Raw genomic sequence first — 104,543 nt, 5'->3', positions numbered from 1 at the left:
TGGGCAGGACTTGGGCTTTATCCACACCACTGTTATTGTAATATTCCCATCTACAATTTTTTATCCAAAATATACGCATTGATCATGGTAGACTGATTTGAAATTGGGACCAGATTCATCGATGACCAATGCTCAGCAGAGGGGGGGGGGGGGGGGGTGATGGTCTCAGATCAAGACATGTGGTATGTTGGTATAGCTGACGTCAAAGATGAGGACGTGTGCTAAAATAATCAAAATATGATGATGATTGTTGTGATAGTTTGATGAAGCAGCTGAAGTCAAAAGTCAAGACTTATGGAGTCCATTCCCACTAGAGAAGTCATGTTATTTAGATTTGGGTTGGTGCTGCCGTTTTAGGTTTAATGGTTCTGTTGCTTTTTGCCTCTCTTCTATGTCACGGGTGTGTTTAACACCTTTTGTTGCTACTCTTCCCACATTACAAGAACATGTGCGGCAGGCTGATTGAACACTCTAAGGGACAGTCGAGGGACAATTTTGAGTGTTCAATCAGCCTGCCATGCATGTTTTTGGAATGTGGGAGGAAACCGGAGTACCCAGAGAAAACCCACGCCGCAGCTGGAAGTGAACGCGGTACCTCTGCACAGTGAGGTCAACGCGCTACTCACTGGACCCCGCCCTGGTGCCATTTTGTCACCAATATTTGACTAATCAATTTTGTGTAACCAGTCAGCCTCCTGACTGTGTAGACATTTGTTTAGAGTAGTAAAAAAAAAAGATTTATAAAAATGGTCTGCATCTACTTAATTAGACAGAAAATGTAAACTTAAACATGAAAAAAATTCGTTAAATAGGGTAGAAAAATCTCATTTAAATTTTGTTGAAAAAGGAAAAAAAGTCATCATCCAAAACTGAAATTAAGGTTTTTATTAGTAGACATTCTCCTGTACATGACTCTATCAAGCTGTCCACAGTATGCCTATACAGTCCCCCACCAAAACATAAAACATCTGGTGGTATGTTCTCACCAAAGAAAATGTTTTTAAATACTATAAAAATAAGTCAATTGCACAAAATAATGTGTCATTCATTTTTGTGTGGGATTACCTCTGTGTAACACTTGTACACAAACAACAACAACAACCACAACCACATTGATAGTCCAAGAGGAGGAGGTTAAAATTCAACAGAAGACATATTCGGGAGAAACAACAACAAAAAAAAAACCTAAAAAAAAAAGGATTTGACCTCAACGGCCCATTTGTTGCAATTGTGAATAGATGAAAGTGTTGTACCGTTTTGTGTTTCAAACAACTCTTGCCCATCCCGACGCGGCGTCCAACTTTAGTGTTTCGTCTACACATCACAGATTGCAAAAAAAGAAAAAACTTTGCAGATGTCACAGGCAAGAATAAATAAGTCTAAAGGGTGTATGTGGTTAAGTGCTTCAAAAAAATTATAGGCAGGCGGGGAGAAGTTTGGCCACCGTCCAACAGAATCCATACGTTCGCTTTTTACAATATACAATAGTGAAACAAAAATAACTGTGGTCCAAATATTTTCTTGCCGAAGCTGTTTGGGATTTCTGCACGATTACTACCAGTCAGCGTGATAGCTGAACTTTTTTTTAATTTTCACATTTAAGAGGAATGTAAAATAAAAACTTAATGCGCTGTTGGTCTTCTACAAACCTGATCTAAATGGAGAGAATATTAACAAGGAATGTCACAATGTTTCTCTTCGTCATATTTTGATGGCAAGTGTCTTGACATCCCAATATAGTCGTCATTTTTTTGACACCGGAATGGAATCATTCTGGAATTTTGCAAACAGGTGTCTTTTTTCCTTTTTTTTTTGACAGCGTGGGAGGCAAGGACATATTTTACCTTATTTTTGTAATCATCACTCTATTGCTCAAGCCCATTTTGTTTTTTTTAAACACAGAATGTTGCATTAAGGACTAACACCACACACATTCCGCCGTGACAGATGAAAAAAACGATAATGAGCAATGATGGCAAACATTTACAAGACACACAACTAAAGTTGACGTCAAATCCTTGATGGTGAAGAAGCGAGCAAGTCAAGATGAGGCGACTGTTCAAGGCCTATGTGGAAGTCTTTCCTCTCTGCGCTGGAGGTGTGCGATGGTGAAGGGTTAAGTTTTGAAAGTATGTCCCTCGAAGTTACAGTAAAGTGTGCGGGAGCGCCGGAAGGGTCAGAGGGTAAAGACGAGCAGTCTCATCAGTAGATATCAGGCAGGTCTTGGTAATTCCTACTGAAGTAACCACCAGAGTAGTTCCAGTCCTGGGAGCCAGTGTTTGGGTTGGTTCCCATTTGGAACCACCTTAAAAATATATTTTAATTAAATATTATCCATGACAATTTGACATTTACGTACAGATTTCAGCAAGAATCATGATAGTTGACACACAGGATTTGCTCCAGCGGGCCACATAATATGACGTGGGGGGCCGGATATGGCCCCCGGGCCTTGATTTTGATACCACTGTCCTCAACCCTTACTGATTTAGGGTTCTGCCTTTACTATCAAAAAGTACAGCAAATGTCATCAGAATTAAAATTCGCTTGGCTAAACCTACCGGATGATTAGACATGGCGTGACTCGTCAGAAAGAGCGAGCGCGTGAAAAGCGAGCGAGAGCTCAACTAACCTTGTCGACCACTCCTCCTCATGCCTAGCTCTCTGTTTTCTGGCTGCTCGTTGCTTTTCTTCCAGCCTCTCCTTCTCCTGGCTTGCTTCCTCTGCAAAACCACCGCCGGCACAATGTTAAAACCGTCTGCGTTGTTGACATGAGGCAGTTACACAGACAAACAGCAGATGGCGACAGGGTTCCATTATCTGAAGCTCAGACACTGCATGTCCTCCAGAGTGTTACATGGGAGCTTGAGCCTATTCCAGCTGATTTACTTCGAGTGGCGGTGACCACCCTGTACTGTTCACCAGTCAGTCGCGCAAGTTGCATCTGGACAAACAACCATTCTCACCTCGGGACACTGAAGCATCTTCAAATAACCTAGCGGGAATGTTTTTAAAATGGGGGAGGAAGCCGAAGTACCCGCAGAGAACAGGGATAATATGCAAAAGCCCCACAGGAAAGCCGGAGCAGTTTCCAAGCCAGAGGTATTTATTTTTTGTCAAATAACACCAAACAGAGCACCTGAGAAGTAGACAATGTCATTACCCATTTGGCCATTCTCCATGGCTCTGATGTCAGGTCTGAAGCGACAGTCAGTCGGGGCCAGTATAGCCTCCAAGCCTGGCTCCAGCTCGTTGAGAGACATTGCAAAGTTGGTGAAGTTGTACATCTGAACATGGGAAAGCACAAATAATCTGTTCAGATTTTCTGCACAATGCTGCCTTTGTGTCCCCCCCCCCCCCCCCCCCCCCCTTCTACCTGAGCAGAGTGAGCCGGTCTCGGATCTATCCTCCAAAGTAAAGTACTTCCTGGTATGACCGACACCGTCTCCTGGACCTCTGGCATGTCATCAGCGTCATCGTTCTCCGATCCTACCGGCTCCTCCTGGGGAACGAAGGGGGGATTAAGCAATGACATGTTTAATCGCCACTTGACAAGCGAGAATGTGCCCATGAGAAAGGCCGCATCAAGACTTGCGTGATTCTGACTCGATCACGGTAATCAATGTTTACATGTTTGTGCTTCTTGTTGTCTCCTTTCTTCTCAGCCTTCTTGTGAGCCTCGTAAGCCTGAGGATCAATACTCCACATGCACTCTGTCCACTTCCCATAGATGACACAAAGCTTCTTTTTACTGCACAAAAGGGGAATCGGGTTACAGAGGAAGATTTCTTGGAAAACTTAAGGCAATATATTGGAAATCATACCACGGGTGAAAAAGTACCGTATTGGCCCAAATATAAGACGGCCCTGACTATAAGACGAGCCGATCTATTTCAAGACACAAGTTTGAAAAAATACTTTTTGAACACCAAATACATTTTTATACAGAAAATAATTACAGTACATCTGAAACAAATTATTATAACAATATATTTGAGAGAAAAAGCATGTTATTTTGCCTCATTCAAATTTTAATAGGTGAATATTTAAATATGTAAACTATAGTGCAATCACATTCGTAAATGAATGGCTTCTGGTTTTTGAAATGTAAATGACATAACTTCTCCTCAGCAGCCGGTTAACCTAGCCGATCATCGACCCACTTTTCTCCAGATTGTCGCTACGTTTCTCCATTTTCTGTTATCTGTTCAATTATTTTCTTGTCTTTTCTTTCTTACCACTATTTTTTATTTTTCTTCTTCGTGCAACCGCTATTTTTATTTTTATTCTTCGTGACGGGTTCACTTTGGCCTGGGGAGTCAAGTTCAGCGGTCGCTTCAATGATATCTGGCGCCATCTAGCGTCGTGAATGGGTATAATGTCTAGATCCCGAATATAAGACGACCCCCAATTTTTCAGTCTTATTTCAATGCAAAAAACACCGTCTTATATTCAGGCCAATATGGTAACAGTGATGAAGGCTAACCTCTTATCCTGGATGTATCCCTCCACTTTGTGCAGCTCTTTGCCAAACATCCCACAAGGCTTGAAATTCAACACACACTTGTCTCCAGTGCTGTGTAGACAAGAGTTTAACATGTCTTCATAAACTATGGTGCAACTGTATGCCGCCTAAATATTACACATCCTTTCACACACACACGCACACACACAAAAAGGAATTTTGGTTGGCTGTTTGCACACCATTTCCTGTTCAGTATCATATCGTGGGGGAAAAGGCGAAAACAGGACCGAGACACGCCAAGGAGGACATTGGAGGAGAACGGTGACATTTTGTCTGTTTAGCGCAAGAATAACAAAGTGCATTCAAAGGTCAGGAGAGTTTACCTGTGGTTGACTATTTCTACGGAGCCATACTGCTCTATCCATAATTTGCCCAAGATGATGTTGTGCACGCAGCAGTGAGGGTTGCTCCATGTGTAGGCCTCATTGTGCCTTGGATAGAAGGGAAAGGGGGCGGCATGAAGAGAAGATACACGAGACACATGTCGGACAAAATGTGGTAAGGAATAACCTTTAATATGGCAAAAGCGCCCCCTACGTGTTTGTTTGACTTACTTAAGTAGCTCCAGAGTGATGGTCCCTTTGGGCTCCGCCTCAACGCTCTTCCCCCAGAATTTCAGTTTGGGGTATATTGAGCCATGGAATACAAAGTCTCCAGCCAGGCTCTCAGCGTGGAAGGCACTCACCGGGGGATGATGGGATACCTGCTCTGCAATCAGCCGAAAGCCGTGCTCCTCTCTGGGTAGACGGGCAGGGGCGTGAAGGGTGAATGCATCGTGATGAAGAGACAGATGTGAAGATGTACCGATGTGTACCTGGTGAGTTCATATGTCTCCCCAAGAAGAGGGTTGAAGGGTTTTCCAGTTCGCTCCCACTGAGACGCAACGGCCGACACAGCAAACGCAGCGACGGCCTGAAGGAACAATTACAGACGACTTGTGTGTTCTCTGCTTGAGGTTCATGTCGCTCACGTGGATTTTTTCAAGGGGATTTCTCTCACAGGTTGCAGTTAATTTAGTCGAGTTAAGGGACTATGCAACCCGCATCCTTCTGCTGTGACTTTGGCAAACAGATGAGTGTAGATTTTAAACTTTGACCGTTGGATTTTCAATTCAATTCTGTTATTTACATCCACCAAGAGAAGAAAGGTTTGTGAAGAAAACAGAAAGTTGAATGCTACGTGCTACACAAACATGTCAGAAACGACGTGCAGTCACATCTCACGGATGACCGTTTACAATCGTGTGTAAATATGAAGGTGGCGACTGATGCTCCGATGTAACGATGCTGTAATGCTGAGCACGCACTGCTGCACTCAAACCATTCAGAAACTCGGAGCAATGTTTAAATGTGCCGTTCGGTTATTCAGAGTGCACCAAAAATGGAAGTTCACTCTCGGCGCGCTCAACAAAGTGAATTTCCATACACACCCCTGATGTACATGGCCTCAGTTTTTTTGTAGAACAGATTTAGGCTTGTTCTAAACAATCAGGCTGCACTGTACCGCATGCAGATGAGATAAGGAGTCGTAATGTGTTATTCTTGTTCATGCAATCAATTTAATGTCCAAAAGGAGTCTCAGTGTCTGACCTGCATACGTTCTATGGAGTCAGACAGTGAGCAGGCTCTGTTGATGAGGTAAGTGTGTTCCATGTATTCTGTGATTCGCTGCAGGAAGCTAAGAGGCTCGTTGAAGACAACAGGCATTGTGATCTTGGAGAGTTCCTGGATAGAAAAAATAAAGGCACAAAGTTTGTCGACCACTCGGTTTATTACAACACTTTTGCATTGTGAAATTGAAATGAATTTCTTGCACAACCATGTTAAGGGTGAAATCATCATATCATTTCACACACTTGGAATTTTCCCATCAAGTGGACAGTGTAAATCATCAGCAAAAAAAAAAATAACTACATAAAATTGGGTAATGACTGGCACAGACAATAGAAAGAGTAAATGAGTAAAGACAGGAAAAATGTACATCCTCACCATTCCGATGCATTTCTTAAGGATACTCCAGACACTAATAGTGTTTCTGGAAAACATTGCTGTGGGTAATGACGTCCTAGAGTGAAAAAAAGAAAAATCAAATGACCAAAGGTGGATGGAGAGAAAAAAAAAGAATAACAAGAGGAAATCATGTTTGGAATCTGATGCTTGGTATCTATTCAGCATATAGTCGCTCACAATTTAAATTACAGATAAACACACCAAGTTAACTCTTGTTTTGTGTTCTGGTCAAATTTGAACACACAAAAAAATTAATTCATTGTCATCCAATTTTAGGAATTAAATTCAACTTTTGTACACTTGTTGCGTTACCGGTCAAGAATGAATGCAATCAATGAATACTTTCTTTTTTTTTCTAATTTTGGGTATTTGTTCTTGATTTTACTGTTTGGTGCTTTCTACCGCCTTTATTACCGATTTGTCTTACTGTTTATTGTGCATGTTAAATTGCTCCATGTACATCACTTTGTATGCAGCGATGGCTGTTTGAAAGTGCTCTATAAATACTGTTGACTTGACTTGATTACTGTATTAGTTTTGAAACTTTGCACCCACAGGTAGTTCGTTGTGTGGTAGTACCATGCGACCTCTATACAACATAATTTATTTATACATTTTTGATGGTCAACACACTGATGAGGGGTGATGCCAGGAACATGACAGTGAGGCGCACTTTAAACCCTTTCATTTTCTCAAAAATCAAAAGCATCTTGTCTGATCGGGCAAGCATCAGTACGAAGATTTTAGATAAGCAGAACATGTTGTCCAACTGGTGTGCTATCGTAAAAATAAAGATAACTTGTCTCTGAGGTAGGAAATGAAACTGTGTGCCACAACATTTACCTGCTACTATATCTTAGTATCTCTGCACTGAGAAACTAGAAACGCAAAGTACGAACCAAAAAGCATCTCCATCTTTCCACCTATTTTGCCATGCCACCAAACCAGCTCAGGTTCACGTCTGGGGCAGGTTTGGTGAAGGCGCAACTTAGGAGACATCCTGGACTGGTTGTCAAAGAAGTGCAACTACAATACTTCCAATGCAAGCATTTTCAAACCACCAATATGCAATGAAAGTAAATGACTTCTAATTCCTTAAACATTTTGGCAACAATTCTAACCATGCCCAAAAGAGAAAGTAAAACGTTCTGTCTGGTGGTGTTGAATCAGCTTTAAAGACACCAACATTGTGTCAAAGGTTTTGCGGGAATGCAGCAGTACCTGTGTTTCTTGACACCGTTCGCCTGTGGCTTTGATCCATTGTTCCTGCTATCAAATACCAGTGCATCTTTGTAACTGGACTCCGACACCCCTTCATATGACTCATCCGAATCCAGGCCTGTGAAGCAAAGCAAGTGGCAAGTCATCGGTAATCTGCATTTTAAATATCTGTGTGAATACGATAAAATGGAGAGAAAAAAAAATAAAACGTCAAGCTATCTAACCTGTAACGGCGTCGTAGAACTCCTCCTCATTGCTCATCTTCTGAAGTCAACGCTGACAAATCTGACTTGATGACTGGTCAACTTCTAACACATGTTCCCTCTGATGACAACCTTCTGGACAGAAACCTGTCAGTCAAGGTTCCCCACTGGATCGTCACCACCACAACAGCACAGTAGTTGTGCTTGGTGGCCACAAAACGCTTAGGTTGGAAGAGCGATGCCGGCGAATGCTGTTTGACAAATAGACAAAGCTGGACGTTAGCTGATGCTACGCACAAAAAGCAATATGTCTGACTTGACTAATTTCGCAGAAGGAAAACAAACAGTTTTTATACTGGCCCCACTTTAAACAGGAAATTTTTAATAGGACTCAATGGGGGGAAACTCATTAAAAATGTTGCTGACGTACCAATTCTTCATCCAGATGAATTTCTCAGACAGATATTTATGGGGGACTATTTGTGATTGCGTTTGTAAATTTGACCCAATGTGGATAAAATAAAATCCCACATACATTCATTCATTCATTTTCCGAACCGCTTTTATCCTCACTAGTGTCGCGGGGGGTGCTGGAGCTTATCCCTGCTGTCTTCGGGCAGTAGGTGGGGGAAACCCTGAATCGGTTGCCAGCCAATCGCAGGGCACACAGAGACGAACAATCATCAGCGCTCACACCTAGGGACAATTTTGAGTGTTCAATCAGCCTGCAATGCATGTGGGAGGAAACCGGAGAACCCGGAGAAGACCCACGCAGGCCCGGGGAGAACATGCAAACTCCACACAGGGAGGCCAGAGTCGGAATCGAACCCACAACCTCTGCATTGTGAGGTCAACACGCTAACCAATGGACCACCGGGACGGCTCTCACATACAATGTACTGCACTCAAAGAATATGACAATTTAGCCCATTATGGGTTCGATGTAAACTTCTCATCGACAAGTTTCCCAATGATCAGGACAAACTTTGAAATGGTTCATATCACAAACCAAATCATGAAGGTGACGTACCTACAGATGGCATGTAAACAGATCTGGACCAGTGGTTGTGTTTACACCAAGTACTACCTCCAAAAATACATAGCTCACCAGGTACCAGCATAAAGACCAACATTCAAATACCGGAACATATCAGGCCAAAGTTACTTCAGTTGAAAACAAGCAGTGCAAAATGATAACACGAAAACATATTGGACCATACTTAAAAGTTGGAATACAACTCAACTCGACTTAAAAAAAGCACAGTACCGGTACTTGAAAAGTAAAAACGACGCTGCACATGAGAAAAAAAAAGTCTACTGGGTTAAAAAGTTGAACATGCCTTGTTTCAAGCTTCATTGTAAAACATTTAATTGGGTTGAATTTTTTTTAAATGTTGTACATTTTATTTGAATATAATGCAGTGGTTATTTGGTGTACCACTAGAAAGCGCTTGTGTACCACTTGTGTTGTAATTTGTTCCACATTTGAAATACGGCTTTCATTTCTTGTTTGGCATTCTCATCAATGTTCCAGATTGCCTGCCTTGCCTTTTTTTAGACGTGTGATAACAGCAGCGGCGGCACTTTTTACCTCTCGAACAAGGATGAAGTGCCTGAGTCATACTTGTAAAGCATATTCAGCTTTTGGCTAGTAGATTGTAGCTGATATATATATTTGTTGTAGATAATTATAAAGTTTTGAGTGCTTTTGTTTCCATTATTACTCACTTATTCCATCAGAAATAATAAGATACATATAGGACAAGGGTGTCACGTCACAAGGTTTGCTGTGACACACTTGCAATTTGTACGTTAACACAAACCAAACCAAAATGAAAACAGAGACAGTTTACAAATCCGTCAACTGATTTGTCCCAGGGAACGTGAACTACTAGACTAAAAAGCACCTTACTTTGAGCGTTTTGCATGTATTAAAATTCCAACCTTGGTTGCTGCCATTTACATGTTCTGACGTGCAAACCGCGTTTAGATTTGCAGATATTTTATTATTGAACTCAAAACTCGCTGCAGTGCTTTAGGTGCACCACAACATTTTTGGTGTTCGTTTATTTTTGCAATCATGCTCATTCCCAAATTGCTCAAAAGGACCAAATAAATAAATAAGGTGGCATGACATTTTTATTGTGACACAGCCCGCATTGGTAAAATACAAGGAATGTTGACAGATACGCTGACTTATCAATTGTCACATAGACTGGAAGAATGTGAAGGCACCGGTAGATAGACTGGTGCCCAAGAATCTTATACATTTTTTGCAAAGTGATGCTTCCTTACCACTTGTCATGATGTGAATTCTTAAATTTGAAAACGTTCATCCAACAAAACTCCCGCAGAGAAACTTCTGACGTAACCACATTGCGTGCAATTTATGGCGATTGTAAAATGACGTCAATGCTGTTGTAATAGACAAAAGGCGGGCACAAAAAGTGATCTTAAGGACAAGAAAATAATAATAAACCTTCTTGGCAGTTGATTTCTAACCAAATGACCATGACCCAGAAAAAAGGAAGGGCAGGATGTTCCCTCCATTACGAAATCAATAAACAGTGTGAATGATTGTCTTGTAAAGCATTTCCCCGGGTGGAAAATTGAATAACGTATGACCTGAAATAGAACCCGGAAGAGACAGACTGTTACGAATGCAAAGCGATTAGCACCGGTGTTGCCAAGGTTAGTCGAGTAGTCACGACGACTGGACCACAAATGTTCCTCTAAGCCAGGGGTGTCAAACTAATTTTTGTTGCGGGCCACATTGTAGTTCAGGTTAGCCTTGGAGGCCCATTATGAATTTTGGGAAACCATATAAATGTTGAATCACCTCCACATATTACATACACAGCACACAACGAATTGATGAATAACTAGTTTTAAAGTCAGAAGTCAAGAATAATGACCGTTATTGTGATTCCATATGACAATTTGAAATTTTGGTTTAGACTTTAGCAAGCATCATGGAACTTGACAAGCTTTTGCGGGCCACATAAAATGATGTGGCGGGCCAGATCTGGCCCCCGGGCATAGACTTTGACACCTGTGCTCTAAGCGGTGCATACGCAAAATGACACACTATTGTGACACCACAATTTATCGCGCATAATTTTCATAATAGCGACCTGAGTTTTGTTTAATGTTCTCCAAATGACATTACAGTACAATTCTTTTTCAAATTGTATAATATAATTTTGCAGAGAACAGAGAACATACAATCGATTCAGAAATGATTCAAAATTAAATTGACATTTGTGTTTGAAATTGTCAAACGAAGCCTTCGATGAGCAAACGTGCTCTGCAAAGATTTTTAAAAATGAATGATTAAAACATTACATCACTATTCTTAAACAGCGGGACTCAATGAGAAGCCGAAACAAAAGTTCTGAAGGCAAATCTTAACAAGCACGACACAGAGGGCCGATAAATTCGAAGAATTCAAAATATCTTGAAATTATACGATGGACCTGCTTCAAACGAGGCATTTGTCATTTGAATAACCATGTACACAAACATCACGACAACCGTCATTCAAATAACCAGCATTATTTTTGTCATCATTGTCATCCAACATTCCTCTGACCCCGTGGGCCTCACCTACCAGATTCCTTCTAGTAACACAGATTGGTTCCTGTGTCAACACCATTGCCAAACCTACCAGGGATAATACAAATGCAGAGAAATTCAATACAGCTTCTATCTGTGCTGTGAAAAAATACAAATACAAATAAGCCGGCAAAAGGAAGAGAGAATTAAGAGACTGAGTCCTAATAGAAGTACTTGTGCCAATCAATATTGAGCACGTCACAACTTGTGCACAACTTTCTTTCCTCACATGCGCGCACACGTGGGCACTTACAAACAGAAAGCTATTTCAAATCCATTTAACAACAGTAACAAGATCACAAGATTTGTTCCGAGAGAATTGAAATGTCAGTAGCCCACGAATTAACCGTGTCAGGAAGTATGACCTGAAAGATCGGAATCTTGCGGGCATCATCAATAGACACAGCTTGGGATTTCGGAAGATTTCGATAATCAAGCGTAACGCAACTAGAATGAGCAATAGACTGCTACCTGCATAATTATGGTGCCTCGATACTGAAACTAAAACTCTTTAACAATCTTGAAAACACAGTGGAATAATTGCTGACAGCTCAGGAACTCCAAATTATTTGTATCCGTATAATTGTATTTTCGCAACTGTAAAGCGCTTCGGAGTATAAGGCGCACCTTCAATGAATGGCCCATTTTGTTTTCATATATAGGGCGCACTGAACAATAAGGCTCATAGAAGCGGCAATAGTGGTGGCGGTTGAACTATGCATCCACTAGATGGCGCTGCACTAAAGGGAACAATACAATACAGCTTTATTTATATAGAGCCACTGCAGCTGTAACAAAGCGCTTTACTGAACATTTAAAAGACTACGTCCAAGAAATCAGAATATTGTTCCAAATGCATCTCTCTCAAGATGCAGCACGCAGCACGACGCAAAGTCCATAAAAATACAGAGTTTATTCCTCGCCAACCTGTGAGAACTGGTCACAAACACAAACATGAAATGTATAAGTACAAATGGCATTACAAAACAATAAATGAAAGACGAAGGTTATGAAGATAATTGATTCAATAAAAAGGCACACAAACCTCGTGGGCTCACATCCGAAAGCGGCTAAATATCCCGAGAAATCTTGCTTGGCTCCTTCTTCCTTTGTTTAGTCAGAGGTTAACTATGCTTTTGGTCTAATCTTCGTTTCATAATGTTCTGCGTAGAGCTCACAAAATAGTTGACTGTTGGTGAACTGTGTGTTGGCAAATGCACATGTCAATTAGTGTCGGGCTAATTAGTGCCTTTTACATTACAATTGGTTCCTGCTAATAATCACCACTTGATGACAGAGGCCCACTTACAAGGAAACAACTCAAAGCGACTGCAACGCCATATATAAGGTGCATCGGGTTATAAAGCGCGTTGTCAGCTTTTGAGAACATTGAATGCTTTTAGAACGCATTAGCGGGTCCAGTGATAAATGTTGCAAAGTTGTGTAGACTGAAAAGAAAGATTGGGTCTAGGGGCAACGGTGATATGACAGACGATCTCGAAACACTGAATTCAAGCTCGGGTACACTGTGACAGATGCAGTGCAGCATGATGACGCAAGCATCAAGTATCATATGGGGAGTGTTATCCTACATTGGTATTGGGCCCCTTTAGTGCTGAACGGGGATCATATATTAGATTAAATATGATCAGAATACGTGCAGAGGTTATCACTCTAGGCAAAACAGATGTTCTCGTCAACATTGGTTTGTAAACAAATATTGGTCAAGGAAATAAACATCTTGAAGCAGCGTTTGGTTTCTACGGTCAATGTGAGTTTGTATAGAATAAAAGCAGAAGTTGCAATTAAAAAAATAATAATAATAATATTCTTTTTAAATACCAACCCCACCATCATGTTTTAATTCTGAAATATTCCGCATCAAATTGTATGTATTTCTCAAAACACACGACTGTTATTATACATCCATGACTGCTACTCAATGTCAGGGGAAAAAAAAAAACACGTACAATTTAAGAGTTTAACTCGCACGATAGCATGTTTGGTAAGCTCCAAACAAGACAAGGTAAAACTCCCAAGCACATCCTGTGTTCTTCCGGAAGGAACTGTGCCTTGCAACCCGCAGTGAACCACAAATTGATTTTTTTTCCAAGTAACTTGATGTTGCTTCCTTTGACTCAAGTCATGAGTCTTTCTCAGGAGGACATCCTTCCATTTAGAAAATAATGCTTATACACACGCACACTCACGATAATACACATAGTTCAGAACAAGTTGGCACATTTCAGCTTTACATGCTTGTGGTTGTGAGGCTGATTTAAAGTGCAGTGGTAACAGGATTTGTGGAGATGCGTAATTTAATTTCAGAATCCTTTATATTCAGGTGGTACAATCTAACTAAGGGATGATGCTTTTAAACACGCAGAATGCCAATGACTAAAATGTGTTTTCAGTTCTTTTATAAAATTGTTCAGGAAAGCAAATTTCAGTGTTGTTGTTGATTTTTCTAATCGCTATGTCTATTCCTAACGTGTACATTCAACTAAGCTTCAAAGTCCAGATGCAAAAGTGAGTTTGCTGAAGTCCAGAAATGGTCTGATTGCAGAGCGTAAAACATTATCAATGTAAAGTCATCAGCGTTGACTGGCTGAAAAGATTTTACATAACATACGCTATGAACTTCGGTCAAAGGCGCTGCAACATTCCTCTCAAATCTGTTGAAACGTGGCCTTGAGGACATGCGTTTGGAAAATATCTTTCCTGTCGCAGAATTTTAACTACACGTGAACAGCTGGGAGAAGAAATGTTGCACTCAACCAGCCAAGAACAAAAGATACAGTATACAGTAGTGTACCTAAGAAAAAGGCCCCATGTGAACATTGTGTCCAAAGTCAACCTGCAACAGAAGGGCATCCATTCCTTTAGAAAATAATGCTCACACACACACAGACGTTTTTGAACACACTGATGTAAACTGTGTCGAATGGTCCGACGTGACACTTGAGTGGCATTCATCATCCGGTTTCTCGTGGCATCATTCACAATGTGGCGGTCATCAGCTTTGGGATGTGGTCAAAGGACGTTGTCCACTTCTGCATCGTTCTGTGACTCTTCCAGTATCTCTGTATCATCAACCTGATGATGACACTCTATCACACGCTTAAGCTCAGTGGCCACTTCTGTCTGAGAACGTCCTGATTGAAGCATCAAAATGGCAAGGTACTGTTGACACATTGCTAGGCGTCGTCTTGGTCTCATGATGTCAAAAAGCTTGATGAGGGCGACTGTTTAAACACCAGCTTTAATTGAACCAGGACATTTATTGATCGATTCAAGGATTAGAAACCTGAAACCTTTGGACGCTAAGCCCTTTGGAGAACAGCACCTTGGGCAAAAAATAGTGAAACATTTAATAGTTGTACATGTGCATTGAAAGGTTTAGAGAAGGCCACATAAAATTCACCCGTAAAGGTTTGAATACATTTTAGGCTCATCATGAAATTTCATCCAAAAGCCAAATATCCACTTTTTGTGAGTGAGTGAGCAATATGTAACTATGACTCTTAAAAATGCACTTCAACAAATATTAACACCACGTGCAACGACATATTTGTACTTAGCGTAAATGTAAAAGAATCAACACAGGAATTATGTTCACAGCAATATTATTATATTTATTGCTTCTATTTTTTTCAAATCATTTTAACTCAATCATAATTTTATTTTTTCTCTTCCAATGGCGTTAAGTGACAGGCAGACAAATGAAATGTACAATCAACCGGTGTATCCAACTGTTGGCATTCACCCAAAAGAACAAGTGGTTTGCTGGCGCTGTACCCTGTTGCAGCCAATTCTGGAACTAACAGACTTTGACAGATTCTGTACAAAGGGGCTTTTTGAGTGGACTGTACACTATTCTCTGTCGGTTGGTTCCGGGGGCCTGTTAAATTAAGATTCCACTGTATAAAAGTGTTTTAAATATTTAGAATATCTGCAGTGCTATTCATGTTTATTATATTTTACATCACAATCGAGCACTGAGTTTTAATATTGAGTTTTCAGATCTGTATAATAAATGTTCTCAAAATTAGAGAATACATTTTTAATTAAATATAAACCTATGACCCATTCACAAACACTCCTGTTTTAATTTTTACACTTTTCTACACTTACATTTTATATAGTGAGATCTACCATTCGCGTAGAAGATTTCAATGTATTCTGTGATTTTATTAGGCCACATGAATGAGCCCTAACGGTAATGTTCATATGAGGTAGTTCTTTTGAATGTTATATAAATTCAAATTATTGTATGTAAAATCACTAAAATGTTTGGAAAAGTGAATTTGTACAAATAAAGGACTAGCCCAGACACAACAACCTTTGCAGTAAATTAGATTACCGGTACATGAGGAAACATGACAGCTCTGGACAAAGGAACTAGCTGTGTTGCTTTGTTGTTTATGATGTCCTTTTTGATGACAATAATTTTACAAAGACAGATACAGCAAAATATACAACCCCAGTTGTAACTTGAAACATTCATAAATCAAGGTAATATTTCCCAATGAAATGAATGGAAAATCCAATTAATCTGTTCTACTCCCAAAATTAACTTATAGACTTCTCTTTTTTTAACCAGTGTGTGGTTTCAACTAAATCTAACGTAATATAGAAACAGGTAAAAACACACACGACCACAGCAACACATATGTAGCCTGGTTACAAAACAAGAGGCAAAGCACAAATCGCTCGGTTTCTGACGCACACTTCCAATAACGGTCCCTTTAGCCTTTTCCTTTTTCTTCAGGGCATTCTGATTGCTTCGCCCTTTATTTACATCTCTGGGAAAAGTTCAGCATGCCACTCAACATGGAACCAGAGAAGAATTACAAGACAGATGCATCCGCTCGTACGTGTAAAGACCATTCCTAGAGCGAAAATAGTGGTCATTATTCTACTGACATTTTCTACGGAACACAAATTCTATGTAAAAATAAGCGTTCAGAACTCAAGGTTCCACTGTAACTTAGAGCGAAGGTGGGCAAGGCCAATTAAGAACCCACCATTTAAGATCGAGACATTAGGAGCAGTTACAGGAATCCGTTTTAACCCGTGGCATTAGAGGATCTGTTCACCCCTTCTCCGCCTCATATCTGTTTGAAGTACAGTAGTCTGCATAAACGAAGAGACAAATCTGCTAACATTTGAAATGTTTCTGTTGACAAGTAAGCAAGTGGATCATGAAAGCTATATAAGCCGGTGCCTGTCTATATGACCTTTCCACAGCACTAGCCACACATAATGGTTGAAAATGCATGAACGACTTTCTCGGTACGGTAAAATAACCTGAATGTCAATGACTCCGAATGAACCATCTAAGAGAGGAAAACAATGCGTTTCCTCAGGGTCGGGTGTTGATTTGGATGGAGGCATTCACAAGTTGAACAGGCATGGGGGCTTTGCTGAGGCAATTGAATTCCATGGGAGGTACCTTTAACCAACACGGAGATTATAGATAATAACGCAGAAATGTTCCCACGCGGATCTGCGCGAGTCGCGCAAATGTACATCAATGAATAGTACATGTTGTCCCATTTTCAGCTTGGATGAGTTCCACGAGTTCTTATCTCACACTTGACGTTGGACGGATCGAAACGGAAACTTATAGAAGTTAGGATCTGCCGATGTGCGTGTCATCGTGTGCCCGTTTATCAACAGCGGGGAACAATTTTGTCTTGCCTAAGAAAAAAAAGAAAAAAACAAAAACAAACACCAAAAAAACTGTCCCAAATGCTGCTGAGTTGGCTGCTATGATTAGCGCGTACTGTATAACAATCGTTGTTGGCTGACACATCACAACTCTGAACAAACTGCAGTCGTCTCCGCCAACTTAAATCCAAGAGAACAAGTTCGACCTTTATTTTTCGTCATAACGATCCAAGACACCCAAATGTCGGATCCAATACCGACAGGACATCCGACTGACAGCGAGCCTTCATGTTAGCTGTGAGGCTAACAGTGAGAAGAGCTACCTAGCACAGAAGTCCTTGCATGTGGAAAAAACAGAATTCAAATACTCAGCCATAAGACCCATTAAGAAAATAGAAACCGAGAAAAGAGGCAACGTGAAAACATGTCTTACCTGGATAGCGTTGGCCCAGTAAGCGGTGTAACAAGTCCAGATAAGGAACTTGCAGTGAAGCTTTTGGGTTTGACACAGAAGCGGAAGTGGCTAGACGCGGGGGCGGAATGGAAGAATGACTGACATAATTGATGGCCAATCAGGTGTGAGGGTGGGGGTACACTGTCCAATCACAATGCATACCAGTGGCGAGAAACGATGCAGTGGGTGGGAGAAGCACCGAAAGGTGGGCAATACAGAGCGTGTAGGTCAGAGGGTACTGACAAACTGCAAGAAAAGGATAGTAAATATTCCAAATACGTTGTACAAATAAATGAAAAAGGGGTGGGGGGTGCTCTTTACTTTCTCCATTAATGATACGCACATGTTAAAATAAATTTATAAATACTTCATTACTGTATTTAAGCTTCATTTTCACGTGTGTCTATATTTTTGTCAACTTTAGTTTTACAGTACAGTACTTAAAAATATTGACCACTCAATATGTGCGATACTTTTGCTTTTAATATTAAATTTATGCAATATCAGATTTCAGAATGTGAACGTGTGTGTGCGAGTGTCTGTGTGTGTGCGTGCGTGCGTGTGCGTGTATATATCTTTACATGTTTAAATGTGCGACAGTATGCCTCTTGAATAATACACCACATTGAAAAGCAAATACTTTCAACTGTTTATACAAACAAGTGCAGATTCATTTACTGACTGTTAATATTGAAGATACAATATTCGCCACAAGATGGAACACGGGGGACGACACTGGCTATAGATCAGTGATTCCCCAACTCTTGTGTCAGAACGTTAATGTGCCATGAAAGGCCATCAAGTGTGCCGCTGAAAATTATCCGATTTCACATAATTGCACCAAAATGTATTATTTAGCTGCTAGAAATATTTTATTTGTGTCCATTTGTTTCGGAAAACCAATGAAATGTTCTTCCACTACACTTTCTGTATCTTAACAGATAAAAGTTCAGTTCAGTTGTCAGAGCAGAATCTCTCTGACACATATGAGCAGTCTCTTAAAGTTCTTGTGTTCCTTCCTTATAATCCTGGTCGGGCAGGTGTGTAGGGGCGGATGAGCTCAGAGAGGTAAGGTGGCGCGAGATTATTTAGAGATTTGAAAACAAAGAGGAGGGATCATGCTGTCATCCAAAGTGAACTGCGCCCACTGACTGCCCCCTCTATCGCTGACTCGTTTATCACCATTGGAATGACTGCCGGAGCAAGTCTGTCAACTACAAGTTTGCTTGACCGTTATCGCATGGACTTGTATCATTGGTGTCTGGTGACATGTTGACCTCTCGCAACAGAAAGGAGTTGAATTAATCATGGCGGGCGGGGGTTGTGTGACCTTGTTTGTTTACTGCAGACATAGCAGTAAGATAACCCATTTTGTTGAAAGGAAAGCTCTATTGGATAAACTAACAAGTAAAGAAATTTGCTTAAATAATGCATAAAGGTGTAATCCTATCTATCTATCTATCTATCTATCTATCTATCTATCTATCTATCTATCTATCTATCTATCTATCTATCTATCTATCTATCTATCTATCTATCTATCTATCTATCTATCTATCTATCTATCTATCTATCTATCTGTCTGTCTATCTGTCTGTCTGTCTGTCTGTCTGTCTGTCTGTCTGTCTGTCTGTCTGTCTGTCTGTCTGTCTATCGAGTGCTCCAATCTTTCTGTAGAGTCTCATAATATTCTCCAGGTGGCGAAAGAGAGCTACAGAAATGTCTCATGAGTCGCCGCTACCCTCGAATGTATTTGCATGTCTAATACACACATTTTTTTTCCTTGGGAGACTGTTTAACGAATTCAACCTTTTTTTTTAAATAATACGTGTAAGTTAATGTAAACTATGCTCTTTTTAATCACTGAAAATATGTGCCTATTTCTATAAAGATTATTCCGGATATGAAAATGCATTTGTGTTATTTATAAAACGCTCCATTTTTTAAACTCTAATAGAAGGTCCAAATAATAATTTGTTGATTTGGAGCTGAATGGAGAGGATTAACTGAGGAGCAAGTATTTGACGGTTAAATTATTGTGATCATTTCGTTTTTCTTATACTAAAAAAAAGTACAGTTATGTTGAGGACCACAAAGGGAATACGTTTGAGTGTGTTTTGTTTTCCCTTTTTTCTCCATTATGGTTGAAACATGTCTTCGCTCCTGCCGCATGTCCGTTATGTGGGCGGGGAAAGAAGGCGACTTCTCCGCCTCCGATTCTTCACACTAAACTCGTAGCTGGAAGGCAGACGCCGTTGGACGACAAGCGCCGCGGTTTTGAGGAAATGTATCTTGATAGATGTAAAACCTTGATGGTTTTTTTTTTGTTTTACGAAACACAGTGAAGAGGACACATTTTTAAAAACGTATCCCGTCGCATGTATTTTTCAGTTTGCCGCGTGAGCTTTTCATTGTAGCCAGAGAGAAAATCGCACTCCTTTTGTCTGTGCGCGCTGTTGTCGATTCATTTCAGTTCTGGACTTCTGCCTCCCACGGTAGAAAACAACCCTACAACAACAAGAGCTTTCTTTTCGGTTTCCGGGTTCGGTTCCAACGGAATGAATGACAAAGTCAAAGGAGGTTGATGTCCACAACAGCCCGGCTCACCTCTCCTTCGCTTCGCCTAAAGAACGGAGACTCCATCTCCGGCAGAAGATGGAAAGCGGAGGCGGGAGAGAAGGTTCGGACAGTGGGCAGGCTCAGCACGCGCAGCTGCCTGCTCTCCCGTTAGCTCAAGGGGGGAAGAAGAAAATTAATCGCGCTCCGTCACCGGCCAGACCCAAGGATGTACCCGGGTGGTCCCTCACGAAGATCCGCGGTGGTTTGGGAGCCCCCAGTCTGAGCGTGAAGCCAGGAGCGATCCACCTGGGGAATCGCATTTCCAGGCGAAGCCCCAGTGGAAAAGACGTTAAAGCCGATAAAAACGGTGTGAAACCGGCGGGCAAGTCGTCCGCTTCCTCCGCCAACGCGTCGTCCAAGAACTCGGCCGCCAAGATGGCCAAAAGTAGCAGCGGTTCACGGAGGGTGTCGGACGCCAGCATAGGATCGGACGACCTGTCCAAGGATTCCGGCTGTGCCGCTGGAAAGCTTTCTCCCACCGACAGCAGCTCCGAATTGTCTGACTGCGCCTCCGAAGAGCACAAACTCTCCTCAGACACCCCCAGCAGTGACACCGAGTCAAGGAGTAGCCGAGGTGGCGGGGACAACCAGCTCGGGAATGGAACTAATCAATACATTGCCGGTGTTAAAAGCTCCACGGAGATACGCGATAAGGACCGACTGTCCGTTGGTGTTGAGGCCGGCGAGGAGAGCTCATCTGCGCGCGAGGAGCGCTCGGTCACCTCGGTGGATAGCCGGATGCCAGCCAGCACATCTCTGGCCTTCTCTGACCTCACTGAGGAGTTTGTGGACGGTATGCATGAGGAATTTGTGAGGGAGATCGAGGAGCTGCGGTCTGAGAATGATTACCTCAAGGTAAGTCACGTTCTGAATTAGTTTGATGATTTGTTTATATGGGGGGTTCTTAATGTTGCTGACCAGGTTTATCCATCCATTTTCCGATCCGCTTATTCTCACAACGGTCGCGGTGGGTGCTAGAGCCTATCCCAGCTGTCTTTGGGCATTAGGTGTGGGACACCCTGAACTGGTTGCCAACCAATCGTAAGGCACACAGAGACAAATAATCCATCCACGCTCACACTCACACCGAGGGACAATTTAGAGTGCTCGGAGAATACCCACACGGACCCGGGGGAGAACTTGCACACTTCACACAGGGAGGCCAGAGCTGGAATTGAACCCGGTACCTCTGCACTGTGAGGTTGACACACTAACTATTGGACCACCGGGCCGCCTGACCAGGTTTATTTTAGCAAAATGATCTTAAAGAACTGCATACGACATCCTGATTAGTGCAATTCCCCTTTTCATTGACCCTGATCCATCCACACAATGATGCTGATTGAGATACTTTATTAGAGGCCATTAATATTTTAACACTGGCCATTTAATATTATTGGCCTGTCTGTTACAAGGGAACCACAAAGCTACTTTGGCTTTTCAGGGGGAAATTCCCGAATTTGCCCTTGGGCTTTACGGCACAGTTGACTCAAGCATGTGTCTTCTGTTTGGATGCAAACCAACGCTCGTGACTACAAGTACCAGGACATTGATGTTTTGACGGGTAGCTCATGAGCAAATGCTGCTGGAGCATCCAGATTTGAATGCATTTTAATGCATCCAGATTGAAGTCTCATTCAACAGGTGTCTGAAATGACCAGACATCAACAATGGTAAAAATTCAACATCAGTAATACATGGAGTATCGTTGAGACACATTTTTGGTAGAATAAAATAAAACACTGCACGAGGTAATGCTTTTCTCCCCCTCAGTGCATCTCAACTGCTATTAATTATATTCAATATTTGCTATTCCATTCTTGTCTTTTATCGACATGCTTACACATTTATTTAATAATTTTTAAAGAAAACTGTGATCTATCGAAAAAAAAACCTGATAGAGAAGAACTGCGATCAGTTTTGGATTCTGCACCCCAAAAAACATTTTAAAACAGCTGTCTTCACTAGAGCAATGTTCCCAAGTGTAAACAATTAAATTCTGTCTGTTAAATGGTAAATGGAGTGCACTTGTTAAACTTGTACAATGCAAAACAGATTTAACGGTCTAAATTGAAGACCGTTAAGAACATGTTTTAGAGTCTAAAACATGTTCTTAGTGTTCCACAACTTTAATGTATTAGTAGTGGAATCTCTTTGACAATCTTTCAAAATAAGTAATGGATTGGCTCCAAAAAAAACAAAACAAAACAACAACAACAACACTTTGGTCTTGGAAGAAACGCGCGATTACATGTGATCACATTAGCCGTCCCACCACCCAAAAAAAGCCTCCTGGCAACTGTTGTTGCAGCTGTGAGGAACACCTGCTTGGTGCAAATGAACTGAGGACTCGGATAGAATATTCCTCCATTGCTCATGCTGTCTCATTCATCTGTGCCATTAAATATTCAACATGCAGACATAATGGCTAAATCTTTCATGATCGAGGTAATTCAACATTAACTTAGAACAGCAACACGAAAAGAGCATTTTGCCTTCGGGTTTGAAAAAGTATTAAAAAGTGTCTAAAAAGACTTGGAAGGAGATGAAATTCACACAATCCTCAAAATTAAGGGAATCCTACTCGACAGGGATGCCTTAATGAGACAAATGATTAATTTTACCCTCCCATCAGTGTGTACTGTGTACCAGCAGAGTACTTAGAGCGAATGTTGCTCAGCTCTAATTTTGAAAAGCAGACTACACAATCTGGTCTTCCGATTGGTTCATTTTCTTCTCCTGACTTGCTTGCTGCTCACGTGACTGTAAAAAAAAAAAAAAAAAAAAAAAAACGCATCCCTGTTGGTGTTCATAGTTAGCTGTGAAAAGCGGGTCAGTGGAGCATTTCTCTCTCCGCACATTAACTTGCGATTCCCCAGTTCCGTGACCTCATATCTTCGTTCTCTGCGGTCGTGTTTTCCCTCCGCCTCACCGTCTACATGTGTTTCATGCTCTGTTTTCCCCTCACCTTTTCCCCTTTCCGTTACTGTTTACCCTTCCTTTTCCCCCACCTTTCCTGTCTTTTCGGCCTATTGTTTCCTGTTGTCGCCTTGACACGCACAGTAGCTTGAATCCAAAGTGTCTGTTAGCATGTGCTACTTTATTGCTCAACCTCATTGTTTTTATTCTAAAAGTGAAAGACACACCCTGCCCACAGCTGCTCTATCTTTATATCTTATGAAACAGTGCACACACGCGCACACAATAGTTTGGGTTGGTTGGATTTCAGCAGTAGCTGCTGACCCACATATTCCACTGTAGTAAATGACGACAGCACTATTACTCCTGCAGACAATCATCCTTTTTTGGGCTACATACACACCCCAGAATTCACTCTACTAGTTTAATGGCGTCCCACAAACACAAGTGACCAAATCTCTATTGGAGCCCGGGCACACAATTTTAAACCAAATGACCTGATATGATTTATGCTCCTCCACCGAAATGAAAAAAATCATTCCTATTATGTACAAGAATGTGCTCGCCTCTTCCTCCCTCTGTCACATTATATTTTGTATCTAGTTTCCGATGGAGGAATCTTCTTTGCCTCGCTCCTAATTGCCACTGCAAAGATTACATTTCCCGACAGGCACTGTAAGAGTATTCACAGAGGCTCCAATAAACTTTCACTGATCTTTTTACCTCCTTACTGGAAAGTGGAAGGACTGAAGAATCAAAACAAGGTCTTAACATACTATTCTGTGCACTTTTTTTTTTGTTACTCAAGACATGTCCTAGAAATTAAATGACTGTTTTGAAACACTTCTGATACTCAATTTGAATGAATATCAAGTTTTATAAAGGATCGTCGGAGATAGGCACTCAGAAATAACGACAAGACACTTCTGGCTACCAACAATAGGCACTTTATTGGTCCCACACAGAAATGATAACACAGTTCAAACAAGTTGTATGAAGCTAAAGAACTCTTAACGTGTGCCAGTAGGGTGGAGAGCCAACACCCTCAGCAGAGTGAGCTTCAATACGAGCTAGGCGTTTGTACGGAAACCCATAGCGGACTCTGCTGAGGAGCATCGCTCCCCTCCTTTTATAATCAAGTGGCATTGATCTCAATCAAGTTTTGACAATTCAAACAAAGCAGACTATGAAGTCGTCAAGGCAGGCTAAATAGTTTATCTCTGAAGTCGTCAAAGCAGGCTCCAGAGTCCATCTCTGAAATTGCTTAGGCAAGCAAGTCACCAAGTCATGCAATCATCTCAAAGCAGTTTTTCACTGAGAAGATATACATTGATTAAAGAAAACATCACAAAATATCTTAATATACCAATGACCATGTTTTTATGACAAGAGGGGATATCGCATTGCGGTGTAAACCCAGACTAAATTGCCCATAGGTGTGACTATGAATGGCAATGGTCCTTTGTCTACATGTGCACGTTGATTGCCCCAAATTAGCTGCCGGTGGCTGCAGATCAGTTGTGATCCCGAAAAGGCGAACCAATAGAAAATAGATGGTTGATTCAAAATGTATTCTGTTGTTTCCAGGATGAGATGGAAGAGTTGAGATCTGAGATGCTGGAAATGAGAGACATGTACATGGAGGACGACGTCTACCAGCTGCAGGAACTGCGCCAACAGCTGGAGCAGGTGTGTATGCGCCTCCCTGATGTGTCTCTCTATGTGAGTGCAGGCAGGCATGACTAAATGAGAGCTCAGCCTCTCACTGAACCTCATTTTCTTTGTTAGCTTACTTTGAAAACAAACGGGGTGAATCAGAGAGTGCTGGAGAATGTTTTTAAGCTGTGAATGCAGTGGAACTTCTAATTCGGGTTCATGATTTTCAGGGGGGGGCTCTCAAGGACAACATAATATATCATGATGACAATGGCACTTTTTGTGATTTTTAAAGGCATGTTTTTCATTCAAGTTCAAAAGTTGTAAAACAACAGTAGTATTTGACTGTATTCATTTTTTTCTCATAATGAAGCCCTGCTTCAAATCCCATCGTAATGCATTTACAAATTTATTGAAAATCACCCTGTTACAAAAATGTTTTGATTCGGAGTGCATCTTTTATTGGCAGGCGAACAAGACCTGCCGCATTTTGCAATACCGGCTGAGGAAGTCGGAGCGGCGCTCCATCCGTGTGGCCCAAACGGGGCAAGTGGATGGCGAACTGATTCGAACACTGGAGCAAGACGTCAAAGTAAGTGATTGCTTCCAAGCGCTCTGCTTAAGCTGAAGATTTGTCATGTAGGGCAGACAGTTTACAGAAAGAGCACCACGCTTTGTGATTAGCTCTAGGAATGAAACGGTTGTTTATGTGTTTAAGTTCAGTTTGGGAAAATATGTGTTTCTTCCTATTACATTCCTTTTATCGCAATAATGCGATAGCTCCATCCTAACGACCACAGTTTTTGATACAATCACAAAACATTTCCCCAGATAGTGTCCAAGGGAAGCCGTAAGTACAATGTGGTCCGTGACAAATATGAATTTGACACCCCTGCTTTAAAATGACTTGGTTTGATGTTCAGGAACCACACTCTTCTGATAAACTGGCCTCAATGACAAACACATGCACACTGTCACGAACATACGCACTTGCAAAAAAATGTGTGTGTGTGTGTGTGTTCGTGTGTGTGTGTGTGAGCGCGTCCCTTGAATGTGGATGGACATCATCAGGTTTCCCCCCCAACATTTTTCCAAGTAATGGAGAACAAACGAAGTGTTGTATACTAATAGATAGTTTGCGTGTGTGTAGGCCAAATGTGTGTTTGTGTGATATCACACGTCAATTGGCTTCTTTTGGTCTGCGGCTCAGCTGCTGTCTCACCATCTGGTTGTCCTGAAAGAAAGAAGGTTGGAAAAAGGAAGTGGAAGGGATGAGTATACATCCTGTGTGTGAAGGGGGAAAAAAAAACAAGGGGCCACTGCTGACTGTTGAAAATTCAAATTATCCACTCAGAGCGAGCGATGGAGCAGGGAGGGGAGGAAGTAAAAAGAGGACAAGACTATGGCGAAAGGATTATGAGACTTTAATGGGCCTGATTCGAAACAAGATCTGACTTGAATTTTAAACAGGACGGTTTAACTCATTCACTCCTAAAGACGTTTTTAAACGTCTTTTCAAACTTTCTAGAATTGGCTGGTACTGAATGAGTTAAAAGTAGATTAAAAATAATGTCAAAGAAAAAGCAAAGGCTTGTTGGGGTGGGAGTGGGTTGGGGAGAGTTTGGGGGGCGGGACGATTTGTTTGTCTGTGTGCGTGTTATTAATATGATATTTTTTGTGATCGTTTACACGGCACCCTAAGCGTCTTATCAGTTTCACGTTCACAAAAAAAGTGTTAAAAAATTAAATAAAATTAAAAAGCTGCTCACCTTTAACCTACGGTGGCACGTGACATCCATGACCGGAAGTTGATAGCGGTCAGCAGTCTGCAAATGCAGCTTGCGATTAGACCATTGCGGTATGAATGTGCGTGTAGATGCGCGCGTGTGTGTATGCGTGCATGTGCTGTAACGGACGATCGCGGAAGCTTGGTTGGCTTGAAAAGTAGATCGTCGGTCAAAAAGTTTGGGCACCCTTGTGTTAAAGCATTCAGTTATTAAAACTTGTGATGTACATTGGCCATTAAGTGGAGGTCTTGTAGCGTCCTACTTAACACGCTGCAAATGTGTCTGAGAAAATGGAAAGACGTGGGTGGGGACTGTTGCGTGGGAACTTTTTCTTAAAAATTACACAAATAAATAAATAAAATAAATAATGTACGGCTTTAGTTGTAGCAGCGGCCAGCTGCAGTAGAAAATACACATGAAAAACGACACCGGTGGGAGATAGAAGCTGACATTGCTGTGTGTCCCTCAACGACACATAAGTGATTGTCGCCTTGCTGCCAGGGGCAAACACTGGCCGGGGTCAAATTACACCATCCGGCTTGTGCGTGCGTGTGTGTGTGTGCGTGTGTGTGCTCACTCTTCAGGTAATGTTGTCATTTGCCAACTGGCAACACAAATGTAACTATTGCAAAACTGTCAGCAAAGCCATTGGCAGAATATCCCTCAAGAATAGGAATTGCATTTTCATTTACTCAATTCAATAAAGTTGTTGATGATTAAACACAACAACAACAATAAATGCAACAACAAAGTTATTTATGTGTATACGGGGGTCACAAAACAAAGAGGGATAAAGGCAATCCAGCAGTTTACGCAAAGTGTGCAGTACATTAATCCTGGCAAAGTGTAGGCGATGGTATGATGCAACACACTCACAGTACCGACAAAAAATAAATAAATAAATCTCCCCCATGTGTGTTGTATATTCTTGCTGAATCATTGCAACATATATTTACCAAACCTATCCCATTCCTCATTCGGCCGGTTGAATCGGATGTCATTTTTTTCTTTGTAGGGCATTCTAGTCTTCCAACGGCACTAAAGATAGGTACAAAACTGCAAGCACGCGGGCCGTCCGCTGTACCATTTTGACATAATGTAGTGTACTATTCAGACAAGTCCCAGCTAATTCTCGTTGAATGTGCTCAATTAAAAATAAATATTTAGAGAATACTGTTGTCACTCCAGCATTTTGCTTCGTCGTGACAACTTGACCTTGACTTCTTGAGCTCCACAAAACTGAGCTGATCTGCTTTACCAAATTGGCTTAACTCCTGCTTATGCTTGAAGGCACTGATTTGATAGCACACGCATGCACACACACACACACACACGCACGCACACACACACGCACGCACGCACACACATACACACACACACACACACACACAAACACACTCGCACAAATTGCCGCACTTCCTCCATTTTACTGCTTATTTCTTGAGCCTAGTAGGGTGTGAAAGCTCTCATGATAGACGTAAAATGAACTGTATATGTTGTAGTCAGGCGACATCACATGTCCGTTTGTTTTATAGTGTGTGTCAGTGTCAGGCGCCATGTGACTTGGCAAGCGTGTTCCCAGAACAAAACAGAATCTCCTTCAGGACGCCTGACATAATTTCCTGTCCCACTCACACACTGCTCCCATTCCCACAGACAGCGGTACACATCTGGATGTGCACACTGAAAACACTTGGGTCAAAAATAACAAAATTTTGGTTAAATTTGACCCAATTTCTGTGTAAAAAAATTAAAAACCCGCACTTGCGTGAATTTGAGCCAACAAATTGGGTTATTCAGTTTTGACCCAACTTTTGGGGTTAAATAAATAGAACAAATTGGGTTAGAAAATGCCAAAATTTGAGTAAATCCATTTCAACCCATCTTTTAGGGTTAAATGAAAACATATGCATATGTAATTTGTTTTATAGTATTAATTATAATTCATCGAATTGTCTTAAAATAAACAAACATTTAAACTCTTTCATCTCTATTAATTTTTTTTTGCATGTTAGTTTAGCAATCCTCAATCATCAGCCAGAATATGCAGAATATTGATTTATTAGGCTAAATTATTTTGGTGTCGAGGCTGCTGCAGAAACCCACGTCAAATCCATACAAGAAATTATTGTAATTTTATGATAAAATCACGTTTTGGCTGACGTGCAAATCTTGAGTAACGAGGTTCCACATTACTGATCCAGATTTTTTGTAATGTCATCATACCTGTTTTCAAAAGCTGAGCCATGATCGGTTCTTACCTGAGCCCCCAGCAACTGTGATGTCATTTTCAGTCGACAGCAAGTGGCAAAATGGCCGCTCCCACTCACTCATTTACATAAACAGGTTTTACTGCTGAACTCATTTTCCACAAATACAATTTTAATCAGAACATATTGCTTAGAAAATGTGTGAGTTACTTCCCTCTCTGGCAGTAATTTTATCACTCAAAACTATTCAGAGAGGAGTTTTTCCAAAAGTCGATTCATATGAGAGAGTTCCAAATACAAAATCAACATTGGGGGCAGTACTTGCTCTGACACGACCATTATAGCTTGGCTCATTGATTCCCGACTGGGCCACCACTCAAAAAGGCTTCATGTTGGACCACATAATGTTGTGGCCATTGATGACAGAAATCATCATTGTATGAATGAATGAATGAAGTCACAGTTTTCTTCTTGTGACTCATTTACATCGGTTCCCTATCCACTTCCTCCTCATTTATGTGGCTGCTTTATTTGCTGTAAAATGAGCTCACTCAAAGGACCTTCTGTACGGCTAAAAAGCACGCCGTTATTCGATGATACTCCTCACCGCGCCTAATAATCCATTCAAAATAATAAGCCTTATTTTGCCCTGAAGGGAGCCGAGAGTCAGCTCAATGTCCTAAAACCCTTCACGTGTCCTCACTTCAAAGTCTTAACAAGTACTGGTCCTTCGTCGCAGCGGAAGGACTGCACATCTGTAGATGAGTAATTCATAAATTAACCCTTTCATGCACCCTGTAGCCTGATAACATGATGGGCTGTCTACTGTAGTAACCGCTGTCCCCGAAAGGGTTCAAGGCCGTTCTATCGGAACAGCCCCAGCTCCCTAGGTTTGTTTTTAAGTTTATTACCAGTGCAGGAAGTAAAGCTTCACCATGAGTGTCAGACCTCACATCCCCATGACAAGAGGAAATATGGTTCAAGTCGATACTGAATTATCTCTACTAGCAGCTCTCAAAATTGTAATTTATTACTTTTTCGGGCACTGCATATCCATTTGGGATGGAGCAAAACACGCATAGGATTGTGAGTATTCATCACATTTGGTCATCCTATCCAAACAATGATGCATCAGAGGAACAGCTGTCGTGCCGGCATCGCAGTCTCTCTTTCACATATAATGGTTTTATGCATAGACTTGCTGCAGATTAGTCATGATGTAACATCCTCGAAATGGGCGGCGAAAGTACTTTGTGTTGGCCGGATGTCAAAAGGTCAACTAGCATCACCACTGAGCATAAACACCAGGGCTGCCCATGAAACCCGCCCGTCCAACCCCACAGTGGATTGTTCTGCATTGAAATTTACTGTGCAAATGCGGGACCATTTTTGGTTTGTGCTTGCCTTGATGCGTTATGATAAACGCAGGTGCAATTCTGTAAAAATAATGTATTTTTCGGGTTTTTTTTGTTTTTCTCCGTTTCTCATTTGTAAAATGAATCTCAAACTTCCCTTCAGTAACCTCTATAATTGAACACTATCCACCCCAGGATGTGGTCAGTTTCTAAATGTTTTCCCCCCCACTGAGCGCAATTACTGATGGAAATAATCAGTTCCAAGGTCAAAGTGTCGCCATCATAACACCTAAATTAATTGTGCAGGAAAAAAAAATCCAAAGTCACTTTATCGGCAACTATATTTACAGAAACAAGTAATTTTGTAGTCATAGTTGGTGTAAATGTTAAAGAGTAAATGCACCTCATTTTGTGGTTTTTATCAGCACAGGACCTGTTAGTTATTGCTTTCTTTTGTATCAAAATGTGCATTTCTGTGTCGTTCAGTACACTGCAGATGCAAGATATTGAAAGAATGTAATGGTGATTCACCTAATTTTCATATAAAACCCCCACTGGAGTGAAGAGCTAGTTGAGTTTTGAGCTACAAACAGCTGTATGGTATTCGTAGCACAAAAACAACAGTGGTGTAATATGAGGCTCATGCTGGAAACTGAGGTACACGAACAGAAAGGGAAACTATGTACACCCTCAGCCCTTCAAACACAAAAAAATATCTACTTCCATCCTCCATGTTGTCATTATTTCACATAGACCATAAATGTTTCATCATCTTTTCAGGACAAGGCCTACACTTAAAACTTCTGAGGTTTTTGTGGTAGAATTATTCTTGCTATGGGTTTTTTTGTTTGTTTGTTTTGTCAGATCAATCCACCTGGCAACACATTAAAGCTTCTAGCCACGTTATTTTACATCTTTTAACCATTGCCATCCCCCAAAAACAAACAAAAAACCCCCAACCTAATTTCAGACTTGCGCATGCTCACTCACACATGTGCACACACACATGCACACACGCACACACACACGCACGCATGCCGCAGGGCAAACAGATTTCTCGGTCAACAAATGGCAGTTAGTAATCTTTTAGTTGACACTATACTTTTTGTCTGTGAGCTGTGCATGTGCTCAACAAACAAAAGTCTTGTTCCTTCTCATTCTGGTCCTTCAAGTTGTGCTGCAATTCGAGCGCGCGCGTGTGTGTGTGTGTGTGTTCTGGGTTGTGTTTTGTGGAAGACAGACTAACAATGGCAGGCAAAGTGAGTTCTATTTTCCCCCTCCCACTTGACTTCACCACGCACACACACACGCGCACACACACACACACACACACACGCACGCATGCACACAAAATTACTAAATTCAACACGCTCCTCTCTCACCAGCCTCCTTAATGAATGCAAATTAAATCCTATAGTGAATCTTCAGTGGATGAAAATTCCATCACGTTCTCTTGAACGCAAAGGCACAAAACAGCATTCACAGACACGCAATGGCTTACAAAGAGAGAAAATTGTCCAAGTGAAGGGAGAAAATAGAACATGGCTAATGAATGCGTCATAGTGATAAATACAAAGTACATAATAACTTCACTTAATGTGTTGTTAATTCTATTGAGTCATACACGAAGAAAAACAAACCAGCATTGCATACAATGGCTTGCGAAAACTGAAAAGTGAGGCGTGCACTATTATTCGACCTCCTTACTCTCAGTTCAAGCTAACTCACGCCAGAAGTTCTCTGATGATTTCAGAATGACACATAATTGACCTGAATGACTTATGATGATAAACCTTTGTATAATCTAGTCTCACTATAAATGCACCTGCTCTGTGATGGTCTCAGAGGTCTGCTAGAGGAATATTGGGGAGCAAACAGCTTCATGAAGACCAAGCAACACACCAGGCACGTCCCGGATAAATGTGAAGTTGAAAGCAGTACTGTATTAGGATTTGAAAAGAATCTCCAAGCTTTAAACATCTCACTGAGCACTGTTCAATCAATCAAATTGAAATGAGACGAGTTTGAGAGCACCGCAAACCTACCGAGACCTGATGTCCCTCAAAATTTTCAGCCTAAAGAAAGAGTATAGTATGACTGCTACGATGTGCATACTCTGCATTGTGCATAAATAAATATTGAAGCACAAGAAATTAAATTCAGAGAAAATCTGAATAATAAATAAAACACGTCTAGTACTTTAACACACACACACACACACACACACACACACACACACACACACACACACACACACACACACACACACACACACACACGCACACACACACACAGAAGCAGTGATGCTTCCATCAAAGAGGACATTTACCTTGGCCTGGCCTTCCATTAAACTTAAAAGGTCCCCTCCATTGCCAAGGACCTTAATGATTTATGCCACCCCAGCCTTATGGGGAGCTGTCTGCTCTCACTTGCATGAGTTTATAGATGAATGTCCTCACACACACATACATACACACACTTGCACACACACACGCACACACTTACACAATTCTGCAGTAACCCGAGGAGAGGTGAGCCTTGTATCCATAATGTAAACTCAACTGGCTAATCATTACGCAGCAGTTTACATCTTTTTTGTTTTTGGGTGGGGGGCAGTATTCCTGTGTGCTTTGACATGCTGAGTGTGAGGTTCAAAGACACACTGTACTTCACACCCCTCTGACTGCTTCTTTCCCGCAAAATGTATACAGTAGACCCCGGGCGGAAAAGGGTGAGTGCCATCCCATGAATAGCAATAATCTGTGTATAATTGAGGCTGATTATGCTTTGGGGAAAAAAATAAAATGGAAAAAAATGCCCGTCCCTGCTGTATATATTGGTTTCCATAAGAAAAAAGATACAACATGGCATCTTTGATTGGCTGTTATGCCTTTGAAATCCATCCATTTTCCAATCCGCTTTATCCTCACAAGGGTCGTGGTGTGTGCTGGAGCCTATCTCAGTAGGCGGGGGACACCCTGAACCGGTTGCCAGCCAATCGCAGGGCACACATAGACGAACAACCATCCGCATTCACACACACACCTAGGGACAATTTAGAGTGCTCAATCAGCCTGCCATGCATGTTTTTGGAATGTGGGATGAAACCGGAGTACCCGGAGAAAACCCACACAAGCCGTGGGAGAACATGCAAGCAGACAGGAAGGCCGGAGCCACCCGCAACTTCTGCGCTGTGAGGTCGACGTGCTAACCTATGGTCCACTGGGCCGCCCGCCTTTGAAATTGCGATGCTATTTACCTCCAATTAAGATTTCCACTCACAGCAAAACTAGTGGCTGGCAGTTGGCCCCTTCTGAGATTTAGTTGTAGAACCTGCGCAGTCCGCGATGCTTCAGTAGCGTTCAGACGCATGGCTCGGTATGCGGTGGGCCTCGGTGACCCCCGGCTTCACCTTAAAACCAAAAAAGCTCACTGTCACTCTGCAACTCAATCAGCACTCATAAGGAGCGATGTGAAAGCCTGCAAGCACACACAACAGGACAGTGTGTGATGGAGGAGTTCAGGGGCCCATTGTTTGGTGTCGGTGGTCAATTGGAGTATTGTGGCACTGAGCTGCACAATCGCACTGCTTGAGAAACATTCACGCCGTGCCATACACATGTACATTCAGGACACACTTTGCCATTGTGGTTGCACGCTGAGATATTGCCATTGAGCAATGCGACACAAAATAAATGTATCAAATAGGCACACAAACCAAAACAACGGAATACAGTTCACTTAAGATGGATTTTCAAACTTTCCATTTGAAGAAGTAGTTATAAATGGTGAGCACTAAGTGTGCGGTACTCAAACAGTTGGGGTTTTTTTTGTTTTGTTTTGTTTCATTTTAATCTAAAGCTAATGACTTCTGCCCAAAGTCTTACGCAAGTACGGTAGTTCTCAAGGATTTAAAGAAATGTTTGAATTAGACGAATATTATTCTTTCTTTTAATGGGCATCTATATTACTTTGAATTTGATTTCACAAAGTCATGTGCTTAACCCTTTCAGGTACAGCGGTTACTACAATGGACAGTTTATGAGGTTGTCAGGTTACAGGTTATCATCATTATTTGGTCCATGAAAGGGTTGTGTAAATGAGATCCCAGCTCACTAGAGAAACTTCCACTGTTTCTCGGTCCAGTTGCACTTTTTTCTTATCTGATATCATCGGTGAGTTGGCATAGCATTTGCGTGACTATTTGAATCTACAAACGGTTTTAACCCCAGGGAAACTGTTCACTGTGGAGCTTATTTGAATAAAGTTTTTTTTAATGCCTATCATGAATTGAGTATCCCAACCCCCCAAAAATCTAAAAATCTGAATTGACTCAACATAGACGGTCCAACATCTGCAGGAATGAATCGTCCGATATTTCCGCTTCCTTTAGACCACGGGTGTCAAACTCAAGGCCCGGGGGCCAGATCTGGCCTGCCACATAATTTAATGTGGCCCGCAAAAGCAAATCATATGTGTCAACTTACATGATCCTTGCTAAAATTTGTACGCAAATGCAAATTGGCATGTGTAATAAATAACGTTGATGTTTTGCAAACATTTTGTTCCCCTCTTTACACTCACTTGAACAATAATTTAATAAACTATTATAGTTTACGTGACTGATTTCAAAACTAGTAATACGTTAATTTGTTGTTTCCCAGTAATAATGCGATGAGACGATGAAACATGTGATGTCATAACGGCCCCCCGAGGGAAGACGCAAGTCGAAAGTGGCCCTCGACAAAACAGAGTTTGACACCGCTCTGTAATGAATACATGTGCACAAATGTAGCCAACAAAGAAGCCCCAAATCACGTGGCTGAGTTAACCCCTGGCTGTGCATTTCACTTCTCCTGCTCATAGGTGGCAAAAGACGTGTCCATCCGTCTCCACAGTCAACTGGACAGCGGGGAGCAGAAGAGGGCTCGTCTGGAGGAGGAGAATGAGGAGCTCAGAGTCCGACTCCAGGATCTGGAGGTTGCCAAACAGGTCCTGCAGCAGGAGATTGACAAGGTAGGCCTCAATCGTTCACAGTGGACCGAAATAACGTTTCCAAAGCCAGGCTGCCTTCAAAGAGAGATAATAGGATTGCTCTTGGGACTAACGAGGCAAAAGGGTTGATGAGATGAAAGCCGTTGTTGCGTGTGACATGACACTGGTGGGTAACATAACTAGGCTCGGGTGTAAACCAAACCCGACATCCGTTCTTGTTGACCCTCGTTTCTTTTATTTTGATGCCTCACAAGAGACCAAGTAAGGCTTTGAAAACTACAGTGTTTCAAAACAATGGCACAATTTGATCCCCTTCGCCAAGTGAAGTGAAAACTAAATTCGGCAAACAAATGACTTTGGCAAACCAAATGTCTTTCTATGGTGCTTTAAAAAGTGGCATCTCGACAGGCCTCGTTCTTTGTCTGTTTTCCTCCATGTTTGATTGGATTCTCAGAGTGCTGGTCCTGGCCCAAGTCCTGATGTGGGTCACCGCCGGGTAGCTGGCAGGGGATCTGAACTGTGTTCCATCAATAAAACCGGTTGTTCATGGATGTCCGAGAGTGGGGGGTCTTGGTGTTTTTCATCACTCTACTCCCCAACTATCGTTTGACTGTTTGCCTGATATAGCTGTGCAATTGGAGAGGGGACACAAAGCTTCCTTGTTGTCCTCTTCCTTCACTAATTAGATGGACCCATTGGGGGTGCATGTATTGGACTTGACAAGTTATTCAAGTTTACTTCCAATTATTTGTTAATCGAAAAGACGAAAGGAAAATTCTACATTCCCCTCTGCATGTTCACCGGTAGGTCGACACTTGACTTGAGTGGTTTTCCTGCTGATTCAATCACTTTGCCCTGATGCCCCAAGAGGCCCGTTCAGTGTCTGCTGCAAATAGCGACGTTTGGTTCCATTTTTGATTGCTGTCATGTTGTCTGTTTGTTTGCAACCAAGAGACTAGTTTTTTGACATAGCAATATGTTTGTTCGTTTATTTTTTATGGGTTGATGCAGTGGTGGTACGACTTGGCGCCTTAGTTGGCAGCCGTCTGCAAGAGCTCTGCAACAACCGGGAATGAATTTCAACTTCCTTTATACCTTCAAAGAGTGGCTTTTGTGCAGGAGCAAAGCCGTTTTGTTCTGACGTGGGCTTTTCTCAGCACACATGTGGCCGCTGCAGGTTTTGCGGCTATTTGACAGCCCTCCGACTTGCTCACCTGGCTTCGTGTTTGGCTGTGTTGTGATGAGCCATGCCAACCCTGCAGAAAATTCTTCACATTGCTGATATGATTTGCAGAACTTTGTGTGTGGACTTACTCACAGTGGAATGTCTCGCCTATCTGTATCTCACCTTGGGTGGTACGCATAGAATTCAAGAACGGGTTCTGGTCAAGTGAAGTCATGGTACTACTGTATTGCCGTTTCTTTTTTTTTTTCTAAATGCTTTTAAACTCTTACAGTGATTCCTGTAGCACAATTTCTAAAACTATGCCCGCAAAGCCACTCATGAATTTGGCCAATTCAAAAACAAAACCCCTGCTTTGTACTGACTTTGTAATTTTGAAACACACAATTTGGGGTGGCCAGCAATCTTTTTGCAGAGCAGTACACACAACTTACCGCTTTTACACTCAATTTCCAAGTTACACACTCCTTGCGATCCGATACACATTTATGGCTATTAGATACTCTATTATGCCAACTGTCCGGCCATACTGTCACAGGAGAAAATGAGTTTACGTTGCAATCAGCCTGATCGCTAGAAATAATTCTTCCCATTGGTGTGTAGTTGGCACATAATATGCTTCCGTCAATTGTTTAATACAAAAAAGTCATTTTTACAAAGGTCTGAAGAGTAAAGCAAAACGTGTTTGCTCTTGTAAGAGACCTACACTGTGTGAAGTGTTTTGAAAAAAATAGCCAACAGTGTGCTTCAGTCAAATAAGACAAAACTGTCAGGATAGACTAAAGGATGATTTTATGTCCAGGTAAAGAGATACGTGTGCTATTTTAAACCAAAAATCAACACTCTGACCAAAAGACATTCATAATACTGGACAATACGTGCTTTTTGATTCTAAAGGTGTTTTGGAAGTATTAATTGGTAGAGTCTGCATGCAATGGTTAATATTGATAATCATTCTTTCAGTCAGGTTTTGTGTACACTGTGCTCACTCGGCCCCTGTAGCCCAATTTGAGACCGTCATGGACAAAACAGGATGGTTGTAAGACAGCAGGACAGGAAGTGCAAACGTGACAGGCTGTGGTTGGCCTGCTGAGATTTTGAAACTGTCAAAAAGTTGAGAACCTGACAGGGTATAAATCAGGTACATCAAAATGGGAAGGTGCTGCGTAGTGGGATGGGAAGCATAAAGGATTTATTCCCCGATATCTCACACTTGATTTAGCTTTAAAAGCTAATTGTTGGATTCACCAAACCTTTGCAATACTTGAACACAGACTAGAGGAAAAAAAGAAGGTCAAAATCACACAGGCCGTCATCCAGAGTTCAAACCATGTGCCTTGTTCAGAAGTTAAAGTATGTCATACAATTCTATGCAACACAAATATGAGTTGAACCGTTTTTATCGCTGTCAAAGGAGGAACATTTTTACCAGTGGGGTCTGTTTTTTAAATTTATTTATTGTGATTGACTGCAGATTAGTTTGAGGCTTTACCTCACCTCTGGATAATTGATGGTTGGATCCTCATTTCACAATTACATTTAGTAAGACAGTATACGCTATCTCTCAGTCGTGTGGTTCACATGCATTTTCTTCCCCGTGGTTTGATTCGATTTGTGCCGTGATTTTGCTTTTGAAAGGAGATCCCAAGTAATGCTGATGTGATCATGTCTTTCCACACTCCCTCTCACACTTCCCTTCGTCTTGCACCCTACCTCTCTTTTCTTTTCCCTGCCCCTTCCAGCACCCTTTTTTTACCTCCACCTTTCAAATCTCTGCCTTCACCAGTCTCCAAAATGTTCGATCCATTCCAGCTGTTTGACATTGGAAGGCAGCAAGGTCACATTTGATTGAGAGAGGGCGAAGGCTGCTGGTTTAGGAGGAGGGGCGAGGCAGGTTTTTTGAGGATAAAGAGGCTCAGGTGGAGTGCGTCTTCTGAGAACGTTTCATCATTTGAAGGTGAAGCAGCGTGACTGAAGTGAAAGATTGATTGAAGGTGTAGAGGAGAAAAGGTTGGCGGGATTTGCAGGGGAGATATGCAGGGGGATTCGACAAAAAAAAACACTGTTCATGTGCTTTGCTAATATAAGGGGCACGCAGTAAGGGTGGTCTTTTCCGAAATAACGTAGTGGACCTTCGAAGTCAATTGCAATCTGTTGCATGACGTTTAAATTTTGAATGAATTTGCACATAAGAGATATAGGAATGAAAAAAGAAAAAAAAATTACCATGAGCATTTGGTTAATAGAGAAATTAATGGTTTTATTTTTCCATTATTTTTATAGGTGCATTGACTAATTGTCTATTAACCGCAAATAATAATAGCAACAATAATAATCATCATCATAAGCTATTCACCATTTAGATAACGTTTTTAATTGAAAACATTACAAATGCTTAAAATGTCAGTTTCTGAAATGTACCGTATTTTACACACTATAAAGCACACCTAAAAGCATTCAATTTTCTCAAAAGCCGACAGTGCGCGTTATAATCCCAGGCGTCATATACTGTACATGAATTAATATTTAGAATTCTTGGACGTAGTATTTTAAATGTTCTTTGCTTTGTTACAGCTGCAGCGCTAGTGAACGCTCTGTATAAATAAAGCTCGATTGTATTGTATTGCCTTTAGCATAGCTCCACCTAGTGGATGCATAACATAACCTCAGCCGCTATTGTTGCTTCTACTCTATACACCTTTTAATGCTGGGCACTATGTGAAAACAGTTTTGAAATAGGCCATTCATTGAAGGAGCGCCTTATTTGTTTGTTTGTTTGTTTATTGAACATAAAACATATAAAGTAATAATTTGACAGAAAATAAGGTAGATAAAAAAGTAAAAAGAAAGAAATCAGTCTTCATTCAACACAGTTATTATGTTCAAGGGAATAGGATGAAGTAAGAAACTTATCTAGTCTTACCCCGTTATGTGTTTATATCTACTAAATCATTTTTATATCAATCAGAAAAGAAAAAGGTAAGAAGAAGTCTCCATTAAGGCTCATACTTTACCCTTAACCGTGATATTTTTACAACTTTTGGTTTGTATCGGAATTGTATACATCCACACCCTGGCACTCTTGTGTCAATTTTCACTTGTATTCATAATGGATATTTCAATACTTTTCTCTATTTATCAACTTCGTTCTGATTTATCATTATATTTAATGTTTAGAATTTATTATTTTAACTCTGATTGATGTAGGTTGTACTATTTTTTTGAATTTGTTTTTGAACTCAGCAAGCGATTTACTCATTTTCAGGTCTGTTTCGAGATTATTCCACAGATTAACACCTTTGCTAGATACACTTCTTTGCTTGATGTTTCTTCTTGTTTTGAGTTTTTTGAATAAGTTGGTACCTCTTAATTCATAGTTGCTTTCTCAAATTTCGAAAAACTTCTGTTTTGGCAGAGCAGGTTATTGTGTGCTTTGAACATTAATTGGGCGATTTTAAAGTCAACCAGGTCATAAAATTTCAACGTATTTAATTTGATAAATAGTGGATTTTTGGGTTCTGTATATTTTGATCTATTAATAATCCGAATTGCTTTTTTTTGTAGTTTGAGAATAGGGAATGTGTTTGTTTTGCAGGCATTTCCCCATATTTCCACACAGTAGGTCATATATGGTAATAATAATGAAGTGTATAATCTGTACAAAGATCTCTTATTTAGCACTTCCTTGGTTTTGTAGAGGATCCCTACGGTCTTGGCTATTTTGCTTTTTACGTTATCGAAATCTTATAATCCGAAGCACCTTATAATGTGGAAAATACGGTAAATATTCTCCAATTTCTGCTGTCCTCCATAAGACTGATTATCTTTGTGTTAAATCGAAATAAAACATTTGTTTTTGAATTTTGCCAATTTTCTGACATGGTACCGACCAAACAGATTAATTCATTTATGTTTGTGGATGTTCTGCTCTTTGAGTGAAGGTATGGAAATTAAAAAAAAAATTAAAAATCCGATTGATCGATTAATGGACAAAGTAATCCATATATTGAAATAATCATTTAACTCAGGCCTTTTTGTATCAATCCAATGGGAGAATACGTCGTCCCATTGCGTAGGTCTGTTCAGCAATCAGTTCTCAACAACTGATTGAGTGATGTCCCGTGTAGTGAACGATTTTTTTTTTCATAATTCCATACAAACCGAGTCTTGTGCATTTTCCTGTAGCCACGCCTCAGCCTTAAGGTAACCAAACACAATGTAGTAAGGGAGGTTGAGAGCTATCATACAGAGAGATGGGTGCTCGACGGCTGGTTGAAGTGGAGGAGTTCATCCGAGAAAGAAGGTGGAGAGAGGACTCTAAAATTGAGACAAGGGTGTAAACAAAGAAAAAGACATTACTTTGTGCAGGGGCAAGGAGAAGGGAGACAAAAGAGGGCGGTACCAGGTGGGGTCTTGTCAGGAGGGCTGGGAGATTTTAATTGGAAAAATAATCCTAGATGATTTCGGAGAAAATGCGGCATGCCATTTAGTTCTTGTCCATACTGTATGCATCCACTCTTTCTCGCTCCTTCTCTGCATATGATCATCATAACTCAGCTGAAGGTCATTGAAATGCTGTCCTGTGTGTGCGCGCGTCCTTGCATGTGACAGCTTGTGTGCGTATGTGTGTGTGTGTGTGTGTGTACGTGTGTTTGTGAGAGAAATGGAGAGAGAGAGAGAGAGAGAGCGAGCGAGAGAGAGAGCATCTTGATTTAAGATAAATCCATTTACGATAAGAAGGTCATCTTATCCGCTTGGGTATACTGTATCATGGTATTGCTGCATTCTCTCACCATATTCCAATAGTATGTCTGCCAAGATTACATTTGACTGATGTATCTCACCTTCTTTTCCTATCACCGCTTGTTTGGGCCAGAAAAAACAGGAACTGCTAAACCCTATGTGCAGTTAATTCTTTGAAACTGTCTTGAATCAGTACTAGTGTAGCACAGTTTTTTATTTTTATTTTGTTGTTGTTAGCATAGCCGCCCCACAGTTATGATGTTTCGGATTTTGGATTTGGGCCCCGGCCTTCCACTGCAGGGTTTGCATGTTCTGCCCATGCTTGTGTGTGTGTGTTTTTTTTTCTCTGGCGAATTGCTTTTTCCTCCCATATTTAAAAACATGCATATTCGGTTCATTAAAGACTCTAAATTGTCCTTATGAGTCAATGTGAGTGTGAATGCCCTGCGATTAGTTGGTGACAGTCTCGGGCGTAGCTCGCCTTTCACCCAGTCAGCTGGAATCTGCTCCAGCTCAGCCGCGACCCTTCAAAAAATAAAACCCCAGAGAAAATGGATGGATGTCTAATGTGTGGCTGTCATGCTGACATAATGCATTACACCATGCACAGCCATTTGGAAAAAAATGTTTATACCCGCAGTTTGTGGCACAAAAAAAAGTTTCAGAGTTCCTCATTGGATTGTGCTCAGATGAGCTCTTGCTTCAAGACTTGCTCATATCATGGTTCAAACTGTAACGTCCACCACATAGCTTTATCCACAGTTAGCATGTTTATGGGTTAGCTAGGTGTGCCTTTTGGAAACGTTTCCCTTCAACCTCATAGTAATAATAACAACGTGTCATCTGTTTCAGTCGTTTAACCATGACTACCCTTTAAAACTTTAAAACAGGGTGTCACCAGGAAAGGGTTGAACCGATGGAAACTTCTTCTGCGCTGCTCTTATTAGCTAATGTGCCTTTATTTAAAGTACCTCTCCGCAACTAATTCAACCCCAAAGGAAACTGCTCCTCGGTCATTCTGATTTTCAGGAAGTGTTGCCTATTGTTTCGGAGAGAGTAGAGGGATGTGGGGAGAAGGTAGCTATAGACTTTGCTTTGCACTTTTCCATGTGATTTTGTTGAGTGAATAGATGTTTGGTAGGCATGTGGGGGTAAACTCAAGAATAACCCTCAGAAATATTCAGATCATTTGTTTGTTCTCTCCTCTTTTTCCCCCCCGCCTATATAAAATATTGTGATCCGCAGCATGCAAGTCATCACACCAGTTATATTTCCTCACGGTCTCCAATTGAGTCCGTGCGTTCTATCCAGAGGCACGTGTGTTGTTAAATAGGTCAGCGCATCAAAGCCACGGAACTTAAACTGGCTTAGACTGAGTGATTGATAAGATTAAAGAAAGTCCGATCAGAATGGAATTTTGTGGCTTCAAAGTAACCTACTTCCCACTGAGAGAAATAGATATCATGATCATCAAATTTTTATCAAGGACCTGGCTGATATGGATTTTTTTAAGGCTGATTCAAACACCAATTTGGGGCAGAAAAAAAACGGAATACCTATTTGTCGCCCACTTAATTGAAAAAAAATATACAAAACCCTCCCCAAACCATTGACAATGGACATCAATTACACACAGATTTTTCTATATTCACGGAGAGGCCTGGTCCCTATTCTGGGGTTCACACACACACACACACACGCACGCACACACACACACACACACACACACACACACACACACACACACACACACACACACACACACGTAACACTTTACTTGATAATGCAGCCTTTACGATGTGATTAGAGTGCGCATTACCTCACCTGTGGGAGGACAGATGGGCTTGCTAAAAAGGTTTCACACTGGTCTCCCGATGGACCTCTTGTGTCTACTCAGCACACACACACACGCGCGCGCACACACACACGCTGCAGTGGTTTCAGCACATTATACAGTACACGGTCCTCACAATGCCAGGAGTACAAGAAAACACACACACACACTCACACACACACACACACTACAGTGGTTTCAGCACCTTATACAGTACACACCCTGTGCGTGAATAAAGTGATGGTCTGTTGATTGGGATCATTATAGCCAGTATGAATACAATTCGCCCCTCGAAAGACTTAATAATGTGCCTCAGTGTTGTCATGTGTGAAGTTTTGTCTTTTTGGTTTACGGAACTTTAACTGAGTCAGCACTCGACTAATGTATATGTAATAGGTGCTGCTATTTGCACATCACGTGAATTGATGGTATGGGTGGCTTGTATGTGTGATGAATTACTAGCCTGGCAAGCCAAACCCAGTTACAAAGCCCGCCCTCCTCCGCGGCTTGGCCCCGGTCCAAAACGAGAACCGTGAAATCAAATTTGTTTATTTGCTGTGGTGTATTCTCCGCGACCAACTTCAAGTCTATCCACGTAGAGACGATAGTTTGTTGACATTAAATGTCAGCGTCAAATCACTTTTAAATTGACCAGAAACACATATAGCCATAAAAACCCCAGCAACTGATGGCACTGGTAAAGAAGACGGTTTTCTTTCTTCTCTAAATCACTGCCACTCTTGACTGATTGGTTCATTTTGCTGTCTGTTTGCTCAGGCTTGCCGAGCCTCAGAAATGGGCTTAAGGTGACCGTGACCAGATTCAATTATCAGTATAAGAATGTTACTGTAGAATAAACCATGTGCAAACCTGGTGATTAGATGTCATAAGGTGTGGTTATTAAATAGGAAGATGAGTGGACACTATGCAGTGGAAAAGGAGCATAGGAAGGTACAATTTGATTCTGAATGGCCTTGGTGGTGGTGATGCCCACACTGTTCTGAAAAGTGATATATGCAGACCTTATTTATCATTTACAGCATGTATGCACACTTGGTTTGTTTAACTCTTTCATGCACAAATAATGATAACCTGTAACTTGATAACCTGATAAGCTGTCCACTTTAGTGTCCCTGAAAGGGTTTAATTGACAGCAGGGAAACATTGCATCCAAAAGCACTCTGTAAAAAGTGGGGAAAAAAACAAAAACATCCATGTTTAGATTTTTTTATCGCTCAGGAATTGACTGACTTTATGAATGGCTTGGGATGAAAAGAAGATATTCCAGTGATTGATGAAGATGTGCTATTGATGGATGAAGGCTCTTGGATTAGTTCTATATTGACTTTTACGTTGGACTATCCACACCGCATTCGTTTCATTCCCTTTTTAGTATCTTGAGCTCCTCTTTTGTTTCCAGCCTCCCTCCTTGTTCTCCCACACTTGCTCTTGTCTTCTTTCCCCAACTCTCCCTTCACCCCTCCCCCTCTTTTATTTTGCTTCCATGTCCTCCCCTCACTGCTGCCCTCTTTTTTTTTTCCCTGCCACCCTGTTCCTGGCGGCTGTGTGACATCATCAATATGCGTCTGTTTCTTGCCGGCAACAGGAAGTGGACACGTGGAAAATGAGGAGCTGGCACCTCCAGCTAATACTAGTCTTGCAGCTGCCCAGTTACGAAGGCCACACCAATGGTGTCACGTGTGTTGCTATGGTTACCACTGCATTGTGATGTCTCACAGCAGCTGGCAGGCAAACCGCTCTGGACTGTAAAATGATTGTTTACGCTGCTCTGGTATGACGTTAATCAGATTTGAGTTGATGTCAAATATAATAACAATAATAATAACGTGATCAAATATGATAATGAATATACTTTTTCGTTAATGGGGTTTATATTGGTACTATCGGCAGGATTTATAGGGCAGCCCAGTCGCGTGTGTGCTCGTATGGGCTCACCATGCATAGTTTCTAATTTAAATGCAATGTTGCGTAACTTAACATCCTGTTTATCTTTTCTGTGCTGATTTAATAGATTGGATTCCTGTTGTTTTTGCCATATGTCTCTCCGTTGGTTATTTTTCACCCAAAATGAGATGGATTTTTTTTTTAAGCGATCGGGATGGATTAGGAACTCGAATCATTTTAGTATGAATCCAGATAAAAGGTGTGGACCCAGGAATTTATCCCCCTCCACAAACAATATTGATGTTTTTCCACAAACAATATTGACATTTTTCACATCAGAATTATTTGATCTTGAAAGGGGTCTAGTTCCTACGATATCATCTTTGGTTCATCACCCCTTTTACAAAATAAGTACATAAAATAATATACAATACAATACATGCTGATTTATTTATATAGCGCTTTCACAACAGCGGCTGCTGTAACAAAGCGCTTTACAAAACAGTTAACATAAAGTAAAATAATAAACACAACACATAACATAAAACACGGACAGTCGTGCAGTCCTAACCACTTTTCCGTCACACGCTTTGTTGTTTGAAGCGGTTTGAGATGAAAGAGGAGAGAATCAAAGTGTCCTTTAACCAGTGGATCAGAGACGTCATGCTCAAAATGTGCACACGTCGGCTACAAGCTAAGTTTCAAAGTCAACAAGAAGCTGTAGCATCCATTGACGAAAAAAGAGATTGGTTCACTTCTCCTGTCCCATGGAAATCCATTTCAATTCCAAGCGGCGACTCACGGTTCCAAATACGCATCGGCGCTCTTCGCCAACGCTGCTCTCTCCTCATCCTCAACTTCAGCGGCCATCCATCCAGCCGCACCAACGCCAACTGTCCAACAGCGCTGACATATCCACTGAACAAATCGGGGTTGTGAAAAATGCTGCCCATTACTAGCGCAAAAAACACAAGCGCCCCAGGTCTGTCCAGCACCGACAGTCAATGGCGCCGACATTCCTCCCAATCAAAATCTGTGCTACAAATAAATACATAATATAAATGAATACACAATAAAGGTTTCCATTTACCTCCATCCATCCATCCATCCATCCATTTTCTACCGCTTATCCATTTACCTCTCTGTCCAAAAACATACCTAGCAGTAACTCCTACAGGAGGCAAAAATGGAAGACAAAATGTATTCAAGACCCGAGCAAGGGTGGGCCTCCTGAATGTCACATGAGGCAAACCAGAAAACAGGTGAGCCTTGACAGTTGTTGCCTTGGCCATTAGGCACAGTGATGTCATTTTCAGTCAACAGCAAGTGGCAGACAAGGCAAAATCGCCACCCCTTGATATGGGGAAAAAAACAGGTGGATTCTCCTGCTTCATTCATGTTACACAAATGCAATAGTAATCAAAATACCGTGTTTAAACTAGCGGTAATGTGATCATTTTGGAGTCGTTTGACCCTTTCGTGCACCCTGTAACCTGATAACATGATAAGCCGTCCACTGTCGTAACCCCTGTCCCTCAAAGGGTTAATTATACTTGGTCTCATTTCATGGCAGTGGAATAAAACGAAAAGCACATGATAGTTTCTGGGGAAATGTAGTGTCCTCTTATTGTGACAGGCCGAGGACCAGGGCTCGGTCCCCATCCCTTTTGTTTTCAGGCCCCAAAGTTGTTGTCAGCATAGTCCATCCAACAGTCTCCGTGGCCTGGATGTGTCTGTTTATCTTAGAGGCTTCCACTTGTTTCCTAATTGTTGACTTATGTAACAGGGGCAAAAGGAGCAAAAGAAAAGCACTGTTCTCTCCATGCCCCTCGTCCTCTATTTCTGTGCACTAAATCTCATCTCACGGGTGACCAGATTATATGAAAGATGCTGAGTGGTACCGACAGGCCACTCTGATTGGATCAGGAGGAAGAGCAAATGCACCGGTTAACTGGAACATTTTTCTCTCGGAATTTGACAGTTTTCTCTCGGGATTTGACAGTTCTCAGCAGAAAATCCAAAATGTTCCCGGACATTTCCTTGTGTCATTTTGGGTCCCGAAGCACAAAATCTGAAAAGGGGCTAATATAACACAACACATTACTATTTTAAGTCAAATGAAATACTTTAATGTACTCTCTGTATTTTGTTCAAAACTACTATTTTTATCTTTCCATGCGGCGGGAACGTTGCATAAAATGTATTCCAGCAATTTAATGTTCTTTAAAAAGGTGATTGTCAGTTGCAATTTTGAGTCTCAAGGATGGTGTGTGACGTGTGTTGCCAATGTTTCCATTTGAGTGGATGACGCCTTAATCCTGCAGTAAACGAGATTTATATCCTTTCGCATGCTTGTAGAGGACACTACAGGACTATGACCAAAGGGCAATTCAATCGGGATCACATCATTAATAGCGAGACGAACTGAGATTATAGTATTCCCACTCAAAGCAACTTCTCTTTTATTTTATAATATAATTATATTGTACCTCAGGCAAATGGGCTTGCTACCATTGACAGCCACATAGAATGTTTGCTAGTGTTGTTTCTATTAAATCAGGGATGTTTTACGTCTCTCGCTTTTACAGTCTTTTAAGCAGACGACATGTCATTTACTCTGGCGTGTTCCAAGCACATTACGATGATTTATGCCGAAACGGTTTGCGTGTGGTGGCGGGCCAGCATCTGTCTTATTTTGACTCAGCAATTGGGCAACAGCCAGACTGTAACTCGGTCGGCTCAGGTCAGAGTGAGTTGTGGTGTGCAACATTCATTTTCATTCCCAATTTTGGGTGTGCAAAGTACTTGTCGAAAGAAAAGTTGTCATTTTCATCTAGTTCTAAAACAACTCTCAAACATCCGTACGGACTCAAGACATGCTGTGAAAGGGAAAAAAAGTAAAGGAAAGAAGGGAAATAAGACCGATGCCAAACTATGAAGGACAATATAGAGGGTGAATCCGACTTACTGCGCTGTTTCCTTGACAAACTGGGGCAACAGTAGCCACCGCCACACACAGCAAAGACAGTCGGCAGGAAAATATTACATCAGATAGAGTCCCACTGATAAAATTACCGGACAATTTATCCACATTGCGGCGCACTACATTATCTCTGACAGTGTATTTTTAGACCAGCGTTAGATGTCAATACTGCAGTTATCCTCTACTCCATTTTATTTGACACTGTAAAACTATACGATCCCCACGACAGCAACGATATTAACAACCAAATGCAGAATAACAACCAAGTGCGAAGAAGCTATAGAAGACGATACACTACACCTCGCAGAACTGAGCACCAAAACAAAGAGTATTTTCCATTGTACAGCCAAATCATTTCATAACAAGAGTCTGCTAGCTTAATGCTAATGTGGGCTAGAATAAATTTGCATCAATATTTATGTCCAAAGTAATTCTAAACCTTCAAACATCAGATACTTGGACATAATTAAAGCAGCCCCCAGCTACAGAGCTGCAATGACTCAATAGTACCGTATTTTCCGGACTATAAGTCGCAGTTTTTTTCATAGTTTGGCCAGGAATGCGATTAATACCCTGGAGCGACTTGTGAAATTCTTAACACATGATTGTCATTTCACATGTTATTTTCACATTAAACCACAAGAGGGCGCTCTCGACCGGTGTTGATAAATCGACGATGAGTCTGACGTAAGTGACGTAGAAGAGGAAGCGGCGCATCGTCTACCTCCCAAGTTGGGGCAATTGTTTACAAGTGACACAGAGGATGAAGATTTCATTGGATTTAGTGATTTGGAGTGAAACTGATAGTTTGGTAAACTTGTTAGCATGTTCTTTATGCTAGAGTTACCTGAATAACTCTTAATATGTTACGTCGTTAATGACATAACCGTCATGTCAGTCATGTAACGTTAGTATACCGTACACTTATTCAGCCTGTTGTTCTTTATTTTATTTTTATTCTAAATTGTCTTCCAAGGTGACATCGATGTTTTTGGTGTTGGATTTTATCAAATAAATTTCCCCCCAAAATGCGATTTATAATCCAGTGTGATTTACATGTTTTTTTCCTTCTTAATTATGCATTTTTTGGCTGGTGCGACTTATAATCGGGAGCGACGTATAATCCGAAAAATACGGTAGATGTCGATTATCGGGCAAGCGCTATCTTGCAAGTCGATTGATATTGTCGGCAAAGTGTCATAACCATATCAAATTGTGTGATATTCAGTGATTCACGCTATACTGTATTGAGCACACAATGCTTAATAAATCTATTAGCCCATTCATCATGACAAGACCATCAGGCATACATAAGTATTTAATTTGAAGAGGTTCAGGTCATCACTTGTGATACAGTAATTAAGATAACTGGATGATATATTTCAGGTTGTGGAAAAACTCGCGTCTCATAAATGCCAGGGCAGGGAGTTATTATTCACCAATATGTGCCGGAATAAACCCGCCAGAGATCGTCTTGCGTTGTCTAGTGCGGGAAATTATGCTTCGATTTATACTTTACACCCTGTGAAAAAAAAACTGCAAGCTCGCTATTAAGCCTGTGGCTTCATCTTAATTAGCATATGAAGGAAGCAACATCTTCCCATCGTTTCCCATAAAGCTGCTGAAGGACCATCTGAACGAGGCAGAGGTGCGATCCTATGCGTGCCTGCATATGCAGCGTTTGATCGTACACAGATCAAACACTCACCCAAAGGTTGCGAGTGGCCTGCCAGGCCCATCAGAGCCCCGCTTTTGTTCTGCTCGCACGTCATAACGTCTTACGCAACATGTGAACAGATTGTCGCGAATAGTTTAATGGGCGCTTGGTGAAATGCAACGTCATGGATGAATTGAGTGAGTTCAATTACTCACACTAAAAGATAATCACCGTAAGCAAATCAGAACTAAATGTGAGCCGTGACTTTTTATCACAATGCTGGGTTATTGGTTTAGTTTTCATAAAAATGGATGAGCAATTAATTGCACCTGAAACAACTGATGCAAAATGGAGTGCACTACTTTACTGCAACCAGTAGAGGCGCTGTTTATTGATCTGATAGCGTTGCCCCCATTTTAAGTGATGAATCTCAGTGTGCATGCATGCACACATGCACTCTCTTTCTCTCTCTCTCTCGCTCTCTCTCACACACACACACACACACACACACACACACACACACACACACACACATGCATCCACATAGAGCAGATGGAGATTCTATGTTGTGTGCTGATGTCCTCCCTCTCATATCGTTTGTTGGCATCTCACGTGTCAGCCGCAATAAGAGTGGGAGTGGAGGACGATGGCGAGCATTGTAAAACGATGTTATATTTCCCACGAGAATTTAGTCGGAAAGTATCTCAAAGCTCAAGTGTTATTATCTTAACACGTGGACAATTTTCCCGCCACTTGGGTATCGCTACACACAAAACTACAGTGAAATTATTACATTTTGCCATGACTACAAAGCGTTATGTTATACTCAGGCTTGTTTGTTTTTCATAATCCTACTTACTTGGCAGGTATAGGTGAATTTGACATGTAAAAATGCATCCTTCGCAATTCATGTAGGCCCGCTGGATTACTTTATGAGGGCATGTTTTTTGTAGATCACAACAAGCTGTAACCGACTAATCATGCCGCTTCGACCCTCCGACTGTATTATGCATTCTTTCCGTAGCCTTCTTTTCCCTTCTCATTACCTCTTCCTTTTTGTCCTTCTGTGTCGTTTCATTAATATGCCACAGTCGGGTGGCTTGGTGACAGGTTTCTGATGCCGTCACCATGGCAACGTATTTGGTACACGGCTGCTGGGGGTTTAAACGGACACACTTCCTTTTCACTCTTTTATTTCAGTTCCTTGATTTGGTTCTTAAAATTCTGTATATTTACTGAATCTATTTTCTGATTCAGTGGTATCAGATGTGTGGTATCGGTGAGCACTCAATAGTTGAATCCTCTTACTGGTGTCGGTCTGGGGAACAAAAAGTGCCATTCAACATACTCAGTAATTTTGAGCATGAAAATAATTGTAAAATATCACATTTACCACAGTTGTACATTGCCGGCAAACGTGAATGAATGAATGAAAAAAATGTGTTACTAAAGTCCTTCATCCCAGAAAGAAAGCATCCGACCTCTTAAAGCATCTCGATAAAATATTGAAATGATTCATCTTCAATTAAATTCCCCATGCACATACTGTATGTTCTACCTTGTGCTTGACCAATTGCCTGAAACATGAATACTGCATGAGTTGCACATCCTTTGAAGATGTTCTATCTATACATGTACTGAATATAACTTTGTACAATACACTGTAGGTATATTGCATCATCCATTCAACTGCATTGTAATTCCCCTTTCAAATGTCGCCACTGCTGAACAATTGGGTATTCTTGCAGCCTCCCACTTGTCACTATCCGCCTTATCATTTGTGAGTTCCATCATATCATCTTCCTTTGGGTTTCTTTTGTGTTGCGCACACTCCAAGAGATCAGCCAACCGGACTTGTTTGAAAGTCTAAAACCGGTGCGTGACATTCTGTGACGCCCTTCTTATGTCAAGTAATGTGCTCCGAAGGCTGCGCCCCCGAAAGCCCGATCAAGCGCTTCCCACATCTGTTCAACTTTTAGCCAGAAGCGATGACAGGCAGGCTTATTGTTGAGCCATTGAAGAGCCAGGGACTGTCTGTGCTGTGGTAAACATATCGTAAAGTACGTTTGGAGGCACAAAGGGCAAGAGAACATTTGAGAACATATCGGAAGGGAAGAACGGTGTCACACGAAAAATGAAAAGGTCACCATGTTGCCAAAACAGTGATGAAGAGTTAAAGAGAAATGAACCGTAAGGATGGGCAGAGAATGAGCAGCAAAGTCGGAAGGGAGGAGCTCGTCAGACCGGTGGAAAAGAAAAAAAAACAAGGCAGCGCCTTAAATGCTGATGATGCAAAAGTAACACTCCTCTAACATTTACTTGAAGGTAATCGTTTGGGCAAATGCACAAGGTTGAAAAAAAACCTAAACACCTCTATTACGGTACTTTTTTCTGTCCTCAGCCTTCCCTTCCCTCCCACCATTTTCCTCTTTTGTTGTTGTCCACTGCAGAGTAGCTTGTTTCCATGGAAACACACAGAGCCACGATGAGCCTGCTTGGCAGTGCGTGCGTGTGTGTGCGCGTGTGTGTGTGTGTGTGTGTGTGTGTGTGTGTGCGCGCGCGCGTGTGCTGAAGTGAATACAAGATGATGATTTATGAGTGTGTAATATGCTGAGCAGACACTTGGATGAGCGCAGGCTGGTTTCTCTGTGAGAAGAGTAGTTCATTAGCGGTGTGAGCACAGTTTTTGCAGGATTTCATCATATTGCTTTGATATTCATTTTTGTTGTTGTTGTTGTTTTTAACCCGTTCAGGAACAGCGGTTATTACAGTAGACGGTTTATCATGTTATCACGTTACAGGGTGCGTTACAGGGTGCGTTACAGGGTTATTAATCTCCTCTCCTCTCTCGACTTCAAACTGTGTTGAAGCAGTGATCCAGAAGGAGACAACTGCGATACAGCAACGGGTCCTCCTGCCTCTATTGTGTCATGTTATTGCTCCTAACAGTGTTGCCCCGGTGATAAACACCAGCATGGCCATGATTACATACATAGCAATAACGCCTTGAAGAACTAAAGGTCGGCACTGTTTGCGATTGATTTATAAGTAAAATATTATATATATTTGATCAGTTATGACGTTTAATTGGTTGATTAGAGTCTGCATGGATTGGGGGAGTCAAGTGGGACAGTCAACCAAATAGGGCTGCTGAAACAAAAGCACCCAGTTTTGTGTTGTGCATTACCACCACCTAATGGACTGGAGTGGAACAGTTTTGTATTCATTTAATAGTTCACGTCATGAATTAGTTTTGCAAACACATAATGAAGTCTGAATATCATTTTGCCACCCTAACAAGTGTGGATCTTTGGTGTTTCAGAACTCCCAGAAGAAAAGAGCAGCACGACCCAACAACAAACCAGACAAGAAGCTCCCCCCGCAGGTAAACAAACACATTAAGACACGCGCAACGGCGTTTGAACACTCAATAAAATAAATGGCGCGGGAAGACAGGCTGATTTATTGGCATGAACCGAGAAGGCGTTCAATGGCTGTCAATCATTCAAAACCTTTATTTTAACCAGCGATGCTCAACCAACTAAGGAGGAAGTGATTACAGTGATGTGTTCTATATGCTGAGTTTGTAATAAATCTCAGAGCGGGTCGAGTTTCGCTAGCTCAGAGGAACAAGGAAATCGATCACCGATGTCATCAGAATACATTTGTGACAGAAGGAGACCAGGCGTTTAGAGGAAAAAACGAAAATGATATTAGAAACCAACGGTCAACGGGATTTATTTTTTTAATGCATTGACGATATTTCAAATCGAGATTGTCATCAGCCAGATGTCAAGTGTGGATCCCAAAAATGCAGATTCTGATAAACTGCGCTACAAAAGACATTTCAGAAAAAAGTATCATCAGAAATCGCTGACAACAACAAGCCAGGAAAACCAGCTAGGAAAAGAAACTGCACCATCAATTTGAGGACGAGGACCGAAAGTCCTCAAAACGAAATGGCAAAAATCCAAAACACACGAAACTTAAAGTACTCCAAAATGACTTGAGGACCAAAATACGTACCATACAAGAATTCAGCGAAACAAGATGAACGTGGGCAAGATGTCTAGAAAATATCACTTGAAGATTAACCGTTGAGTTTTGTCTGCACAATTGTGGACGTTTTTGTCCTTCAAGTGTCCCACACTGCCCAGACAAATAAATACCAGCGTAAGCAAATAAATCAACATCTCTTGTATTCTTTTACTTAATCTCTGCCAATTTCCCGCCTCTTATCTTGTCTGTGTCGGTATTTATCTACATTTTGGCCAACTCATTCTTTTACGTTGTTTGCATTGCAGGGATAAAGCCTGTCCCAAAGCACGTACCATAAATGGTCTGAATGTGCTGCCCCTCATCTCACTTTATGTGTTTGGAAATGTCTCACAGGCTGGAAAGCAAATAGACCATCAGAGTTGGCTGGGGGGTGTGTTTGAAAGGGGGGGGTGGTCACTTCGGGTCGGTGGCAAGTCGTATGAAAATGTTTCTCTACATGACAGTGGTGCTTCAAAGTTCCATTTGGTTGACTTTTTGATGTCACTTATATTTGGAATGGGACTGTCCGAATCACGATCCTTGGGTCATAAAACTTGGTGTGTCCTATCCGAACGGGAATGGGAACAAAACAGACATCGACAACTGGTATTTTAAAAAAACTAAACCAAAACAAGGAACTGAATATAACTAAAAACTACTCATCTTGTCTTATCTCATGATTAATTCTGTACATAATTTGGAGATGTCTGATTTAGTGTGGTTCAGGATTGCCCACTGTTGCGCGATAGAGTCCCGTCCCATTCTCTTTCTTCTGTGCCATAACCTGCCATAAAAAAAAATATTCGGGCACAGCAAAAAAAGTTCCCCCAACTGGCAAGTAAATATATTCCAGCTACAAAGCCATTAGGTCCTGTAAATGACCTTCAAATCTCGTCATTGGAGTTTGTGAAAAGAATGGGATTTTAGCTCTTTCTGTGATTTAGGGCAGTCACTTCAAACTTTCTAAAGAATTGCTACAGGAATCGTTCCAAGTGTTTTGGTCGATAAATAAAAAGCTGCAGCACGCAGCTGTCCCAGCGAGATTTGAGTGCTCACCATGTTGCTCTTGCCTTTTATTCCATAACCACCAGGAGGACAGCTCAGACCTGAAGTGTCAGCTCCACTTCGCCAAAGAGGAATCGGCCCTGATGTGCAAGAAGCTGACCAAATTGGTGAGGGATAGCGAGGCCATGAAGGAGGAGCTGGCCAAATACAGGTCCCTTTACGGGGACGTTGACGCCTCCATCACTGTTGAGGAGGTATTCATTGTCGATCTTCTGATTGACAGTTTCCTTTCCATATCTCTGTTTGCTAACCTGGCTCAGTGAAGTGCTTACCATTGCTTAATTTCCATTTTTTTAATCAACAGTATATGTTTTTAAGAGGTCAATTGATAAGTTTGTTTGATTCGACTCCGGTCAGGTTGCCGACTCCCCCCACACCCGCGAGGCAGAAGTCAGAGTTCACCTGAAGCTCGTGGAAGAGGAGGCCAACCTGTTGAGTCGCCGAATTGTGGAGCTGGAGGTAGAGAACAGAGGCCTCCGAGCTGAGATGGATGACATGAAAGGGCCACAAGGTAGCACTTTGTCCCACTTTATGTCTGTCATTTTATGGATATACTCTTAAATGTGAGATTTCAAAATGAAGGCAACGATTATTTTGGAAAATGACACGTAATCCCTAAATCCATTTTTCAGAGCCCAAACAAAAAGCACAGACACAATAACCAACACAACTACAGTTTTGTCTTTGTAAAACATTTCTTCACTCACTGCTGCATTCTTTTGTCATGCAGAGATTAGAGGAGAGTAATAAATACTACCGTATTGTTTTGTGTTTTTTGTTATTGTAAAGTGTCCTTGGGTGTCTTGAAAGGCGCTTATAAATAAAATGTATTATTATTATTTAATGTCAAACTAATTAATAAATAGATGCTATATTCAGAGAAATATTCTGCAGAATTGGAACAAAACATGTTCCGCCTGTCTTTATACTCGCTACTAAGAATGAATGGCAATTCTATCAAAATTGGATTGAACAAAAGAATGTGAATAATCCATCCATCCATTTTCCGATCCGCTTTATCCTCACAAGGGTCGCGGTGGGCCTATCCCAGCTGTCTTCGGGCAGTAGGCGGGGGACACCCTGAACCGGTTGCCATCCAATCGCAGAGCACACAGAGACTAACAATCCGCACTCACACTCACACCTCGGGACAATTGAGAGTGTTCAATCAGCCTGCCATGTATGTTTTTGGAATGTGGGAGGAAACCGGAGTACCCAGAGAAAACCCACGAAGGCCCGGGGAGAACATGCAAACTCCACACAGGGAGGCCGAAGCTGAAATTGAACCCGATACCTTTTGCACTGTGAAGTCAACATGTTAACCACTGGACCACCGGGCCGCTAACATGAATCATATGTTCAATAAATATAGTACAATAAAAATGCCCTATATGTGAAACAAAAAGGTACTGCATGCTCTTATCACCGGAATACATTGTGGTCGTCGATGTTTATATCAGAGCAAGAACATGACTGAGAATATCTGCTTCCGTCCATTTTTTAACTTCGACTTTTTATCTACCCCCCCCCCCCCCCCCCCACTGTTCTGTTCACATCACTCCTGCTCCTCTTTAGATGGGCCTCAAGAACTTAACGGTGTTGGAGGTGGTCCGGGGACAGGGCCACTCGCCGGGGTAAGCGCTTCATCCGAAAACGTCATGGAGCTTCAGAGACACCTCCAGTTTGTGGAGGAGGAGGCGGAGCTTCTGAGGAGGTCCTTGCTCGAGATGGAAGAGCAGAACAAGCTCCTGATGAATGAAATCAACCGCTATAAATCTGAGCTTCCGCCACCACCGCCGCCCCTCACTTCCGGCTCTGGGACGTCGCTGTCGGAAAGGCTGCTTCACGATGGGTCGCCACAGTCCGTGCAGGAGGGAGCTGTGCTCATCAGCCCAGATCTGTCCCCCCAGGAGGAAGAGCTTCGAGTAGCACGGCTTCAGATCGGAGAGCTCGGCGGGAAGGTGAAAAAGCTGCAGTACGAGAACCGAGTGCTCTTGTCCAACTTGCAGCGGTGTGACCTTGCTTCCTACCAGCCTCCATCCTCCTCATCATCTTTACGAGTGGCTCTGGAGACGGACCAAGAGGCTGGAGATTCAGCCGAGTGTCTCCCTGACAGGTAGCGTCAAAGTGACGTGTACTTTGGCAGTACGGGACTTGCTCATCATTTTTGATTGCCCTTTATTGCTCACTTGATTCCCTGTGTAAAAAAGCTAAAGAAAAAAAACAACACACTGAAATTCGAGTTCCACTGTGCCATAAATGTAATTCTCAGAAAGAGCCTCTATTTCTTTTTCCATCAGTTCGCCACATCGCAAAGAGCCGTTAGGGCTGGAGAACGATTTACTGGAGACCACCGAACAAAACAACAAGATGGACAAAACCGCCGGGACAAAAACCTCACCGTGTGGCCTCCTCGGGCTCAAGGACCACAACGCTTTGCTCGCCATGAGGGACCAGGCTCGCCTGATTTCCACAGCGATACAGCTCCTCACTGCCCCGGAGTCGAACTGCCTACCTTCCTCGCCGTCCATTTATCACAGCGTTTGCGGCAACGAGGCGGCAGAATCGTGTGACCTGGAGAAAGCGCAGCCTCCCTGCCAGGTCAGTCTCTTCATTTCTTTTTTTTTTTTTCTTGTTGGCTTTAAAGGCATCTACCAGCAAAAAAATAAATAAATAATCCTCCAAGCAGTGTAATTGAGCACACAAAACCATAGTTAAATGTGTCCATTTCCAGGGATACCAAAATCACTCATTCTTTCCATATCACGTTTGGCGCTCTACCTTTGGGGTGGAGCTAAACATGCAAAGTCATTAACCCTTTCGAGGACAACGGTTACGACAGTGGACAGCTTATCATGTTATCAGGTTGCAGGTTGCACGAAAGGGTTAAATGAAAATTACTCAAAGGACATCCTAGTTTGTGAAATAAATTATACAAAATGCTACGTGCCCATCTTCAAATCCCTCCTCAAAACTCACTTGTATTCTTTGGCATTCGACTCAGCATGACTTAGATTTGTTCTTGGTTTTACTGTTTGGTGCTTTCTACCGTCTTTATTACCGATTTGTCTTACTGTTTATTGTGCATGTTATATTGCTCCATGTACAGCACTTTGTATGCATTTGTATGACTTGACTTGATTTTTGGACTTTGTATACTATAGTAATAACTTGGGGTGTCACACTGTTATGAGGTCACCATTAACTCAACTCAAGTCAACTGTATTTATAGAGCATGTCCAAACAGCCATCGCTGCATACAAAGTGCAGTACATGGAACAACTAACATATACAACAGTCAAGCAACAAATCGGTAACAAAGACGGTAGAAGGCACCGAACAGCAACTGCCACCATCAAATTGACCATGCCCACAATGAAACCTAAAGCCATTCAAAATCGAATCTGAAACATTTTAAGGAAATACCTGTATGCCCTTTGAATAGCAACATTTTCAGCTTTGCAGTTATCTGTATAATTCGGTCTAATGAACTTCACTTAATCAATCAGAAAGAGGAACTTTTTTCACAAAGAATCTGGATGAATGACCCCCCTCCCCCATCCCCACAAAACAAACAAACACACGATCGGCCTTGCAGATTCTGAACTGATATATCCGACTTAACTTGCGCATCAAATCGTGTCATTTCGCATCCGTGTTCCCAATAGATCTCCGAGCTTTCCGACTTGGCTGACAGGCCTCTGGTTGGCGCTCTGACTAGCAGGCTGCAGGCCCTTCACGGCCAGCTGCAGGTCTTCGTGGAGCACGTTGACAGCCTGGGGAAATCCTCACTTGGTGAGGGTCAGTCTTCCTTGACCTCATCAGTCAATGTATTATCCTGTGCCGAAAACCAGCATGATGCACTCAAGACTGCAGAAGAGAAGGTAAAAAAAAGACATGACGTTCACTCCTTGTCATCATTCCTTTTCAATCTGTTTCTTTTCTTGTTGTTGTTATTTTTTTTAAGCTTTTTTGTTTCAGTTATTTTCTCTTTCCTGCATTCTGCAAATCCTACTTTCTGGGCCGTTTTCACCATTCCCAATCCCATCGTTCTTGCACGGGATTTCCAATGCATGTTCAAATCTGACTCATTCTCATAAAAACATGTTTTTTTAGGATTTGCCGATGTCCTAAAAAAAGCTTTGTAAATACCACGTGTTAGAAAGAGTCAGAATTGAACTGTTAATGTAAGCTTCCCTCTGTGGCCTCCGCATGCAGTTGGATCCACCTCCTAACCCAATTTTGAGACACTGCCGTGGGCCTCAAATGGAGCCTGGTTGTTGTTGCATGAAATTGCTTTCATGTTTATTTGCATCGTCTGAATCGTGACTTGGCAATTTTATTCGACTGTAATTATAGTCATTTAGTCATGGGCTCATGGATATTGTACTCTGCATGCTGTTTCAGATCCATTTAAAATCTACTTGTGCACTCTATGTGGCACTTACCAGTAGCAGAGCAAAACTGTCTCTATTTTACATTTTAAAGCATCCAATTGTGAAATAAAACTATGCCTGTTAAGTGCAACATTAAAATACATCAAGGTTTTATTTGTAGATTTTTTTCCTCAATTTTTTTATTGTTTCATTTGGAATTTAATGAACTCTTTCTTCGTGATTGCTACATATTGCTGGCGTTGGGCGAAATCCTCGCGTCTCCAAAATCTCCAAAATCAGCATGACTGTGGAGTCAAACAGAGCAAGACATTTTAAGCACCCTTAGATTGATCAATACTTTATAAAAAAAGAAAATAGCAGACCCACATAAGGATTGACTAATAGTATTTATTTACGGGGGGAGAAAAATCACTGAATTTGGAGGTTTCAGCCCGATGCCAGCAAGATGCTAATTATCATCATCGTAAAATGTATCACTTGATGCATTCAGGTGACTATGATAGTAATCACATCCAAATTGAGTAATCACCAAACACCTAAAAACAAACAAACAAACAAACAAAATTATCATATGAGCTTGTACAGAACAATGTTTTTTTCTCTCTGACGTCAAAACAATAAAGAACTATCCAATTCTGGTGCACTTATTTTGTTTCTATATTTATTATGTACCTATTTTCAGGCTTTTTCAAAATACATTACCTAGTGGGGAAAAATGCAATTTGTCTTAAATGAAATTTCTATTTCAGTAATATATTAATGTGTTGTTCAAGAATAATTTTCCAACGAAGTGAAATAATTTTTTCGACTCCATTCGAGGCCAATTCTGAGTCCAAACACCCCTCGCCCCCTCCCTTCTTTCTTCCTGTTGTCCTTTTCTCTGCATGGGCACCATAACACTTGGTCTTTCACTCCCTGTTGCCCCCTTTTTAATTCCCCTACCCCACACCACCACGACGGGCTGCCATTTTCACGCCACGCCCCCTGATCTTTATCACACCTCACATCTCCTTTCCAACGCTTGGTGTTGTGTCCCTCGCTTTGACCTTTCACCCGTACTCTTTCTCTCGCTGTCCTTTCTCTCCTACTTGCCCCCCACCCTTCTGCCCACTTGTGTACTCTTCTGTGTCTGTGTCCTTCCCCTCAGCCTTTCATTATTTCCTTTGTTTTGCTTTTCTTTTTTTTCTCCACTCTCTCCTTCTCTTCTCTGACCAAGCTCTTTTTCCTCTACTTCCTTTTTTTTGTCATGTGAAAGCCACCAATTGTTGTTTTTGTATGCGTTTGTTGAGTACATATAATTTATCTCGCATTTGTTCCATTGGCTTCTTTTATTTTTTTTTCTTTCTCTTTTTTTTGTTTGGCTTGCATTTCCGCCTTCTGTTCTCTATGATTTCTTCGTTCGTATGTTTGTTTTTCATTTCTTTCTTCATTGACTTGCCCACGCATGAATGCGGCAGCCTGATTGTAGGGACCGGTTGCAGCCGGGGTTCAAAGGGGAAACAGAGAACGGTCACGGTGACGACAAGAAAAGACGAAAGCACATTGCGCAAACAGAGGAGGATGAAGAGGAGACACAAGATGCACTGGTAAGTCATGTAAAAGTATGATTTAGCACAGCGTGCTTGTTGTTTTGGTCTTTTAGCGTTTAGTCATACTGCCTTTGTGCAAAACCGTCGCACCGGAGGCAGAAGAGTAGCGCTGGGCTGACGTTCACCCTGAGTGAAATAGTGCTCAGCTATTTCCGGCAAGCCTCGAGGCAGTTCCCAGGCTGGCTAGCAGAGATAGGGCTCTATTTTTCCCAAACAATGTAAGTTCTGTGGTGCGCACAGCTGTGATGGTTCTACGCCGGGACTTAGGGGGGCTACACGCCAGATATCTGTGTAACCCCAGTGAAGCCCATCCAACATTTTATTTGGCATTCTAAAATCCATTCATCCACCCTTTTTCCGATCCGTGTATCCTCACAAGGGTTGCGGGGGGTGCTGGAGCGTATCCCAGCTGTCTTCGGACAGTAGGCGGGGGACACCCTGAACCAGTTGCCAGTTAATCTCAGGGCACATCGAACAATCATCCATGCTCACACTCACATCTAGGGACAATTTAGTGTCAAATCAGATTGCCATGCATGTTTTTGGAATGTGGGAGGAAACCGGATTACCCGGAGAAAACCCACACAGGCCCGACATGCAAACTCCACACTGGGAGGGCTTTTGATAGCAATTTATGGATAAATTACTCTTTGACACGATACAGGATGAGAAGTATATATCAAGGGGCAATGGCAGCAAGTACACCACAGGATCTAGCAGATTATTTCTTTTTAATGTTCATGACAACTATAGTATTCACAGTCAAATGCACACCTAAACGATTTAGAGGTTTCAATTAAGATAACATTCAGGTTTTTGCAACATGGAAGAAAGATTGATAACCCAGAAACAAAAACGTGTGTGGAAGTACTGGGAGAACTTCCAAACTCCACACAAATTCGAACCCCCAACCTCAGCACTGCGGAGTAGACGTGCTATTCAGATGTCAACGCTTAATGGTTGTTAGGAATCAATTATGCGCAATCATGAGCAGCACGTCCCTTTTAACTCATTCAGTACCAGCCAATTCTGGACCAAGTCTGAAAAGACGTTTAAAAACGTCTTTGGGAGTGAATGAGTTAAAGGGTTCGTTATGTCTTCCTCACACTCTCCTGTTGCTTCCTTCCCTTCCCTTCATCGCTTTCCCGCCACCCTGTTTGCATTCTTGTCCGTTCTCATCACATATCTTTCTTTTTTCCCTGCCCACCGTCTCCAAACTCGCTTCTTGCCCAAACCTGTCCAGTTCGGTGATTGCCATGCCAAGCCGTGCGAGGTACTTGGTTCCACTCAAGCGACGTTGGAGAAGGAGACAGAGACTCAGAGAGAAATGAAACTGAAACTCTCACAGGTCAGTCACTGGTGAATTATTTCCTGAAAAAACTAAATGCCACTCAGACCGCCACAAAGGTCAAATAATCCTAATATGTATCAACATTACATGATGAAAAAAAAAACCTGTCAACATCGCTTTCAAACTCTTTTGTCAATCCCTCAGCTCCACGAGGAGCAGCAGAAGGCTCTGCTCCGCCGGGACTTCCAGTTGCAGAGTTTAGGCCTCCAGGCTCGGCTCCAGCACAAGTTATGGGGCCAAGAGAGGACGCTGCTGGTACAGGAGTCTCAGCACCTCAAAGAAGCGTTGCTGCTGCTCAGCCTCAAGCTACGCTGCTTCCTCAAACACTGGAGACTGGACTGCAAGAAGGACATGGAGTACAAAGACATCCTGGAGGTACAAACTTCTCCAGTCATGCATTGACAACATCGTTGCTCCATGGATATTAGATTAAAAAGAAAAAAAAACGCACAGTAGATCTCAGAGGCCGTTTTTCAAGTATGACATTGTAACATGGAGTATCAGCTAAAAGTCGTCAGAATGACACTGTCGTGCTTAAGTTGAAACAGTTAAGGGGAAATCATTTCCTAATTGGCAGAAAAGAACTTTTCTCTTCTCTGTTTAGTCTCATCCCTCTGTCACATGCTGCAAAATAAATCTAAATCCTCAAATAAGGCGCCTCAGAATAAAATAGAAGCTACAATAGTGGCTGCGGTTGCATTATGCATCCACTAGATGGAGATACGCTAAGGGGAATACAATACAATACAGCTTTATTTATATAAAGCTTTCACAACCGCTGCAGCTGTTATAAAGCGCTTTACAGAACATTTAAAATAATGCATCCAAGAAAATCTGAATATTGATCCATATACAAGACGCATCGGATTATAAGGCGCAATGTCTGGTTTTGAGAAAATTGAATGCTTTTAGGTGCGCCTCATTGTGCGGAAAATATGGTACTTTTAACTCATTCACTCCCAAAGACATATTTATATATTTTTTCACACTCCACACGTTCAACTTTTTATTTTTCAGTTTTTCCAAGACTTAGGGTAAAAAAAAAAGGGGGTCTAGAATTGGCTGGTACTGATTCAGTTAATGTCATTGGAGTTTAACAATCATTCTCTGTGTTTGGTTATCTAGATAAACAACCTAAAGGACCTCTACCTTTTATTGGAGGCAGATAACTTGACAAGCCCCGTCCACTTAAGTGGAAAAAAGGCCGATGGAGATGAACAAGCACTTGGCCCGGCAATCAAGGTTGGCGGCACGTATGCTTAAACGCACGCTTGCCTATTTCCAAAACACTCTCAACGTGGATGCATTTTGCGCTCTTTAGTTGAACGCGGTGAGCAGCACTCTGGCGGACCTCAAGGTAGCGCTGCAGGACCTGAGTGGCGAGCTGCAGCAAGAGCGGCAAGGCTCCCAGGAACTCACCCAGCAGTTTGCAAAGGCCAAGGCATCGTGGGAAGTGGAAAGGACCGAACTTAAAAGCCTCATCACTCAGGTGGGCAAGGAAAAGTGCTGTTCTTTATCTAATCAAAGTCTTTATTGTGAGAAATGGCTAATGTGATCAGTGTCTTCTCTGAAATGAATATCATTCATCACTAATTGTAACATATGAGGGTAGTTTGAGCACATTTATTTCGAAAGTGCATACTAGCAAACTGGTAACACTCCAGGTTAATCAGGAGCCAAGAAGGAGCTCTTGGTTTCAAAAGGCTTGGTTGGCCCTGGTCTAAATGTTTCTCTGTGATTTGCTGGCAAACTGTCCAGTGTGTGTGCCTCCAGTGTGTCTCGCTCCAAAAATATGGATGGATTACCACATCTTTAAAAATCTCAGATTTTCTTTTCCCCCCTCAGCTTGAGACCAAAGCAGCCAAAGCAGCCTCTCTGTCCTCAGCTGACACGATGGACCCGCCTGACCTGAAGGTGGCACTGAAGAGGGAGCGTGAGGAGCACCAGCACCTTCTGGCCGAGTCCTACGCAGCCGTGATGGACTTGACCAAACAGGTGGGATGCCTTTGGATGGTGCTTAGATTGAACACTGATGCTATTATTAGACTACTTAGACAGCATGTTGATCAATGGTCCTCTTCTTTTCGTCCTTATTTATTTATTTTTGGCTCTCTGCCATGACAGCTTCAGATCGGAGAGAGGAACTGGGGCAGGGAGAAGCTGGAGCTGTTAGAGCGGTTCAGCCAGGAGAGAGCACAGTGGGAGCAGGGGCTGAGAGAGACTAAGGTATGCGTGCATTCGTGTGTGTGTGTGTGTGTGCCTGTGCGTGTGTGTATAGAGATGAAAAAGTCCAAGATAAGAGTGTGTGCCCTGCGATGATAGAAGTGGATGATCATCAGTGATAAGAGTTTCCTTGCCAGTCTTTTCATCAGATGTGTTTCTGTCATGGTTCACCTCATTTCTCCGCTATCTTTATAGGAATTTTTTTGTTGTTGTTGAAAATTCATAAAAAGACACTATCGGAGAGTCCTACTCCTTAACACGCCCTGTATTGACTCATCACTTTTTTCAGTTTTCATGAGACAGGAATTTTCGACAAAGTGTGTTTTATTGATACTGTATCCATTTATGCATAAGAGGTGTGACCCTAAATGAGAAGTGCAATTCGATTAGGGGTCAAAGTTGGTAAAAATGAGTCAATTAATTAATGGTTTGTAATGTCAAAAATGGTGTGAATCCGGTGGTTTGAGAAAGGCCCTTTTCTATTCAAGCCTACCAAAGTCTTATAGATGTAACTAGAAGAACTGGCTAGGTAACACTGAAAATGTAATCTGCCATAATGTGCAATACTCGAGTTTCAGTCATATCGAAGCCACACCCTGACTGGCTAGCTCATAAATTTAAATGAGCGGCCACATGTCAGTTTGAGCTAGATGGATTCGGCTGTCCTTGATGCCAATTTGGGCTCTGAACACTCCATAAGAACAAAAGAGTGACTGAAAACTGACAATGTAAATGACAGCAAAGGATTTGGCCAATAATGTCCAACTGGTTGCCAGGCGATCATCATGTTTGAATATCACAAAGAGGTAAAAAAAAATTTATTGAAGGCTCTGTTTTTCTTCTGTCTTCACAGTCAAAGTCTTCAGGCGCTGAGTCCTCTGCAGACACTCTTGTCACCATTGGAACAGGATCACCAAGGTGAACGCACGGCAGCGTCAATACATGAGGAGTGTTGTTGATCGGCACATTTGAATGACAATCTGTTTTTATGTAAAGGACCAAATACATACCACGGCTCGATGATCCAGACTTCCGGCCAACAGCTGATCTGAGGGGTTTGGCCCGCCCTCCTTTGACTTGTTCACCGCTGAGTGACTCCAACAAGAAGAATTGGACCTGTCTGACTGATGAGGTTAATAATAGAAAATTTCTTGTGTACATGTTAATAGTAAATCCACCTGAGAATCCCCCGCGGATTCAGTTTTCACGTTTGGAGGTGGCTTTCTCTGGTCCAAGTCACTTGATGGGGTTCGTAAACAAAATGAACTAAAAGGCGCTAATGTGAAAGCAACCTCAGTTGCATTTAACCTCTCTAAATTGATCACAAAATGGGTGAGGTTGACTTTTGGAGATTTCATCAGATGTGAATAAAACTTTTTTTGGAACCGTTTTTTTTTTTTAATTAAACTGTCACATGAACCCAAAAGGGTCCAGTCATCAACATTTGACACATGCAAACCAAATTAAGCGGTCACTTGATCTAAAGTGGACCAGCAAGAGAGCACTTTGAGCAGTTTGACTTGAATGATGCAACTATGAGTGGTTCCTGCTAATCATATTTCCCCAATATGGATTTTTTCAGACTTCGGATGTCGGGGAAACCTGTAAAACCTGGGACGGTCCCAGCGCGAGTGTCTCCTGCAGCAACTTAGTGGGATCACAGCTGGATCTGGAGTCCGTCCAGAGGAGCCACACAGCTCCAGAAAGCACCGGAATCAGGATGTACTACAGCCCTCCTGCCGTCCGACGCATGGAGCACCAACGAAGTAAACGGGAGGCCAACGGGAACCCCGACGGAAGCTCTGCCCTCGGGCTGACTGTCGCCGAGGCGGGTCCGGCTGAGCCGCCGCAGTCCTCGTCCTGCTTTTCGTCATCTTATGAGCAATGGCTGAGCTCGCTATCCGAGCAGCATCGAGAGCTGCTGGAGAGCAGGAGTGCATGCGCTCCTGCTGTCAACGCTGCGGTCAACAACGGCTCGACTAACGCCGTGGCCGACGGGTTGACCTCATCGGCGTTCCGCAACTTGGAAATGGGTGAGATTGCAGCAAACTTGAGTGATGACATGAAAGAGATGACCAACTGTGTGCGCCAAGCCATTCGCTCCTCATCTCTGGAGAGGAAATCTGGCAAGGAACATGTAAGTCAACTCATTTTTTAACCAATTTATGTGCTTTAAATCTTTGAAAGGTTTTAAAAAGGGACAGTGTGTAAAAATGCACTTGCCACCTAGTGGTGAACTAATAGAATGCAACAAACACAGGTCGAATGGCGTGCATTTTTAACTACGTCTATCTTTATTTATGTAGTGCTTCCACAGCAGCTGCAGCTGTACAGAAGCAGCCGATGGAACATTAATTCATTTTCCGATCCGCTTTAATCTCACACACACATCACATTATAATCTTTGTGTTAAATCTGGAAAACCGTCAGCATTCTTGCCTAATTTCCGAGACGTCACGGACCAAACCAATAACTGAATCAGAATTCTATTTGTGCATTTTTGCACGTTTCTTCTCCATTAGTTGCAGCCCGAGATCAGACTACATTACTTTTTGTAATGTCTCTTGCGCTTCCTCTTTGCGTTACTTCTGCAGGCGGTGGGCATGTCGAGTAGGTCCACGCAAACAGCTGCAAAATGTGTCAGCATCGGGCTTCAAACTGAGAACCTCACCAGCAGCAGGGGTGCCGGTTTGCACGCCAAAGCCTGGTCACCCCGGCCCTCCTCTACAACCACTTCTCCGTTAGCGTCAGCCCGAACGAGACAGATATCAACGTCTCTGGACAAAGTTCACAGCCGAATCGATAGACCCTGTTGTTCCCCCAAGTTCGGATCCCCGAAGCTCCAGCGCCGAGTATCCTCAGGTATTTCCACTTTTGGATTAGAGTAGTAGACTGTCCTCATGCCTCCCGTGATGATAAACAGTTTTTTAAAAAAAGTATGTTCCATTTTGCCGGTTTTCAGGCTCCACCTCCAGACTGGATGCGACTCCGTCGTCTCGAGAGCGCAGCCTGTGGACCCTCCAGCAGAGAGCCATGAGTGGCGGTGGAGGCTCAGCCTGGGCCCGCTCAACCACCACCAGGGACAGCCCTGTGCTGAGCGGCCTCACCGACGGACTTTCCAGCCTCTTCAGTGTGGTGGAACATTCGGGAAGCACTGAGACACTCTGGAGGGGCGACGGAGGTCAAATGCGCCGTTTTGACTCGAATCACAGTGACATGCATAATCCATTGCTCTAAAATAAATTGGTGTTCCACAGGGATCCGTTGTGAGGGCTCATGCATTCATTACTTACAAACAACAAATATCATTTTGCAGATGATATGCAACAATCAATGCTCTAATTATATAGACAAAAAGCGCAGATCGCCGCAAAGGCTGAGCGATTTATATGTACGAAATTAGAAAGGTATCTAAAATTTTAAAGGTAAAACATTAATTAAATGTAACCACTCTTGACAGAGGTAAAAATTGTCATTTGCGAAGAATCGAACTAAGAGTAACAGAAGACTAGAGAGTCACATCCGCAAACAAATTGCTAAAGTAAAATAAGTTTTATTCACTTTTAAGTGTAACCTGTACACATCATAAAGATCAATTGTGTGTTTAGGTGCCAGTCCAGCGCGACACCCTCATGTCACGGGGAAACCCTCCTGTTCCTCGGTCTGTGCATCTGACCCAAACACTCAGCGCCTCGGGGGCCTCGTCCAAGAGTTCCTGCAGAATGTGTGCAGCGGGCCGAGCCAGGGAGGCGTCGCCCTGCCGGCAGAGAGAATGTCGAGAGACTCTTTCGGCGGAGGAGGCTTCAATTGTGTGGATGAGCTCAAGCCAGAATGTCTGCCAGCTGCCGTGAGAGGTCTCGGCGCCTTGGCCGGACTGTGCGGGAGCACTGACAATGTGACCAGGATTGTTAACAAGCGGTTCATGAGACAAACGACCGGCGACGAGATGGTCAGTATCATGGGAGGAGGAGGGAAGGACGGGATGGGCAGCACCGGCTCCGCGGGCTCCGGGACAGAGGTGAGGGCTTTGCTTTGACGTGATACTGAAGTCTTCCCATACATTGGGTAGTGAGTGATAGGTGTTGTTTTTGTGTCAGGACGGACCCTGTGACTGCACCGTTCCGTCCAACTGTCCCTCCCGACCTTCTCGAGTCCCTCGCACCTCGCCGGGACAGTGCAAACACCGCCCACACGAATCCTCGGTCTCCATCGAGGAGAAGGGAGACGCCTTGACAGAGTGACATCACTCCTCCAACCGCGCACATACGGACACGCACACGGCACGTTTCTACTCAAACACTGCTCACCATTGCCACACATTCACTCCTATCACCTAACCTGCCACATACGTGCACTGCCAAACGTAACACACATTGCTCAGCACATATTTCATGTTACACACACACACACATTCAGTTCCCATTTCTCAGTGTCAGTAGCTCTTAGGCCAGGAGGCTGGGCCATCATACCGTTTAATACTCACAATACTACCAGCAGGACGTTATGATAAATACCACCGTGGACCTAATGAAGCCCTCATCCACAGTAGTTTTGCATATCATGTTACGCCACTAAGCTATGACGATAATCTCGAGGGACTGAAAACGAAAGAATGTAGTCCTCACTCACCCCCACCAGCATTGGCTGCTTTGTCTACAGAAAAAAAAAACGGAGCGAACATTTTATGCTCCAGCATTTTTAATCATCCTCCCATTTGAAGACCTCAACGATACTCGGAATTCTGGGACCTTTTATTCCAAACATGGGACCATTGTGTTATGTAATAATTCGGTGTTTGTAGATTGTAAGGGGAAAAAAATATATTAGCAGTTACCGGCCAGAGACGTTTTGTTTTGCGTCACGTGGCCACAGGTGAAGTGCCTGTTTTATTTCTTCACTGGTGTCAAAACTCGAGCCATGAAGATGACGGTAATGCTGTTGGTTCGGCCAGTTGTTGCTTTGTGCACTCAGATAAGCACTGCCGTGTTTTGGTGCATGGTAGACAAAAGATTATTGTAATGCAAATCTTTTTTCACATGATGTCAGACAGTCTGCTGCATTTTTTTTTCTCCGCGCAAATCTTTTTGCTGGTAATTAAATTAAAAGGGACACATTATGGAAAATGAACTTTTTAATTGAGTTTTAACAAATATGTGGTTCTCTGGGTGGTCTGCGTGTGAAATTGAACAACCACGTCAATTTGGGCTTTGCGCGGTTTACAAATTGACAAGTGTACTGCACTTGTCAATTTCAACTAGAGTGGATGTTAAATGTTCTATTATTCTTTTTTCCAACTGTTCTGACATTTTTAAGAGACCTTTTATTCCAGACACCCGGGAAATGGTTTAAATTGTGGGTCAGGGTCGGGGTGGCGGGTGGGGTGGGTTTGGGGGGGTGAAGCATTATTTCCCTCCTTTACTATTAACAAGTGCATGCCTACCTTAAGATGTAAAGGTGTTTAATAATTTGGTTACTCATCTAAAAAAAAAAAATCCACTCATTTTTATTCCAATTTTGTATTCCTAATCGTATTAAAAATGTTAAGTAAGGACTGTGACACTAGGAAAATGACCGAATTTGCTCTAAATTGCCTATTGAGAATGCATTCTTAAACCTGCATCTTTTTTGTTTTAAAATCAACACCAATTTGAATACAAAAATAAGTATTCGTCTAACGGTCCGTAAAAAATGACGATAATCTGACTTCACTGAAAAGGCCTTAGAGTCAAAAACATTTCGAGAAAACGTTCTCGTGTTGAGGCCCTCATTTATTCATACTGCTGTCGTCTTATTTCTCATACGGTGTTCCGTTTCAAAACGGGTCAGCTCATTGTTGTAAAAAAAATAATAATAACAAAACCTTTCAAACTACTTTGCTGTACATACTGCATCTCATTGCATCATCTCCATGATGAAGATCATCTTCTAATTGAAGTGCCTGTCACATTGGCTGCAGACTCCAAACCTAGCAGGCCTTTTATTTCAATGACCAAGATTGTTTTTATGCACACAAAAAAAAAGCTACACTCAAGTACTGTATGTACTAAGGTCAAGGGTCAACAAACAAATGGTTTACAGGATTAGGATAGAATGATATGTTTAGTACACATTTTATACCAATGTTTTCTCTGGAAATAAATTATTTTGTCTTTTTTTCGATATATATTATCTATATATGTGGTTATTTGGAGGCGGGGGGCTATCTGGTCCATTATATACATTATTTATCCACTTTTTGTAATTGGCCATTATTCTTAAACGGAAAGTTACATATCACATTCTAACGTAGCAAATAACGTTGCTTGAGAAAAAAAAACTCTTATGGCGATTTAAAATACTCTTAAGTGGGATTGTTGCTAATATTTTATATATTTACAGTATCTTATGTGTTTGTTGTTTGCGCTTCAGTTGCATCGCATATTAGGAAGCAAATTTTGCCTTATTTCACACTGATTGCGATGTTTTTAACTGAAAAGGCAGGAACATAAACTGGCAAAAAAAATGTGCGTTCAAAATCTTTCTTCTTTCTTTACTTTACTCAAAATAAATCCAACTACATGAATTGTTGGCATCAATATGCCGCATTGTTCCATTCCATCATCAAGCCATTTCTAACCATTCGCAGCGTTTTGCAAGTGATTATGAAAATAACGGACTAATTGTTCAATCCAGTGTCATCATTTTTTTTTCATTTCATTCATGACACAAGTCACATATTTGCCAGCTGTTGAAAAAAACTACCTAAACATTTTGTCTTCATCAAATCTCGTGGCAATATGTACAATAACTCCTTCGCCGTTCCTTCGTATTAGCGAATATTTTTGGCTTATATCGAAAGATTGGTTATCTGTCCATGAGCTATGCTTGACCTTTTTTTTTTTTTTTTTAAGTAATGCCTCATAAAAAAAGGAGAATGCAATGAAGGCCACACGAAAGAAAAGGAGGAAAGCAATTCCCCGATGTTGTAGATTCAATAGATTATCATGTTGTTGTTTTGGAGGAAAGCTGAACGTCGGCAGCTGATCTCCAGTCGATGGAGGTCACTGTGGAAATATGTAGCTATCTCCCTTTACTGACCGCACTCGAGCATTTCCTCTGTACATAGTGTATGCACCTTTCGAAGCGGATGAAAAACACCCTCGCACGAAATAATAAATGTACGGTCATCCCAAAAGGGCTTTTAAAGTGTTTTTTTTGTTTTTTGGACCAATGTAGCTTGGCATCTAGCTCTCCATTGTGTTTTGTCACAGAATTCACAAATAAATGTTAGAATTTTCATACGGTTTCATTTTCTTGAAGGTTTTTCTATCTTTTGTCTTTATTGACTCGATGGATGGATGGATGAGTACATTGATACAAAGCAAATATTTCCCTGCCAATATGGAAATCACATATGAGGAAGAGATACTAGCGGACGAAATGAGTTTTCTCCTCAGGGTGTCAGGGCTCTCCCTTAGGGATAAGGTGAGAAGCTCGGTCATTCGGGAGGGGCTCAGAGTCGAGCCGCTTCTCCTCCGCATCGAGAGGAGCCAGATGAGGTGGCTCGGGCATCTGATTAGAATGCCTCCTGAACCCCTCCCCATTGAGGTGTTCCGGGAATGTCCCACCGGCAGGAGGCCCCGGGGATGACCCAGGACACGCTGGAGAGACTATGTCACCCAGCTTGCCTGGGAACGCCTCGGGATCCCCCGGTCAGAGCTAGATGAAGTGGCTGGGGAGAGGGATGTCTGGTAGAAAATGGATGGATGGATGAGGAACAGACTACTGAAAACGCGCTACTTAAAAACAATAATTTATTTTATTCCCCGACCACCTCACAAAAAGATAACTTCACTGGTGAACATACAGAAGCAACCATTGCACAACAGTTAATGAAACCGATACAATCTGCAAATATACGATATAGATATTTTTCACAGTTAAATCTTGACCTTATTCCAAGTGCCAGAATAAAGAAAAAAAAACAAGCAAGCACGATGTAACTACAAAATTTAATTGGGCTACATGAAGCTACTTGTGGGTTTTGGTTGCTACAGAACTAACACAGCCAAATCCAAAACAATTTGACACTCCATGAAATAAAAACAGTCTTTCCATCCCAAAGGAAAAACTGGGCTGAGGTCCGATAGAAAGTAGTAACAACACAACAGTAGTACGCAGTATTACATGAGTCAGTCATCACACAGAGTAATAATCTTTTTTTTGAACAAAGACAAAACATGCATTAATATTCATCGTGTGCCAGTATGAATTAGTGAAGAGAACCGGTCAAGACTGAAGAGCCAGCCTGGTCGCAATGTTGTTCAAGGCCAGAACAGCAATAAGTAGCCGCAGGAGCAGCATGTGGCTGAATGAAATTGCATGCCTGTTAAACAGAGGTGTCCAAACTACGGCCCAGGAGCCATGTCAGACCCGGTGTCTGTTTTTTTTAGCAGCACGCAAAATATATTGTGGCACCTTGACTTGTCAATATCCCAGGTGATGGGTTTTTCAAATTAAAAGCCATCGCGCGGTTAAAGAGCAGGATCCTCCGAGTTGGCATTTGGTACTGTGCCACAAGACGGTTTCACAAAATCCTGCCATCAGTTTTAAAAAACTTATTAGAATGCTGCGGATGAACCAAAATGGGCTTTAATTGGAGGTTTGTTGCATCCGGAATTTTTAAAAAATCGAGAGTATATGAGGCTAAATTGCCTTTTCTATGTTTTTGTGCAGGTATTTTGGCTTTATTATTTTTCTAATTAAATGTCTTGCAATAAAATATTTTAAATGGCATTTTTAAGGAAAAGACAAAAAATGTTTTGAGGGGACTGGAATGGATTAATTGCATTTCCATTCATTTCAATTGGAAAAGTTGATTTACAAGGACAAGAAGAGAACGAAGAACTTGACTTTTTGCCTCATCACCAGGCCCCAAAGTATCTAATAAATTTTCACACGCTGAAAGCGATGTTTTTCTTCTTTAAAGTATGAGACCAAGCTAAATCGTTGTAACTGGTTAATTCTGAAAACACCCATATCCAAGTTAGACGGGGTACACACGTATGCAACCAACACCATACCCGTTGTTTATTTTCACTTCCCCCTTGAAAATATTTTCTTCTCAAATTGAGTTTTGCAGGTTGTACGTCACAGTAATGGTGGAAACAACATGAAAAAAATATTTGGGTCTATTTTTTTTTTAATATGGCATTTAAACAGGGTTGTGTCGACTTTTTATATACACCGAATAATATATACTGCCCTTCTTTACCTGCAAGAGTGGGTTGTTTTTTTGCATTAAAAAAAAAAAATTAAGGTGCAACGTCAAATGGTGCTCTCATGTTTTCATTTTTCTGCATGCGGTCCATAGAAGAAAAGGTTTGGACACCCCCACCCCCGGCTCGTAACTCAAAAAGTGCAAGACAAAACCAAACAACATTCAAGCAGCCTTTTCAACGCGCACTCTTCAACTCCTCTTAACCTGCTCGCCCCCCCCCCCCCTCCTGTTTATTGACTGGCAGTGATCTTGTGGAGTCCTGGCCAGGCGAGGATGTAGTATCGAGGCAAGGTGCCTTCCATGAGCCTTTCCATCCACAAGCCCAAGCGGTCCAGCTTGTGGTGGATCTGGAGCGTGGACGTGCTGCGTGAGCGCGCCGATTTGCGCGGAGGGTGATCGTCACGAGACGCCGCCCTCGACCTCCTCCCCGATGCCGCCGCCGCTTCGTCCTCTGACGTTTTGCTATCTGGGTCTTCCCCGGTGTAGACGGGCTTAAACAGACAGAAGTACTTTTTGTGGCCGTTGAGTGCCAGCACGTAGCCGGTGTAGTCCATACTGGCGTTTGCCTCGTCGTCCTCGCTTGTGTAGACCTGAGCGGCGTCCTGTACGCTTTCTAGCAGCGTGCGCATCCACTCGCTGTGTTTGTCCGTATTCAGGAAGGAGAAATGCAGGGTCGGGCTCCTGGAACATTTCAACGAATCCAATTTCACGATCAGTTAGATGGCAAGACACCAGTCAGCGTTTCTACAAACTCACTTGTACAAACACAACATATTCCATTTCATCTCCCCCCGTTGCAAATGAGGTTGACTCAACAAACGGAGCGAAAAAAAATGAGCATCAACAGTACAATAGTATCGCATCACCTAAAGGTTCATAACTCGATGAGTCAAGTCAACAGTATTTATAGAGCACTTTCAAGCCATCGCTGCATACAAAGTGCTGTACATGGAGCAATTTAACATGCACAATAAACAGTAAGACAAATCGGTAATAAAGGCGGTAGAAAGCACCAAACAGTAAAACCAAGAACAAATCTAAGTCATGCTGAGTCGAATGCCAAAGAATACAAGTGAGTTTTGAGGAGGGTTTTGAAGATGGGCAGCGAGGAGGCTTGCCGAATGTTCAGCGGGAGGTCATTCCAGAGAGAGGGACCAGCAACAGAAAAGGCTCGATCCCCTCTGAGCCTCAGTTTAGTTCTTGGTACTTCTAATAATGTCTGGTCCACAGACCTGAGGCGCCGGGCAGGTGTGTAGGGGCGGATGAGCTCAGAGAGGTAAATTGGCGCGAGATTATTCAGAGATTTGAAAACAAAGAGGATCTTGAAAATAACTCTAAAATGAATGAGTCATTCCCATCCGGACTCAACCGGCACCTGCTGCACAGTGGCAAGTAAAACAGATGCAATCTTGAAATGCTTTTAAGTGTTGTGAAAGAATGACCCAATATGGCAAAATTAAGCTTGATGAATCATAGAGGGCTTGCACCCAATTGGTTTGTGTGTGGTTTGAAGTAAATCATCTGCTCGACGGTGTCATCAAGCGGTAAACTATGCGTTGACACGTTGCAGGCTTAACGGTGACTAAGCGGTATTGCAGTAGGATGTATAATGCAAATATGGAATGAGCAATAAACATCACGGACTAAGTAGAATGTTTTTTTAGCTTTAAACCAGGTCTTAGGCCTACAAATGAGACTTAGACAGAAAGAGGGAACGAAAGAAAGAAATGAGGACACAACCAATACATTGCCCAAGTCAACTTCTACCGCTGAAATACGACCGTTTGAACATACCCCGTGAAAGAGTAGACCTCTTTGGCAAACTTGCTGAGCAGAACGTTCTTCGAGGCATCAGCGAGCACAAGAACAATGTTCATGTGTCCTGGCCTCAGCCTCACCAGGTTGCTTATATAGGTGATGTCAGTCAACTCGGTCACCTCCACAAAGTTCTTCTTGGGAGGCCGACTAAAGACGGTCATCATAGTTAATGGGCATCTTGCGCTTGCTTTGAATATTAGTCAATCCGAAGGAATAAATATTACCTTGATGGACCGCCGCTCCCTGGCGATCCATTTTCTGTTTTCGTTCCATCTTTTACTTTTGTTTTGGGGGAGTTTTCGTCACTTGAGTCACTGGAGAAAATATATATATATTATATAGATATAGGTACAGTGAAACTCCTCTACAATGAAATCATATTTGCAGCAAGAATTTTTTCACAACAGGGGGTTTTTCACTGTAGCAAATTTGATCTCAGATGTAAACACATCACACACACACACACACACACACACACACACAAACGTATGTGTACACGCAAAAGTGGGAATGGTGTTAAGACATGAAGATTTTTTCACAGTAGGGGGTATTTTTGAGCATGTAGGTTTCGTTGCAGAGGAGTTTCACTGGGTATGATCCAAGGGAGTCTGAGGCACAAAGGTAAAGTAAATATTGAAGCGTAAACACGCTCACCTGAAGGCTTGGACGACCACAGTTCCAAAGAGGATGAATAAGGCAGAAAAGATGAGGGACAGCAAAGGCATCATCTCACGCCTGCAAATCACCAAAGTGTCATTTTCATTCTATTTATTTAATTTTATTCATCTGAAGAGCTGTAAACATTCTTTTTGCTGTCCCTTAAAAAGGGGGCGGAGTTCGGCCGCCAGGACCGCAGAAATGCGACGTGCAGTCACTGCCAGTGCACACAAAACGGTGCCACGCTACGCCAAAGCGTGCGCTACTACCCCTTGTAAATGTTTGTAAAAACTTCTACCCACCAGTTGTTGTGCAGAATGTCATCGATGACTTCGGAGAGGTAATCATAAATTGCATAGAGCCACTGGATAACAAACATCTACAGAGAGACAACATTAGTCAGTGCGTGGTTAATCAAGAGAAAAAAAATGCTTCAGACAAATTTCTAATTTCCAGGCTGATGCGGGCAGCCAAACTATTTGCCGGCCAAATAGCGTACGGATGCAAACTCGTTGTTGAGCTCGGGAAGCATGGCATCGTGGACCAGAATGGACGGGTCCTTCTGGAGACGCTCCAACTCCTCCACGAGGCGCCGCTTGTCTTCTTCACTGCCGTTCCACGGAGTCACTGGCTTGAAAAAGGCCTTCCCAGCAGCGTTGCGCCTCTCCAGGATTACCACCTGAAGGCACACACACACATCCATCCATTTCTGAACCGCTTAATCCTCACTAGGGTCGCGGGGGGTGCTGGAGCCTATCCCAGCCGTCTTCGGGCAGTAGGCAGGGGACACCCTGGATCAGTTGCCAGCCAATCGCAGGGCACACAGAGACGAACAACCATCCACGCTCACAATCACACCCAGGGACAATTTAGAGCGTCCAATCAGCCTGCCATGCATGTTTTTGGAATGTGTTAGGAAACCGGAGCACCCGGAGAAAACCCACGCAGGCCCGGGGAGAACATGCAAACTCCACACAGGGAGGCCGGAGCTGGAATCGAACCCGGTACCTCTGCACTGTGAAGCCGACGTGCTAACCACTGGACTACCGGGCCGCCCGCACACACACACACACACACACACACACATAAAAAAAGGGAAGCTGGGTAGTGTATCTGGATGGATGAATGAATGAGTGGGTGTGTCATGAAGCGGACTAGATGATGAATTCAGGGGGCGGCTGGCTCATCAGGTGTGCTTTTCTGTTTCGATTTATCTGCAAAAATTGACGGGTGGGTCATTTGGTGGCGGTTCTGGACGGGCGAGCGGATGGACGGATGCACCTGCGGTGGCGGCGGTGCCTTTGTGCCGTCCTTGCCGGTCATCAGGATGTTACAGAGCGGTTGCTGCAGTTGTTGGTAGACGTAAGCAAATCTCACAACTTCCTTGGTGTTGCTTGAGGCGAAAGACAGAAAGGCCCGGTTGCCCGAAGAAAAGCTCTCGTCGCTGCCTGTGATCAGCAGCACGCAGTATCTTGTCGGGACGAGAAACAGCAGCGCTGAAGCATATAATCGGTGATGCTTTGGAGGGCGCAGATAGACGGACGCCGGCTTACTTCCTTCGCCTGTGGAACTGCTTGACGGGGCACAGCTCGTCAAAGAGCTTCTGGTTCACCAGCCTCGGTGCCAGGAGAAATTTGTTGTTTGACATAAATTCGTCGATGAGCTGCTTTTTCATTCCTTTTGTCTGCCAGGAACAACGGCGGCTATATTTTACTATATTTTTATGATCACACACACAAAAAAAAAAGACTCCGCTTCTTTCTTTCAGCCGGCGCCTGATGCCAGAAACGCACCTGTAAGATGTCAGCTGGGTTATCCGTGTTCTCTTTGAAAACCAGCACGGTCGGGGCGTAGCTGTTGATATTGAACTGTCTCTGCAGATGGGCCGTCTCTGAAAGGCCCTGGTCCACATAGCCAAACTGCATGTAGTCCTTGTACGCAAACGCCGTCAGCTATGAAAAGCCACAGATGAAAACCAATGAAGACACCTGAGCTGCAAAAGTGATTGCGACGTCGGCCCCGGGCTCACTTTATAGAGTAAGGGAACGACAGGCACTTGGTCAAACAGGAGCACGTGTGGCTTGTTGACTTCATGCCAGCTGCTCAAGAATTGCTTGTCGTTCTTGTCGCTGACCTGAAAAAAAAATAAAATGATGCTTTGACATTTGCGCGGCCATCTGCATCCACATTGTTATCTACGAGTACGGTCAAAAAGTGAGATTCTTACCCAATCCACGAGTTTTTGGGGAAGAAGGTCTTCCACAAACTGCCTCAAATGCTCCTTTGCTACGGCGTAATGGAAGAACGTCACTTTGCCATTAATGACTCCGAGTATCGACGGCGTGCGATGAGCGCCGAGGTGATTGGCTAACCGTCTCTCATATCCAACATCCACCACGCCGATTCCGACACCTGCGCGGATGGAACATACACCCTTTTGGCTTTCACCATTTACTTCAAAATCTCCCGGCTGGCTGCTAAATAATAGTATGTCCATTCCAAACCTAGCATCTCCATTTCCTGCACCACCTCCTTCCACACAGGCTCGATGTGGATGCAATTGAAGCACCAGTCGGAGGTGATCTTGATCAGGTACGGTTTTCTGAAGCTGTCGGGCACCACATCGTTGACATACTGATTAAAGCGCAGCGAGTGCTTGCTGTCGGAAAACTCCCCCTGGTTCTTGCTGTGGAATGGGAAGTTGAAGAAGGACTCATCGAAGTTGAAGGTGTCGTGGCGGTGGCCGCTATAGCGACCGCTGCCATACGGCTGGGTGTCATCCGTCTGGCCGTAACGGTCGTAGTTGGCGCGTTTGTCCTCACTGGATAGAATCTAGATTGTGGGTAAAACGTGAGTATTTTCATTTGTTTCTGTCACAACTGGAAAACGTGTCAGGTATGGTATGATGCCTCTGAAAAACAAGTATAATGTGTTTTTAACAAAAAAAAAATCCCCATGAAAGTGTGATTACATTTCCTTGCCATTACTAGTTTCAGATATACTGTAAGCCCTAATACACAGGTGTCAAACTCAAGGCCCGGGGGCCAGATGTGGCTCGCCACATCATTTTATGTGGCCCGCGAAAGCAAATCAAACATGTCAATTTCCATGATGCTTGCTAAAATCTCAACCAAAATTTTAAATTCTCCTCTGTAATAAGACATATTGTACATACTGTAACAAAAATTAGTTTGACACTCCTGCCCCAATAAATGAAAATACACGATAGGGAGAAATGACATAAAAATGGTTTTGTTTACACATTTACATCCCCAACCCTCGCTTTAAACACATTTAAACTAATTCAAACCCACTTCCCAAACAAATTGTACATGTAGTTCAACACAAATAAGGCGCAAAGATAAAACTTATCAAAAATATTGTACAGTGTCTATGTACATGCCTTTAGGAGGCGGGGCCTGTGGGATGGTATGTGATGTCAATGAGTTTGCTTGTAAGTGTTTGGAAGCAAGCTGCGGTTGACAGCTACTTCTGTGCAAGTGTGCATCGGCAACTGTGGCTCTCCTTTTCCACGTGAAGATGCACTACAGTCAATATGTTATAAAAACGCATAAAAAAGACTGTGAAAGAACGACAGCAGCGACATGAATGATGAATGATATAGCAAGGGCATTTTGTAGATTGATCCCCCCTAACCCCTCTCTTCAATTTCACAATACTAACCTCGTATGATTTGGTAATCCTGATAAACATATCCTCAGCTCCCGGATTTTTGTTTTTGTCAGGATGCCTTGAAAAGAACATATTTATTACATAGATGTTAGCAAGTTTATGTCAGTTTTGTGTGTCGGACACTCACCATTCTCTAGCGAGACGCTTGTAAACTTTCTTAATCTCAACCTGGCTTGCACTTCGAGTGACGCCCAAGGTTTTGTATGGGTCCAGCTCCGGTCCAGCGTGGGTCACTCCGAGCTCCAGCACAGAGACCGCCACCATGACAGCCAATGGCAGAGACATCCTTAATTCTGCCATCGCTGTTATTTTAATAACATAAGAGCATCTGTCACCATCACATATTGCATCTCAGGATGTTCAAACTTAAACGTCGGGACATAGTCTTGACCGATAGTGCCAAACTTGTTTTGATTGCAAACCACATCGTAGGATCGCACAAGATACACTCACTGGGGCTGGTTCTGACAGTTGTAAATGTTAATTTTCTGATATCTAAGTAGCTTTCAACAGAAGTCGAGGAAAAATAATGGTACGAGGCCAAACAGTCGTTTGGCGCAAGTGCTCGGATTTAAAGATTAGTTTTTAAATTACATTGCAACATAACGGGGACATGAACCAACGAAAACACACAATTAGATACATTGGCCATCATCAGAATGGCAGCATGCAAGACAGCAACAGCAACAAACGTATCACCGTCCGTGTGCGCTGCTAGTATCGACTGTTAAATGTATAAGGGTATATTTTGATACTGAGAGTGTTTTAACGACGTTGCTACAAAAACTGTCCGTTTCGCTGAAAAGACAAATTCAGGCACCTCGAGCAGCTGCAGTCAACCGGCACTACAGCGCATTTTTATGACCGGTGTTGATGTTCGTCGGGTCTTGGTGGATGCTGGACGACGACAATCACAAGGTGTGTTTGGCAGCAGCTCCCACTCCCTCAGGGCATGATTACAACTACGAACTGGCGACAAATCGAAAGTACTGTTGGGAAGTTGAGTATTTCATCGAAACTGCGTTTGTATACGTGCGATCGGCTTTTCCAGTCGTCGCTCCCCGATCTTTAATATAAACGCAATGTGTTGCTTGCTGAGCGGTGACTTTCGTCAGTTCGGTGTGTGTGGAAAATCAAGCGCACTTTTTCCCCAATGTTTCGAGTTGACCAATCACAAACAAGAATGATGTAAACAAGGAAGTAATGCATGTAATCATAAATAGTATATACGAAAAAGACCTGTACTTTCCAATATGACGTTATTTTAAAATATTTTAGCGAAACGTCATATTATAATGAGATGTGCTGAAACGTAGTGTGTGTTTCGAAGCGTCAAATGCACTACAGAGACACCCGTTGTTCAAGGAGTAAGCCATTGCATCCAGTGTTTTTGATGTGCATACGAAATCTTATATGATGTCCAAAACTGCTGAGATTGACGAGGTAAACAAATTCTGCGAGAAGACAGATTTTTTAAAATTAAAAACAGGAACACCGATACACCAACTGAAGGCAGAAAACGCACCAACCACCGGATAATACGTAGTAGAAGATGGTGCCACCTTTTGGTGACGTCATTCACGAAACAATACGGAGACGAGGAAGTGGGACTTCTCATCGGTACAACACCTTGTCAAATCTCTCTATTCGTTGTTTTTTATTGCTTTCTTTAAGCACAGCTTTTACGATAGGCTTTTTGTGACTTAATGGAGAATGGAGGACCATCACAAGAAGATTCTTCAGCGCTACAGGATAAATATTGTCACGAGTTTGGACCCATCATGTCTCTATGACCGCCTGCTTCAGAAAGGGGTTTTTACTCAAGACATGATCGAGAAAATAAAGGTAGGATCGTACTGGGCATTGCAGTTGCCAAAATTTGAAGATAAACAGTGATTCTTCATTTTGGATGGTAGGGGTGGCGACGAACTGGTTGGACAGGTGGTCAGCACATCAGCATCACGGTTCTGAGGTTCTGGATTCGAATCTCGGCTCCAATTTTCTTGTGTTTGAATCTTCTGGTCCTGCATGCTCGTTTCCACTAACATTCCAAAACATGCATGTTGAGTCAAATGATGGCTCAAAGGTGTGAGTTGATTTGTCTGTGAGCCGCTGTGAACTTGAGTGGGCGAGCTCCACTTCAGCGCAAAAATTATTAACAGAAATCTTTCCAAGATGGCAACACCCCTGAATTATGAAAGCAGGATTAACCTCTTGCTAAATCATCCCAATAAAGGTTGATAAAAGACACAGAAAGTTAGGGCAGTATTGCTTTAGGAATGTTGTTTATCACCTTTTGTGAAATTGTGAACGATTCTCATGGATGTTTGGAAATGAAAACCAAAATGCCTTTTAAACCTAAAATCTACCAGAAGTAATCGTCCCATCCATCAATCCATTTTCTGACCTGCTTATCTTCATGAGAGTTGCGGGTGTGAGGGAGCCTGTCCCAGCTGTCTTCGGTCAGTAGGCTGGGTATACCCTGAACTGGTTGCCAGCCAATCGCAGGACACACACAGACGGAGAACCATTTGCGCTCACAATCACACTTAGAGGCAATTTGGAGTGCCCAATCAACCCGCCATGCATGTTTTTGGAATATGGGAGGAAACCGAAGTACCTGCAGGCTGGTGGAGAACAAGAAACACTCCAAACAGGAAGGCTGAAATCGAACCCTGCAAATCGGCACTGTGAGGCCGATGTGCGAACCAGTGGGCCACCATGCCGCCCAGGAAGTAATCATGGCCTTGTAAATCACCAAAATATAACTCGCCTAGATTTTATTGCAGCCATAAAACTCGTAATGACTCTCCTGTCAAAGGTCATAAATGAAGTGTGTCCCCTAAACTTCTCAGTGGCTCATATTGTAGTATGTGCCACGTGATTTACTGGTAACTAGTCCAGGGTGTACTCCACCTCTCGCCTAATGTCAGGCTACAGATCACCTTTAAAAATAACAATCACTAAAGAAAATGGATGAACGTCAGAACAAAAAAATGTTATCAATGTTTTATATTCTCAAGTTAGTCCATGTATTTTAACAGAGTTCAGGAACAAGACGGGACCAAGCCAGGCAACTGGCGCGAGATCTGCCGACCCGTGGAAGTCGGGCCTTTCCTCTCTTTCTGGAATGTCTTCAGGATTCAGAGCAGCACACTTTGGCAGAACTCCTCCAAAGTGGAGCACCTGCGGTTCACGGGTCAATGTCCAACCGCCTCATTCACCCTGTTGTCCGGACTCTTCCAGTTTGTAAGTACAAATTACTCTCAGGTACATTTAATGACTTTATGTTTATTCATGTTTATGGTCTGAGTACAATCACCTCATCTTTGTCGTGTCACAGGTTGTGCGCACATTGAGCATTTGTGAAGCTTTGGGACTGCAGTAAATAAAATCTATATTTGTTTAATAAATTGGAATTTTGACATGAAGCCTATGGCCATTGTGTTTCAAATTGTGTACATTTTTTGGCACACTCGACATTATGCCTAATACTGTACTTGTTCACGAGTCCGATGCAGGGGAAATCTGCTCTCTGCGCCAATCTATCAAATGCATGGAATGAGTTACAATTGAGGCATTCTGAACCTTGGATCCTTGGGATGCCAAAAAATTGTTTTATTGTGCAGCCTCTACAGTGGATTTCCGGACTCAATTAATGGCTCCCCCTGTACATCCAATACAGACTCCCGCACGTAAGTTACCTTATGTGTGTTGGCCCAGAAGTTTGGGTCATTGGCTTATTCACGAACATGAGCGCATGCTTCTGCCACAGCACCTGATTCGGATAACCTACAAGCTCAGATGCGGGTCAGAACGCGAATGCAAGGCAGGACACGGCGGGACAGCCTGCAGGTCAGGACCATTTGCTTGTTATGCACTTGTATAGAGTACGGGAGCTGTAATTGATCAATTTCCACGCCAGCTAGCACCGAATACTAACTTTTTTTTCCCCCACATCTACGCCAGAGCTACAAAATGGATGCCAGCCCATGCGGACACTGCCTCATTATCAACAACGTGGATTTTGAGCCACAGAGCGAGCTAAGTAACCGCACGGGGTCCAACATCGACTGCGACAGGCTGGAGAGGCGATTCAAAGCTCTCCGCTTTCTTGTCGAAGTGAGGACAAACCTTAAACAACGAGTAAGGATCCCTTTTTTTGCTCTTGCATGATGCTAAACTCACGGGTGGGATGCCTACAGTTCTCTCTACGTTACAGCGGATCAAACACGAGTTGTCGGATTTATCGAAGAAGGACCATTCGCCCCACGACTGCTGCGTGGTCATTATTCTGTCTCATGGGACGGAGGTAAGATAAGATATCCTTTATTCGTCCCACACTGGGGAGGATATAAAGGTAAGGTGCTTTTGTATTCCTAAGAAGGCTTTGGTTATGTTATGACGACTGTTTCAGTTTTCAGTCTGGCAGTAAATAAAGTGAAACTCCTCTACAACGAAACCCACATGGGTGAAAATACCCCCTAGTGTGAAAAACTTTTCATGCATGAAAGCCATTCCCACTTTTCTGCTCCCCCTACAATACAATACAATACATGCCGATTTATATACGACGAACAATCCCCCTGTTCGTTATACAAAATCTTTTTCTCTGCTCTTGCCTAGCAACGAAATTAACTACAACAAAACAAGCCTTCCGCAAAAGTCAAATCCAACCTCAGCATGCAACAGCGACCTCTACTGCTTCGTTAGGAAAAGGCAACAGCAACCACCACACTGCTTTACACATGTGCAGTAGTACAGGAAGTATTTGTTTCAGACGTAGCACGAATGTTGCATTGCTAAAATGGCGACAAAACAGACCTTTGCATACCAAGGAGTTAAGAAAAGAAAAGCTTTAACGCCTGGAGACAGGACAAAGGTAATAAAAATGAAAGATGGAGGAAGCAAAATAAAAGACATTATGCAAGAAATTGATGTAAGTGAAAGTCAATGCTGATCGTAAATTTCGCAATTTCTTTCCCTTTTTTTCTTTCTACACTGTATGAAGTGTCAAATAAGTGTATGCTCATACTTATGCACTCTTGGAGTAAAAAGAAAAAGTACACATTTGTGTGTGTGTTCGTGTTTACTTCTGAGATCAAATTTGCTACAGTGAAAACCCCCTGTTGTGAAAAATTTCTTGCTGCAAACATGATTTCGTTGTAGAGGAGTTTCACTCTACAGACAGTGTACCACTTGGGTGGTGCCCTTTTGCATTTAGTCACACCCAAATGAGTGCTATAAAGCACACTTTAATATGACTCTGTTGCAGGTGAGTCACAATCGCTTCCCCGGTGCTGTTTATGGAGTCGACGGCCAGTATGTTCCTGTGCAGCACATCACAAACTACCTCAACGGGAAGCACTGTCCCTCCCTGCAGGGGAAACCAAAGCTTTTCTTCATCCAGGCATGCGGAGGAGGTAACTGATTATAAATGTTGGCTCCTTGGACAGCATTGGTAGCAATATCAAAGATTTACGTCTGGCATTGAGGTGAAAGAGACAGAGGCTTTGAGGTGCCATCTGACGAGGTGGAACCGTCGAGTGGCGGAGCCGATGACCAGACAGACGCCATCCCCGCATCCTCCAGCAGCGACTCGCTGAGCACGTCTGATGAACCTGACGCCGGCGCCACACTGCCCACCCCGAGTGACATTCTCGTGTCCTACTCAACTTTTCCAGGTACACTCCATTGCCGAGTTCAGAGTGAGCGGAATATGTGTGTTGCCGTTCTGGTCCACCTGGTGGCGGCATTGCACCTCGAGTGCATTGATTTTTACCTCTACCATAGAGGTGATACATTGATCTCTACAGTATATTGGGGCGTTTATGAATAAGCAAGCTAAAAAAGTTCACACATAGCTCAAAATCCACACTATACAATTTTTTTGTCACACCACACAGGTTACGTGTCTTGGAGGGACCCTCAGTTGGGTTCCTGGTACATTGAAACGCTGGACCGCATTCTTGAGGAAAATGCTGCCACTGATGATTTAGTCACAATGTTAATGATGGTGAGCTTGTCTTCTCAATATAGGCAGAACCATCGTTCTGTTGAAATAAATAAAATCATTGTTCTATAATTTTTTACACACATATATGTTTTTATTGTTTGTTTCCAGGTTAACAATGAAGTCTCCCAGAACTCTGCAAAAGGCATTTATAAGCAAATGCCAGGTTCCTTTAACTTCCTTCGGAAACTTCTGTACTTTCAAACCTCAATGCTGGGACAAAATTCATCTGAACAAATGTAATTGTTACTTACTGTACATGCTAAAAACAAAAAAAAACCAATTACTTTGGATAACGCCGTGTATTTTCATTTAACATTTTGGAATTTTAAAAAGGACGGCACGGTGCTCGACTGGTCAGCACGTCTGCCCCACAGTGAAGAGGTCTTGGGTCCGTATCCGGCTCCGGCCTCGCCTATGTGGGTTTTCTCCGGGTACTTCGGTTTCCTCCCACATTCCAAAACCATGCATGGGAGGTTAATTGAACACTCTAAATTGTCCCTTGGTGTGAATGATTGTTTTTTATATAAATCAGCATGTATTGTATTGTATTGTATTTTTCTGTGTGCCGTGCGATTGGCTGGCATCTAGCTCAGGGTGTACCCTGGCAACTGCCCGAAGGCAGCTGGGATAGGCTCCAGCATGCCCGTGGCCCTTGTGAGGATATGCGGCTTAGAAAATGGCCGATGTAAAAAAAAAAAAAGAATTGGAATGATTGTAATTTGTACATGCAGTTTCTGTATGGTTTACAGTACTGTATTTCAACAGTAGATGGCAGTAATTCTTTGGGTCTTTCTCTAAATGTACATTAATTTTATTGAATTTGTACATTTTTGTCTCATTTTCTATTTCTTTTTAGATTTTTCTAATACTTTTTTAGACTGTGAGAAATTTTCAATCTAAAAATGTGGTTCGATGTCGTCTTAACATCCGTTCTTTTGAAGTGACATCTGCATGACAGTTTCACCATTCCCACAAAAACAAGTGCTTTTTCTGCAAACATTTTAATGGTTTACACCCAAACAGATGTGGAATGTTTTTGTTGCTGTCCTATTTGTTGTTATTTGTTTTTTGAAATAAAGGCTCTGAAATGGTAGACTGGTGGTTAAAATTATTCAATTTCTCCCATTAATTACAAACACAAAAATAAATTCAACTAAATCAATATCAAAATCTTCTTCATCGACCCTTCAAGCTCATGTCACCCCGGTTAACCATGCAACCAAAAAAAACACTCATAAAATCAAACTTGGACTACAGCCTTTGTGTTTGCTCTAATCTACTTACAGAAAATTCCCAAGTCCTCTCGCTTGCATTTAAAAAAAAAATCAGGTCAGACTGATCAAATCTGAATCTGTCATTCGTTTGTCTCTTATGCATGTCTTCTAAAAATAAATGATGAGCTCCATGGAGGATCCGGCGTCGATTCGGTTCACGGGACTCCTGGGTGAAACCATTTACTTCAAACACCTGCTAGCTTCTTACTGCTGGCTTTTAACGGCATTTGCCAGATAGAAACTCCTTAGTACGCCTTTTTTCAGAACGAACACGTTTACTCTGCAATTGCACACAAGTTATTCAACAATACAATTTTCTTGACAGTTCCACGTTTAACCATCTACAGAAAGAGCCTTCTTTATTCCCCATTATTGACATAACCAGTGAAATGATCAAAGAATTCATAATAACGTGGAACAACTTTCTAACGTAATTTCCCTTCAACTTAGCTTCAGTCAGGAAACTAATGATCAAACCTGTTTCAAGATTGAGTTGAGAAATCCACAAGGGGAGTGAAATGATAACTTTCTTCGATTGACATGTTTAAAAACATCAAAATTGCTTAATCTATCATACTTGTTTCGAATGATGGCCTTCCCTTCTTATGCAATGGACTATCCCATCTCAATGCATATGCAGAAATGAGTCAGAAGTCATTGAGAGTAAAATAAAGTGGCGGTATTCCTCTGGAAGCCGCCGAAAGGAAAATGAACCGTTTTTCATCAAAACTATGAAGCATATAGACATGGTTGGAGAATAATTAATTAGACAGTGGTCATGATTGTAGTTGTAATTTGCGATGGTGGAACTGCCTAACGCCTCTGACCGTGTGGGTCTTTGTAAAAGCAATCGACTGTGTACCTGATTTTGTGGCCAGTGAGTGTTCCTCGACTAAAATATCGTGTCTGTAACGCTTCAGTTCATCTTTTATCATGCCACAACTGCCAGTCATCAGGCTAAAGCTGTTACACAACGCACTGTTAGACATTTCCTTTGGTTTCTGTGCTACCTTACTGGCTACAGTCAATTAGCATGTGTTCTACTGTACACAGAATACAAGTTTCTCATCTAATCTTTTTCCAAGTTTTTCCAAGATGGCGCCCGAGTAGGCAGCCTTCGGCAAGTGCTCTTCAAGAGCCTTGCTTTTTTGTTCTTTTTTGTTCTTTTTTTGCTGTTTTTGTCTTTTGTTTTGTCACATGTTGTTTGTTGTTTCATTGTGTGGACCTGATATGGACTGTTTTCAGCGCTTTTTGGCCACGACATTCGTCAAAGGAGCAGTATCTGTGCTTGGTGGTTGCGCCTTCTCGGCAGCACGCCTGTACCAGCACAGATTTTGATTGGGAGGAATGTCGGCGCCATTGACTGTCGGTGCTGGATAGACCTGGGGCGCTTGTGTTTTTTGCGCCAGTAATGGGCAGCATTTTTCACAACCCCGATTTGTTCAGTGGCTATGTCAGCGCTGTTGGACAGTTGGCGTTGGTGCGGCTGGATGGATGGCCGCTGAAGTTGAGGATGAGGAGAGAGGAGCGTTGGCGAAGAGCGCCGATGCGTATTTGGAACCGTGAGTTGCCGCTTGGAATTGAAATGGATTTCCATGGGACAGGAGAAGTGAACCAATCTCTTTTTTCGTCAATGGATGCTACAGCTTCTTGTTGACTTTGAAACTTAGCTTGTAGCCGACGTGTGCTCATTTTGAGCATGACGTCTCTGATCCACTGGTTAAAGGACACTTTGATTCTCTCCTCTTTCATCTCAAACCGCTTCAAACAACAAAGCGTGTGACGGAAAAGTGGTTAGGACTGCACGACTGTCCGTGTTTTATGTTATGTGTTGTGTTTATTATTTTACTTTATGTTAACTGTTTTGTAAAGCGCTTTGTTACAGCTGCCGCTGTTGTGAAAGCGCTATATAAATCAGCATGTATTGTATTGTATTGTATTGTAATCTGACTTCTTGGACTGGAACTCCGAGAGAAGACAGTGTTCTGTTGATACTGACTACTACGGTATTCTGCACCATCTTTCCTCTTTTGCAACACAGCTCGGTTTTGGCAGTCCAACGAGTTCCTTCATCACGACTGACTGTCACAATGAATGTTTCAGCAAGATCACAGCAATGGGGAAAAACGTGTAATACTGGATACTTGCTATCATCAATGATGAAAATGAAGCTGGTGTTAAATTATGAACTAACAGTGGCTACTGAATTCTTTTCGAAAGGTGAGTTCATTTTTTGCTAAACACACTCAAGCATGCTTACCTCCAGACCTAATCAATCAATAAATCACCCAAATAGAACTCGCCTGGCAAAATGAAGTGCGCTAAAAGCTTTGAAAAAAATGAAATTCAAGAACTGAGGAGAAATTTAGTAAGTGACAACTATTAGTCTGAACAAGGTTACAATGCCATTCCTAAAGCTTTAAGACTCAAGCAAATGACATTGAGAGCCATTATCCACGAATGGTAAAATCACGGAACAGTGGTGAACCTTTCGCAAGACTGGATAGTTTTTACAGAACTTAGCCCAAGAGTTGTTTCCACAGTGTTGAAAAGGAAAACAAAGAACCACAGTTTTCCCTCACCTGTTTTACTGTAATTATTCAAAAGCACTGTTGAACAAAAGCAACATAGAGGCTCACGTTTTGAAAACCCTGGATTATTCTGTGTACTGACAAGACAAAAGCTGAACGTTGTGTAAGGTGTGTCTCATTACAACTGGCATGAATGCCCACAGCATTTCAAAAAAACAACATCATGCTAACAGTTAAACATGGGGGTTGTGTGTTGGACTAAGTCATGACTGCTTTGCTTATTCGGGCCCTGGATCATTTCCTGTGATTTATGGAACCATGAATTATGCCCTTTAGCATAGAATGCTGACGGAGAATATTTGCAACCTCAAACGGAAGCGCACTTAGTTTCTGCTCCAAGCAATGGTTCACAAAACACCAGCAAGTTAACTTTTAAATGGATACAAAAATAATAATAATGTAAGGTTTTGGAGTGGCCTTCTCTGTTTTAGAAACAATACAAACTTTTACAAACATTTGCATCCGAGAGAGGTTACTTTGTCTCCTTGTTAGGATTTGGTAGGTTCGGTGTTTGAAGCATCAGTTTATCACAACAGCTGCCATCTGAACTACACATGTCAATAACATCTGGGGTGTGTCTTTTGATTTATTTACATTATTTACACAACAAAGGTAATGCATATTTGTTTGAGATTTCTTTCAGAATAAAGGTTTCAAAGAAAATGAAGAGAAATGAAAACATTGAAGTATCTCTCACGATAGAAGTAAAACACGGAATTAAAACAGTAAGTGGTATACTGGCATATATCCTTGTGCCCATGTAATGAAAACACACGATGCACAATGTGATTGTTCCTTGCAGATTATTGAAGATGATTACCAACTTTCACAGTTGAAATAAACAGCCCATGAATAAGACTTGGTCTGATACCATCTGCCGTCCCAGTAAAAACGTATGCCACTTGCTAAAACAAGATCTTTTTGCAATGTTCCCTTGAGTAAGACTGTGCCCTTCCAGAGTTACAAAATGTGTTCAGATACTCGTCCAATAACATCACAATGAAACGTGTTGTTCAACATTCTTTTCCTGCATACGGTGCATTTCGGGTTCTTCCCCTTAATTGTGGTGAAGTTTGAGGACATGAAGCAATCTAGTTCATAAAAAAAGGATAGCTCTGTAGCCCTTTTGTCATAGCAGTTTGGGTGCAAGCCTTGCAGTCATTCTGATTTACAAGTGATCATTGTTAGCGCTTCAGACCAGATCGGGTGAAACATGCCATCCTGCTTCAAACTCAGCTCAGCACTGTGTGAGTATTGACTTTTGACATAAATCTGTTCCAAGTCAGTTGGTGACTTGAAGAAGGAAAAAAAAAACTTGGGGAGTTGCTCTCAAAATTATTTGAGATGAAATAATAGTGGCCTCTCCGTGAGTCGTCACCTTACCGTGGTGGAGGGGTTTGTGTGTCCCAATGATCCTAGGAGCTAAGTTGTCTGGGGCTTTATGCCCTTGGCAGGGTCACCCATGGCAAACAGGTTCTAGGTGAGGGGCCAGACAAAGCACGGCTCAAAGACCCCTTATGATGAGAAAAATATATGGACCAAGGTTTTCCTTGCCCGGACGCGGGTCACCGGGGCCCCCCTCTGGAGCCAGGCCTGGAGGTGGGGGTCGTTGGCAAGCACCTGATGGCTGGGCCTACACCCATGGGGCCCGGCCGGGCACAGCCCGAAGAGGCAACGTGGGTCCCCCTTCCCATGGGCTCACCACCCATGAGAGGGGCCAAAGGGGTCGGGTGCAATGTGAGCTGGGCGGCAGCCAAAGGCGGGGACCCTGGCGGTCCGATCCTCGGCTACAGAAGCTAGCTCTTGGGACATGGAATGTCACATCTCTGGCAGAGAAGGAGCCCAAGCTGGTGTGTGAGGCAGAGAATTTCCGACTGGATATAGTCGGACTTGCCTCCACACACAGCCTGGGTTATGGTACCAGTTCTCTCGAGAGGAGTTGGACTCTCTTCCACTCTGGAGTTGCTCACGGTGAGAGGCGCAGAGCAGGTGTGGGCATACTCATTGCCCCCCGGCTCAGTGCCTGTACATTGGGGTTCACACCGGTAGACGAGAGGGTTGCCTCCCTCCGCCTTCGGGTGGGTGGACGGGTCCTGACTGTTGTTTGTGCATATGCACCAAACAGCAGCTCAGAATACCCACCCTTTTTGGAGTCCTTGGAGGGTGTGCTGGAGAGTACTCCTGCTGGGGACTCCCTTGTTCTGCTGTGGGACTTCAATGCTCACGTGGGCAATGACAGTGAGACCTGGAAGGGCGTGATTGGGAGGAACGGCCCCCCCCGATCAGAACTCAAGTGGTGTTTTGTTATTGGACTTCTGTGCTCGCCACGGATTGTCCATAACGAACACCTTGTTCAAACATAAGGGTGTCCATATGTGCACTTGGCACCAGGACACCCTAGGCCGCAGTTCGATGATCGACTTTGTAGTTGTATCATCGGATTTGCGGCCGCATGTTCTGGACACTCGGGTGAAGAGAGGGGCGGAGCTGTCAACTGATCACCACCTAATGGTGAGTAGGCTCCGATGGTGGGGGAAGATGCCGGTCCGTCCTGGCAGACCCAAACGTATTGTGAGGGTTTGTTGGGAGCGTCTGGCGGAATCCTCTGTCAGAAGGAGTTTCAACTCCCACCTCTGGCAGAGCTTTTCCCATGTTCCGGGGAAGGGGCGGGGACATTGAGCCCGAGTGGACCATGTTCCGTGCCTCTATTGTTGAGGCGGCCAATCTGAGTTGTGGCCGTAAGGTGGTTGGTGCCTGTCGTGGCGGCAACCTCCGTACTCGCTGGTGGACACCAGCAGTAAGGGATGCCGTCAAGCTGAAGAAGGAGTCCTATCAAGCCTTTATGGCCTGTGGGACCCCAGAGGCAGCTGACGCGTATCGACTGGCCAAGCGGAACGCAGCTTCGGTGGTCGCCGAGGCAAAAACCCGAGTGTTGGAAGAGTTTGGTGAAGCCATGGAAGCCGACTTCCGGACGGCTTCGAGGAAATTCTGGTCCACCATCCGACGTCTCAGGAGGGGGAAGCAGTGCACCACTAACACTGTGTACAGTGGGGATGGGGCGCTGCTGACTTCCACCCGGGGCGTTGTGAACCGGTGGGCAGAGTACTTCGAAGACCTCCTCAACTCCACCAACACGCCATCCTTGGTGGAAGCAGAGCCCGGGGACTCTGAGGTGGGATCTCCTATCTCTGTGGTTGATGTCACCGATGTGGTTAAAAAGCTCCTCGGTGGCAAGGCCCCAGGGGTGGATGAGATCCGCCCGGAGTTCCTCAAGGCTCTGGATGTTGTGGGGCTGTCCTGGTTGACACGCCTCTACAACATCGCTTGGTCAACAGGGAGAGTGCCTCTGGAATGGCAGACCGGGGTGGTAGTCCCTCTTTTTAAAAAAGGGGACCGGAGGGTGTGTCCCAACTACAGAGGGATCACACTCCTCAGCCTCCCTGGTAAGGTCTATTCAGGGGTGCTGGAGAGGAGGGTCCATCAGGAAGTCGAGCCTCAGATTGAGGAGGAGCAGTGTGGTTTTCGTCCCAGCCATGAAACAGTGGACCAGCTCTACACCCTTAGCAGGGTCCTCGAGGGTATGTGGGAATTCGCCCAACCAGTCTACATGTGTTTTGTGGACTTGGAGAAGACGTTTGACCGTGTCCCTCCGGGAGTTCTGTGGGGGTTGCTTCGTGGGTATGTTGTACTGAACCCCCTGATACGGGCTGTTCGGTCACTATACCACCGATGTCAGAGTTTGGTTCGCATTGCCGGCAGTAAGTCGGAATCGTTTCCAGTGGGGGTAGGACTCCGCCAAGACTGCCCTTTGTCGCCGATTCTGTTCATAACCTTTATGGACAGAATTTCTAGACGTCGAGGGGGTCCATTTTGGGGGCCTCAGTATTGCATCCCTGCTTTTTGCAGATGATGTGGTGCTGTTGGCTCCTTCAAACAGGGCTCTCCAACTCTCACTGGAGCGTTTCGCAGCCGAGTGTGAAGCGGTTGGGATGAAGATCAGCACCTCCAAATCTGAAACCACGGTCTTCAGTCGCAAAAGGGTGGAGTGCCCCCTCCGGGTCGGGGAGGAGATCTTGCCCCAAGTGGAGGAGTTCAAGTATCTTGGGGTCTTGTTCACGAGTGGGGGCAGGGGAGAGCGGGAGATCGACAGGCGGATCGGTGCAGCGTCTGCTGTGATGCGGACGTTGTATCGGTCTGTCGTGGTGAAGAAGGAGCTGAGCCAAAGGGCGAAGCTCTCAATTTACCAGTCGATCTACGTTCCAACCCTCATCTATGGTCACGAGCTATGGGTCGTGACCGAAAGAACGAGATCCCGGTTACAAGCGGCCGAAATGAGTTTTCTCCGCAGGGTGTCCGGGCTCTCCCTTAGAGATAAGGTGAGAAGCTCGGTCATCCGGGAGGGGCTCAGAGTCGAGCCGCTTATCCTCCACATCGAGAAGAGCCAGATGAGGTGGCTTGGGCATCTGATTCGGATGCCTCCTGAGCTAGCTATGGATACCTACTAGATAGCTAGCTAGCCAGCTAGCTAGCAGGTATCCATCTTCAAAACTTATTTTGTAACTTATTTTGTAAAGGCTCGCAGAAAGAGTGGTATTCGAGAGGAATTAAGTGCAACAATTAACTCTCTGCTAAGGATATGTGTTGGGAGCCACACCAGAGACGGAGTGGTTTTGCTTTCTATTCAGCATCTTGATATCTACTGTATCTAAAGTAATGATATTTGTTTTCCCAGTGCTGGCAGCGATGTGTTTTCTCATCACAGAAGGTGACTCTCTAAGTTCATGTCCAACATCTACAATATATGTTCTTCTCTCCTGAACAAAATTTTTCATACATTCATTTTGGATTCCACAGTTGTTTCCGCAGAGCAAATGACCACCTGTGACTCGGACAGATTTGTTGTCCATCGCCTAAACTGCGGTAAATTGTCAGAGCGTAATACCACGTTGGACATCATTTCCAATGGAACTCAAATTGATCATTTTGAGTGCAGAGCTGTATAGTTCCGCATAGTTCAAGGATGATTGCCGTCTCTTTTGTCATGTAACAGATTATGGAGTCATCAATGTGCAGCAGGCTTTATACGGTCGTTCAAGCTCACTGGTGTGCGCTGATGGCAGACCCCCACAGCAGCTGTCGAATACGCAGTGCGAAAGGCAAGGCACCACGGACGAACTCAGCTCAAGGTATCCATCGTACTTAAGATTCAAGTGTCATTAGTAAAATGAATATGCTTGTTTAACCTTTGAGTTACTGTGTGACACAAATATCTTTGTTGAGCACACACAAATCATGTCTTCATCCACAAAGGATAATTGCTAAAGTCATTTTTCAATATTTTGGAAATGCAAAAAAAAAACCACACCATTTTAAAAACACACATTGGCATTTATTATTGGTTTTTGTTGCTTTTGCTTACTTGCTCACCCATCTGGTTGAAGTTTTTGTTCAAATACCAATTTTTAAAAATCACAATATGTGCTTTCATAATTGTGTTTTACCTTCCTGGTGTCGCCTGCAGTGCCATGCCATCTTTAGTTCAAAAACAGCAGAATTTGCTTTTGTAGAATTTGCTTTTGTTCCATGCATAACGAAAAAAATATATATTGCTAATTTTGTTAACTTTTTTGGGACTTGTAATCATAGTCGTAGTAGTTTTGTTATCTTTATTCTAATTGTAATTATAGTATTGGAATTGGGATTTGATTTGTGATTATTTATTGACAGTGCTTTGTTGCAGTTGTGGTTATTTATTTTATAGTACTCTATCAATAAAGTGGAGTTGATTTGTGATTTTATAACATAGAAGAATCCTTTTACGCTTGCCCAGGAGGTACAGAATACAGTGCCCTCCATAATTCTTGGCACCCCTGGTTACAATGGGTTAAAAGACTTTAGTTAAAATAAATTCTATTGCGGAAACAACCTCTCATATTAAAAATTGAAGACATGATTGGTCAGACATGGAGTCAAGCTCCACCCATGGCCATCTCGGTCCGCACACCTTAATCCCATTGAAAGCCTGTAGAGGGGGCTGAAAAGGGGCGTGCAGAGGAGAGGACAGAGGTCACCGGATGATTCGGAGAGATGGTCGAAAATCCCTCTTTCTATATTCTCTTTGCATCTTGTGAAACATGATAGCAGAAGATTAGGTGCTGTTCTGGTGGTAAAAGGGGTTTGTACAAAGTATTAACATTAGGGGTGCTCATAAATCTGGCACCCATGATTTGATGTAAAAGAATTCAAGAACACATCTTAACCAGTCGTGCCAAAAATAATGGTGGGTGTGTATGTTGTGCTATATTACTTGCTTTTGTGATACTTATTAAAAAGATATAATCACATATACTGTATTAAATATTACAAAATGGAAACTATATTGGGACTTCCTTTGTGTGTGTGTGTGTGTGGGGGGGGGGGGGGGGGGGGTTCTGCTGACTAATGCTTTAATTGCTGTGTTTACAGGTGCAATGGCAAAAAAACATGCGTCGTGAACACGGATGCTTTCCGCAATCCTGATCCCTGTTTTGGCACCTTTAAATATTTGCAGACCAATTTCACCTGCTTGCCTGCAAGTAGGTCACCACTGTGAAGTAATGTGACGTCAAAATTGCATCTCATTTTCCAATGTTTTTCATTTAAACAGTTACCGTGGTGGCATGTGAGGAGTCTTTGGCACGTTTGTTTTGCGGTGAGGGAAAGCTTTTCTTTTTCCAAGATGAATTCCAGGACACGATGACGCACTATAGATGATTTTTTTATAGTGTTTACTATTGTTGATATTGAATTTTAATTTTTTTTTGTATTTTGAGAACCCGCATTCCCATCAACAACCTTATTTCTCTTACCTTGATGCCAGATGTAGGACAAGTTATTTCTGTCTACGGTGCTGACTATGGACGCCGCGACCAGACCACGTGCATATACAAAAGGCCTGCGAGTCAGATACAAAATGTCGACTGCCTGCGCCCAACTGAGCTTGTCGCTAGCAGGTACGATGGCACACATTTTTTGATTCTGTCTGGCTCACGGTCAAGAATTTCTGCTCAGGCCTTCCTGTGTGGCTTTTGCTTATTAGCCTCATTGTTTTTCTGGGCACCCCAGTTTATTTCCACTTTAGGTTAATTGAAGATGACTTGTCCATCATGCGGATCTTTCTTTGTGCTTTGTTCCCTGTGATTGACTGGCAACGAGTCTGTAAATTTCCCCATTGTGGGACGAATAAAGGATATCTCATCTTATCCAAAGTTGACCCCCGGGTGACCTTTGAGATACAGGAAAAGGAAGTACACCGTTTCACACATGTGGCAGTTGGCAGTCACGTGAAAAGCCACATGACGACAGAATTAGACTGAACTAATCTATCAAAGCACCGACCCTCCTGAAAAATGACAGTTTTGACATGATTCAATGACTTCGATGATATCGTAGTACAACTTTCAGCACAGTAATGAGGCCGTTTCTTCTGCATCCACAGGTGCAATGGGAAAAACAGCTGTACAGTTGCAGCCAGGAACGATGTGTTTGGGGATCCCTGTGGCGGCACATACAAGTACTTGGAGGTTGCTTACACATGTGTCTGTAAGTAATCACCTCTATTTTTTATTCATTTTTGGTGTAGGAGCATAAAACAGTGCTGTATTGATATGTTTTATTTACAAGTGCATTCAATATGATTCAACTCTCATAGCAAATCATATTTATTGAAATGTGAAGACATTTTTCTAGTTGTAGTTGAAAGCGGACGCATACGAAATATTTCAAATGTTCTTTATGGGGGGGTTAAAGAATTTTGAGGGCAACTCTGGAAAATAATTCTTAAAGGGTCTTAAAACAATTGTTTTTATCGATCAAGTCAGAGAAACAGAAATTACACATTTTTGAACATGCTTGCCTGCATTAACTTTTTTGTTTTTGCAGATCCTGAGACCGCAAAGACCAGCAGTTCAACTTTGTAAACAGGCAGTACCAACACTGTCAGTATGTCAAGTCAATTTCTTTCTGTATTTGCAATACACAGATTAGGTCTGTGCCAGATAAAACATGACTAATTGCATGTAAAGTTTTAATGATGCCCAAATAAAGATTTTTGGAAGCAAGGCACACTTGATTTCAACACATTGCCAACCAAGGCAAGCACACTGAAAGAGTTGGCACAACCCCTCTTATGCAATCCAGTTCTACTCTTCACACATCTTTTTCGCTCCAGACAACGGTTTTGTAGAGTTGAAATACACAATGTGTACATCCACCCTAGTTAGGAGCATTAGCGAGTAAAATGGCCACAGCACTGGTTTGCATGAGGTATGATGAAACCAATGTAGAGCCTCTAACTTCATTAGATGGACAGATATTTGCAAGCTCAATGGCAAAGGCTTTTCAAATTGATAACTATGGGGGAGGGGGGGAGTTATTGGTGCATGCCTCATAGTTTGCATAGGCTAATACAGCAAATTGTCTCCAAACATTGAGGCATCATTTTGAAACAATGTTTTATTTTCACCTCAATACAAGTGCAACGAGTTCAATGTACAGTAGTGATGGGTCCAGCGACACCGATGCATTGACACATGCGCCGGGCTCACAGAGCAAACCACGTGTCGATGCATGTGCTGGCTCATTACGTCACGTGATTGACACGTGAACTGCGTTGACACAGTCCAGGCTTCTAATTGACACACCGGCTGCGTTGACACAGTCCAGGCTGCTAATTGACACATCGACTGTGTTGACTAGTGATGGGTCCAGCGACACCGATGCATTGACACATGCGCCGGGCTCACAGAGCAAACCACGTGTCGATGCATGTGCTGGCTCATTACGTCACGTGATTGACACGTGAACTGCGTTGACACAGTCCAGGCTTCTAATTGACACACCGGCTGCGTTGACACAGTCCAGGCTGCTAATTGACACATCGACTGTGTTGACACAGTCCAGGCTGCTAATTGACACGTGAACTGCACCGGTGCAGTTTAGACTGCATCGGCTGCTTGGCACAGTACAGGCTGCGCCACTTAGTCCAGGGGGCGTCGACTCAGTGCAGAGGGCTTTGACGCAGCAAAAGCCCGCCGCACAGTGTTTATAAGGAAGTCGTTTGGCGACACAATGCCACCTGGCGAAACAAGCCAGACCTCACTCACGCTCGCTTGTCGAAGTTCGTGTCAGTGCAGACTTCGTGTTCGTGCCTTGCCTTCCTTGCCGATTATGGAGCAGAGACGCAAATCATCCGCCGTGTGGGACCATTTTGATGTCCCGGAGAATAAGGTATTATTTATTTATTTATTCAAATCGCCTTCTGTCGCCGAGAGCCTCTCGGCGAGAGGCACTCCGAGTGCCTCTCAGATTATAGACATGTGTTGTACCATTCTAATCCGAATACATTTCAAGGTAACTCTTAGTTACTTCTTATTCACATTTCATTACAGGTGAAATGTCGAATTTGCCGGGTCGAATTGTCATACACCAACAGAAGCACCTCCACCATGCTGAGGCATTATCGGGCCAAGCATGAGAATGAAGTTCGCGATACACCCAGTATTACGCCAGGTATACAAACGTTCTCATCTTTTCACGGTTGCTATGTTGATGATTTAATTGACAATCAGTAATTATTATTGGTTGACTCTCCACTCCATGTTTGACAATCAAGGTTCCAGGAAGCAGCTGTACTGGAAGGACCAACACACTTCTTTCCCAAACCTCTCCCACCTCGCAAAGGAGTTCCTTTGTACGCCAGCCTTCACCGTCCCTTGTGAGCGTGTGTTCTCCACAGCAGGAGAAATCGCTTGTAAAAGACGCAACAGGCTGAAGTTTAAAACATTGGAGCATCTTATTTTTCTCAAAAATTTGTGAAATAAAAGCCCACAAGCATCCTCATTCAAATGATCTTCACATTATTTGAACACATTGAATGTTGCAAAATGAATGCATGGATGTGAATGATTATTGTATACACTTCATCATCAAATCGATGAATGACCTTATGAAAATGTTTTGGAACAGTTGTAGATGCAAAACCGTACTGGCAGCTACATAATAGATAATAAAAGAAATATCCCAAACCATAGGGATCCTCCCAAAAACTAAGGATGTGCTGAATAAGAGATCCTTGTACACATTTATTACTTCCATATTTGACCTATTGTGTGGGAATATGGGGAAATGCCAGTAAAACACTTTTAAAACTACAATACAAAGCAATCGGAACAATCACTGGTTCCAAATGGACGGAACCCACAAATCCACTGTTTATCAAATTAAACAATGAAATCTCATGACCTGATTGACTTCAAAATCGCCCAATTAATGTACAAAGCACACTAACCTTTGCCAAAAGATCCAGAAGCTTTTTAAAATTCGAGAAAGTTGTCATAATTTAGGGGGTACTAATCTATACAAAAAAATCCAAAACACGAACGAACATCACACAATGGAGTGTATCTGTAATAGGTGTAAATCTGTGGAATGATTCAGAAACGGACCAGTAAAATGAGGAACTCTCTTGCTGAGATTAAAAATGAATTCGAGAGTAGTACAAGACAACTACACAAATCATAATTACGCTGATAAATTCGATACACTCATGAAATATAGCAATACATCAGAAATACATTGATGAGATTATTTAATATATTAATGAAATGTAGCATCCATTATGAATGAGAAAATCGACATATACATGTGCTCTAAAGAGTATGTACTGTATATACAAACCTAATGTAAAAATGTATTAGTACAGCATACATAAGGGTAAAAGCATTTGTTGATATTTAGACTTTCTTTCCTATTTAGAAAAATGATCAATTCATATATAAGAAGGGGTAGGACTCGGGGTAGGTTTGTTGCTTCTTTCTACTCCTCTGAACACATATTTGTGATGATGACTATTTTCTTTTCCTTTTTTTATATCTTACCTTCACCTTTTGCCAATTTATTACCGAATTGTATATTTTATATGTTCAATATACAAAACAATTTATCAGTCAGTTCGGTCTGTTAAGTGGGTTGGCTGCAGGGATCTTGAAGGTCCAGCAGGTGGCAGTGGTCAGTGACACAGTATCAGCACAGTATCAACACAGTGTGTCAGTGTGTCGACACGCCTCATGAGGCCTCATGGACCCATCACTAGCATTTAGCCTGAAGCAGTAGGACTCCATGTTTCACACAGCCCAGTCTGTAATAATTGGAAGCGGATCACTTGTCTTTATAGTGACTGCAATGCTTGCAGCCCATCTGCTAATTAGAAGCCCCGCCTCCGACACCAACTGTGTACCGGTAATTGGCTACGTAACACCTGTCAACATTACGAGCATGACAAGAATTTTCGAGATCAGTTTTTCGCACCGAAGACAATGGTACCCTTCATTTGCCTGATATTGCTCCCGTTTTTCTGATACATGCAACAACTTTGATGTTATTACTTGTTTTCTTAACATCATTGCATATCATGAATATGTGATGTATTGTCATTCTTGTAATGTAGACCAGTGTCACATCGCCAATTACACAGACTGCTAAAGACCTCCTTCAAGTCGGTGTCAGAGGCGGGGCTTCTAATTAGCAGATGGGCGGCAACCCTTGCAGTCACTACAAAGACAAGTGATCCGCTTCCAGGTGTTACCGACTGGGCTGTCTGAAACATGGATTCCTACCGCGTCAGACTTAGTGCTGTGCTGTGTGAGTATCACTGGGGGGGAAAAAAAAAAAACAGTTTCAGATCTATAGACCGTTTCAGGAATGAGAAGGGATGATAGGGCAGAATCTATCTATATTCAAGTGTGTTTTTGACTATTGTACTCAGACGTGAATTTAATTGGCTGGTTTAAACACAGGCATTAACTTTCCTCTCAAAATTGGTTTCACACTGATGTGCTCCTCTGTTGTCATTGACAAACCACCTTGCATTAGAGGGAAAACCCGAATGAATTGATTTGCTCTAAATGTCCACGGCTGTTCTTTGACTAAAATGTTTGTTTTCCAGTGTTGGCAGCAACCGGTTTGCTCCTTACAGCAGGTGACTGTCAAAGTTTATGTGCAATATGCATTGTGTAGTTCCAAAAAAATTTAAAATCATAACAATTATTAATCTTTGCAGTTTCTGATTCTGTGGACCGAGTGACCACCTGTGATAATAATGTGTGGCAAGTCCATCGCTTGTACTGCGGTAAGACTTGAGCCAGTCTGATTAAAATCTTTGCTCACTTAAACTTCTCGGACTTCCTAAAGAGTCAAAGTTCAGGTTAACTTTGATCCATGTTGATTGCCGTTTGTCTTGGTGTGGCAGATCATGGCGTAATCAATGTGACGGGCTCTTTGTATGGTCGCTCAAACTCGCTGGTCTGCGCTGAGGGCAAATCTCATAAACGACTGGCCAACACAAAGTGCAGTCAGCAAGGCACCGTGGACAAAGTCAAGACGAGGTATGCATTGGGCGCAGCCTTGTGAGAAGCTTGTTTTGTTCAAATGTTTTTTTTTTTTTTTAAATAATTGTCCACAGCGAAGTGTGCTGTTCGTTGAACCAATAAGCACAAGTGTGGTGGGAAAATAATGCTTTAGTTGAATGCGTAGATTATGAGCGATAATAAAAATCAAGAGAGACCTGAAATCTTGTTTCTCCCCAGGCTAATTTTTGTAACAAATTGAAAGGGTTGATGTGGGGGCTTTTTGTTTTCTGCGCAGTTGCAATGGCAAGAAATCATGTGAATTGGGCCTGAGTGATTTCCGTACTCCTGATCCCTGTGTTGGCACCTTCAAATATTTGCAGACCAACTTTACCTGCCTGGAAGCAAGTATGTCACCTACATGCTTGAAAGACTGTACAGAGTTCCACAACTGATCTTGACTTTGCCTCCATAGTTACTGTGGTGACTTGTGAGGGGTCCGTGGCATACTTGTATTGTGGTAAGAACTATTTTTTTATTGCATTGAGAGTACAACTTCAGTGGAACTAATTGGTCTTTTTTGTTGTCGTTTTGGGGTTATTATAAATGGAAAATGGAGCCATACTTGCCCCATTTCATAAATGACATGCTCTTATGAGCTACTATCATCTGACATGGATAATATTTGGCAAATGGCATGTTCTACAGATGTGTCCACACAACAAAAACACTTGTGCCATTAAACTGCGCTAGGTATTGCTATGCTTGTCGTCGTTAATGGCACAAATAGGGCGACCATGTTACTTACCCCTGCCAATATGGCTGTCACATTGGCACATTTAGCCTGTTCCACTTCATAGTTTTTCTGTTCTGGAACCAAAGGGGATTTTGGCTGGACACTATCCATTAAATTCAGATCGCATTGATTCTGGATATGTCAAGATTAAAGTAGTTGTGCAAGAAAAGCCCTTATAATTACTGTAAAGTCAATTTCCATCACCAACATTTGTTCCCTTCATCACAACGGCAGGTATGGGACATGTTATTACCGTCTATGCTGCAGACTACGGCCGCCGCGACCAGACCACATGCTCATTCAGAAGGGCCCCTCGTGAGCTAAAAAACGTCACGTGCCTGCAGCCAACTCCCCTTGTTGCCCAAATGTACAGTAGCACAAACTTTTTTTTTCCCCTCCCATTTCTGAAAATCAGCCCCTTTTCCTCATTTATAGGTGCAATGGGAGATCCAGCTGTTCCGTCGCAGCCAGCAATGCAGTGTTCAAAGACCCATGTAAAGGCACCTACAAGTACTTGGAGATTTCCTACGCCTGTAAATGTAAGTAGGTGGTTACCAATCTGGCACCTGAAGGTTATTGCGATCGTACAAAATTCGTGATTGTATCTTCTCTGCATTCAAAAGTGGTCAATGTGAATATTTAAATGAGCTATGTCATTCAGACTTCAGCTTTCACTAACTTTTCTTTCTCTCCTCAGCTCCTGAGGCTCATCACCAGGCTCTCCTCTAAATGACAATTTGTTGTGGATTCCATTCAAGCATCTGTCGTTGAACTCTTTGCACTTGTAATGAATTGAAAATAAAAGTTTCAAAATGATGCCTCAAGATTTGGAGACTATTTGCTGTATTGGCCTGTGTGAACTTGGCATGCACCAATAAATATTTAACTTTTAATTTGAAATGGTTATCGGGTAGGGATCACAACATTGCATGTGCAGTGTTTGTGTAATGGAAAGTATTTTCAATAATGGTATGCCCTTGAAATACTTTGTACATTATTCCCATTAATCTCGATTAAAATTTGATAAATGGCTTAAAACGGATCATATCTGTCTGAGGTTTCAGGGTCTCGGTTGGATTAGTAATACAATGGCACCTGAATTTGCTTTAACTCGATGTACCGGTAAATTGAACATTTGTGACAAATGAAAATGCAATAAATCTCTTTCAGACCACAAAATGTAGCACAAAAACTGAAAACTCATATTGAGCACTTTAAATTGGCCACCGAATGCTGGACATGGAGCAAAGGTATATACAAACAAAACTAAGAGCACAAAAACGGTCAAAATAAAATAGTCAAAAGCCAAAGAATGACTTCTGAGACGAGATTTAAACATGGGCAGCGAGGGGGCTTGCCAAATGTTCAGTGGGAGGTCATTCCAAAGAGGGACCAGCAACAGAAAAGGCTTGATCCCATCCGAGTCGTCGCTTAGTTCTTGGTACCTCTGTCTGGTCTCCAGACATCAGGCAAGCGGACAGGTGTGTTGGGGTTGAGAAGTTCAGAGAGGAAAGGTGCAGCCAGGCCGTTTAAAGGTTTGAAAACAAATATGATCTTTAAAAAGAACTCGGAAATGTATCGGAAGACAGTGAAGAGATGCCAGAGCAGTAGTTATGTGCTCACTCTTACCAGTGCCAGTCAAGAGGCGAGCAGCAGCATTCGGGACCAACTGGAGATGTTTATTGGAGGATTGGTTGACTCCAAAGTGCATGACAGTAACCAGCTGGGATGTGACGAAGGCATGACTTACTGTTTCAAAGTGCTCTTAGGGGCAGGCTTTAGCTCGCTGCCTCAGGTGAAAGACACTGGATTGAACAAGAGCACCGATTTGCCAGTCCAGTTTAGGG

The 104,543-nt window shown here is 42.6% G+C and overlaps 5 protein-coding genes and 2 long non-coding RNA genes across 8 annotated transcripts; 4 read left to right on the top strand and 3 right to left on the bottom strand.

Moving 5' to 3' along the window:
• Positions 1-870: 870 nt before the first annotated feature.
• On the bottom strand, positions 871-17,829 carry LOC127595683 (oxysterol-binding protein-related protein 2-like). The gene is made up of 14 exons (XM_052057374.1): positions 17,680-17,829; positions 7,980-8,209; positions 7,756-7,873; positions 6,514-6,589; positions 6,115-6,249; positions 5,340-5,437; positions 5,080-5,262; positions 4,849-4,956; positions 4,487-4,576; positions 3,631-3,751; positions 3,377-3,502; positions 3,164-3,287; positions 2,633-2,723; positions 871-2,305 (listed from the first exon to the last, which is right to left on the bottom strand). Exons 2-14 carry the CDS (start codon positions 8,014-8,016, stop codon positions 2,203-2,205), a joined length of 1,410 nt encoding a protein of 469 aa, XP_051913334.1. The 5' UTR covers positions 8,017-8,209; positions 17,680-17,829; the 3' UTR covers positions 871-2,202.
• A 2,080-nt stretch (positions 17,830-19,909) lies between these two features.
• On the top strand, positions 19,910-69,797 carry soga1 (suppressor of glucose, autophagy associated 1). The gene is made up of 24 exons (XM_052057327.1): positions 19,910-21,174; positions 24,826-24,927; positions 25,364-25,486; positions 35,113-35,262; positions 52,869-52,931; positions 54,676-54,843; positions 55,007-55,160; positions 56,225-56,765; positions 56,950-57,250; positions 58,318-58,533; positions 60,504-60,632; positions 61,879-61,983; positions 62,131-62,361; positions 63,112-63,228; positions 63,308-63,475; positions 63,832-63,981; positions 64,111-64,212; positions 65,063-65,127; positions 65,206-65,341; positions 65,792-66,346; positions 66,804-67,071; positions 67,172-67,390; positions 67,818-68,227; positions 68,307-69,797. Exons 1-24 carry the CDS (start codon positions 20,263-20,265, stop codon positions 68,448-68,450), a joined length of 5,529 nt encoding a protein of 1,842 aa, XP_051913287.1. The 5' UTR covers positions 19,910-20,262; the 3' UTR covers positions 68,451-69,797.
• A 2,191-nt stretch (positions 69,798-71,988) lies between these two features.
• Positions 71,989-81,160, bottom strand: LOC127595671 (dnaJ homolog subfamily C member 16-like). The gene is made up of 15 exons (XM_052057354.1): positions 80,457-81,160; positions 79,764-79,938; positions 79,628-79,694; positions 78,448-78,775; positions 78,171-78,355; positions 77,973-78,077; positions 77,737-77,895; positions 77,497-77,627; positions 77,225-77,414; positions 76,443-76,622; positions 76,246-76,322; positions 75,941-76,021; positions 75,511-75,600; positions 75,263-75,433; positions 71,989-74,149 (listed from the first exon to the last, which is right to left on the bottom strand). The coding sequence occupies exons 2-15, from the start codon at positions 79,934-79,936 to the stop codon at positions 73,699-73,701; spliced, it is 2,388 nt and encodes a 795-aa protein (XP_051913314.1). The 5' UTR covers positions 79,937-79,938; positions 80,457-81,160; the 3' UTR covers positions 71,989-73,698.
• An 88-nt stretch (positions 81,161-81,248) lies between these two features.
• Positions 81,249-86,172, top strand: casp9 (caspase 9, apoptosis-related cysteine peptidase). 2 transcript variants are annotated; one of them, XM_052057371.1, is made up of 11 exons: positions 81,249-81,481; positions 82,681-82,885; positions 83,266-83,331; positions 83,412-83,491; positions 83,606-83,782; positions 83,859-83,948; positions 84,912-85,059; positions 85,132-85,320; positions 85,543-85,652; positions 85,761-85,888; positions 85,986-86,172. In XM_052057371.1, exons 1-11 carry the CDS (start codon positions 81,350-81,352, stop codon positions 86,128-86,130), a joined length of 1,470 nt encoding a protein of 489 aa, XP_051913331.1. In that variant the 5' UTR covers positions 81,249-81,349; the 3' UTR covers positions 86,131-86,172. The 2 variants fall into 2 exon arrangements, with proteins under 2 accessions (XP_051913331.1, XP_051913332.1); XM_052057372.1 differs by having other exon boundaries at positions 81,251-81,481; positions 85,761-86,132.
• A 33-nt stretch (positions 86,173-86,205) lies between these two features.
• On the bottom strand, positions 86,206-89,473 carry LOC127595708 (uncharacterized). The gene is made up of 2 exons (XR_007961309.1): positions 89,187-89,473; positions 86,206-87,092 (listed from the first exon to the last, which is right to left on the bottom strand). It is a non-coding gene; the product is annotated as an uncharacterized LOC127595708 (long non-coding RNA).
• A 1,065-nt stretch (positions 89,474-90,538) lies between these two features.
• Positions 90,539-103,478, top strand: LOC127596458 (L-rhamnose-binding lectin CSL1-like). The gene is made up of 17 exons (XM_052058966.1): positions 90,539-90,764; positions 94,250-94,282; positions 94,372-94,437; positions 94,568-94,703; positions 95,983-96,092; positions 96,164-96,208; positions 96,377-96,509; positions 96,995-97,098; positions 101,158-101,196; positions 101,501-101,533; positions 101,615-101,683; positions 101,804-101,939; positions 102,199-102,308; positions 102,376-102,420; positions 102,931-103,063; positions 103,132-103,235; positions 103,394-103,478. Exons 1-17 carry the CDS (start codon positions 90,731-90,733, stop codon positions 103,423-103,425), a joined length of 1,362 nt encoding a protein of 453 aa, XP_051914926.1. The 5' UTR covers positions 90,539-90,730; the 3' UTR covers positions 103,426-103,478.
• Positions 98,720-99,256, top strand: LOC127595715 (uncharacterized). Its single transcript, XR_007961318.1, has 3 exons — positions 98,720-98,784; positions 98,946-99,066; positions 99,170-99,256. It is a non-coding gene; the product is annotated as an uncharacterized LOC127595715 (long non-coding RNA).
• Positions 103,479-104,543: the final 1,065 nt, after the last annotated feature.

Source organism: Hippocampus zosterae, chromosome 2 (genome assembly GCF_025434085.1).
Source record: "Hippocampus zosterae strain Florida chromosome 2, ASM2543408v3, whole genome shotgun sequence".
Lineage (NCBI taxonomy): Eukaryota > Metazoa > Chordata > Actinopteri > Syngnathiformes > Syngnathidae > Hippocampus > Hippocampus zosterae.
The sequence above is the reverse complement of the archived record's forward strand: the minus strand, read 5'-3'. Positions and strand labels throughout refer to the sequence as shown.

Coding starts and splice junctions, on each gene's coding strand:
- LOC127595671 (XM_052057354.1), bottom strand. CDS start 79,936: ATGGCAGAATTAAGGATGTCTCTGCCATTGGCTGTCATGGTGGCGGTC. Junction 76,623..77,224: donor AGGCACCGCCGCCACCGCAG/GTGCATCCGTCC, acceptor GTGTGCCTTCAG/GTGGTAATCCTGGAGAGGCG. Junction 76,323..76,442: donor TCAACAACGAGTTTGCATCC/GTACGCTATTTG, acceptor GTCTCTCTGTAG/ATGTTTGTTATCCAGTGGCT.
- LOC127595683 (XM_052057374.1), bottom strand. CDS start 8,016: ATGAGCAATGAGGAGGAGTTCTACGACGCCGTTACAG. Junction 5,263..5,339: donor GAGACATATGAACTCACCAG/GTACACATCGGT, acceptor CCGTCTACCCAG/AGAGGAGCACGGCTTTCGGC. Junction 3,288..3,376: donor GACCGGCTCACTCTGCTCAG/GTAGAAGGGGGG, acceptor TCCCATGTTCAG/ATGTACAACTTCACCAACTT.
- casp9 (XM_052057371.1), top strand. CDS start 81,350: ATGGAGGACCATCACAAGAAGATTCTTCAGCGCTACAGGATAAATATT. Junction 81,482..82,680: donor ACATGATCGAGAAAATAAAG/GTAGGATCGTAC, acceptor GTATTTTAACAG/AGTTCAGGAACAAGACGGGA. Junction 85,060..85,131: donor CATCCAGGCATGCGGAGGAG/GTAACTGATTAT, acceptor TCTGGCATTGAG/GTGAAAGAGACAGAGGCTTT.
- LOC127596458 (XM_052058966.1), top strand. CDS start 90,731: ATGCCATCCTGCTTCAAACTCAGCTCAGCACTGT. Junction 94,704..95,982: donor ACGGACGAACTCAGCTCAAG/GTATCCATCGTA, acceptor CTGTGTTTACAG/GTGCAATGGCAAAAAAACAT. Junction 101,197..101,500: donor CAGACTTAGTGCTGTGCTGT/GTGAGTATCACT, acceptor TTTGTTTTCCAG/TGTTGGCAGCAACCGGTTTG.
- soga1 (XM_052057327.1), top strand. CDS start 20,263: ATGACAAAGTCAAAGGAGGTTGATGTCCACAACAGCCCGGCTCACCTC. Junction 35,263..52,868: donor TGCAGCAGGAGATTGACAAG/GTAGGCCTCAAT, acceptor TTGGTGTTTCAG/AACTCCCAGAAGAAAAGAGC. Junction 64,213..65,062: donor AGGGGCTGAGAGAGACTAAG/GTATGCGTGCAT, acceptor CTGTCTTCACAG/TCAAAGTCTTCAGGCGCTGA.